The sequence below is a fragment of the Mobula hypostoma genome, chromosome 23 (genome assembly GCF_963921235.1).
Source record: "Mobula hypostoma chromosome 23, sMobHyp1.1, whole genome shotgun sequence".
In the NCBI taxonomy this organism is placed as follows: Eukaryota; Metazoa; Chordata; class Chondrichthyes; order Myliobatiformes; family Myliobatidae; genus Mobula; species Mobula hypostoma.
This window is the reverse complement of record NC_086119.1, coordinates 58,113,845-58,258,023: the sequence shown is the minus strand read 5'-3', so window position 1 is coordinate 58,258,023 and position 144,179 is coordinate 58,113,845. Positions and strand designations below refer to the sequence as shown.

Sequence of the window (144,179 nt, the reverse complement as noted above, 5' to 3'; positions counted from 1 at the left end):
GTACATAGCCTTGTGGCTTATTATTTTGGAACACTCTGCCATGGCGCGCTCTCTCACACGCGCTCGCTCTCTTACTCTCTTTGTCGTGGTGGCTCACTCGCTCTCTCTCGCTCTCACGCTCTCAAAACATCGATTTCCGGGATATTGTTTATAATTTGCAGGCATCAGGGAGCCACTGTCAATATGCTGGAGACTCCCGGAACTTCCAGGAGAGGTGGGATGTCTGTGTTCTACAAAGTTGCATCTTCTACGAGAGCTGTCGACCACTTCCATGCCAGAAAGTTTCTGTTCAAAGCTGATACATATTTAAGGTGTACGCTCCAGTGCTTATACATATCTCATATAGGCATTTAATCAAGCTGGATGATGTCCTCGTTGCCCACTATGTCCCCAGTCTTGGGTCATTTGCAGATTTGCTGATCTAGTTTATTATGTTACCTCCCATGAAGCCAATTTACTACCTCATCCTGTATACCAACCAACTGAACCTTATTGACCAACCTCTTATGCTGGACCTTGTATTCAATATCCATTGCCTTTCCTTCATCAATCTTCCTGTTAACCTCATCGTAAAACTCAATAATATTGTGTGACATGACCTACGAAGCCCAAAGCCCTGTCTATGCAAATACTTTTATATCCAGTCCCTTAGAATACCTTCCAGTAACCTACCTACTACTGACGTCAGGATCACTGCCTTATAATTTCATGGTTTATTCTTAGAACCTTTGTTAAAAAATGGAACATGATCTATATTCAATCCTCCGCGCCACATCCATGGCTAAGGACACTTTAAACACCCCTGTGAGGGTGCCTGCAATTTCTGCACAAGCCTCCCTAAATGTCCGAGGGAACACCTTGTCAAGCTCCAGCGACTTATCCACCTTAATTTGACTCAAGACATTATCACCCCCTTCTATGTAGTCCTTATATGTTCCATGACCTCACTACTGTTTTCCCTCAGTTCGATGGGCTCTGTGTCCATCTACCCCGGATTTTTCAGTGCAATGCATAGATGACCATCGTGACCATCTTTAAAATATATTTTTATTTAGAGATTCAGCGCAGAACAGGTTCTCTGGCCCCAACGAGCTGTGCCATCCAGCAACCCTAACCTAATCACAATGATGAATTAACCTACTAACCGGTACGTCTTTGAAATGGAGGAAACCAATGTGGTCATGACGGAGAACGTACAAACTCCTTTTAGACAGCGCTGGAATTGAGCTCTAAACTCTGGCAAACTGAGCTTAATTAGATTAGATTAGATTATGAGGACACTCAGTCCTCGTTTATTGTCATTTAGAAATGCATGCATTAAGAAATGATACAATGTTCCTCCAGTACTAGTATTGTGCTTACTGCTACACTACTGTGGCGCTCTTCAAGAGGCCCAATTTTGTCTCCCTGTGGATATCCTTGAGATTCTCCTTTACCTTGTATGCTAGAGCAACCTCAATTTCTTTAGCCCTCATGATTTCCTTAGAAAACAAAGAAAACCTGCAGCACAATACAGGCCCTTCAGCACACAGTGCTGTGCCAAACGTACTTATTTTAGAAATTACCTTGGGTTACCCATAGCCCACTATTTTTGTAAACTCCATGTGCCTATCCAGGAGTCTCTCAAAAAGACCCTATCCGCCACCACCACAGTCACCGGCAGCCCATTCCATGCAGTAACCACTCTCTGCGTAAAAAACTTACCCCTAACATCTCCTCTGTATCTACTTCGAAGCACCTTAAAACTGTGCCCTCTCATGTTAGCCATTTCAGCCATGGGAAAAAGCCTCTGACTATCCACACGATCAATCTCTGTCATCAACTTATACATCTCTATCAGGTCACCTCTCATCCTTTGTCGCTCCAAAGAGAAAAGGCCAAGTTCACTCAACCTATTCTCATAAAGCATGTTCCCCAGTCCAGGCAACATCCTTGTAAAAAGTGCACTCTTTTGATAGTTTCCACATCCTTTCTGTAGTGAGGCGACCAGAACTGAGCACAGTACTCCAAATGTGATCTGACCAGGGTCCTGTAGAGCTACAACATTACCTTTCGGCTCCTAAACTCAATCCCACGGTTGATGAAAGCAATGCACCGTATTCCTTCTTAACCACTGAGTCAAGTTGTGTAGCAGCTTTGAGTGTCCTTTGGACTCGGATCCCAAGATCCCTCTGATCCTCCACACTTCCAAGAGTCTCACCATTAATACTATATTCTGCCATGATATTTGACATATCAAAATGAACCACCTCACACTTATTTGGGTTGAACTCCATCTGCCACATCTCAGCCCAGTTTGGCATCCTATCAATGTCCCGCTGTAACCTCTGACAGCCCTCCACGCTATCCACAACACCTCCAAACTTTGTGTCATCAGCAAATTTACTAACCCTTCCCTCCACTTCCTCATCCAGGTCATTTGTAAAAATCACAAAGAGTAGGGGTCTCAGAACAGATCCCTGAGGTACACCACTTGCACCGACCTCCATGCAGAATATGACCCGTCTACAACCACTCTTTGCCTTCTGTGAGCAAGCCAATTCTGGATCCACAAAGCAATGTCCCCTTGGATCCCATGCCTCCTTACTTTCTCAATAAGCCTTGCATGGGGTACCTTATGCCTTGCTAAAATCAATATACACTACATCTATTCTCATATTTCAGAAAGCCTTTGATAAGGTTCTACATAGTAGATTAGTGGGCAAAATTAGAGCACATGGTATTGGGGGTAGGGTACTGACGGATAGAAAATTGGTTGGCAGATAGGAAACAAAGAGTGAAGGCTCAGTTCTAGGACCGCAGCTATTTACAATATACATTAATGATTTAGATGAGGGAATTAAAAGTAACATTAGCAAATTTGCAGATGACACAAAGCTGGGTGATAGTGTGAAATGTGAGGAGGATGTTATGAGAATGCAGGGTGACTTGGACAGGTTGGGTGAGTGAGCAGATGCAGTTTAATGTGGATAAATGTGAGGTTATCCACTTTGGTAGCAAGAACAGGAAGGCAGATTGCTATCTGAATGGTGTCAAGTTAGGAAAAGGGGAAGTACAACGAGATCTAGGTGTCCTTGTTCATCAGTCACTGAAAGTAAGCATGCAGGTACAGCAGGCAGTGAAGAAAGCTAATGGTATACTGGCCTTCATAACAAGGAGAGTTGAGTATAGGAGCGAAGAGGTCCTTCTGCAGTTGTACAGAGCCCTGGTGAGACCACACCTGGAGTATTGTGTGCAGTTTTGGTCTCCAAATTTGAGGAAGGACATTCTAGCTATTGAGGGAGTGCAGCGTAGGTCACGAGGGTAATTCCTGGGATGGCGGGACTGTCATATGTTGAAAGGTTGGAGCGACTGGGCTTGTATACACTGGAATTTAGAAGGATGAGAGGGGATCTGATTGAAAAATACAAGATTATTAAGGGATTGGACACGCTAGAGGCAGGAAACATGTTCCCGATGTTGGGGGAGTCCAGAACCATAGGCCACAGTTTAAGAATAAGGGGTAGGCCATTTAGAACGGAGTTGAGGAAAAACTTTTTCACACAGAGAGTCGTGGATATGTGGAATGCTCTGCCTCAGAGGGCAGTGGAGACCAATTCTCTGGATGCTTTCAAGAAAGAGTTAGAACTCTTAAAGATAGTGGAGTCAAGGGATATGGGGAGAAGGCAGGAACAGGGTACTGATTGTGAATAATCAGCCATGATCACATTGAATGGCAGTGCAGGCTCGAAGGGCTGAATGGCCTACTCCTGCACCTATTGTCTATTATCTACTGTTCTTACCTTCATCAGTGTGTTTAGTCACATCCTCAAAAAATTCAATCAGGCTTGTAAGACACGACCTGCCTTTGAGAAAGCCATGCTGACTATTCCTAATCACATTATGCCTCTCCAAATGTTCATAAATCCTGCTTCTCAGGATCTTTTCCATCAACTTACTAACCACTGAAGTAAGACTCAGTGGTCTATAATTTCCTGGGCTAACTCTACTCCCTTTCTAGAATAAGGGAACAACATCTGCAACCCTCCAATCCTCCGGAACCTCTCCTGTCCCCATTGATGATGCAAAGATCATCGCCAGAGGCTCAGCAATTTCCGGTGACTTATCCAACTTGATGCTTTCCAAGAGCCCCAGCGCATCCTCTTTCTTAATGTCTATATGCTCAAGCTTTTCAGTCCACTGTAAGTCATCCCTACAATTGCCAAGATCCTTTCCGTAGTGAATACTGAAGCAAAGTATTCATTAACTACCTCTGCTATCTCCTCATGTTCCACACACTTTTCCACTGACACACTTCATTGGTCCTATTCTTTCATGTCTTATCCTCTTGCTCTTTACATACTTGGGGTTTTCCTTAATCCTGCTCACCAAGGCCTTCTCATGGCCCCTTCTGGCTCTCCTAATTTCATTCTTAAACTCCTTCCTGCTAGCCTTATCATCTTCTAGATCTCTATCATTACCTAGTTTTTTGAACCTTTCATAAGTGTTTCTTTTCTTCTTGACTACATTTTCAACAGCTCTTGTACACTGTGGTTCCTGTACCTTATCGTCCTTTCTCCGTCTCATTGGAACGTACCTATACAGAATGTCACACAAATATCCTCTGAATATTTGCCACATTTCTGCTGTATATTTCCCCGAGAACATCTGTTCCCAATTTATGCTTCCAAGTTCCTGCCTGATAGCTTCATATTTCCCCTTACTGCAATTAAACACTTTCCTAACTACTCTGTTCCTGTCCCTCTCCAATGCTATGGTAAAGGAGACAGAATTGTGATCACTATCTCCAAAAAGCTCTCCTACTGAGAGATCTGACACCTGACCAGGTTCATTTCCCAATACCAGATCAAATACAGCCTCTCCTCTTGTAGGCTAATCTACATATTGTGTCAAGAAACCTTCCTGAACCCTCGCTCCAGGGAGATGCCAATCAATAGTTGGGAAATTAAAATCTCCCACCACAACAACCCTGTTATTATTACACCTTTCCAGAATCTGTCCCCCTATCTGCTCCTTGATGTCCCTATTACATTGGGTGGTCTATAAAAAAATACCCAGTAGAGTTATTGACCACTTCCTGTTCCTAGCCTCCACCTGCAGAGACTCAGTAGACAATTCCTCCATGACTTCCTCCTTTTCTGCAGCCATGACACTATGTCTGATCAGCAGTGCATACCCCACCTCTTTTGCCTCCCTCCCTATCCTTTCTGAAACATCTAAAGCCTGGAACTCTTAAGTAACCATTCCTGCCCCTGAGCCATCCAAATCTCTGTAATGGCCACAATATCATAGCTCCAAGTACTGATCCACGCTCCACTTCCCTTTGTTCATAATATTCCTTGCATTAAAATAGACATATCTCAAACCATTGGTCTGAGCGCATCTATCACCTGCCTATCCTCCCTCTCGCACTGTCTACAAGCTTTCTCTATTTGTGAGCCAACCGCCCCTTCTTCCGTCTCTTCAGTTTGGTTGCCACGCCCCAGCAGTTCTAGTTTAAACTCTCCCCAAAAGCCTTAGCAAAGCCTTAGCCTTAGCCTCATCGAGCTGCATTTCCAGTTCTGTAACGCCGTCCCAAGGAGCTGCAGCTGGACATACTTGGCGCAGATGTGACCGTCCAGGAGGCTGGGAGTCTCCCGGACCTCCCATATCTGACACCGCGCACAGAAAACCGGCCTCCCACATATACTTCCTGTCTCTATTCTATATAGGGAACTTACCTCACCTCGACCCGTTATCGCCAAAGCCCTGTTGAGCCAAAACCTTCCTACTCTTCTCCCTCTACTCTGTCAACCACTCTATAAAGCTGTCTTCTTTTTAAACATTTTTTGCTATTCTAACTGGCTGATGTCATGCCTCGATCAAACCACTGAAAGAATAAATGTCTTTTAAACTCTTTTCGCTGTTCAGACTGGCTGACGTCCTTCTTAAGTATTCACTTACATTTCTTATACTCCTCAAGAACTACCTATATCTGCTATGTACCAAGGCCTCAAAATCCCTTGAAATCCAAGGTTCCTTAAACCTATCAGCCTTGCCTTATATTCTGACAGGAATATGCTTCAGTATTCACTACAGAAAAGGATCTTGGCGATTGTAGGGATGACTTGCAGCAGACTAAAAAGCTTAAGCACATAGATATTAAGGAAGAGGATGTGCTGGAGCTTTTGGAAAGCATCAAGTTGGATAAGTCCTCTTCTCACCCTGTCTCTTGCAAAAACGCCATCCCCTTCTCGCAATTCCTCCGTCTCCGCCACATCTGCTCTCAGGATGAGGCTTTTCATTCTAGGACAAGGGAGATGTCCTCCTTTTTTAAGGAAAGGGGCTTCCCTTCCTTCACTATCAACTCTGCTCTCAAACGCACCTCCCCCATTTCACGTACATCTGCTCTCACTCCATCCTCCCGCCACCCCACTAGGAATAGGGTTCCCCTGGTCCTCACCTACCACCCCACCAACCTCCGGGTCCAACATATTATTCTCTGTAACTTCCGCCACCTCCAACGGGATCCTACCAGTAAGCACATCTTTCCCTCCCCCCCCCCCCGCTTTCCGCAGGGATCGCTCCCTACGCGACTCCCTTGTCCATTCGTCCCCCCTATCCCTCCCCACTGATCTCCCTCCTGGCACATATCCTTGTAAGCGGAACAAGTGCTACACATGCCCTTACACTTCCTCCCTCACCACCATTCAGGGCCCCAAACAGTCCTTCCAGGTGAGGCGACACTTCACCTGTGAGTTGGCTGGGGTGATATACTGCATCCGGTGCTCCCAATGTGGGCTTCTATATATTGGCGAGACCCGACGCAGACTGGGAGACCGCTTTGCTGAACACCTACGCTCTGTCCGCCAGAGAAAGCAGGATCTCCCGGTGGCCACACATTTTAATTACACATCCCATTCCCATTCTGACATGTCTGTCCACGGCCTCCTCTGCTGTAAAGATGAAGCCACACTCAGGTTGGAGGAACAACACCTTATATTCCGTCTGGGTAGCCTCCAACCTGATGGCATGAACATCGACTTCTCCAACTTCCGCTAATGCCCCACCTCCCCCTCATACCCCATCTGTTATTTATTTTTATACACACATTCTTTCTCTCACTCTCCTTTTTCTCCCTCTGTCCCTCTGACTATACCCCTTGCCCATCCTCTGGGTCCCCCCTCCTTGTCTTTCTTCCCGGACCTCCTGTCCCATGATCCTGTCGTATCCCCTTTGCCAATCACCTGTCCAGCTCTTGGCTCCGTCCCTCCCCCTCCTGTCTTCTCCTATCATTTTGGATCTCCCCCTCCCCCTCCAACTTTCTAATCTCTTACTAACTCTTCCTTCAGTTAGTCCTGACGAAGGGTCTCGGCCTGAAATGTCGACTGTACCTCTTCCTAGAGATGCGTTCACCAGCAACTTTGATGTGTGTTAGTTGGATAAGTCACTGGGAACGGACGGGATGTACCCCAGGCTACTGTGGGAAGGGAGGGAGGAGATTGCTGAGCCTCTGGCAGTGATCTTTGCATCATCAGTGGGGATGGGAGAGGTTCCGGAGGATTGGAGGGTTGCGGATATTCTTCCCTTATTCAAGAAAGGGAGTAGAGATAGCCCAGGAAATTATAGACCAGTGAGTCTTACTTCAGTGGTTGGTAAGTTGATGGAGAAGATCCTAAGAGGCAAGATTTATGAACATTTGGAGAGGCATAACTTGATTAGGAATAGTCAGCATGGTTTTGTCAAAGGCAGGTCGTGCCTTACAAGCCTGATTGAATTTTTGAGGATGTGATTAAACACATTGATGAGGGTAGAGCTGTAGATGTAGTGTATATGGAATTTAGCAAGGCATTTGATAAGGTACCCTATGCAAGGCTTATTGAGAAAGTAAGGAGGCATGGGATCTGTGGGGACATTGCTTTGTGGATCCAGAACTGGCTTGCCCACAGAAGGCAGAGTGGTTGTAGATGGGTCATATATTGCATGGAGGTCGGTAACCAGTAGTGTGTCTCAGGGATCTGTTCTCGGACCCTTACTCTTTGTGATTTTTATAAATGACCTGGATGAGGAAGTGGAAGGATGGGTTAGTAAGTTTGCTGATGACACAAATTATTATAGAGGGGTGTATTATAAACCACCTAATGGGGAGCGAGAAGTGGAGGAGCAAATTTTTAAGGAGCTAGCAGATATTTGTAGTAAGCACAAGGTTGTGATTGTGGGAGATTTTAATTTTCCATACGTAGACTGGGAAGCCCATACTGTAAAAGGGCTGGATGGTTTGGAGTTTGTCAAATGTGTGCAAGATAGTTTTTTGGAGCAATACATAGAGGTACCAACTAGAGAAGGGGCAGTGTTGGATCTCCTGTTAGGGAATGAGATAGGTCAGGTGACGGAGGTATGTGTTAGGGAGCACTTTGGGTCCAGTGATCACAATGTCATTAGTTTCAATATAATTAAGGAGAAGGATAGGTCTGGAACCAGGGTTGAGATTTTTGATTGGAGAAAGGCTAACTTTGAGGAGATGCGAAAGGATTTAGAAGGAGTGGATTGGGACAATTTGTTTTATGGGAAGGATGTAATAGAGAATGGAGGTCATTTAAAGGTGAAATTTTGAGGGTACACAATCTTTATGTTCCTGTTAGGTTGAAAGGAAAGGTTAAAAGTTTGAGAGAACCATGGTTTTCAAGGGATATTGGAAACTTGGTTCGGAAAAAGAGGGATATCTACAATAAATATAGGCAGCATGGAGTAAATGAGGTGCTCGAGGAATATAAAAAATGTAAAAAGAATCTTAAGAAAGAAATTAGAAAAGCTAAAAGAGGTTGCTTTGGCAAGTAAGGTGAAAATATATCCAAAGGGTTTCTACAGTTATATTAATAGCAAAAGGATAGTGAGGGATAAAATTGGTCCCTTAGAGAATCAGAGTGGACAGCTATGTGTGGAACCAAAAGTGATGGGGGAGATTTTGAACAATTTCTTTCCTTTGGTATTCACTAAGGAGAAGGATATTGATTTGTGTATGGTAAGGGAAACAGGTAGGGAAGTTACGTAAACTATGATGATTAAAGAAGAGGAAGTACTGGCACTTTTAAGGAATATAAAAGTGGATAAGTCTCTGGGTCCTGACAGGATATTCCCTAGGACCTTGAGGGAAATTAGTGTAGAAGTAGCAGGGACTGTGACAGAAATATTTCAAATGTCATTAGAAATGGGGGTGGTGCTGGAGGATTGGTGTATTGCTCATGTTTTTCCATTGTTTAAAAGGGTTCTAAATTATCGGCCTGTGAGTTTGACGTCAGTGGTGGGTAAATTGATGGAAAGTATTCTTAGAGGTGGTATATATAATTATTTGGATAGACAGGGTCTGATTAGGAACAGTCAACATGGATTTGTGCGTGGAAGGTCATGTTTGACAAATCTTATTGAATTTTTTGAAGAGGTTACCAGGAAAGTTGACAAGGGTAAAGCGGTGGATGTTGTCTATATGGACTTCAGTAAGGCCTTTGACAAGGTTCCACATGGAAGGTTAGTTAGGAAGATTCAGTCGTTAGGTATTAATATTGAAGTAGTAAAATGGATTCAGCAGTGGCTGGATGAGAGATGCTAGAGAGTAGTGGTGGATAACTGTTTGTCAGATTGGAGGCTGGTGACTAGTGGTGTGCCTCAGGGATCTGTACTGGGTCCAATGTTGTTTGTCATATATATTAATGATCTGGATGATGGGGTGGTAAATTGGATTAGTAAGTTTGCAGATGATACTAAGATAGGTGGCGTTGTGGATAATGAAGTAGGTTTTCAAAGCTTGCAGAGAGATTTAGGCTAGTTAGAGTGGCAGATGGAGTTTAATGCTGATAAATGTGAGATGCTACATTTTGGTAGGACTAATCAAAATAGGACATACATGGTAAATGGTAGGGCATTGAAGAATGCTGTAGAACAGAGGAATCTAGGAATAATGGTGCATAGTTCCCTGAAGGTGGAATCTCATGTGGATAGGGTGGTGAAGAAAGCTTTTGGTATGCTGGCCTTTATAAATCAGAGCATTGAGTATAGGAGTTGGGATGTAATGTTAAAATTGTACAAGGCATTGGTAAAGCCAAATTTGGAGTATTGTGTACAGTTCTGGTCACCGAATTATAGGAAATAGGTCAACAAAATAGAGAGAGTACAAAGAAGATTTGCTAGAATGTTACCTGGATTTCAGCATCTAAGCTACAGAGAAAGGTTGAACAAGTTGGGTCTTTATTCTTTGGAGCGTAGAAAGTTGAGAGGGGACTCGATAGAGGTATTTAAAATTATGAGGGGGATAGATAGAGTTGACGTGGATAGGCTTTTTCCATTGAGAGTAGGGGAGATTCAAACAAGAGGACATGAGTTGAGAGTTAAAGGGTAAAAGTTTAGGTGTAACATGAGGGGGAACTTCTTTACTCAGAGAGTGGTAGGGTGTGGAACGAGCTTCCAGTAGAAGTGGTAGAGGCAAGTTCGATATTGTTATTTAAAGTAAAATTGCATAGCTATATGGACAGGAAAGGAATGGAGGGTTATGGGCTGAGTGCAGGTCGGTGGGACTAGGTAAGAGTAAGCGTTCGGCATGGACTAGAGGGCCGAGATTGCCTGTTTCCGTGCTGTAATTGTTATATGGTTATACAGAGGTTGGGGGTGTTGTGGATAGTGTGGAGGGCTGCCAGGGGTTACGGCGGGACATTGATAGGATGCAAAACTAGGCTGAGAAGTGGCAGATGGAGTTCAACCCCGGTAAGTGTGAGGTGGTTCAGTTTGGAAGGTTAAGTATGATGTTAGAATATAGCATTAATAGCAAGATGCTTGGCAGTGTGGAGAACCAGAGGGATCTTGGTGTCTGAGTGCATAGGATACTCAAAGCTGCTGCGCAGGTTGACTCTGTGGTTAAGAAAACATATGGCACATTGGCCTTCATCAACCATGGGATTGAGTTTAAGAGCCGAGAGGTAATGTTGCAGCTATATAGGACCCTGGCAAGACCGCACTTGTATGGAAGGATGTGGAAACCATAGAAAGGGTGCAGAGGAGATTTACAAGGATGTTGCCTGGATTGGGGAGCATGACTTATGAGAATGGTTGAGTGAACTCGGCTTTTTTTCCTTGTAGCAATGGAGGATGAGAGGTGACCTGATAGAGGTGTACAAGATAATGAAAGGCATTGATCGTGTGGATAGTCAGAGGCTTTTTCCCTGGGCTGAAATGGCTAGCACAAGAGGGCATAGTTTTAAGGTACTTGGAAGTAGGTACAGAGGCGATGTCAGCGGCAAGTTTTTTTTTTACACAGAGAGCGGTGAGAGTGTGGAATGGTCTGTCGGCGAAGGTGGTAGAGGCGGAAACGATAGAGTCTTTTTAGAGACCCCTGGATGAATACATGGAGCTTAGAAAAATAGAGGGCTATGGTAACTCTAGGTAGTTCTAAGTAAGAACATGTTCATAACAGCTTTGTGGGCCGAAGGGCCTGTATTGTGCTGTAGGTTTTCTATGTTTATGTATAAACTCTGCATTCTCAAGTCATGAGTATTTTTGTGTACTGTACATGAGCTTGTTTTTGTGTGAATTCAACTACTGTAGTCCACAGCTGAATCCTCATAGATTGTGTAAACCTCATTCTCCTAAATCCAGCATCCAGCTGCTCTTTCGTCCTGCTTTGTTGCAGCCTGCTTGTGTCTGAGCATGTGCAGTGTCTCAGTGTCTGCAGTGTTGAGTGTGAGTGCCTGATACAGTGTCAATTTTCACTAATGCCTCATCAACAGGGCTTGAAAAGGGGCTGAATGAGGAAGATCTGAGGTTAGTGTTAAAGAGACGGATGTTTAAACTATGGGCTTGGCTGTGGTCTGGGAGGAGATGTTGATCTCCCTTAGGGTGGGTGGGAATGTTATGCTGTTACCTGGGTTAGCGACTAGTACATGTACTGTTAGTCTGTATCCTGTGAGATATGTGGTTGGGGCTGAAGAATCAGTGATCCAGATACAAGTGCAGCAAACAAAATTGTCTTGTTTGACTTGGTTCACATTCAGATAATCTGACATCTTTTTCTCTTCTGTTAGGTATATGCACACGCTGGAGCAGCACATGCGGGAAAGATATACGTAGCCTGTGGGAGAAGTGGTAGAAATTATTTGAAGGAGATGCACTGTTACCACCCAGAGTCAAACCAGTGGGAAGGAAGGGCTGATGCCCCAGTAGAACGAGCCTGGCATGGAATGGCTGCAGTCCACGGCCACCTTTACCTTCTGGGCGGCAGTAACAATGCCAATGGGTACAGGCAGGATGTGATGCAGGTGAGTTCTTGAGACAGCAGAGAAATTCCTTCCATCTTGGGATGACAATGGTAGGAATTTGATATTTGTCTCTTGCTCTGGGTGTAAATACAATTTAAATCCATGTACTAGTGGAAAGATGTTTCAGACCCCTCAAAACCCACTTTTATAGAAACATAGAAAACCTACAGCACAGTACAGGCCCTTCAAGAAACAATGCTGTGCCGAACATGTACTTACTTTAGAAATTACCATAGCCCTCTATTTTTCTAAGCTCCATGTACCTATCCAGGAGTCTCTTAAAATACCCTATCGTATCTATCTCCACCACCGTTGCTGGCAGCCCATTCCACGCACTCACCACTCTCTGCGTAAAAAAACTTAACCCTGACATCTCCTCTGTACCTACTTCCAAGCACCTTAAAACTGTGCCCTCTCGTGCTAGCCATTTCAGCCCTGGGGAAAAGCCTCTAACTATCCACATGATCAATGCCTCTCATCATCTTATACACATCTATCAGGTCACCTCTCATCCTGACACTCCAAGGAGAAAAGGCTGAGTTCACTCAACCTATTCTCATAAGGCATGCTCCCTAATCCAGGCAACATCTTTGTAAATCTCCTCTGCAACCTTGCTATATTTTCCACATCCTTCCTGTAGTGAGGTGACCAGAACTGAAAGTGCAGTTTCAAATTGCAGTCTGACCAAGGTCCTATATAGCTGTAACATTACCTCAGCTCTTAAACTCAATCTCACGGTTGATGGAGGCCAATGCACCGTATGCCTTCTTAACCACAGAGTCAACCTGTGTAGCAGCTTTGAGTGGCCTATGGACTCGGGCCCCAAGATCCCCCTGATCCTCCACATTGCCAAGAGTCTTACCATTAATACTATAATCTCCCATCATATTTGACCTACCAAAATGAACCACTTCACACTCATCTGCGACTTCTCAGCCCAGTTTTGCATCCTATCAATGTCCCGCTGTAACCTCTGACAGCCCTCCACACTATCCACAACACCCCCAACCTTTGTGTCATCAGCAAATTTACTAACCCATCCCTGCAGTTCCTCATCCAGGTCATTTGTAAAAATCACAGAAAGTAGGGGTCCCAGAACAGATACCTAAGGCACATCACTGGTCACTGACCTCCATGCAGAATATAACTGTCTACAACCACTCTTTGCCTTCTGTGGGCAAGCCAATTCTGGATCCACAAAGCAATGTCCCCTTGGATCCCATGCCTCCTTACTTTCTCAATAAGCCTTGCATGAGGTACCTTATCAAATGCCTTGTTGAAATCCATATACACTACATCTACTGCTCTACCTTCATCAATGTGTTTAATCACATCCTCAAAAATTCAGTCAGGCTCGACCTGCCTTTGACAAAGCCAAGCTGACTATTCCTTACCATATAATACCTCTCGAAATGTTCATAAATCCTGCCTCTCAGGATCTTCTACATCAATTTACCAACCACTGAAGTAAGACTCACTGGTCTATAATTACCTGGGCTGTCTCTATTCCCTTTCTTGAATAAGAGAACAATATCTGCAACCCTCCACCTTCCGTAACCTCTCCCGTCCCCTTTGATGATGCAAAGATCATTGCCAGAGGCTCAGCAATCTCCTCCCTCACCTCCCACAGTAGCCTGGGGTACTTCTCGTCCAGTCCCAGAGACTTATTCAACTTGATGCTATCCAAAACCTCCAGCACATCCTCTTTCTTAACGTCTATATGCTCAAGCTTTTCAGTCCTCTGCAAGTCATCCCTACAATTGCCAAGATCTTCCGTAGTGAATACTGAAGCAAAGTATTCATTAAGTATCTCTGCTATCTCCTCCGGTTCCATACACACCTTTCCACTGTTACACTTCATTGGTCCTATTCTCTCACGTCTTATCCTCTTGCTCTTCACATACTTCTAGAATGCCTTGGGGTTTTCCTTAATCCTGCCCGCCAAGGCCTTCTCATGGCCCCTTCTGGCTCTCCTAATTTCATTCTTAAGCTCCTTCCTCCTAGCCTTATAATCTTCTAGATCTCTATCATTGCCTAGTTTTTTGAACCTTTTCTTCTCGACTACATTTTCATCAGCCTTTACACACCACGGTTCCTATACCCTACCGACCTTTCCCTGTCTCACTGGAACGTACCTATGCAGAACACTACGCAAATATCCCCTAATCATTTGCCACATTTCTTCCGTTCATTTCCCTAAGAACATCTGTTCCTAGTTTATGCTTCCAAGTTCCTGCCTGATAGCTTCATATTTCCCTTTTCTCCAATTAAATGCTTTCCTAATTTGTCTGCTCCTGTTCCTCTCCAATGCTATGGTAAAGGAGATAGAATTGTGATCACTATCTCAAAAATGCTCTCCCACTGAGAGACCTGACACATGACCAGGTTCATTTCTGAATACCAGATCAAGTACAGTCTCTCCTCTTGTAGGCTTATCTACATATTGTGTCAAGAAACCTTCCTGAACACACCTAACAAACTCCACCCCATCTAAACCCCTTGCTCGAGGGAGATGCCAATCAATATTGGGAAAATTCAAATCTCCCACCACAACAACCCTCTTTGAGGATGGTTTTGCCTTCTGCTGCATAGAACAGTACAGGCTCTTCAGCCTATGATATTGTGTTGACCTTTAAACCTACTGTAAGAACATCTAATCCTTCCTTCTCACATAGCCCTCCAGTAATCTATCATCCATGTGCTTATCTAAATGTTCTAATGTATCTGCCTCACATACTTAACACTCTGAGTATAAAAACCTACCTCTGACTGTCCTCCAATCACCTAAAATTATGTCCTCTTGTATTAGTCATTGCCACCCTGAAGAGGCACTGGCTGGATACCCTATCTATGCTTCTTATCATCCTGTACACCTCCATTAAGAGACCTCTCATTCTTTGTTCCAAACAGAAATGCCCCAGCTCATTTAATCTATCCTCAAAAAAATTCTCTCTAATCCCAGAAGCATACTAGTAAACCTTCTCTGCACCCCCACTAAAAATGCCCCAACCGCCCTATAATGAGGCAACCAGAACTGAACACAATATTGTAAGTGCGGTCTAACCATAGTTTTTAGAACTGCAACATTATCTTGCGGCTCTTGAACTCAATCTCCCAACTATCGAAGGCAATACACCTTCTTAATCACCCTATCAAATTGCACAAGCAACACACATAAAAGTTGCTGGTGAACGCAGCAGGCCAGGCAGCATCTCCAGGAAGAGGTACAGTCGACGTTTCAGGCCGAGACCCTTCGTCAGGACTAACTGAAGGAAGATTGAGTAAGAGATTTGAAAGTTGGAGGGGGAGGGGGAGATCCAAAATGATAGGAGAAGACAGGAGGGGGAGTGATGGAGCCAAGAGCTGGACAGGTGATTGGCAAAAGGGATACGAGAGGATCATGGGACAGGAGGTCCGGGAAGAAAGACAAGGGGGGGGGGACCCAGAGGATGGGCAAGAGGTATATTCAGAGGGACAGAGGGAGAAAAAGGAGAGTGAGAGAAAGAATGTGTGCATAAAAATAAGTAACAGATGGGGTACGAGGGAGAGGTGGGGCCTCGCGGAAGTTAGAGAAGTCGATGTTCGTGTCATCAGGTTGGAGGCTACCCAGACGGAATATAAGGTGTTGTTCCTCCAACCTGAGTGTGGCTTCATCTTTACAGCAGAGGAGGCCGTGGATAGACATGTCAGAATGGGAATGGGATGTGGAATTAAAATGTGTGGCCACTGGGAGATCCTGCTTTCTCTGGCGGACAGACCGTAGATGTTCAGCAAAGCAGTCTCCCAGTCTGCGTCGGGTCTGGCCAATATATAGAAGGCTACATCGGGAGCACCGGACGCAGTATATCACTGCCATTGATCTCACCGGCTCCAACACCTCCAGGGCATATTCAAAACCCGGACTCCAGCAACGACCATGGAACACATTTTAATTCCACATCCCATTCCCATTCTGATGTCTCCACGGCCTCCTCTACTGTAAAGATGAAGCCACACTCAGGTTGGAGGAACAACACCTTATATTCCGTCTGGGTATCCTCCAACCTGATGGCATGAACATCGATTTCTCTAACTTCCGCTAAGGCCCCACCTCCCCCTCGTACCCCATCTGTTACTTATTTTTATACACACATTCTTTCTCTCACTCTCCTTTTTCTCCGTCTGTCCCTCTGAATATACCCTTTGCCCATCCTCTGGGTCCCCCCCCCCCTTGTCTTTCTTCCCGGACCTCCTGTCCCATGATCCTCTCGTATCCCTTTTGCCAATCACCTGTCCAGCTCTTGGCTCCATCCCTCCCCCTCCTGTCTTCTCCTATCATTTTGGATCTCCCCCTCCCCCTCTCAAATCCCTTACTAACTCTTCCTTCAGTTAGTCCTGACGAAGGGTCTCGGCCTGAAACGTCGACTGTACTTCTTCCTAGAGATGCCGCCTGGCCTGCTGCGTTCACCAGCAACTTTTATGTGTGTTGCTTGAATTTCCAGCAGCTGCAGAATTCCTGTTGTTTGCTATCAAATTGCACAGCAACTTTGAGGGATCTGTGGAACACAAAATCCCTGTTCCTCCACACTAAGAATCCTTACATTATCCTGTACTTTGCTTTCAAGGTTGACCTTCCAAAGTGTATAACTTTGCACTTCTCCAGATTGAACTCCATCTGCTACTTCTCAGCACAGCTCTGCATCCTATCAGTGTTCCATAACCTATAACCTTCTGCACTATCCGCAACACCAACATTTGTGTCTCTGCAAACTTACTAACGCACCCTTCCGCTTCCACATCCAAGTCATTTATAAAACTCCAGCTGGTTCACCATTGGCAGCTGTCCTTCAACTCTGGGGTCTTGTTGGTTGTGGTCTTTCATTGATTCTGTTGTGTTTATTGGTATGCTGGCAAGAAAAGGAATCTTGGGGTTGTATATGGTGACGTGTATGTACTTTGATAATGTATTTACTTAGAACTCTGCTATCCCTTCTCCAGCCAAACTCCCTTTTCTTTGTAATTAAAGCATGGTCCTTTGGCCAGACATTTGGACACCATCCATAACATCTGCTGACATGGTCCATTTTATTAAATACTGTTTCTGTGAGGTACCTTAGGGTACTTTCTAAATACGAATTGTAGGCGAATCACACATAGTTCATGGCATTGGCCCTTAAGTTGAGATCATGCATCCCTTTGCTCTGTGCTCATTGGTATCATCTTTTATTATGTTTCTCCTGGTTCTTATGATGCAGGTTTCCTGTTACAACATTGAGCGGGACCAGTGGTCAACAGTATCCGAAATGCCCTTTGGCCATGGGGAGCCAGGTATCGCCATCCTGGACAACAAAATATACGTCTTGGGTGGGAGGTCACATGACCGCTACACACGCACAGACTATGTGCACATATACAATGTGACAGATCACTGCTGGGAGGAAGCTCCTGACATTGAATGTGCCAATTCGGGCATGTCCTGCTGTGTCCTTACTCTCCCAAGGAGGCTGGTGGAGGACTGGGCAAATCCCACACCACAAAAGCCAGCCCAGCGAGTTTGCCGCCGCCGTGCCTACATGCTTCCTGAAGTGGTTGGGCTTTCTGACTTCGAGGAGCTCAGTTCCAGTGAAGACTGAAGTCAGGTTAAGGTGCCAGAACTGTCAACTACTCTGATTCTGTGGATATTCACCCGCTCCCTTTTCTCCTCCTCATGTTCTTAACTGCTCTTGAAGAATCTGGGTTGTCAACACACTGAGTAGACCTTGCCTGCTGAGGGAGGTTAGTCTGCAGGAATACATATGCTTCTCTCCCTGCCTCGCCTGCACTATTATCCTATTGAACTGATTATTGCTGAGAAACCAATTTTGACAGAATGCAGGTGTGCAGGAAGATTATTACATCAGAATCTGCTTCAGTCATCGTGCTGGTTAATAAATACTCCCTCAATCGGATCTTGTATCTTTCATCCCAGCAAAACTGTGGAGACTAATCATCAGTTTCAAAGCTCAATACATCACAAGGAATACTCCTGGGACTGTGTGCACACTGCCAGTTCATCATTGAGGAGACTTACATTTCCTCATTTCTCTCTGCATCTTAGTCTCTCCCTTGCACTTCCTTCCCACTCATCGGTTCACTCTGCTCTAGATGGTTCTTCTCTGAAGTATCTCCTTGCAGTTTCACTGTACGGGAGCTAGACTTCATTCCATGTTCTTTGTCTTCCCTCATATCCATATTGTGGAGTTCCTCTGCTCAGTTTTCCTTCTCCGCCCATTAGAAAATTCCAGGTGGGGCCTCTCCATGCTAATTGTGGCACAGCACTAGCGCTTTTGCTCCTGAGTGATAAACTAGTAGGTTGAAGACCCACTCCAAAGAATTGAACAGATATAAGTGATCTGTCTGTTGCAGCCAGAGAGGCCATTTGCCAGGTGGATTAAGGCTTGATTTGTCTCAGGAAAGAGAAAACCATTTACCTAACAGTTGGATGGGAATGATCTGTAGCTACTTCCAAGAGCAGGGGAGCTACTCCCAATACTGTGACCCACATTCTTGCTTGTACCTGAAGTTCACCTGGTTGTACTGGGTACGGCAGTAATATTCATTATGATATCAGCCACTTGACGCAAGTTTGTGTGTGGATGGGGAATTTATCATTATGTCAGAGTGTGAAAAAACATGCTTGACTCTAAGCTCTAGGCAGTGAGGGCAGCTGACAGGAGTTTGCTGCATTTCATCATCTCCCTGGCTATACAGTGGTTTGGAGGTTTTATTACACATGATAGAATTGCAGGTTGTTTTTATTTAATTCAGTTTATTTTTTATACTTCACTCCTCTGAGGAGGACTGCACTTTACACAATCGGCCATCATCTGGTTTTCCAGTGCAGTGGTGAGATTGGCTGTGTTTGACCCAGATACCCTGCCATTGCCCCTAAACATGAAAGAAGAATCAGTAACTAACCTTGATGCTCACTTTTAAAGTTTGAGGGTTGATGTAGAGTTAGTCTCTCAAGTCTCCTTGTGACTTGTCCTATGTGTTTGCCTTGCATCTGCGAAGTGCCTAGGAATGTGCTTCCAGTCAAGATGCATATGAATGCATGTTACCAAGGTGTGTTGTATTAACCAATTTATTGACAGTGAACTGCATCTAATCACAGAGTGCATCAATCACGCTTACTTCAAGATTCCTAGTGTCCAAGAGTGACCCTAAAGGAGATCCACTGCTAAAAATCTTCAGCATTTCCTTGATCCTCCATGGTTGGTATGAATTTAATGTTTACCTCACTTGTAACTTGTGTTGCAAACCTGTGAAGCAACCAAGAAATTGTTAGCCAAAGTCTGGGGCAATCATGACAAGAATATTGACTTTATGAACATCAGGACATTTTCCAAAATTTCTGCTGCAGGGTGACAGCCCAATATGCAGACTGTCAGACAGACACCCTGCTGTGTTCCAACAGCTGCAGTGCTGGCTGCGATGGTATAGTCCACCAATCTAGGGTTGTTTCCTTGGAAAGAGCTTGTTAAAGTTTATCAAGGATTAAACTGGCAATAAGGCACTGAAGATAACTGGAATAACATTTGATGGAAATCGTCAAATCATGGAACCTTTTCTGGAGTTTGAGTACACTTGTCCTCCAGAGCATTGAAGTTTTGTGACATTAAAACCTGCACTCATTAATTTTACAATGTCAATTCATTGCTGCATGAAATACAAATAACAAAACTTTGTACTTTGCATAGATTTTCAATCTGGCTCATTATTTGTGCTCTCTAAGCTGTTTGTTTCCCAGCTGCTAGAGAGGTGGGAATGGGAACCTGTACAGTGGTGGCAGGAACCCATCCAACAGCAGTGCTGGGGAATACCCTAGGAGCTCTGTAAGAGGGGAAGAGGGGACCCCTCCAACAGGCGAAGGAGAAATGTCCTGTTGCACTTTAAAGGATAGGAGCTTTTATGCAAGTGCTTATTCCTCCCCCATTTCGTCATTTTTCTTATTACAGTTTGAGAGATTTTGCCATGTTCTAATTTGCAGGTGCTTTTCTGAGTCATCGAGCACTACAGCACAGAAACAGGTCATTCAGCTCATCTGGTCCATTTGAACCTTAGCCATCCCCATCCATACCCCATCTATCCTTTAATGTTGAAATCAAACAAACATCCACCAGTTCTGTTGGCATCTTGTTCCACACTCACACCACCCTGAGTGAAGGAGTTAGCTAATGTTTGCTAATGCTACTCAGGAGGGTTTAAACTAGTTTTGCAGGGAGCTGGGAAACAGAGCTCCAGGTCAGTAAAGGAAGGATTGGACAGGAAGGTAGATGTCAGGGAAAGTATTGAAAGGCAAAACTGAAATAACAGGTATGATGGATTGGACAGTTTGAAGTGTGTTTTTTCCTTTGCTAGGAGTATTACGAGTAAAGATGATGAACTGAGAACGTGGATCAGTACATAGAACTACGATATTGTGGCCATTACAGAAACTTGGCTGAGAGAGGGGCAGGAATCTGTGATTAATGTACCAGGTTTTCAAAGTTTTCGAAAAGATCGGGGGGTCGGGGGCCACTACTAATCACAGTTGCAGGCAGTGAAGACATGGAGAGGTCAGGCACCGAGTCCATTTGGGTGGAACTCAGGAATAGTAAGGTTGCAATCACACTGATAGGATTGTACTACAGACACCCCCAATAGCCTCTGGGACATTGAACAGATTAGGGTGAGGCAGAATTTAACAGTATCCAGGAGGGTTTATTAAATCAAGATGTAGTTGGTCCAACAAGGAGGAGGTCTGTACTGGACCTGCTGATGGGTAATGAGCCTGGCCAGGTGACTGACCTTTCAGCGGGAGACTACAACTTCTGGTCTTTAGGATAGCTACAGAAAGGGATTGGTATGGTCCTTGCAGGAGAGTTTTAATTTGAAGTCAGGCAAATAAGGGCATTAGGCAGGAACCAAGGAATTACAGTAATTGGGAACACCTTTTTTCTGGCAAGTACAGATCAGACATGTGGAGGGTGTTTAAAGTTCATTGGATAGAGCACAGGAAAAGTGTGTAAAGAAGAAAGGACAGGGATGAAAAGATAAAGAGAACCTTGGATGTCCAGAGAGGTCAAGAAGAAAATTGAAAACTATGTAAAGCTTTGGCAGTTCGGATCAAATGGAGCACATGGGTATAAAGAAGCCAGAAAAGAACTAAAGGAGGGAATTAGGAAAGCCAGGAGGGGTCATGAAAAGTCCTTGGCAAGTAGGATTAGGGAGCAGGTAGGACCACACAAGGATAAAGGAGGAAAATTTTCTTGGATGCAGAGAGTGTGAGTGAGGTACTTAGTAAATACTGAAGCAAAGTACTTAAGGAAAGGGGTATGGAGGACTAGGAGATCAGTGCCGAGTATATAAATATGTATATAAATAGAGAAAAGATGGGCAGGAAGGCAAAGGAAATGGGGTGGTGCTCTTAATTAAGGATGAGATCAGGGCGATATAAGACCTACGGAGCAGAATGTTGAGTCCATCTGGGTAGAGATTAAGAATCGTAATGGGGGGGGGAAAATCACTGGTGGGAGTTGTCTATAGGCCACCTAATAAAAATATTGCAGTGGAAGAGGCGATTAACCAAGAAATAACTGAGGCTTGTAAGAACGGAACGGCAGTTATCATGGGGGATTTTAACTTCCACGTAGATTGGGTGAATCAGATTGGTCAAGGAAGTTTTGAGGAGGACTTCATAGAATGCATCCGTGATGGCTTTCTTGAGCAGCATGTTAGTGAACCTACAAAGGAAAATGCTATCCTAGATCTAGTCCTGTGCATTGAGACAGTTAAGATTAATAATCTTCTTGTCAGGGATCCTCTTGGAAAGTGATCATAGTATGATTGAATTTTGCATACAGATGGAGAATGAAATAGATCTAAAACTAGTGTATTATGCTTGAACAAGGGAGACAACAACAGGATGAGGGAGGAATTGGCTAATGTGGATTGGGAGCACAGGCTATTTGGTAGGACAGTTGAAGAACAGTGGAATACTTTCAAAGAGATTTTTCACAGTGCTCAACAGAAGTATATTCCAGTCAAAAGTAAGGACAGTAAGTGTGGGGAGAGCCAGCCTTGGATAACTAAGGACATAAAAGATAGTATCAAATTAAAAGCTCGTGTACAAAGTCTCAAAGAGTAGTGGGAGACTGGAGGATTGGGAAAACTTTAAAAAGCAACAAAGAACAACTAACCAAGAAATTAGAAAAGGGAAGATAAGTGTATCAAAGTAAATTAGCACAAAATATAAAAACAGCAAAAGTTTTTATAAATATATAAAGCAGAAGAGGGTGGCTAAAGTCAGTGTAGGTCCATTGGAAGACAAGGGGAAATTGATATTGGGTGATAAGGAAATGGCTGAGGCATTGAACGACTATTTTGTGTCGGTCTTCACTGTGGAGGACACGTCTAATATGCACAAGAATGATGTTATTGATGAAATGGGAGGCGAGGACCTTGATAAAATCACTGTCACTAAAGAATAGTGATGAGCAAACTAAAGGGCCTAAAGGTAGATAAGTCCCCTGGCCCTGATGGGATGCATCCTAGGGTGCTAAGGGAATTGGTAGAGATTAGACGTGTTGGTAATCATTTACCAAAATTTTCTAGGCTCTGGGCAGGTCCCAGCGGATTGGGAGACAGCAAGTATTATGCTACTTTTTAAAAAAGGATGTAGGCAAAAGACGGGCAACTATAAGCCAGTTAGCTTAATCTGTAGTCGGAAAATGCTTGAAGTTGTCATTAAGAAATAGCGAAACATTTAGAAAGGAGTAGTTCCATTAGACAGATGCAGCATGGATTCAGAAAGCACAGGTCCTGTTTGGCAAACTTACTGGAGTTCTTTGGGGACATAATGAGTGCAGTGGATGCCGTATACTTGGATTTCCAGAAGGCGTTTGATAAGGTGCTGCACAAGAGACTTACAAATAAGATACGGATGCATGGAGTTGGAGAAAGTGTATTGACATGGATAGTGGATTGGTTAACCAATAGAAGGCAGAGAGTTGGTATAAATGGGTGTTTCTCCGGTTGGCAGTCAGTGGTGAGTGGGGTGCCACAGGGGTCAGTGCTGGACCCACAGCTGTTTACCATTTACATTGATGATTTGGAAGAGGGGACTGAGTGTAGCGTAGCAAAATTTGCTGATGACACTAAACTGAGTGGAAAAGTAAATTATACAGATATTGTGGAGAGTCTGCAGAGGGATATAGATGGGTTACAGTGAGTGGGCCAAAGTCTGGCAGATGGAATACGACGTTGGTAAATGCGAGATCATCTGCTCTTCTATTATTCCTTCCAAAGTGGATGATCTCACATTTACCAACGTTGTATTTCATCTGCCAGACCTTGGCTGGTGAAAGATTGCAGCATGCTGTTGTGCAGAGGGACTTGGGAGTGCTTGTGCATGAATCGCAGAAGGGTGGCTTGCAGGTACAACAGGTTATTAAGGCAGCAAACGGAATGTTGGCATTCATTGCTAGACAGATTGAATTCAAGAGCAGGGAGGTCATGCTGCAACTATACAGGGACTGTACCTGGAGTACTGTGTGCAGTTCTGGTCTCCATACTCGAGGAAGGATATACTGGCTTTGGAGACAGTGCAGAGGAGGTTCACCAGGTTGATTCCAGGGATGAACGGGTTAACCTGTGAGGAGGCATTCAGTGGCCTGGGACTATACTCTCTGGAATTCAGAAGAATGAGAGGAGATCTTACAGAAACATACAAAATTCTGAAAGGTTTAGATAAGATACAAGTAGGAAAGTTGTTTCCATTGGTAGGTGAGACTGTAACTAGGGGACATTGCCTCGAGATTCAGGGGAGAAGGTTTAGAATGGAGATGAGAAACTTTTTTCCCAGGGAGTGGTGAATCTGTGGAATTCTATGCCCAGGGAAGCAGTTGAGGCTTCTTCACGAAATATATTTGAGATAGATAGGTTTTTACATAGTAGGGGAATTAAGAGCTATGGGGAAAAGGCAGGTAGGTGGAGCTGAGTTTACAGACAGATTAGCCATGATCTTACTGAATGGCGGGGCAGGCTCGATGGGCTGGATGGCCTACTCCTGCTCCTATTTCTTATGTTCTTATTTAGAGGTTGGGGAGGAGGAAGTGTTGGGTCTCCTATTACATATTAAGGTGGATAAGTACCCAGGGCCTGATGGGATTTACCACAGGTTATTAAAGGAGACGAGAGATTGCTGGGACCCTGACCAGTACCTTTGTGTCCTGGAGGACTGGTGAGTATCCAATGTACCTCTATTTAAAGAAGGGAAAATCCTGGGAACTAAAGATAGGCAAGTCTCACATCAGTTGTAGGGAAATTGCTGGAGAAAATATTTAGGGATAGGATACCTGAGCATTTGGAAACCCGTGTCGTGATTAGGGAGAGGCAGCATGGCTTTGTGCGGGGCAGGTCGTGTCTTACCAGCTTGATTTCTTGACAAGGTGACGAGAGGGATTGATGAGGGTAGGGCAGTGGATGTTGTCTGCATGGATTTTAAAAAGGCGTTTGACAAAGTCCCGCGTGAGAGTCTAATCGAGAAGATTAAGATGCATGGGGTTCCCCACGAATTGGCTGCTTGGATTCAAAACTGGCGCAAAGAAGACATTGGGTAGTGGTTGAAGGGACATACTTGAGCTGGAGGTCTGTAACTGGTGGTGTTTTGCACAAATCTGTGTTGGGATCTCTGCTGATTATGATGTATATAAATGACCCGGATGAAAATGTAGATGGGTGGGTAAGTTTGCGGATGATACCAAGATTGGATACCTTTATAAAATCTTCCCTCATTGTCCTACGCTCCAGGGAATAAAGTCCTGAACTATTCAACCTTGCCCTACAACTTAAGTCCCAGCAACATAACACACAAGAGAAAATTTAGATGCTGGAAATCCAGCAACACACACACAAACTACTGGAAGAACTCTTCATGCTGCCTGGCCTGCTGATTTCCTTCAGGATTTTGAAGGCATTTATATATTTTCTTTCACGAACAAGAGAAAATCTGCAGATGCTGGAAATCCAAGACACATGCAAAGGTCTTCGGGCCAAAACGTTGACTGTACACTTTCCATAGATGCTGCCTGGCCTGCTGAGTTCCTCCAGCATTTTGTGTGTGTTGCTATACATTTTCTTGGTATTTTTTCAATCTTATTGATATCTTTCCTGTCAGTAGTGACCAGAACTGCACACAATACTCCAAATTAGGCCTCAACAACATCTTACACAATTTCAACATTCATGTACTCAATACTTTGATTTGTGAAGGCCAATGTGCGAAAAGGTCTCAAATCCTATTTACTTGTGATGCCACTTCCAAGAAGTCATGGATCTGTGCTCCCAGATCGCTTTGTTGCATTGCACTCCTCAGTGCCCTAACCTTGGTTTGTCCTTCCAAAGTACAACACCTCACACTTGTATGTATTAAATTCCATCTGCCATTTTCCAGATCTCACTGCAAGCTTTTATAGCCTTCCTCATTGCCTATTACACCCTAATTTTAGTGTCGTCTGAAAATTTGATGATCCAGTTTATGACATTATTATCCAGGTTGTTGATAATGACAAACAACTACAGGCCCAGCTGCTATTCTTGCAGCACACCACCACAGTCGCAGGCCTGCAGTCAGAGAGGCAACCATCTACCACAACTCTGGCTTTTCCCGCAAAGCCAATATCAAATCCAACCTTGTCAAGGGCCTTCCACGTAGACATCATCCATTGGCTTCATTAAGTTTCCTGCTAACATCTTTGGAAAAACTCTTCAAGACTGGTTTGATATGACCCTTCAGCACAAAACCCCATTGACTATCCCTAATCAGACCCTGTCTATCCAAATATATCCAGCCCCTTAGAACATCTTTCAATAATTCGTATCACAAGTTTTCTCAGATCTTCCAAGGTTACTATGAATTTAACATCTACCTCACTTGATCCACAGCAAACCCAGGCTGTGAAGCAACCAAGAAATTAGCCAAAGGCTGGGACAATCATGCCAAGAAAGAATTGACTTTATGAACATCAGAGACATTTGGAAAATTTCTGATACAGGGTGTCAATCCAAAATGTTGACAATTCTACCCCACTGGATCCACTGTATTCCTGCAGAGGTTCCATTAGCTGTGAAGAAGTTTGGAATGTCCTGTATTCAGAAGAAGTGCGAGAGAAATGTATGTCTTTCTAAGCAGTGATGGTCTGCATACTTGCTTTTCTGAGGTTGGCATGTTCATAGATCAGTTTAAAAAGTTAAAGATGATCGAAGGAAGGGCTTCAACATATCTGTTCTCTGCCTTGATGCTGTGCATCTACTCAATGTGGTCAGCTATCATTGTTTTTATCTAAACTCTGCTAACATGAAACTAAACCTGATCTGCCTTCATGGTGGGTTAGCAGAGAAGGCAATCAGCTTTGTGTACAAGCTCACTGACCACTTCCTGATTCTGCAGTGAATGCTTTACATAGTGTGTTTCACACCTTGAAGGAAAAGGAAGACCAGCTTTCCCAGATGCAGTTCTCATCTAGTGAGTAGATTGACTCCCTGATCACTGCCACAGATAAACTCAAAACAGCTTGCAATTTGAAGACCATCTTGCTGGGTAGGTAATTGTCAGCCATGCTCTGCCAGGTTTTGGCCAGAGTACAGAAAACTTAGCAACATCAGCTGTTAATGATGAGAGATTTCTCGGTAGGCCAGGTGGGCCACTGCCTCATCCGTTGGCTTTGTGATGTGGAGTCATTTTGGCCAGTGTTCTTTATCTGGATTAGGTTAGTGTGGCACTGGGTAAAATCTGGTGTAGTCCAGCTAACATCCTTCTCCATCAATGAGAAATCCAGACTGCATTATCAGGTGGGGTTGGGTGATGGGACAGGAATATTGCTGTTCTATGTGCCAGTGTATGATGGGCTGTGGAAATAGCAGCATGGCCCAGGCCGAGAGCTTCTGTTTTCTACTGCTTGTTAAGGTTTAATCTTTTGGAATATCACTCCCTCTATGCTGATGACTGCATGGCTAGGCACACCTCAAAAACCACTTACAAATTTGCTAATAAAGCACTGTTGGTAGAAACTCTGATGGCAATGAGATGTTTAGGAATGAAATAGATCAGCTGGTTAAGTGGTGTCACAATAACAATCTTGCACTCAACATTGGCAAGACCAAAGAATTGATTGTAGACTTCATGAAGGGGAAGTCGGGAGAACACACCAATTTTCATTGAGGGGGTAACAGTGGAAAGGGTGAGCAGTTTCAAGTTTCTGGATGCCAGTGTCTCAAAGGATCTATTCTGGATCCAACATGTTGATGTAATTACACCAAAGGCACACTTGCAACTATACTTCATTGGGAGTTTGATCTGTCACCAAAGACTCCAGCAAATTTCATCAGATGTGGAGACATTCTGACTGGTCGCATCACCATCAGGTAAGGAGCGATCGATGCACAAGATCGGAAAAAGCTTCAGGGTTGTAAACTCTGCCAGCTCTGTTATGGATACAAGCTTCTCTACCATCAAGAACATCTTCTAAAGGCAGCATCACTATTTGGGACATACACTGTTGTCATTTCTACCATCAGGGAGGTAGTATTTGAGCCTGAAGACCCACATTCAACAGTTTCTTCCCCTCAGTCATCAGATTTCTGAATAGTTAATGAACGCCAACTACCTCACTGTTTCTCCTTTGCACTACTGATTTATTTTTATTGTAACACAGTATACAAAATTATGAGGGATATAGATAGGGTAAATGCAAACAGGCTTTCCCATTAGAAGCTGTAGTTTAAGGGTGAAAGCTGAAGTATTTAAAGAGAATCTGAAAGGGACTTCACTCAAGAGGGTTGTGCAAGTGTAGAGCAAATTACCAGCAGAAATAGATGCAAGTTCAACTGCAACATTTGAGAGAAATTTAGATAAATATATGAATGAGAGGGGTATGGAGGTGTGGGTAGATTACACTAGATGAATAACAGGTCAGCATGCACTGGATAGAATGATAGATCTGTTTTGTGCTGTAGTGTTCTATGACTAGTAATTTGCTATGCCTACACTGTCACAGGAAAGCTGCACCCAGCAAGGACCCCAACCATCCAGACCCTGCTCTCTTCTTGCTGCTGCCATCAGGAACAGTAATTCTCCCTTAACTATCGGTCTCTTACACCACTTACTCTTCCCACAACCGATGGACTCTTCATCTTAGTATTTGCTTATTTATTAATTTCTTCTGTATTTACACAGTTTGTCTTGCTGAGTGCAGTCTTCCATTGACTCAATTGCTTCTTAGATTTACGGTGTAAAATAAATCTCAGGGTTGTATATGGTGACATATATGTACTTTGGGTAATAAATTTACTTCGAACACAAATTTCAAGACTTGTCAGTGGCAATAAACCTGTTTCTGATGTTAAAGTCATAGGAGTAAGAGGTTAGAGGGAATGTTTCCCGTGAGAGGTGATGATGGAAGCAGAGAATGTATACAGTATACCACCTGAAATCCTCACTCTTTGGGTTTTTTCCTGTTTTCTGGATGCCTGCAAAGAATAAATGACAAAAACATTAGAACCTGAGCCCCCCCCTCCCCCTCCCATGCACAAGCAGCAGCAAAGCATTAACCTCCCCCATTTGCACAAGCCACCCCCACCATCCAATCAATTATCTTGATGTTGCGGTGTTTGCAAACTCAGCAATTAGCTTGCAGATGTTTCACCACCAGTCAAGGTGATAACTGAGCACTGAGGATGTCACCTCAATTGGTGATGAAACATCTGAAAGCTAATCGCCAACTACACAAAGAGGCAATTGTACCCAAGGTCACCAGAGAAGTAGCAGGCAGATTGATAAGGCAGGCGAGTGGTGGGATCAAACTCAAAGAACAAGCTGTAGGAAGACAAGACTCACATGCTCCTGTCTTTATCAACAGTGCCGAGGTTAAAAGCTTCAAGTTCTAGGAGCGAACACCACCCACATTGACACCACAACCAAGAATGCTCACCAATGCTTCTACTTCTTCAGGATGTTAAATAAATTTGGCATGTTGCCATTGACCCTTATTAATTTTTTTCAAATTGATCAACCACAGAAAAGCATCCTATCTGGATGCATCACGGCTTGGTATTGCAACTGCTGGGCTTGCAACCACAGGACATTGCAGAGTCGTGGAAACTGTTCCACAGGCATCATCAGCCCTGCTATAAAATGTGATCATGACAGATCAGAGAGTCTGTCACAATCACATGATCACCCTAACCCAGTCAATGAGCAAGTGAAAGTTGAAGACTCCATACAAACAGCATGCTGCTGGATTGATGTGCCACCATGCCAAAACCTAGCAAGTCGGTCAATGGACACAGGCAAAACCCAACAAGTGTTTCATACGCAGGAGGCAATGAAAGAACTGGGTCTAACCAGGCCCTTCAGTCCACCAAGTCTGAACCAACCATCAACTATCCTTTTATATTAATCCCACGTTGCTCTCATGCTACAATTCAAGATTCTACCACTCTCTTCCATACTAGGGGCAATCTCCCAATCAATTTATGAGACATGGGAATGGACCAGAGACAAAATTCACATGGGTCAAAGAAGGTGCAAACTCCACAGAGCACTGGAAGTTAGAACAAATCTACGTCACTGTATGTGTGGGGCAGTGGCTCTGCAATCCATGCAGCTGTAACTACTATAACAAGCTTAAAATGAAACATCTGTTAGCCACTCACTGGGACCTTGGTCAGCAGATGAATTTTTACCCAAAGATTACCTGGATCCAAGGTCAGGCTGACGACATTGATTATTCTCAGTGTAGCATTGATCCTACACACCCTGCTAGCTCTGCTGCTGCCCAGGCCACTGGGACTCTTGTTCCACCTCCCATCTCCATGGCTATATAGGCCCGTCTTTCCATGCAACTTTTCCCAGAGCTCCCCGACACCAGTTCCCCACCACTCAGTGGGGCAGTGCTCCCTGTGACCCACCCAATGACTCCTGTACTGCCGTCCTCAGCCCCAGTCCGCTTCAGGTTCATACCTGCATTCTCAGGTGCACCACCATGACCATCCTGCCTAATATAGGCAAAGAACCAACACAAACTGTCACTCCATTCCATTGAGCCTGCCTCATCCAGCCAGATGGTTGCATCCGTCCATCTGCTCCCCAGTTCGAGCTGATGATCCCCGACCTCCATGCTGGAAAATGAAGCAACAAACAGCCAAAAGAACTCTGTTAGGCAGCAACTGCAGAAGATGGTTGATCTATTGGCTCAGGAATCTGCATCAGGACTGAGTATACAGGGAAGATATCCAGTGCCTAGAGGCGAGAGGGGGAGACAGAGACTGGAAGGTGATGGGTGGAGATGGGGGAAGACAAGGGGTAGGAATAGTACAGGTGAACGGGGAACCTGGGTGGACTGGCGGGAGTGGATGAGGAACATAAGGTTACCTGAAGTTCATACCATGGGGCCATCTTTTCAAAACCTGCACAATGCTTATGGAGTTTGACAGAGGTTGCATCGAAACAAGTCTGGATCAGTCAGTAAAACAATTATACAGTTACAAGAGTTAATCATTTTATTGTGTTTTAAGGTAACAGCCCCAATATCATTTCAGACCATTTGTACTGTTTCCATTTCAGTGTTGAATACACACCCTAAAACTTAATATTTAAATATAACTAAAATGGTCAGTGACTAGGAGACCTGGGTACTTTGGGGTACTAGTGGTTGTGCTGAGATAGGAATTGCAAACCATGATTGAAACAAAAGATTGCAAGAGATTAAAATGGGAGATACAAGTAACCTCCTACTCAAGACCAGACAGCAGCCAGATATCAGATTAACTAGAGACAAGGGTAATGAACAGAAGTAGCTGCTTTCCAGTCAGGAATATATTAAGCATTTGAGGCCCATACTATTCTACTAGATCTTTTACTGCCCTTTACACTGTTCAGGGTCTCCCTTAATGCATACATAATGTAAAGCAGCCTTCCACACAGTAAATGTAACTAGACCTAAAGGATTACTTAATACTGCTGTTTGGGGAACTTGTGGGGCTTGCCCAAAGCTGGGCTGGAGAATGAGGCAAGTTAATCGGGACATGTCACTTCCAAAAACAAGCAACTGAACCCATAGCTTTGTAGCAAATATGCATCCACCACAGCTCTACAGATAAAAAACAAATAAGCTAAAATTAGCTGGCAACTGACTCGTTGCCAATCTGTCAGTGGCGGAAATGTTACACGTCAAAACTACAAGCTGCATCTGCCATGGTATGTTACTTGGAGAAACAGCAGCCTGCGGCTGCAAACAATATTCAAAGAGCAACTCCTGACAGCAAAGCCACAACATTGATCAAATGCTTCTGTCACACCAATAAACTTGAGGTAAGGTGGACTGTAGATCTATTTGAATTGGATTTCACCATTAAAATTTCTTAATAATTAACCAGGACTCCAATTCCCAAGACTGCAATGCTCTAGTGTGTGGAGTTTATACAATTCCCTTTATTGTTTTATATCTCTCCAGTCTGATATCAACAATAGCTGTATTAATAATGCAGGTACAGAATAGTAAAGGGAAATTGTAGATTAATGTAAAGTTTATTTGCTATATACAAACCAGCAACACACTGATCTGCTGGGATACTTCCACAATTGAATTCAGTGAAGAAAACTAAGACACTACATTGTGAACAAAAAGTAAAACATACTCTTAATGTCCCCTGAAAAAAAGGCCAATTTGTAATACTGTTAACTTCTGAAACAAATCAAAAGATTCAAAACTGCCCAGTTAAGGGTATTTTATGGATTTACTGGGGTTGCAAGCAAAGCTTAGTTCTTGGCACTTGCATTTAAAATACAAGATTTATTCAGTCAAAGGTTAGACATGACATGAACTGTTCCTCAGGCAAATGCTCTCCATTCCCAGAAGGTTAAATAAAAGGCATTCAATGGCGCTTCTGGAACACACATCAAAAGCTCTCTACAAAAATAAAAGTGTCACTAACATGCACATAGACCAGAGGTATTTTGTGATCATCTAAGCATTAAAAACTTCTGCAAGTTTGAAGTGTTGTAAACAAGTTTTATTGGCAACAGATGTAGTGGGAAGGCAAGCAAGTGAAGGTGGGTACATCTGCCCTGCACAGTTTGGTTCAGCTTCAGGCTGCACTCAGTGTTTGACACCTTCCAGAACCAAATACCAGCTTTATTTCCTTCCCATGGCACAAGCCTAATTAAAATATTGTGAACGGACATAAACTAAGCAGGAACAGAAGCGGGCCATGTGCTATCAACTTGTAAAGGGGAAACACTCAGAAACTGGAACCCATTCAGAGAGCTATAAGAACATCACCCATCCTCAATGTATTCCAGGCAACTAGACACAATTTCAGGAGTCCAGTGTAATAACTTGGCAGGCAAGCCAAGGGATCCATAGTGGTTTGATGAAGGAAAAAAAACAAACTAGGCCGAAAATATTACCATCAGCAGATGCATAGAGACATCAAAACATTGAATGATTGTGTTGAACAGTGCACTGGATGAACATTGCTGTTTCATTATGACCCAAGACCTGTTCACACAGCAAGTCCAGAATCACAGCTGGAGGAATATGAAACAGATATTCAAAACATCTTTTTACTGATTCTTGTATTTGCTCAAGTTCTAAAAACCCACTTCTAAGCAGACAGGACTGTGATACCTAATCTACTTCAACCTGGTTCCTTCCACAGCTCCAGATTTTTAGGCACTAGGTACATACTTTGGTTTGATGGTGACATTTCCCCCTCCCCTGCAGCAGAACTACCAAGGCATTTGTTTAATGCTCTGTGAAATATGAACCTGATCAACAATCATGCCCACTTGTCAAACACTATTCAAGGGGCCACAAAACAGATTAAAATAACCACCCTATCTGAAGAAAATCCAGTTAGCAACAATTTCTCACCTGCCCATGCGTGGCTGCCACCATTTATTCACCCACCACTGCTGAAATATTGGAAACCAATGATCAACTGACCTTCCCAGAGAAGAATCCTTCCCCTCTGAGTCCTGTGGTCGTGGTGGACAATTTCTGTATAATTACTCAACAGGTATTATCTGTGTTGGTATTACTGACCAAGCCCAAATGGGCAGCCATTAATAGGTGTGGCAGGGTGACAAGCCTCAGCTTTTAGTGTTGCACCGTAGTTAACAATATTCTCACACAGCTCATTAATTCAGTGCACATGTATTAATGTAGTCTTGAACTTCAAATAAAATCAACTAAAACTGAGGATAGAAGTCAAAGAAAGCTCAGTTTGAGATTGGATTGTTCTGTCAAAGGATAGCTTTTTTTTGAGAGGCTGTGCACTTGCACATTGTGTACGTGAGGAAGTGTGTCAGCCACGAAGCAAACTCAACTGCTGCCATCATCACCTGCACTAGATCAGCACTACTGATAGGGCAGTGGGACGCACGTGGTTAATAATGCACTTATTCTTGTCTGACACACAACATCAGCCATCAAGGTGGTAGATTAAGAAACTTTCACTTTGGAAATTATTTCCAAAACAAAAAGGCACATATTTCCATGGGAATAGTTTCTGCCTGCTTCGTAGGTTTCTAAATTTCCTGAACAACAGACAAGGATAATTGTTAAAAGTGGAACCCTGGCCTTCCTATTCCGAGATACGAACAGCTCCTCATTGAGTGAAACACGAGTCCCCAGGCAAGTCTGCAGAATACCCGCTTTCAAACCCAAAACGTCTTGGTTGATACTGCCCAACTCCACAAAATGTATGTTGACTCCTGCAGGCAACTTTTCTGGATGATTAATTCTGTTGCTGTCTATTCAGAGTGTTTCCCCTTTAAAAGCTTGTTTTACAGGTGTGACAGAATTGTATAACAGACATCCATGATTGTTATCTACAGCTATCTATCTGATTGCATCCAAAAACATTGGTGACTCCTCTACATGTTGTTTGCAGCACAACTGGCTAATATATATATATATATGTACGTTGTATTGAAAACGATTGAAAAACATTCTGGTGAGTTCAGATCCTCATTCATTCAGCTGTGACACTGTTCAGGATAATGCAGTATTGAGTCTCAGTCACATCCCTGCATGCCACTATTGATAAACATAGGAAGGAGGAATATCCATTTGAGTGTTCCAAGTTTTCGGGGCTTGGCCAACTACACACTTATCCCAGTTGACTACAAGTTCCAATCTGAGGCACCGGGACTGACGCTGTTCCTCTCCTCTATTTCCACTGGTTAGTAATGGTGTTGTTTTAATGGGAAATGGGAACAGCTCAGACAGAAACGTTAAATTCCAGCAGCTAAGCAGATACTCAAAAAACCAATCGCTTTTCCATTGCAAAATGATGTGTCCCCCTTTAATCTGGAAGCAATGCACCAAATGTTGATGCTGACTGTGTGATGAACAGGCAGATGGAGGTGACCAAATGTTCAGACCTTCAGGTCACTCATTCTCCTCAGGATTCTGGGGGTCGATGATCTGGACATGAGTGAAGGGGAAGAGTCCTTGCCGACCATTCACTTCACCCTCCCACTGGCCACTGATGTTCATTCTGGTCACTTTGACGATGTCGCCAATCTGTTGGAGAAGAAGACATCACATTTCAGTCTCTGTTAGTCTCATCCATTTCAACGCCAAGAATGGGCAATCGGTAAAAAAGAACAAAAGTTAACCAAGGAGATGGTCTGAATGGTATGAAGACTCCACCATGTATAGTCCACTCTGCCCCCAAACTGATGTACAAATTCCCAATGTCAACTGATTTACAATCAAACCATTGCTTAATGCTGGAGAAGTAGTACTTCCGTGAATAAAATGTTTAACTGAAAACAAAAACAATTGTTGCATCTCATTCCGAATTCTCCATCAATAGATTATTGCACTGCCCATATCAAGTGTTACCAGAGACCAAGCACCCAACAGGTTTACATTCTAGGCGCTGCTATACCACAATACAGCTTAAAGGGATAAAACAACAAAAACACATCCCCAATGCCCACCCCTCATCCCTTAAGCCCATACCAATTAAAAGCAGACAGAAGTTTTGGCAATGTGTGGTGGGCATCAGTGAACTACAGTGCTAATCTACCTCTATTGTCTCCTTTACCTGCACACCAAAACCAGTAACAAACTCCAAATTAGTCAAACAGGACCAGCTTCTGATTCGTCAAAATGCAGCAAGAAGCCAGGGAAACAAAACTAAATACATTTGCTATTTATGTTTGAAGTTTTAATAACACAGCAAGGTGCCCAGACTGAGACAAGGGGAAAATTCTTCAGTCAGGGGGTGGTGAATTTGTGAAATTCAATGTTATAGAGGGCTCTGGAGGACGTCACTGGCAATTTAAGGCAGTGTGTGACAAATTCTTGACTGGTAAGAGTGTTAAGGGTTACAGGGAGAAGGGAAAAGAATGGGGCTGAGATGGAACAATACATCAGGCGTGGTGTAGACTTGATGGGCTGAATGGCCTATTTCTGCTACATCTTATGTCTTTGAGGTCAATATCAAATACTTGGCACAGCGCAAGTTTATTGTACTCAGTGGTATGTGCCTGGAAAGGTCTGCTGGATGCAGATACGATAGTGGTGCTTAAAAGGCTTTTAGATAGTGTAAACCGCTGTCTGAGGATATAGATCACATAGAAGAGTATAGTTTAGTATCTTGTTAGGCACAAACTTGGTCAAGAGCTTGTTCTTATGTTGTACTGCTCCGTTCCCAGTCTATGATATTAATCCTTAGAGCAGCCAAGTCACAAAACCTGAGCGCAAATATATGTCAAGAGGCTAAACTGTATAAGATGAGAGGCATTGATTGTGTGGATAGCAGAGGTTTTTCCCAGGGCTAACATGAGGGGCCATAGTTTTAAGGTGCTTGGAAGTAGGTACAGAGAGGATGCACTGCCAGCAAAGGTGGTGGAGGTGGATACAATAGGGCCTTTTAAGAGATTCTTAGACAGGTACATGGATCTTAGGAAAATAGGGGGCTATGAGGTAGGGAAATTCTAGGCAGTTTCTAGAATAGGTTACATGGTCAGCACATCGTGGGCCAAACAGCCTGTAATGTGCTGTAGATTTCAATGACTCTATGAAATAAGTGACTCATCTTTTGATTTTTCTTCATGTCTGACCTTATTCTGAGGCAGTGACCTGATCTGAGAAATCCTAGTCATCATTCCGGCACACAGCTTGCGAGATTCCATTTGAATTTCAAGTCCTAATCAAATCGGACTTCAAACTGGATTTAAACATTACTAGTAGCCACAAGGATGAGAGAGATAACTACACTCTCCAACAGTAAATAAGTTCGTAAGGAGCATTGATGGAGATGGATGTTGGGGTGCAAGTACATAGCTCTCTGATGACAACACAAGTATACGGTGATGAACATCATTAGCCGGGGTGCTGATTACCTACAGTTGTAATGTCTCCTGGATTAGAATGTATTAGACAAGCGTGTCAGAGGATGAAGGGTGACCTAATAGTATAGAAAATCATGAGAAGCATAGCTACAAGGTGTGAGGGGAAAAGTTCAACATGGTAGGTACTCAGATTCAGTAATGCTGTCGAGGCATTTAGTAGGCACATGGACAGATAGAGAACTCTTTCTGACTAGCATCATGCATTGAAGGGCCTGTTTCTGCACTGTGCTCTTCAGTATTCAATACCAGAGCAAGCTGCTTTGACACAGTACACAGTATTAGCATAAGCAATGAATCACTTTTTCATGCTGTAAAGGTGTTCTTCGCCCAGCCACAACCTAGACATAGAAATGAAGCTGGTTCACAGTGTGTCCTTGGGACTTGATGCTTATTGCTGGTCACAGCACATACACGGCAGAGTTACAGATGGCATGCTGAGGGAACACCAGGGGGCAGTGCAAGCTGAAGAGCAGTGACTGAGAAACATTGAAAACCTACAGCACAATACAGGCCCTTCGGCCCACGATGCTGTGCTGAACATGTACTTCTTTAGAATTGCCTAGGGTTACCCACGGCCCTCTATTTTTCTGAGCTCCATGTACCTGTCCAGGATGCTCTTAAAAGAACCTATCGTATCCGCCTCCACCACCGTTGCCGGCCGCCCATTCCACACACTCACCACCCTCTACATGAAAAAAAAACTTATCCTGATATCTCCTGTCTCTACTTCCAGGCACTTTAAAACTGTGCCCCCTCGTGCTAGCCATTTCAGCCCTGGAAAAAGCCTCTGACTATCCACACAATCAATGTCTCTCATCATCTTGTACACCTCTATCAGGTCACCTCTCATCCTTTGTCGCTCCAAGGAGAAAAGGCCGAGTTCACTCAACCTGTTCTCATAAGGCATGATCCCCAATCCAGGGAATATCCTTGTAAATCTCCTCTGCACCCTTTCTATAGTTTCCACATCATTCCTATAGTGAAGTGATCAGAACTGAACACACTACTCCAAGTGGGGTCTGACCAGGGTTCTATACAGCTGTAACATTGCCTCTGGGCTCTTAAACTCAACCCCACAGTTGATGAAAGCCAATGCACCGTATGCTTTCTTAACCACAGAGTCAACCTGCGTAGCAGCTTTGAGTGTCCTATGGACTTGGACCCCAAGATCCCTCTGATCCTCCACATTTCCAAGAGCCTTACCATTAATACTATAATCTGCCATCATATTTGACCTACCAAAATGAACCACTTCACACTTATCTGGGTTGAACTCCATCTGCCACTTCTCAGCCCAGTTTTGCATCCTATCGATGTCCTGCTGTAACCACTGACAGCCCTCCACACTATCCACAACACCCCCAACCTTTGTGTCATCAGCAAATTTACTAACCCATCCCTCCATTTCCTCATCCAGGTCATTTATAAAAATCACAAAGAGTAGAGGTCCCAGAACAGGTCCCTGAGGCACACCACTGGTCACTGACCTCCATGCAGAATATGACCCGTCTACAACCACTCTTTGCCTTCTGTGGGCAAGCCAATTCTGGATCCACAAAGCAAGGTCTCCTTGGATCCCATGCCTCCTTACTTTCTCAATAAACCTTGCATAGGGTACCTTATCAAATGCCTTGCTGAAATCCATAGACACTACATCTACTGCTCTACCTTCATCAATGTGTTCAGTCACATCCTCAAAAAATTCCATCAGGCTCATCGGGCACGACCTGCATTTGACCAAGCCATGCTGACTATTCCTAATCATATTATGTCTCTCCAAATATTCATAAATCTCGCCTCTCAGGATCTTTTCCATCAACTTACCAACCACCGAAGTAAGACTCACTGGTCTATAATTTCCTGGGTTATGTCTACTCCCTTTCTTGAATAAAGGAACAACATCTGCAACTCTCCAATCCTACGTAACCTCTCCCATCCCCATTGATGATGCAAAGATCATTGCCAGAGGCTCAGCAATCTTCTCCCTTGCCTCCCACAGTAGCCTAAGTGCATCTCATACGATCCCGGAGACTTATTCAACTTAATGCTTTCCAAAAGCTCTAGCACATCCTCTTTCTTAATGTCTATATGCTGAAGTTTTTCAATCCACTGCAAGTCATCCCTACAATCACCAAGATCCTTTTCCATAGTGAATACTGAAGCAAAGTATTCATTTCTGCTATCTCCACTGGTTCTGTACATACCTTTCCAGTGTCACACTTGATTGGTCCTATTCTCTAACGTCTTATCCTCTTGCTCTTCACATACTTGTAGAAAAGCAAGAGTAAGACCTACATCTTCACCCAACCCTTGAATAACATACAAATTTAATATTTCAGTCTGACTGGTTCCACTTTGCTCACCAGAGAAACTCAAAGATGAGCCAGCTGCTCTGAAATGGCAGCCACTGATGGTTTGGGCTACAGCTGAGTACAGGGGGATCAGAATGTTCGACACGTGAAGACAAACCTGCACCCAGAACCAAATTCGGGTGAATTTCATCTTTACCAGAGCTTTGATACTAGACTGCTAATGCTGATTTCCAGAGTCACCCCCGATTTAACCTCTGAAAGTTAAATCATTTTGTAGAATTACTTGGCAAAATCCAAGCTGAACCCCAGTGGCAAAGCATAGAACTCCATGTATGGAACCAGATTGGTGATGCTGTTTCATCAGTCCTCTGCTTTATACTGATACTACTGGCTCGTTTCACCACTTCCCCTCTTTATACTGGCCAACACCCCTCTCAGCTCTCTAGCAGGGTTTCAACCCAAAATGGTCATTATTTCCACGTCCCTCTGCTCAACCAGATTTCCTCCAGCAGATTGTTTGCTGCCACAAGTTCCAGCAACTGCAGTCTTTTGGGCATCATAATAATAGCAATTAATAGCAATAATAGCAAAAAGGTAACAAGCCCCCTTAACAAACAAAAAGAAAATATCTATGCCCCTTGAGCATACAAAAGATGAGCAAGGACATAAATGGTCCGCTCCTCCCCTTCTTACCCCATCCCCAATTTATTTACTCTCTTTCCCTCTCACAATAACTCCTTGCCAGTTCTCCATCTTCCTCTGGTGCTCCTCTCCCCCTTTCTTTCTTCCAAGGCCTTCTGTCCTGATACTCCCCCTTCTCCAGCCTTGCATCCCTTTTGCCAATCAACGTTCCAGCTCTCGGCTTCATCCCTCCCCCTCCTGTCTTCTCCTATCATTTTGGATCTCCCCCTCTCAAATCTCTTACTCTCTCTTTTTCCGCTAGTCCTAACGAAGGGTCTCGACCTGAAATGTTGACTGTACTTCCTATAGATGCTGCCTGGCCTGCTGCGTTCACCAGCATTTTGTGTGCGTAACCCATTTGCCTGTAACACTGCGGTGTTTAGAACAGCAATAAACACAAGATAGCTTATACACACCATACATAGACTGTATGCCCATGAAGTGACGCAAGGCACAGGACTGCCTGGAGACACTGATCAGCCTTACTGCTTGGGGAAAGTAGCTGCTTTGAGTCTGGTGGTTCTGCTGTGGATGCTATGCAACCTCCACCCTGATGGGAGTTCAACAAACAGTCCATAGGCAGTGTGGGTGGGATCTTTCATGATGGCATTGCCCTTTTCTGTAGACATGTTCAAATACATAGTTGCCTGAAAGAGGAAGTGCAGTGGTTGAGGTGCATGGTATACTCGCTCTGATTATCAGAGTTGGGATACATCTGGCATCACCACACTAGGGGAATGGAACAGTTATGCTACAGGGTGTACAAATGATTCACAGGGATACTGCCTGGACTGGAGTGAGGAGGACAGACTGGATAGGCTGTGGAGCAAAGCAGGCCGAGGAGCTACCTTAGAGAGGTCTATAAAATCATAAAGGGCATAGATATGACAAAAAGTCAGTCTTTTCCCAAGGGTAGAGGGCATACGCTTAAGGTAAGGGGGAAAATATTTCAAAAGGGTCTCTGAGAGGCAAATGTATGGAATGAGCTGCACGTACAATAATGGCATTGAGGGAAACGTGGATGGAAAAGTCCAGAGGGATGTAGGCCAAACATGTTCAAAGCAGAATTACTGTTGATAACATCTTCAGCCCAGCATGAAAGAGCTGGACCAAAGAACCGATTTAATCGATGAAAACCTTGGCTGTTAGAGCGCATATCCACCAGCAATGTGAATGGTTGAGTTCAGAGATACAATATTAACTGAAAAGGTGGGATTCAAGCTGAGGATAATTCTTGCTGCTACCGCTGCCCATTAATCTACGTGTGGCTAGGCTTGGATAGTCACAAGAACCATGAGCTACTGTTTCTTGATAACAGGGCAAACACAGCTGATGTCAGGTCCACCTGAACAGTGGGTTTTAGTTTCCATTGCTTCCAAAGCCATTTTTATCCCTTGCAAAAGCAAAAGGTTCTTTGCCATATGACTCACCTGATAAACCATTTACATCAGAAAACTGTATTTAAAACAATCGAATGAACACTGAATAAGTGCCACACATTCTACATTACAAAGACAGCAGTGATGCAAAAGACAACATAAATATTTTCTGTAACCCTGAAGTTTCCAAAGATTTGTGCTCTTTAGGAACTGCAGCAATTGGAAGGAGCAGAGTGGTAGTTTTGCAGTGATGAAACAGCCCATTTAGCTTGTTGAGCTGCCTGCACTGTATCATGGCTGATATAACCAGGTGCAAAGCAGGTATGTTTCATTCCTTTGCACACTTCCTTTGAAAGACAAAAGGATCTCTCAATAGAAATCTCTTCCTCAAACCCTAGGATTCGCAGGAACATAATAATGATCCAATTTCCTTTGGCTTTTCCGGGAACGAAAAGCTGCATTTGCTTTCACATGTGAAACACTTCCTGGGTACCCTGTCGAGCACAGTCTGCATCATTCCCTTTATAACCAATGTCAATGCTCTTGGTCATGGTCACAATATACTGAAAAAGAACTTTGAACTTGTGGTTCAAACAAACCTCCAGTAAATGAATGTGGCCCAGACTCTCACACATAGATCACACAGCAGTAATACAAATCCCATCAACTCCAGGCGGACATTCTCCTGTGAGAAAACTCAGATTTATGAGAATTGCACTTTGATAGGAATATCATATCATGCACACGACATGAAAATTGGTGGTGTGATAGCAACTTGGGCAGCCTTCAGCTGCAAAATTATGTTAATTTGGGTACAATTAAATTGGTAATTTAGGTAAAAGTAATAGGCAAATGGTAGATAGAATTTAATCCTGAAAGCCAAGAGGAGATATATTCTGGTAGGATAAACAAGATTTGAATACTAACAATGAATAATAAGGCCCTGGGGAACCTAAGGAACAGAGGAATTTGCTGTGCAAATGGAAGATACCTGAAAGCAGCAAAATTAATGAAACATACAGGATTCCAGTAGCAGGGGTGTTGAACACAAGAACAGGCAGGCTATGGTACAATTTCATAAATAATTAGACCAGAGCTGGAATCTTATGTGCAGTTCTACCTGCCACACAAGAAGATCAGGAATACATTGGTAAGGGTGCATGGAACAACCAGAAAACTGCCTAGAGTTACAAGGTATCAACAGCCAGGTTTATTTTCCTTGGAGCAGTGCAGGAAACAAAAGGTTTTTCAAAAAAATTAGAGGCATAGACACAGATGGAATAGGGAACTTTCTCCTATAAGCAGAAGTCATAGGATATTAAGATAGAGGAAGAAATGTTATGCCCAGAGTGTAGAAATCTGGAATTCACAGCACAAGGTAGAGGAGCCAGCTTCTACACGCGGAAACAGTTAGTTGAGCACGTGAAAAGCCCTGGGGACCGAGTGCAGGGATTCGCTGACTACTCCAAGCGGTAGAACCTGTCTGTGCTATATGACAAGGATAGTACTGGAAGAAAATTATGAAAAGGCCAAAACAAACTTGCTGGTGGATAAAACTGAAGCCTTTAAGAAGCATGAACTAATATTAATGAAGATACAGACACCCATTGAAACAATAGCACAGTGAACAGTTTGAAATCACATCTGTTACATACCTTTATCTCATGCTATCTTCACCTTTGGAAGTTATCAATCAAATTGACAACTTTTCTAATTGCCCTCCAGGAACACCTGGGATTCTCAATTAGGAAAAGCTTTATTACTTAATAGACATTAAACAAACAGAAACATAGAAAACCCACAGCACAATACAGGCCCTCAGCCCTCAAAGCTGTGCTGAACATGTACTTACTTTAGAAATTACTTAGGGTTACCCATAGCCCTCTATTTTTCTAAGCTCCAAGTACCTATTCAGGAGTCTCTTAAAAGACCCTATTGTATCTGCCTCCACCATTACTGACAGCAACCCATTCCACACACTCACGACTCTCTGTGTAAAAAACCTACCCCTGACATCTCCTCTGTACCTATTTCCAAGCAGCTTAAAACTGTGCCCTCTTGTGCTAGCCATTTCAGCCCTGGGGAAAAGCCTCTGACTATCCACACGATCAATGCCTCTCATCATCTTGTACACCTCTATCAGGTCACCTCTCATCCTCCGTCACTCCCAAGGAGAAAAGGCTGAGTTCACTCAACCTATTTTCACAAGGCATGCTCCCCAATCCAGGCAACATCGTTGTAAATCTCCTCTGCATCCTTTCTATGGTTTCCACATCCTTCCTGTAGTGAGGCGACCAGAACTGAGCACAGTACTCCAAGTGGGGTCTGACCAGGGTCCCATATAGCTGCAACATTACCTCTAGGCTCGTAAACTCAATTCCACGGTTGATGAAGGCCAATGTACCGTATGCCTTCTTAACCACAGAGTCAACCTGTGCAGCAGCTTTGAGTGTCCTATGGACTCGGATCCCAAGATCCCTCTGATCCTCCACACTACCAAGAGTCTTACCATTAATACTATATTCTGCCATTATATTTGACCTACCAAAATGAACCACCTCATTTATCTGGGTTGAACTCCATCTGCCACTTCTCTGCCAAGTTTTGCATCGATATCCCACTGTAACCTTTGATAGCCCTCCACATTTATCCACAACACCCACGACCTTTGTGTCATCATCAAATTTAATAACCCATCCCTCCATTTCCTCATCCAGGTCATTTATAAAAATCACAAGGCGAAAGGGTCCCAGAACAGGTCCCTGAGGCACACCACTGGTCACTGACCTCCAGGGAGAATATGACACGTCTGCAGCCACTCTTTGCCTTCTGTGGCAAGCCAGTTCTAGATCCACAAAGCAATGTCCCCTTGGATCCCATGCCTCCTTACTTTCTCAATAAGCCTTGCATAGGGTACCTTATCAAATGCCTTGCTGAAATCCATAGACACTACATCTACTGCTCTACCTTCAATGTGTTAAGTCCTGATGAAGGGTTCCGGCCCAAAACATCAACCGATCTTTTCCACGGATGCTGCCCGACCTGCTGAGTTCCTCCAGCATGTTGTGACGTGTTTAGTCACATCCTCAAAAAATCCAATCAGGCTTGTAAGGCACGACCTGCCTTTGACAAGGCCATGCTAACTATTCCTAATCATATTATGCCTCTCCAAATGTTCATAAATCCTGCCTCTCAGGATCTTTTCCATCAACTTACCTACCACTGAAATAAGACTCACTGGTCTATAATTTCCTGGACTATCTCTACTCCCTTTCTTGAATAAGGGAACAACATCTGCAACCCTCCAATCCTCTGGAACCTCTCCTGTCCCCATTGATGATGCAAAGGTCATCGCCAGAGGCTCAGCAATCTCTTCCTTCGCCTCCCACAGCAGCCTGGGGTACATCCCTTCCGGTCCCGACAACTTATCCAACTTGATACTTTCCGAAAGCTCCAGCACATCCTCTTTCTTGATATCTATATGCTATAGTATTTCAGTCCACTACAAGTCATCCCTACAATCACCAAGATCGTTTTCCGTAGTGAATACTGAAGCAAAGTATTCATTAAGTACCTCAGCTACCTCCTCCAGTTCCACGCACACTTTCCCACTGTCACAGTTGATAGGTCCTATTCTCTCATGTCTTATCCTCTTGCCCTTCACATACTTGTAGAATGCTCTGGGGTTCTCCTTAATCCTGTTCGCCAAGGCCTTCTCATGGCCCCTTCTGGCTTTCCTAATTTCATTCATAAGCTCCTTCCTGCTAGCCATATAATTTTCTAGATCTCCATCGTTACCTAGTTTTTTGAACCTTTCATAAGCTTTTCTTCTTGACTAGATTTTCAACAGCTTTTGTACACTGTGGTTCTTGTATTCTACCATCCTTTCCGTCTCATTGGAACAGACCTATGCAGAACTCCTGCAAACATCCCCTGAACATTTGCCACATTTCTGCTGTATATTTCTGAGAACATCTGCTCCCAATTTATACTTCCAAGTTCCTGCCTGATAGCTTCATATTTCCCCTTACTCCAATTAAACCCTTTCTAACTTGTCTGCTCCGATCTATCCCTCTCCAATGCTATGTTAAAGGAGCTAGAATTGTGATCAAAATGTTCTCCCACTGAGAGACCTGAACAGGTTCATTTCCCAATACCAGATCAAGTACAGCCTCTCCTCTTGTAGGCTGATCTACAAATGTTTGCATATATTGTGTCAGGAAACCTTTCTGAACACACCTAACAAACTCCACCCCATCTAAACCCCTCACTCGAGGGAGATGCCAGTCAATATTATATGGTTATAATATTTGGGAAATTAAAATCTCCCACGACAACCCTGTTATTATTACAGCTTTCCAGAATCTGTCTCCTTATCTGCTCCTCGATGTCCCTATTACTATTGGGTGGTCTATAAAAAACAACCAGTAGAGTTATTGACCACTTCCTGTTCCTAACCTCCACCCAGAGACTCAGTAGACAATTCCTCCATAACTTCCTCCTTTTCTGCAGCCATGACAAGCCCCCACCTCTTTTGCCCCCTTCCCTGTCCTTTCTGAAACTTCTAAACCTCCAAGTAGCCATTCCTGCCCTTGAGTCATCTAAGTCTCTGCGATGGCCACTACATCACAGCTCCAAGAACTGATCCACGGACAAAGCTTATCCGCTTTGCTCATAATTCTCCTTGCATTAAAATAGACAGATCTCAAACCACCAGCCTGCACACATCCTTTATCACCTGTCTATCCTCCCTCTCACACTGCCTACAAGCTCTCTCTATTTGTGAGCCAGCTGCCTTTTCCTCCGTCTCTTCAGTTTGGTTCCCACCCCCCAGCAATTCTAGTTTAAACTCTCCCCAGTAGCCTTAGCAAACCTCCCCGCCAGGATATTGGCCCTCCTCGGATTCAAGTGCAACCTGCCCTTTTTGTACAGGTCTCACCTGCCCCAAAAGAGGTCCCAATGATCCAGAAATCTGAATCCCTGCCCCCTGCTCCAATCCCATGGCCAGGCATTTATCTTCCACCTCACTCTATTCCTATTCTCACTGTCGCGTGGCACAGGCAGTAATCTCGAGATTACTACCCTTGTGGTCCTGGTTCTCAACTTCCTTCCCAGCTCCCTCTAGTCTGCTTTCAGGACCTCCTCCCTTTTCCTGCCCATGTCATTGGTACCAATATGTACCACGACCTCTGGCTGTTCACCTTTCCACTTCAGGATATCACAGATGCGATCAGGAACATCCTAGACCCTGGCACCTGGGAGGCAAACTACCATCCGTGCTTCTTTCCTGCATCCACAGAATCGCCTGTCTGACCCGCTAACTATGGAGTCCCCTATCACTGCTGCCATCCTCTTCCTTTCCCTACCCTTCTGAGCTACAGGGCCAGACTCTGTGCCAGAGGCACGGTTGCCTCCCTCAGGTAGGCCATTCCCCCCCACCCCAACAGTACTCAAACAGGAGTACTTATTGTACTTATTAAGGGGGGCAGCCACTGGGGGCACTCTCTAGTATCTGCCTCTTGCCCTTCCCTCTCCTGACTGTTACCCACTATCTCTGTTACGAGGCCCGGTGTGACTACTCTATCACCTCCTCACTTACCCTGACCAGATAAAGGTCATCAGGCTGCAGTTCCAGTTCCCTAATGCAATCGACGCATTTCGTGCGGATGTGGCCATCCATGAGGGTATGAGTCTCCCGGACCTCCCATATCTGACACCCAGTACAGAACACCAGCCTCACAGACATACCTTCTGTTTCTTTTCTTCAAATGTAGCTAACCTCGCTTAGACCCATTATCAGCAAAGCCCCATTGAGCCAAAGCCCTCCTACTCTGACGCCTGCTCTATACAGCTCTCTTATTTATTAATTCTTCCTGCTGGTCTAACTTGCTGACATCCATGTGCCTGCTCAATTGTGCTTCGATCAAATCGCTGAAGAAAAAATATTTCTCCTTTTAAATGCTTCTTGCTAGTGTAACTTGTTGACGTCCACGTGCCTGTGCAGTCATGCCTTGAAAGAGGATGTGCTAGAGCTTTTGAAAAGTATTAAATTGTCAGGTCCGGACAACATATACCCAAGTCTACAGAGATTGCTAAGCCTCTAGCGGTGATCTTTGCAGCATCAATAGGGATGGGAGAAGTACCAGAGGATTAGAAGGTTGCAAACGTTGTTCCCTTCTTCAAGAAAGGGAGTAGAGATAACCCAGTAAATTATAGACCAGCGAGTCTTACTTCAGTGGTGGACAAGTTGTTGAAGATCCTGAGATTTATGAGCATTTGGAGAGACAATCTGATTAGGGATAATCAACATGGCTTTGTCAAGGGCAGGTCATGCCTTACGAGCCTGACTGAATTCTTTGGGGCTGTAACAACACATTGATGAAGGTAGAGAAGTGGATGTAGTGCATATGGATTTCAGTAAGGCATTTGATAAGGTTCCCCATACAAGGCTCCTTCAGGAAATAATGAGGCATGGGATCCAAAGGACTTTGCTTTATGAATCCAGAATTGGCTTGTCCACAGAAGGCCAAGTGGTTGTAGATGGCTTGTTTTCTGCATGGTGGTCAGAGACCAGTGGTGTTCCACAGGGAACAGGAATTCTGCAGATGCTGGAAATTCAAGCAACACACATCAAAGTTGCTGGTGAACGCAGCGGGCCAGGCAGCATCTCTAGGAAGAGGTACATTGACGTTTCAGGCCGAGATCTGCTCTGGAACCCCTCCTCTTTGCGATTTCTATAAATGACCTGGACGAGGAAGTAGAATGGTGAGTTAGCAAGTTTGCTGATGACCCAAAAGTTGGGGGTGGTGTGGGTAGCCTGGAGGGTTGTCAGAGGTTACAGCGCGACATCAGTAGGATGCAAAACTGGGCTGATAAGTGGCAGACGGACTTCAACCCGGGTAAGTGTGAAGTGGTTCATTTTGGTAGGTAAAATTTGAAGATAGAGTATATTAATGGCAAGACTCTTGGCAGTGTGAAGATCAGACACACCTTGGGGTCCGTGTCCACAGAACACTCTAAGCTGCTGCGCAGTTGACAGTGTTGTTAAAAAGGCACATGGTGTGTTGGCCTTCATCAACCACGGGATTGAGTTCACAGCCGTGGGATTAACTAACACAATGGGGCATAGTTTTAAGGTGCTTGGAAGTAGGTACAGGGAGGAGAGTGGTGGGTGTGTGGAATACACTGCCAGCGATAGTGGTGGAGGCGGATACAATAGGGTCTGATAGGTACATGGGGCTTAGAAAAATAGAGGGCTATGTGCTAGGGAAATTCTTGGCTGTTTCTAGAGTAGGTGACATGGTCAGCACAACATTGTGGATCAGAGGGCCTGTAATATGCTGTAGATTTCTATGGTCTAGGTTCTTCTTTTGCTTCCTCCTTCCAGTAGGCAGGTTGCTAAAATACTAAAATAGTTTTGAAAATCTATAGCTAAAATTCCAGCTTCCAGGAAAGGGTGGTAAATAAACCAGTTTCTACAGCTCAGCTCCCTTGCCTCACTCAGCCCTTGTTCACTGAGATCCATAGATTCCAATCCTGGCTCAGTCTGTCCAATTTCCTTTTTTTTTGCAGCTTTTTCACAATCTTGTATTTATTCAGCTGACTTTGACCTCTAGCTCTTTAAAATCTACTCCTTGTACTGAGTTATCTATAGTGGCTCAATGTCCAATTTAGTTTGATGACATTTCAGTAAAGTACATTTGGACCACAGATGCGAAGTAAACAAGGCTGGTGATAACCCAGCAATTTGGATACACATTGTTCCTCTTTGTTAGCCAGGTGGCCTGAAGCCAATTGTGGCTTCAGGTTGCTTTGATGCCTACCGAGGTGAGCTGATCAGCTGAAAGGTTCGTCAATGTCTCCTGTATAAAGACAGACTTCCTTAAGTCAGTCTGAATTTATGGTCTTCAGGTAACCATGCTTGAAAGATTGGGTCTGCAGAACAAAATTCTCTGCACTGACAAAAACACAAAAGAGCTTTAGTTGCTCTACAAATCTCAAAATTGCATTCAGGATTTTTTACTCAAGTGAACGACAAAATCCAGTTGCTGGAAAATTGAAATACAATTCTGGTAAGGCAACATCTGTCAGAGGGGTACAATATTTCAGGTCAAAAAACTTCCATCCACGTCAGTGGGAACACTAACATCAACGTCAGCACCAAAGCAATTCCTTCTGCTTTAAAATCAGGAAATGTATATTGCACACAGATGAGTGGTAAAAGGAAACAAGTACACCTCGAGCACCTTTCCAAAACCTCAGGGCATATCAAACTTCCCCAGCCAGCTTGGCTGTAAAGGTTGACTGAGAAAGTATCGCAGCTTTTTAAAAAAAAACTATAAAAACAGCAAGCAACCTTCCCAAACTGAAATATAAATCAGGCCAAGGTAGGTCAGTGGATGCTGTCTACATGGACTTCAGTAAAGCATTGGGGAAGGTTCATGCTAGGCTGATGCAAAAGATCAAGGCACATGAAGACTTGGTAGATTAGTACAAAATTAGCTTGACTGAAGAGAACAGTGATGTTCCAAAGATCAGTGCTGGGACCATGTCACTCTGTGGCCAGAGGTCTGCTGCTGCAGCAGCCCACCCACTTCAAGGTCAAGTATGCTGGCGTTCAGAGATACACTTCTGCATATCACTGTTGTAACATGTGGTTATTGTTGCCTTTCCGTCAGCATGAACCAGACTGGCCATTTTCCACAGCACTGCCACTCACTTTTTTCCCCACACCATTCTCTGTAAACCCCAGAGACTGTTGTGTGTGTGAAAATCCCAGAAGATCAGTAGTTTCTGAGATACTCAAACCACCCTGTCTGGCACCAACAATCACTCCACAGTAAAGTCACTCAGTTCGTATCTCTTTCCCTATTCTGATGTTTAGTCTGAACCTCCTGACCGTGGCTGGATGCTTTTATCCTTTGAGTTGCTGCCACATGATTGGCTGCCTAGATATTTGCATTAACAAAGTACACAAGCATACCTAATAAAGTAGTCACTGAGTATCTAAATCAGGGGTTCCCAAACCTTTTTATGCCATGGACCAATGCCATGTCTGTGAACCCGAGGTTGGGAACCCCTGATGCTAATGACAAAAAAAAGTACACTGATTAGCAAGTTTAGAGGTGACAGAAACTGGAGCTGTGGATCATGAGGTGGCTGCCAAAGGATTCAGATTAGAGTTTGATCAAGGCCGAGATGTGTACCTTGAAGGTCAAATGCAAGGGGAAAGGACACAGTAAATGGCAGGGCCTTATGAGGTACAGAGGGATTTTGGGGCACAAGTTTACAGCTCCCTGTAAGTGGTAACACAATGAGTTAAGATGCTAAACAATGTGTAGAGCACATTTGCCTTCACCGATTGGGGTGCCAAGTCAGGGAGTCATGTTGTAGCAGTATAAAACCTGGGTTAGGTTTAGTACTGCATACAGTTCTGACTGCTACGCTTTAGGAAGGATGTGGTGGCTTAAGGCAGGGGTCCCCAACCTTCCTCGCACTGCGGACCAGTTTAATATTGACAATATTCTTGCGGACCGGCTGACAATATTCTTGTATGTGGGGGGGGGGGGGTGAGGTTGCCAACGAACAAGAGCAGCCGTCAAATATGTGGTGTTTACTCCGAGAAAGACTCCCATGACCATGAAGCCTTGCGCGGGCACCTGTGTGCACATGTGTTTATGTGCCAATTTTTTCCTACAAATCATTTTTGGTGATTCTGTTCGGGGGGGAGGCGTTAATCACAACCGGAATATAGGTGATAAGTGGCTAATACACTTAATTTCCTTTCTAAAAGGGTTTATCTACCGAATCTAATATTAAACACACAGCGCATATTTTCCGCACATGAAAATAGTGATAAGTCAATTATCAGGGGAAGACAGGGGAGCTTGAAGTAAGTATTGAATGAACTTCCAGTAGAAGTGGTAGAGGCAGGTTCGATATTATCATTTAAAGAAAAATTGGATAGGTATATGGACAGGAAAGGAATGCAGGGTTATGGGCTGAGTGCAGGTCGGTGGGACGATGTGAGAGTAGCGTTCGGCACGGACTAGAAGGGCAGAGATGGCCTGTTTCCGTGCTGTAATTGTTATACGGTTATATAAGTCACTTATAAGTCAACAGCATCATAACATTCTAAGTAACATTTGGATATTAAACACACAGCACATATTTTCCCTGTATGAACATATAAAATCATTGCAACACACCAAGATCGCTGAATCAGTGGGAGCCCTGGGCTTGTTTTCCGAGCAACAACACGGTCCTATCAAGGGGTGATGGGAGACAGCGATACTTGAAACATCATAGAAAAACATAGAAAATAGGTGCAGGAGTAGGCCATTTGGCCCTTCGAGCCTGCACCGCCATTTATTATGATCATGTCTGATCATCCAACTCAGAACCCTGCACCAGCCTTCCCTCCATACCCTCTGATCCCCCGAGCCACAAGGGCCATATCTAACTCCCTCCTAAATATAGCCAATGAACTGGCCTTAACTGTTTCCTGTGGCAGAGAGTTCCACAGATTCACCACTCTCTGTGTGAAGAAGTTTTTCCTAATCTCAGTCCTAAAAGGCTTCGCCTTTATCCTCAAACTGTGACCCCTCATTCTGGAGTTCCCCAACATCGGGAACAATCTTCCTGCATCTAGCCTGTCCAATCCCTTTAGGATTTTATACGTTTCAATCAGATCCCCCCTCAATCTTCTAAATTCCAACGAGTATAAGCCTAGTCAATCCAGTCTTTCTTCATATGAAAGTCCTGCCATCCCAGGAATCAATCTGGTGAACCTTCTTTGTACTTCCTCAGATTAGGGGGCCAAAACTGCACACAATACTCCAGGTGTGGTCTCACCAAGGCCTTGTACAACTGCAGTAGTACCTCCCTGCTCCTGTACTCGAATCCTCTTGCTATAAATGCCAGCATACCATTCGCCTTTTTCACTGCCTGCTGTACCTGCATGCCCACTTTCAATGACTGGTGTATAATGACACCCAGGTCTCCTTGCACCTCCCCTTTTCCTAATTGGCCACCATTCAGATAATAATCTGTTTTCCTATTTTTGCCACCAAAGTGGATAACTTCACATTTATCCACATTAAATTGCATCTGCCATGAATTTGCCCACTCACCCAACCTATCCAAGTCACCCTGCATCCTCTTAGCATCCTCCTCACAGCTAACACTGCCGCCCAGCTTCGTGTCATCCGCAAACTTGGAGATGCTGCATTTAATTCCCTCATCCAAGTCATTAATATATATTGTAAACAACTGGGGTCCCAGCACTGAGCCTTGCGGTACCCCACGAGTCACTGCCTGCCATTCTGAAAAGGTCCCGTTTATTCCCACTCTTTGCTTCCTGTCTGCTAACCAATTCTCTATCCACATCAATACCTTACCCCCAGTACCGTGTGCTTTAAGTTTGCACACTAATCTCCTGTGTGGGACCTTGTCAAAAGCCTTTTGAAAATCCAAATATACCACATCCACTGGTTCTCCCCTATCCACTCTACTAGTTACATCCTCAAAAAATTCTATAAGATTCTATAAGGGAATTCCTTATGTCCAGTCTATTCCGCAATTTAGTTTTCGTTGCATTCATTGCAGAGATACGTTGAAAATGGGAGCAACGTTTTCAGTGCACTCATGGCTCTCTCAGGATATTTAGCCTCGACTTTGATCCAGAATGCCAGCAGAGATGTTATGTCAAACATACTTTTCAGCCCACTGTCATTTGCAAGCTCGAGGAGTTGATCTCCTTCTCGCGCTGACATGGATGACGTGTGCGTGATGACCTCGCGTGCGTTCAAGCTCAACAGTGGCTGTGACAGGGAATGAGGAAAGGTGCAGCTGACTCATATCGCCAAATCATATCGTTTCCCTGCGGCCCGGTACCGGTGGCTGGGGACCACTGGCTTTAGGTTAACCAGGATACTGGACTGGAAAAGTTGGACAAACTTGGATTGATTTTGGCTGGAGTGTTGAAGGCTAAGGGGTGACCAGATAGAAGTATATAAAATTATGACAGGCATGAATACAGCCTTTTCCCCCCAGGGAGGAAACACGAGAGGGCATAGGTTTAAGTAAAGTGAGGCAACATTTGAAGATTTGAGAGACAGGATGGCACAATAACGCTGTGCTTAGCACAACGTTATATAGTACAGTGATCTGGGTTCATTTCCTGGCACAGCCTGTAAGGACCATGTGGGTTTCCTCTCACAGTCCAAAGATGTACTGGTTGGATTGTTCAATTAGCCGAGGATCAAATTTGTGGATTGCTGGGTCAGCTCTTGTGGAAGCAGATAAAACAGCAATATAGAGAGATATTCAGAGGGCACACAAGTAGGCAGGCAGAGGGATAATGACCCAGTGCATGTAGATGAGATTTGTTTAAATTGGCATCACAGTCAGCACAGACATGGTGGGCCAAGTTTCCATACAAAGACCAAAAGCACCCAGGGGTTTTGCATTTTTACCTTGAATCTGCTACTTTCTTTTCACCTGACTCCTAAAATTTTGCTGAGTTCTACTTCGGCACAAGGAGTGGTTAAGCCAAAATTATTGCAACTTTAGAGAAAACAATTTGTAAAAACATTTAGAACCAAGTGTCAACTGTTTCTTGCTAAGTTTGCGGTAACTGGCGCACGTTAGTTCTTGTGGTGGGAGCTGGGGGTTGTTCTGTTGTACCTCATGTACCACATCCAAAAACAGATGTTGAGGTAGGTTTAAAGGAATGTCTTAAGAAAAAAAGGTGAAGAGGCAAAGATTTAGGGAGAGAACAAAATGATTACTCAATGATAACAGAGGCCAGAATTAGAGAAAGCTGCATATTTTACATAAATATTATACAGGGATGAGGAGATGGAGACAAGAGGCCACAAAATAATCTGAAGGAACACAAGAGAACAAATGCAGTATGATGCAAAACCCTGAGCTATGAAAGTAGCCATGACAAAGTTGGCCACTGGCTTAGGAACCACACTACGTAGTACTAAAAAAATCACAGCACACTGGTCTGCTGCTTCTGTGCCTTGGGTTTGACCACTTCCTGTGCAATCTGTGGATTTTACTCATTTTCTCTGTTTCCCATAGGTGCCCTAGTTTCCTCACCCCACATCCCAAAGTTTTTGTTAACTGAAGGGAATGTTGTTAATGTGGAAATGAGGAGGAATTCTGAGAGTCTGCAATGATGCGATGGGTTGAATGGCTTCACAACGAAACACCAGAATTCACATCCCATTACCAATACTAAAATCGAGTTTGAACACAAGCTGGCAGAATCAAAGATTTTAAAAGCAACCAATAAATTCCAGAGGGCATGGGTTAATTCCTTTCTTTAGCCCACTCCTGCTCTGGCTATGTTTAGACAACATGCCTGACTGCTTAGAGGCCTAATGAAAAATGACGGCAATCAAAAACCCCGTAAGTGATTTATATTAACACAAAAACTGGAATATTGGTGAACAAAGCTCAGCCCGTCAGCACCTATGGAAAAAGAACCACTTAATGTATCAAGATTACGGAGAAAGAGGATCTTGCACAGCTTGAGTAAGAGCTTTTTGCCCCACCGCTCAGACCAGAATGTACCTTTTCTGGGACGACCAAAGGAGCAATGACAGTCTAAGAACATTGTTGCCATGTCAACAGGAGCAAAGCCAAAATCACCCATGAAACTAGCACCATTGTTTCTCCTCACTAAAAGCAGTACAACAGAATCTCTTCTGTCCACCCCAACATCTTACAAGGATGTCTTTAAAGCTGTTTTTAATGCTATTAATGCAAATGTCATTTCACTGTATGTTTCAATATACACATGATACATAAACTTGAATCCTGAGAAAACTGAGCAACTAATTCATTAACATAATAGTAATGCTTAACAATCTCTAGTTGTGTTGATTAGCCAACAATTCTTACAGAATTACAGACGTTAGGACTGATGTGGCCGACAATGAGATCAAGCACTGTGACTTAAATATTTAGTGTTTTACGCTGGCAATGCACCAGCATCCCTACTATTCATAAAATAATGCAGAACAGCAAAGAACTGAGGAAGTAGGCCCATTGAATACAGCTTGTTTCAAGGTTGCCTGCAAGTATGAGTTCACAGAAAGAATCCCAGGGTATGGAGAATAACAATAAGAAATCAGATCAACTTACATTGAGGTTCTTCACTATGAATCATAGGATGAGTGTTTATAAATCCTGATATCCTCAGATATGCCAACTGGTGGAATGGTACCACAGCAACAACCTGGCACTCTACATCAGTAAGACAGAAGAACTGATTGTGGACTTCAGGAAGGGTGAGACGGATGAACACATACCAATCCTCATAGAGGGATCAGAAATGGAGAGAGTGAGCAGCTTCAAGTTCTTGGGTATCAAGATATCTGAGGATCTAACCTGGTCCCAACATATCGATGTAGTTATAAAGAAGGTAAAGCAGAAGCTATACTTTATGAGGAGTTTGAAGAGGTTTGGCATGTCAACAAATACACTCAAAAACTTCTACAGTTGTACCATGGAGAGCATTCTGACAGGCTGTATCACTGTCTGGTACGGAGGGACAACTGCACAGGACCGAAAGAAGCTGCAGAAGGTTGTAAATCCAGTCAGCTCCATCTTGGGCACTAGCCTACAAAGCATCCAGGACATCTTTAGGGAGCGGTGTCTCAGAAAGGCAGCATCCATTATTAAGGACCTCCAACACCCAGGACCCTTTTTCTCACTGTTACCATCAGGTAGGAGGTACAGAAGCCTGAAGGCACACACTCAACGATTCAGGAACAGCTTCTTCCCCTCTGTCATCTGATTCCTGAATGGACAATGAAGCTTTGGACATTAGCTCACATTTTTTTTTAATATTCAGTATTTCTGTTTCTGCACATTTGTAAAAATCTATTCAATATACATAATCGATTTACTTGTTTATTTATTTTTTATTTATTTATTATGGCCTCCAATTATGAACCCTTTGATGTCTTTGAAAATACCTTAAGTATCAGACAAAGGATTCACAATTGGAGGCCATAATATAAATAACATCAGATATGCTGATGACATTGTACTAATAGCTGAATCAGAAACAAAACTTCAAGAACTGCTTCACACATATACAAGTTGCTGGTGAACGCAGCAGGTCTTGCAGCATCTCTAGGAAGAGGTACAGTCCAAGGGTCTCAGCCCAAAACGTCGACTGTACCTCTTCCTAGAGATGCTGCCTGGCCTGCTGCGTTCACCAGCAACTTTTATGTGTGTTGCTTGAAATTCCAGCATCTGCAGATTTCCTTGTGTTTGCATTCAAGAACTGCTTAGTGGTTGCAGAAAGCAATCACAGAGGCCTCTCAATCAACACCAAGATCATCTCCAGAAAGACAAACATCACACAATGTGTGATCAAGATCGGAAATACAATCATCAAACAAGTCAACAAATTCAGATATCTTGACAGCTTAATAACAAGTGACGACAGGTGCGACACATATCAAATACAGAATAGCAATGGCAAAAGAAGCTTTCCAGAAAACGGAGACCATATTACCAGACAAAGATGAGCATGTACACTAAAAACAGAATACTGCAGTGCTATGTTTATTCTATCCTGACTTATGGAAGTGAATGCTGGACCATTTCCCCAGCAATGGAAAAGACTAGAAGCAGCTGAATTATGGTTCTACAGGAGAATGTTAAAAATATCATGGACCACTCACACATCAAATGAAGAAGTTCTCAGAAGAGCCCAAGCAGTTCGATCACTCATACCAACAATGAGAGAATGGCAACTCAGATTCCTAGGACACATCATGCGGAAAGATGAACTAGAAAAACTTATACTCTCTGGAAAGATCGATGGGAGCAAACCTAGAGGAAGACATCGGCTATGTACATCAAAAGCCTAGCCAGGTGGCTACACATCGAGGAAATGGAAGTCATCCAAAGAACGAGGGGTAATTCTATATGGAAAACCATGGTCACCAACGTCCGCATTGGATATGGTACCTAGACAGACAGATTATTATTTTTTTTCCTCTCTGCTAGATTATGTATTGCATTGAACTGCTGCTGCTAGGTTAACAAATTTCATGCCACATGCCGGTGATAATAAACCTGATTCTGATTATGAGCTCCACACTTAAAAGTAATAGGGGGAAAAGCAAGCATCTCTTTCGGAACACTCCACTCAATCATCCCGTAGCTTACAACTTTGCCACTGCAGTGAAGGAAATACAAAGCTCCCACAAACAGGTCGGGAGAAATTCTAAATGAGAGATAAATGAACTGGGTCTCAGGGTACCTCTTCAAAACTGTAGACTTAATTTGAAATCTCAGAAACGACACACAAATAACACTCTAATTTAGCACCAATAGGTTGCCAGTTAATTTTTGTACTAAAAGCCTCAAAAAGGAATCCCAGTGCGAGGTAAGATACACTGCTTGGACAATTTAAGCAGTATACTGGAAAGACAGGGTGCCGGGATCGATATCACTCACTCTCCATCCATGACAGAGGCTATGAAGACCGCCAACATCTCCCCCCCGGGCTGCTGTGCTCTGTGCCTGCTAATATGATGGTCTGATAGAGGCTTAGGCCTACTCCAGGGTTCAGATCTAAGGGCTCATTTTGGTTCAGAATGGTACTACTCACTGGGCCGTTCACTGTACATCAGATGCTGCTCTTTTACTTTTTTAAAATGGGTCCTTTCAGGTTTCTTGCTTTGTAGCTGCCTGTAAGCAACAGATCAAGGCCGTATAATTTATATTCTTTGACAATAAATGTAATTTGAAATGAGGCTATTGCAAGCGAAGCCACTGTTTCGGGGACGCCACATACAAGTTGCACTCAGTTTGGAGCAAACAGATTATTACATTGCATGGGTTAATGTCTAAAACAACATAGCAAGCATTATCCTCCCTTCGCAATGAAGCAGCACAATTAATCTTAAACACACTTCCTCCTAAAGACACGCTGCCTTACTACAGAAATAATGGACTAGCAATTCTGAGAATGGCACCACAGTTCAGTGCTTCCTTTGGAAAAGCTTCCTCTGAAACGTTAAATACTTAATACAAATAACCAGAATATAGTGTTGATCAAGCACAACCAAAGACAGAGGATAGGCATCATTTTGCACAGCTATGCAATATCAGCTGCTCCATCTGTTTATTGTTAAGTGCCAATTTTGTCCAGTCACTAACAATTCCAAAACCTTTCCCATCACATTATTCCAGCACAGAGTAATAGTACCTCCAAGAGAAATCAAACATGAACTATAACTAGTTTAAAACTTTCTCATCCTAAGCTCTGCCACCCTCATCCTAACCTGTCACACAATTTCAAACAAGGCTGGAGGCGACATCACTCTGGCAGGGTCTGCAAGACATTACTTCCTACACAGCGAAACCCAATAGCATGAATGGCAGCGATGCTTCACTACCAGATGAACTCAACACCTTTTATGCACGCTTTGAAAGGGAGAACTCAACTACAGCTGTGAAGATCTCTGTCTCAGAGGCTGATGTTCGGCTGTCTTTAAAGAGAGTGAACCCTCACAAGGTGGAAGGTCCTGATGGAGTACCTGGTAAGGCTCTGAAAACCTGTGCCAACCAACTAGCAGGAGTACTCAAGGACATTTTCAACCTCTCACTGCTACAGGCAGAAGTTTCCTCTTGCTTCAAAAAGGCAACAATTATACCAGTGCCTAAGAAGAAGAATCTGAGCTGCCTTTATGACTATCGCCCGGTAGCAGTCACATCAACAGTGGTGAACTGCTTTGAGAGGTTGGTCATGACTAGACTGAATTCCTGCCTCAGAAATGACCTAGACTCACTGCAATTTGCCTATCACCACAATAGGTCAACGGCAGACGCAATCTCAATGGCTCTCCACACAGCTTTAGACCACCTGGACAACATAAACACCTACGTCAGGATGTTGTTCATTGACTATAACTCAGCCTTTAATACCATCATTCCCACAATCCTGATGGAGAAGTTGCAGAACCTGGGCCTCTGTACCACCCTCTGTCTTCCAGTTAGGAATTGAGGATCCAATTGCAGTCTGTACAAATTGGTGATAACATCTCCTCCTCACTGACGATCAACACTGGTGCATCTCAGTGGTGTGTGCTTAGCTCAGTGCTCTACTCTCTGTATACACATGACTGTGTGGCTAAGCATAGATGAAATACCATCTGTAATTTGCTGACGTAGCTAAGCATAGCTGAAATACCATCTGTAATTTACAACCATAGTTGGTAGAATCTCAGGTGATGACAAGAGGGCGTACAGGAGTGAGATAGACCATCTTGTGGAGTGGTTCCATAGCAACAACCTGGCACTCAATGTCAGTAAGACAAAAGAGCTGATTGTGGACTTCAGGAAGGGTAAGACGAAGGAACACATACCAATTCTCAGAGGGATCAGAAGTGGAGAGAGTGAGCAGCTTCAAGTTCTTGGGTGTCAAGATCTCTGAGGATCTAACCTGGTCCCAACATATCAATGCAGTTATAAAGAAAGCAAGACAGCGGCTATACTTCATTGGAGTTTGAAGAGATTTGGTATGTCAACAAAAACACTCAAAAAGGTCTATAGTTGTACTGTGGAGAGCATTCTGACGGGTTGCATCACTGTCTGGTATGGTGGGTCTACAACACAGGACTGAAAGCTGCAGAGGGTTGTAAATCTAGTCAGCTCCATCTTGGGTACTAGCCTACAAAGTATCCAGGACATCTTCAGGGAGCCGTGTCTCAGAAAGGCAGCGTCCATTATTAAGGCCCTCCAGCACCCAGGGCATGCCCTTTTCTCACTGTTACCATCAGGTAGGAGGTACAGAAGCCTGAAGGCACACACTTAGCAATTCAGGAACAGCTTCTTCCCCTCTGCCATCTGATTCCTAAAGAGGCATTAAATCCTTGGACACTACCTCACTTTTTAAATATAGAGTATTTCTGTTTTTGCATGTTTTTTAAAATCTATTCAATATATGTATACTCTAATTGACTTTATTTCTCATTAGTATTACTACTTTTATTTTATTTATTATTATTTTTTCCTCTTCTGGGTTCTGTATTGCATTGAACTGCTGCTGCTAGGTCAACAAATTTCATGTCACATGCCAGTGATAATAAACCTGATTCTGAAGCCTTTCATCATTATTCCAGTGATATGCTGTCACCCCCAGCCCTACAATGTCAGTTTACAATTTTAATCCTTACTGTCTATGATCCCTATAGGCAATGTGCAACACATTACCTTTCACTTCCTCCCTTCTCACCACCCAAAGTGATCTTCTCAGCAGTGAACCTATTTTATTCTCTCCACACATTAAACTAGATTTTACCACACACTAGAGCCAATTAACCTACAAACCCACATGATTTTGGAACGTGGGGGAAAAGCAGAGCACCCACAAGAAACCAACGTGATTACAAGAACTTAAAGGATAGCACTGTTAGCTGCCCTAGGCTGGGAGTGCAGTGAAGTAGCTAACCTTCAGCTTTAAGGCGGGGGTTCCCAACCATGGAGTCTTACCATTAACCGAGGGATCCTGTGTTTAGGGTATTATGCTTCAGTTGCACAGGAATCTGTGAAAACCATATCCATTAACCGAGGGATCCTGTGTTTAGGGTATTATGCTTCAGTTACACAGGAATCTGTGAAAACAATACCCATTAACCGAGGGATCCTGTGTTTAGGGTATTATGCTTCAGTTACACAGGAATCTGTGAAAACAATATCCATTAACCGAGGGATCCTGTGTTTAGGGTATTATGCTTCAGTTACACAGGAATCTGTGAAAACCATATCCATTAACTGAGGGATCCTGTGTTTAGGGTATTATGCTTCAGTTACACAGGAATCTGTGAAAACAATATCCATTAACCGAGGGATCCTGTGTTTAGGGTATTATGCTTCAGTTACACAGGAATCTGTGAAAACAATATCCATTAACCGAGGGATCCTGTGTTTAGGGTATTATGCTTCAGTTACACAGGAATCTGTGAAAACAATATCCATTAACCGAGGGATCCTGTGTTTAGGGTATTATGCTTCAGTTACACAGGAATCTGTGAAAACAATATCCTTCGCGCTATAATGTTCTATTTTCTAATAGGCATCTGTTAGTCTAGTCAGACCATGGATTTGCACCTTGGAAGGTTTCCAGGGCGTAGGCCTGGGCAAGGTTGTACGGAAGACCAGCAGCTGCCCATGCTGCAAGTCTCCCCTCTCCGTGCCACCGATGTTGTCCAAGGGAAGGGCATTAGCTTGGCACCGGTGTCGTCACAGAGCAGTGTGTGGTTAAGTGCTTTGCTCAAGGACACACACGCTGCATCAGCCAAGGCTTGAACTAGCGACCTTCAAATCACTAGACGAACGCCTTAACCACTTGGCCATATCAACGCAAATGTGTTAGCAGTTCAGAGAATCATTGCGTGATGAATACCCGATTGAAACATGCAAGATTCTGAGGGGTTTCACAATATGGATATTCGGAAGACATTTCCTTAGCAGAATCTTAATCCATGGTACCATAACTTTAAAACAAGATCAAAATATTTAAGACTTAGCCACCCAAGACAGATGAGGCAATGTTTCCACTGCAACATGAGGTCTTTCAATCTCTCATCCTCAAAAAAGCATGGAAGCATAGACTTTTTCATCAAATGTTAAAGATACTTCATGTGTTGAAGGCAGCTGCAGATTGAGGGTGTGGCCGGGGGGTGGGGGGGGAGAGAGAAGAAACACAGCAAAAGTTATCTTAAGTTAAAATTACAATCAAAAGAGCCATGATCTTATTAAACAGTGAAGTAAACTTAAGCTAAATGGCCAACTCCTAATTCATACACCTGTAAACAGAAAGGCTTATGTACACTGCTAACTGATCTGTGTGGAAATTGCCAGGTTTCAAGTCACTTTAGAATAGCTCTCAAGGTGTCCACAGGTATAAGAGAGTTACTTTTCCTGTTTTGCCACAGCAACTGGCACTGGGTTTGATGCTGTGGCTCAGAAGGGAAGGGGGTAGAAGAGGACTGCAGTTATGATGGGGGATTTCATAGACACGAGATTCTGTGGATGTGATAAGACACCCGGATGATATGTTGCCTCCCAGTGGCAAGATCAGGGACATCTCGGATTGGGTCCATGACAGTCTAAGGGAGAGGGGGATGAGTAGCCAGACAGGGCACATATCGCCATCAATGACATAGGTAGGAAAAGTGAGGTCATCCTGAAGAGAGAATTTAGGGAGCGAGAGAGAAAGTGGAAAAGCTTTCCAGGGTAGCAATCTCTGGATTTCTGCCTGTGCCATGTGCCAGTGAGGGCAAGAACAGGATAATTTGGCCGATGAATGCATGGCTGAGAAGCTGCTGGGGGCAAGGTTAAAGATTTCTGGATAACTGAAGATGCATGCAGTACATGGAATAAGGTAGATCTTGTAGTTCAGAGATTCACAGATTATGACATGGACATCACTGAGTCATGGCTGAAAGGAGGATACACATTGTATCGAAAGGACAGGAAGATAGGCTGAGAGTTGAATGAATTGGGTATTATGAAATGAACTGCATTTGATTAGGGAGTACAGGTTTCCCCCGCCATCCGAAGGTAGAGCATTCCTATGAAACGGTTCGTAAGCCGGAATGTCGTAAAGCAAAGAAGCAATTACCATTCATTTATATGGGAAAATTTTCTGAGCGTTCCCAGACCCAAAAATAACCTACCAAATCATGCCAAATAACACAAAACCTAAAATAACAGTAACATATAGTAAAAGCTGGAATGATATGATAAATACACAGCTTATATAAAGTACAAATACTTATCCACAATCATTGCCTGAACTGTTCTCCGTAGCGAAGATCTCACGCAAGCGCTGTTGGCAAAAACACGGCGCAAGCGCTCTCCGGTAACCTTTAGGCTATGAAGCTGCCACATCATACCAAATAACACGTAAAAATACACAGCCGATATAAAGTAGAAATAATGTATGTACGGTGTAGTATCACTTAGCGGAATTGGGACAGCGCAGAGCACACTGATGGTGTGTTAGGCTGAGTCATCAGAGTTTGGGTGGTGCAGTGGCCCTCACCCTCCAGGCCGCCGACTGTCCGCCCAGATCAGTGCTGATTGCATCGCCTCTGATCTGGGCCGACAATTACGTGTCGGGCGGCACCTAATTAATTAGCATGTTTATTTCGGCTTTTTTCTTAAAGATGTGCTGAGTGCCTCCCGGCTACCGCTGCATTCTCCGTGAATCGGTATCTGTCCGCGGCCTGGGTGTTGGGCTGGTGGACACTGGGGTGCCATCTCGTCATCTGTTTCCATTAGGGCAGGCAGCTCATCTTCTCCTATATCAGCCTGCCTCGATGTTGAAGGTTGAGGTTTGTCATCTGCCGTGGCTGATGTGGAAAGCTTGCTTGACTGCTGAGCCTCGCGCATTTTTCTGTCATACAGTTCTTTGTAAGGACTCAAACCATCCTGCAAATATCCCCTAAACCGACGCACCCTTTCAAAATTAAAGTCGCATTTTATCATTACTCATTTGGTTTCGTTTGCTATCCTTGTGTTAGTAAACTGATTCCTAGCAACCACCCACTGTAGATTTTTGAAGCACATAGAAGGTTAAATTTCCCCCATTTATATCACCCTAATAACCTGCAGAAAGTTTGTGGACAAGAGTCTCCTAGAACTTAGCTCAGTCACTTGAGGGAATCAGTGAAGAACCTCCTGCAATATTTTACTGATCCATCAACCAGGTTACAACACCTTAGCACTAGCAATAAAGCAACAGGAACTTCACATAAGCCCAAGGCCTGTAGTGTGTCCATTTAATGTCTTATTGGAAATATGCATCTCTGAATGCAGAACCTCCCATTACTGCAATTATATGAGTTTAACAATGATCCTAGACTAGGATTAGATTTTTAATCTTTGACATAGCAGCTACATTACTGAGTGAAGTTTATACATCAAGAAACTGATTGATAACCACTAGAACTTCTCTCCATTGGCTGAGCCAGGGAAATTGTATCCATTCATTTTATCCCCCAAAATGGCCAATAAGTCTGCAATATCCACGCAAGACATATTTTTGCTTAAAGCAGATGTGCTAATTGTATTAACGTCCTCAAGGATTACCAACAGAGGCCAGATATAAAATGTATCAAGTTCTCTGCTTTGTGCAGCTCCAAATAATATTCCAAACTATTTACACTGATCAGAACCTTAACAACTCTCAAGGAGCTGGTTATGGACTACAGGAGGATTGGAGACAGGCTAACCCCTATTGACATCAATGGATCTGGGGTTGAGAGGGTGAACAGCTTTAAGTTCCTCGGCATACACATCACTGAGGATCTCGCATGGTCTGTACATACTGGCTGTGTGGTGAGAAAAGCACAACAGCATCTCTTTCACCTCAGACGGTTCAGGAAGTTTGGTATGGGCTCCCAAATCCTAAAGACTTTCTACAAGGGCACAATTGAGAGCATCCTGACTGGTTGTATCACTGCCTGGTATGAGAACTGTATTTTCCTTATTCACAGGACTCTGCAAAAAGTGATGCGGACAGCCCAGCGCATCTGTGGATGTGAACTCCCCACTATTCAGGACATTTACAGAGGCAGGTGTGTAAAAAGAGCCCGAAGGACCATTGGGGACTCAAGTCACCCCAACCACAAACTGTTCCAGCTACTAGCATCTGGGAACGGTACCACAGCATTAAAGTCAGGACCAACGGCTCCGGGACAGCTTTTACCACCAGGACTTCAGACTGATTAACTCACGCTGATACAATTATATTTCTACACTATATTGATTGTCCTGTTGTACATATTATTTATGAGATATTACTATAAATTGCGCATTTAGATGGAGACATAACACAAAGATTTTGAGTCCTCATGTATGTGAAGGATGTAAAAAATAAAGTCAATTCAATTGCATATCTTTGATAAGATAGGCCAAAGGCACTTTCACACACACAAAATGTTGGAGGAACTCAGCAGGCTGTGGGGGGCGGGGGGGGGGAGAGTGGGGGGCTTTTGAGAAATTGATGTTCATGTCATCAGGTTGGAGGCTACCCAAATAGAATACAAGGTGTTCCTCCAACCCAAGTGTGGTCTTATCTTAACAGTGGAGGAAGCGATGGATGGACACATGGGAATGGGAGTGGGAAGTGGAATTAAAATGGATGGCCACTGGGAGATACTGCTTGTTCTGGCGGATGAAGCGTAGATGCTCGGCGAAGCAATCTCCCAACCTACGTCACCACACACAGATTCCCCTACAAGTTGTATTTCATCCCATTATTGCTCTTTGATTGCCCTGGTTCAATGCCCTGCAATTCCCGAAACAGTACAGTAGCAGCACATCTTGCATATTGTAATAGTTCTTCCAAAGGGCAATTAAAGAGCAAAGAAATTGGTGCACTAAACTGTGATACACACTCAGTAAACGGATGTTACAGCAAAGGAAGCATAGGAAAGGGAGAATTACACTGGGGGAAGAAATTTTGGAAATACTGAGTTTTTGTGTTAGTAAACTGATTCCTAGCAACCACCCACTGTAGATTTTTGAAGCACATAGAAGGTTAAATTTCCCCCATTTATATCACCCTAATAACCTGCAGAAAGTTTGTGGACAAGAGTCTCCTAGAACTTAGCTCAGTCACTTGAGGGAATCAGTGAAGAACCTCCTGCAATATTTTACTGATTTTTTTGAAATCTCTTGTATGGTTTGTGTCCAGATGTACTGGATGGGCATGCTGGCCTTTCACTCTGTTCATGCTCAGACAGCCAAGATATTTTACCATAATGACACCTATCCAGATTGATTCAGTACAAATGACTGAAACTTACCACTGACTGGACTGTTAATTTACAAAGCAGAGGATTCTACAGCAGAGACTGCCCTCTCCATTTTCATTGAATTGGACTCAGAACCTAGGATATTTGGAAGGGAAGAGAAAATGGAAAACAAGAAATATGGTGTAACCACTCTTCTTCAACTTCATGTCAAATTAAGATAGCAATGGGACTAGCCAAAGTCTACTATCTTAACCAATAATATCGACTTGCTCATGGACACAGGAACTGTGCCAATAGGGTTCAAGGGGAATGCAAAAGTGGAAAACTTAGACACTGATCAAGGAAATTTTACAAAAACACTTAAATGAACCCCATCTTTATTCAAAGGGCAAAATAGCATGCAAATTGTGCCCAGCCCACAATGACCACTGCATAACTGATGATTCCAAAGAACGGAAAGAAAAATTTGCTTACCTGACACAAAATAGTACAATTTGGTTTAATCCTGTATCTTCCAATAACAAGGTCTTAAAGGCAATCAGCTCAAAAGATTCAATTCCCCAAGCAATCAAGAATGAATACTGATATCCTATTTCCCAAAGTCAGAATACCATAAAATTATGGCTTTTTAAAAACAATTATAAAAGTGTATAGGGATTTGAACTACCACATGGACTAAAAATGTTCATGTGGGAAGACAGGTCAGTTCAGTATTTTATATGGAGATTAGATTAATAGCTTAGCTCTAATTGTTAAAATTATTGTAATTTCTTTCCAAAATTAGTTGAATCTATTTAATATAAATTGGATGCTAATACTTTGAATTAGAGTAGGTGGACTGGGGTTACTTAAAATATCTACTCTACAATTTGTTAAATTGATATAAGTCAATACCTTTTAATTACCTTACACCATAATGACCAGATTCAGTTTCCTTGCTGATGATCTCTTTGTAGCAATATGATTCTGAGGTTTGAAAGTTTCAAAGTATTTATAAACATGCTTTATACTCTCAGAGCCTTGCTAATGTCTTTTTGCTAATTGGTGAGCATTGGACAGGCTGCCCATGAATTATGAAGGCCTGACTTTTGGACACCCTTACACATGAACGAGTTCCCATGATATTAAATTCAAATGGTTGAACTCCCCCCCCCAAAAAAAGATTGTTCCTCTCTTTAAGCAATTTTCTTCCAAATAAATTTGTGCCATTCATTATAATACAGGCACCATTTCATAATTTTAATGTATTTTCTGACTTGGCGACAAAGATGGCTCTTGGATGTCTGAAAAAAATAAAAACTTTTCGTTATCAAGGAAGGCCTGTATAGGGTATGTGCGAAACTAACTCCCCTACAAATGTTCCTTTGTCAGTCATCTCACACCTCTACTTGGCACTTCCACATGACAAAAGAAGAAATGAGAAAATCAATCTTAAAACTGAACCATAATATTGGCATCATGGCCAATATCAATGAACTATGCTTCAGCCTAAAATACTAGGTGCGAAGGAATGAACCAGGCTCATTCAATGTAATTATGACATGTTTCCTTTACAAAACTGCCCTACAAATAACCAACTTCACCCAGAAGGGAAATGTATTAATTTGTGATAGTGATTTTAACACTAACTTACATATTTGCATTGTATCCGCCCTGTTATTTGAGTGCTGCTTAGAAGACAAACTTCCATCTATGTTGACTTTTGATTATCTCAGGAACTTTAAAATTCTGAAATTCAACCGTGTCTAATGTAGAAAATGTGCTTATATCTAAGCTTAAAATATCAACGAGATCATTTTGTGGTGTTTCAGAGATAAGTATTAGCCAGAAGATTAAAACCGTTCTCAACATTGAAGCAGCAAAACACAATTGGGTGACCACTCTATGAAGCACCTGTGCTCATTACAGGTGACCCAGAGCTACTGGGTGCCTGTCACAATTTTATTCCCCTCTAATCAAGCTCAGCTTAGGCTTCATTATAACATACATGCCTCCTGAATGTTATAATAAAGTCCAATGGCACATTCTGTAACTGGCTAGTTCTGCTGCAAGTCATGTATCAACCATCTTGACTTATCTTTCATAACTGAATTGGCCTAACCTGTTGGATACTTTCTTACAGCCCTTATTTTCCTTTATTGGTGTTTTGTCTAACTACTCTTTGAACTCCAACAACCAAATTACTTGAACAGCCAAACGCCATAGCAAATTTGGCCACATCTCATCAGGTATTTCCGTTATCTGATCCATCCCTCCCCAACCTTCTTTGTAAGTTAGTTAACTCATTTTCTCATTCCCAGTTCCGATACAAGGGTTTGACCTGAGATTTTAAGCTCCACTGCCCCTTCTCCACTCCCCAATGATGCTGCCTCACCTGACCATTTCCAGCATCTACAGTTACGATTTTCACTTTGGAATGACACCCTTATTCTTGTACAAATAGTATCCTGATATGTCCGAGATCCGATTAGCAACTTGTGCAGAGAAAGTCATCTTGGTAAAACACAGTGCAGCATAAAAATGTAAGACAGAATTCTGACAGTTTCCAGAATGGCCGATCAATATCAAATTAGCCATAACAAAAGGAGCTTGAGGAACTGACTCCCTTTCACCAAAATGAACACATAGAACTATGGAAAATTCATATGTTGAGAAAAAAAAGTACTTTATTCTTAAACTGCAGTACCAGCTCCAACATAAAATTGTTTACTTGTCAGATTATATTTCTCATCGTCAGGCACAAATTATAATCCATGCCTTGGCAAAATTGGCTATTCAATCATTAGTTTTAATTATTTTTCAGGATGGGAACATCACTCCTAAAGCGAGCATTTTTGGCCATTCTGAAATATTTGTGAATTGAATGCCTTTCAAGATCAGAGACAAGATTAAAAATATTCATCATCCAAGAGTAAACAAACTTCGCTGGTTCCAGCCTAGGCTGATTTCTAGCACATCTTGTCATACACTTTCTAAACCAAATGACACTCAGTGAAGGTAAAAGTAAAAGCAATGAATAAAATAACACCACCAGCTGCACAAACAGGCAGGAACAAGGTAGCTAAACCAAGAACATGCAAGTCTGGTTGTAATGACAAATCATGTTCCACCCTAGAACCCCGAGCAACCAAGTACCACCGGGTTATTGCATGACTGACAGAACTGAAAGATATGGCCAACAGGATAGAAGGCGGAACCATCTGTCGCTCAAGGAAAGAGCAACACACTTACTGAAATGAAGCTGCTTCAAAGTTTCAATCCTACTTGGAGTGGGGGTGGGGGGGATAGAATGGAGGTATTAAAGACATATTTATAAAGGATTACAAATGCAAAATAATTTATATTGTAATTCATAATAGTATGCAGATTTAAAATTCACTATATTAATATACAATGAAAAACACAGTAAAAAGGCCTACAATCTAACTGAATGAGTAACACATTCGAATTAAATAGGGCAGGCGCCCAAGGATATGGCTCAGGAGAACACTAAAATAATCAGAAATTAACAAAACAGTCTGCAATAAATCAGAACCATCAGAACCAGCTTGATAGATTCTGGCAAAGATTATGAAGCAATACAAGTTTAAGTGTACTGGGGGTGGTGGGGAGACAGAAACAGACAAGAGGGATCAAGGTGAAGATCCAGAATGGCAAGGAGCATCTGGATAATTAAACGCCAATAAAGAAATATGGAATAAGCATCCACAGGTGATTAAAAGGATTAAAGACATCACTGCAATGTTAGAGGCAATTCAGTTAGTGAGTCAAATAGTGCTCATTTGCCCTGGCATATTTTTGAGCAGTTATCAAAAATAAAAATAAAAGTTTTGAGTATTTACTGAGCAACTTTGTCATTCTTTGCTGCCATTTTACTTTACACACAGTACTGTGCAAAGGTCAGGCACAAAATAATTCTGTAAAATCAAGATGATTTAAATGTAATAATAAGTCTGAATGAAGTTGGGACCGATCAGACTCCTTCCTGATGGTATTGCATGATAGATGAGAATCTGCTTGTATTTAACAGCATCGAACACTTCAGGAATTCTGACCAGATCACCAAATCTATTTGTAGAAGTGCAGCCCCAAACCTGCAGGGAACCTCCACCATGCATCACTGTTGGCTGCAGACATATCCACGTAGCACTCTCCAGTTCACCTGCAGACAAACTGCCTCCTGTTTGAGTCAACTTTTTGACTCATCAGTCCAGTGCTCCTACTGCCTTTGTTCAGCAGCCTGGCCTTGCGTTCTTATGCAGGAGTGCATCTCTTGGCTTTGTTTCCACCTCACTGGTTCAGACAGCAACCCTTCCATGAAACCACTGCTGGCAAGACTTCTCCGGACTGTAGAGGGGCGTACTTGGGTTCCAGTAATTTCTGAGGGTTCAGAGCCTAGAGCAGTGCTGGACTTCTCAGTGAGAAGGGACAGCAGTTTAATGTATCTTTCGTCTGCTCCATGGCCGACCACTGCTTTTCTGGACCTCAGTCTTGCCAGTTTTCTTGTACTTCTTCAGTAGAGCTGGAACAGCACATCTTGAAATTCCAGTCTGCCACAAAATTGCTGCTTGGGAGAGACCCTGCTGATACAGGATGACCACTTTATGTCTTGCTATGGCGACTCGTCATCCAGTTTGATTCCTTCTACATCCATTTGTTTCAGTTGGTTTAGCACATTCAACTCATTACATCACTGATCAATAGCACCTGTTTATCTTTCTTCAATCATGCAGCTACAAAGTAATCAACTTTTTATTTGAAAAGTGGTCTATTACTTAATTTTACTTAAAGAAAATATTTAAAAATTCTATGTAATATTTAACTTTAGCAAACTTTCTTTTCTACTGACATACTAATTCAAAACATAAAAAACCTAAAATAAAATTTATATAAAAATATAGAGTGCCTAAGACTTTGATTTAGTACAGCAGGTGTCCCGTAAAAGATTGTCCTTCGGACTCCACTTCCTCACCCGTGTCACCCATACATCATTGTATGACTAAAATCTAGCAGTGAGAGATGCCCCCATTGAGAAGTCTGCACTGAGGCCCTTGGGTACAAAAGCCTTTGCCCTTTCACTACCAGCTGGGGTGCAGTGTTGAAGGAACAAGATAGTGCCAGTGACCAAATGGCAATTTACATTTGGAGTTTTGGGCTGATTTTCGCTTCTGCTAACTCCTGGGGAACCCGGCAAGATTGAGAGTGGAGGGCCCAACCATCATTTCCTAATGGCGGCACGTAAACCCATTACTCCTCGCTGACTGAAATCGATGAGGACGAGAGCACAAGACGAGTGGGTGCTCAGTACCATCCAACTGCATTTGACCGGTTTCCCTCTTGCTGCTCTCAAAAGTTGTTGCAGGTTTGATTGTCTCAACACAGCAGGTGGCTGTGGAACTCTCTAGTTTATGTTCCATGTGTTCTGGTTACTTTTTTTTTGCTGTGTGCGCAATTTGATCAAGGCGCCTCAGCGCAGTAGAGGCTCTGCAGCTGAAGCCTGATGTCACCAACACAGTGGTAGTAAACTGAACTAACTCTGTGGATGTGGCTCTTGAAAAGTTTCAGGGATGGAAGGACTTCTGGGTCACCAAGAGAATGGCAGCGTAGGAAAAGGTCTCTTGACAAAAAAGAACGTAAACAGCCTCAAAGTCGAAATTAGACAAATATTTAGTATTGTATAACTATATCAATAAAGGGGGCAAAGATGGAGTCTAAGTACAATAAAAAGTCCGCTCAGAAGGCTGATTAGTATAAAAAGACGCAGCAAGACGAGGGGCCGAGCTCCTCAACGGGATGGAGATAATGCAGAAGAATCTGTGAATCTCACTTTGATTCTTGGAGAGATTCGTGATTTCCGACAAGATATCAACAAACAGCGGGAAGATATTAAAGGAGAAATAGGAAAAACTAATCTGAGGTTAGATGAAGCTGAAGTGAGGATTGTAGGGACTGATGAGAGGCTGCAAAACGCACAGGAAGTGATAGGACAAATGCTGAAGCTGCAAGAGCAGCTCCAGTGAAAGCTAATAGACCAAGAAGGGAAAATGTGAGGATCCGCGGAATTCCCGAAGGAGCTGAAGGTAAACTTGGATTGGTGATTCCCTTTGTGGAGAAGCTGCTTAGAGAGAACCTTGAAATACCAAAGGCAAAAGACCTACAGATGGAAAGGGCCCACCGCGCGTTGGCACCACAATGCCCGGCAGATGCCCAGCCCAGATGGATTCTAGTCAGATTTCTCAGTTACAGAATGAAGGAAGAAGTGCTTAAACTGGCATGGCAAAAGAAAGGCTTTATGTGGAACAACTGTAAAATCAGTTTAGACCATGATTACATATGGGGGATCCTTGCCAGACGGAAGGAATACGCGGAAACGCGGAGGGTCCTGAAGGAAAACATCAGATTTCAGACCCTATATCCAGCTTGGCTAAGGGTCTTTTACGACAAAGGGACAAGGAACCAAAGCTACAGTGGAAGAGGCAACGTTGGATCTGGCGGTTCGGGGACTACCCATAAAAGTTATCACCCAATCCGAGTCACTACTGGAGAAGATTCGACAGTGGTCATGGCAGCCAGTGCGGCGAGGATGCTCCACTCGAACCAGAGTGTCAGAGTTCAGACGTGAACGCACAGAGAGTACAGATTAATTAAGAGAAATGTCTGAAAAGAATAAATCAGACTTAAAGGTAAAATGAAATCTGATAATCGAAAATAATCTAGATGGAATAACTTGAATGATAGCAATATGGTCGAGACATGAAAAGAAGAGAATTCTCTATGACTGTTCACACTGCAGAGGGTCCTCTAACACAGACTGGAGATGGGGGTTATCCCTCTGAACTGAGGCGGGTCGGTGCTCAGCCCTCACTATTGGAAGACGGGGGAAATTTTCAAATGTTCTATGTTCAAAAATGCCTAGGATTTGGTTTTAAGTTCTGGTTTACTGTTGAGAAAGGATTGCTTACTGTTGGTTTAGAAAAGGAGAGTGTTTTTCTATTAGAGGTAAATGCAAATTGAACTGGTAAAAATAATTTCCTATAATGTAAATGGGGTTTTGAATCCAATTAAGAGAAATAAGATTAAGTCATAGTCATACTTTATTGATCCCGGGGGAAACTGGTTTTCGTTACAGTTGCACCATGAGTAATAAATAGTAATAAAGCCATAAATAGTTAAATAGTAATATGTAAATTATGCCAGGAAATAAGTCCAGGACCAGCCTATTGGCTCAGGGTGTCTGACCCTCCAAGGGAGGAGTTGTAAAGTTTGATGGCCACAGGCAGGAATGACTTCCTATGACTCTCTGTGTTGCATCTCGGTGGAATGAGTCTCTGGCTGAATGTACTCCTGTGCCCACCCAGTACATTATGTAGTGGATGGGAGACATTGTCCAAGATGGCATGCAACTTAGACAGCATCCTCTTTTCACCACCGTCAGAGAGTCCAGTTCCATCCCCACAACATCACTGGCCTTATGAATGAGTTTGTTGATTCTGTTGGTGTCTGCTACGCTCAGCCTGCTGCCCCAGCACACAACAGCAAACACGATAGCATTGGCCACCACAGACTTGTAGAACATCCTCAGCATCGTCCGGCAGATGTTAAAGGACCTCAGTCTCCTCAGGAAATAGAGACGGCTCTGACCCTTCTTGTAGACAGCCTCAGTGTTCTTTGACCAGTCCAGTTTATTGTCAATTCATATCCCCAGGTATTTGTAATCCTCCACCATGTCCACACTGACCCCCGGATGGAAACAGGGGTCACCGGTACCTTAGCTCTCCTCAGGTCTACCACCAGCTCCTTAGCCTTTTTCACATTAAGCTGCAGATAATTCTGCTCACACCATGTGACAAAGTTTCCTACCGCAGCCCTGTACTCAGCCGCATCTCCCTTGCTGATGCATCCAACTATGGCAGAGTCATCCGAAAACTTCTGAAGATGACAAGACAAGAAGAGTCTAAATTGGGAAAAAAAAGAGGGCACAAATAGCTTTCCTTCAGGAAAGGCACACGAGCCAAACCGAACATGGAAAATTAAAAAGAATGGGCTTTATGTATTTTATACATCATATAAATTGGGCCACAAAAGAGGAGTAGCTACTTTAATATCAACTTCTCATAATTATGAACATATTTCAGAGACTAAAGACAAGGATGGACAATTTGTAAAAATTACAGGAAGAATAGAAGGTACTGAAATAACATTGTTGAATGTTTATGCTCCACCAGGTTGTGAATGGTCAGTCTATAGACACATTTTTGACCTAATGGTCAGCTCTCAAGGGGTAGTAATCTGCAGAGGGGATTTTAATATTAGGTTAAGCCCTGCATTAGATTCTTCAAGAACAGTTATTCAGAATAAACCTCTGACTAGGAAGGTGAATTCATTGATGGAGGAGCTGGGAATTAGAGATGTGTGGAGGGAATTACACCCCACTAGTAAAGATTATATGCATTATTCTTTCCTCATTCAGCTTATTCGAGGATAGACAATTATTTAAAATATTTAACACAGATAGATTCAGGATAAAAGAGTGTAATATTGCAACAATTGATCTGTCGGACCACAGTTCAGACTCTATGTCTCTAATTCTGGAAACGAAAATGAGGAAAACACCATGGAGGTTAAATTCACATATACTCAATAACCCAAAAGTAATGGAGAAATTAAGGGGAGAAATCAAAGAATACTTGGACCATAATGACACGGGAGAAACATCACTAGTGATCTTATGGGATACATCGAAAGCTGTACTGAGAGGGAAAATTATTTCCATTACTACTTACAGGAAAAAAATTCAATGCACAAAAATTAGCAGACCTTCAAGGAAAATTAAAACAACTTCAAGTTGTAGATAGCAACAAAATTAGTTCTAATTTAAAACAGGAAATTAAGAAAGTGCAAAGTGAAATTGATGATATATACACATTGGAAACTCAAGGAAACTTTCTTTACCTGAGACAAAAGAATTATGAAGTCGGAGGAAAATCAGCTAGATTATTAGCATATAAATTACGTAAACAACAAGCAGACAATACAATTCATAAAATAAAGAATCCAAAAACAAAGCTTGTGCAGAATACAATAAGGGAAATTCAAGAGTTTTGAAACATATTATGGAGAGCTGTACTCCCAACCCCGGGCCTCCAATGAGCCCTGTATAGACACTTTCCTGAATTCTTTAGATCTACCCAAGCTCACAGATTTACAAAATGAATGCCTATTAGAACCAGTAACTGCCAAAGAACTGGACACGGCCATCTCGAGATTAAAGGCCGGAAAGTCTCCAGGCTCTGATAGGTTTACCTCAGAGTGGAATAAATCACTGAAGTCACAGTTAGTTCCATTATTACTTAACACCTGTAATTGGATCTTAGAGAGAGGAGGAATTCCACCTTCCTGGAGAAAGGCGATTATCTCAGTTATTCTTAAAGAGGGTAAAGATAAACTAGAATGTGGGAATTACGTGGCTGACCTCTTTGCACACTGTGGGTTCGCCAAGAAGGTGTGGAGGAGAATGGAAGGGACAGTGCGAAGATTCATGCCCAGCAGCTGCGTTACCGAGGACTCCGTGATCTATGGGCTGTTCCCAGGGACGCACATGGAGACAAACATCCGCTGCTGCTGGCAGATCATCAATTCGGTGAAAGACCCGCTTTGGTCTGCCAGCACATGGAGATGTCCGTGACTGAATGACGCCGACTGGCTCACTCTCACCTGCAGGAGTACGTGCTGAGGGATGCACTCAAGCTTGGTGCGGCCACCGCCAAGGCCCGGTGGGAAAGGACCACAGTTTAAGGTTTATCACCCGTGTGAGGAGTCGGGTGGGGAGCAGAATAACCCCCATCAGCGGTGTGGACAGATGAATCAACATGGTGCCCCAGGAGTGGGTGGAATTGTTAATTTGGAAAATGAGTTAGAGCCAACGGCTGCCTTTATTGTTGATAATTTTGTTGTAAATAAGTCTTAACTCTTGACCAAGGGTTGAGAATAAATGAACGATTTATTGTAACCGTCTTTCATTTGTATATGAAGAGAGTCAACGCATAATTTTATTGTAAATAACTTTATTGAATAAGGACTCAGGGTCAACGAATTTTTTTTTTATATATGCATACAACTTTATATTGTAATACTTCCGAATAAAATATTTTTGGAGAAAAAAACTACCGGCCAATCAGTGTTCTTAATTTGGACAAATTATTTACATCTATATTAGCTTATAGACTGGAAAAGCTTCTACCTGGCTTCATCCACTTAGACTAGACTGGATTCATTCAGGAAAGAGAAACTCAGGACAACATAAGGAGAACTTAACACATACTAGAACAGGTTATTAAGAACGGGACAGAGACAATGGTAGTGGGATTAGACGCTGAGAAAGCTTTTTATTCAGTTAGCTGGGTACTCCTATACAGAGTGTTGGGAAGATATGGCTTTCAAGAAAAGTTTAAAGTAATCCATACTTTATATGACAGCCCTACAGCTCCAATTAAGATAAATGGGGACCTCTCTGACTTATTTTGGAGAGAGGAACTAGACAGGGATGCCCAATTTCTCCTCTCCTTTTTGCACTATACATTAAACCTCTTGCCCAACTAATCAGACAGAGCGAAATTGTAAACTGTATCAAGGTGGCAGGGATTGAACAGAAGGTGGTGCTATTCGCAGATGACGTTTTAGTCTATTTGAGTGAACCAGAAAAAACCACGAAGAAATCTGCAAACGCTGGAATTTCAAGCAACACACATAAAAGTTGCTGGTGAACGCAGCAGGCCAGGCAGCATCTCTAGGAAGACGTACAGTCGACGTTTCAGGCCGAGGCCCGTCGTCAGGACTAACTGAAAGAGCTAGTAAGAGATTTGAAAGTGGAAGGGGGAGATCCAAAATGATAGGAGAAGACAGGAGGGGGAGGGATGGAGCCAAGCACTGGACAGTTGATTGGCAAAAGGGATATAAGAGGATCATGGGACAAGAGGCCCGGGGAGAAAGGGGGAGGGGGGGAACCCAGAGGATGGGCAAGGGGTATAGTGAGGGGGGAGGGAGAGGGAGAGGGGGGAGGGAGAGGGGGGAGGGAGAGGGGGGAGGGAGAGGGGGGAGGGAGAGGGGGGAGGGAGAGGGGGGAGGGAGAGGGGGGAGGGAGAGGGGGGAGGGAGAGGGGGGAGGGAGAGGGGGGAGGGAGAGGGGGGGAGGGGAGGGGGAGGGAGGGGGGGGGGAGGGGAGGAGGGGGGAGGGAGAGGGGGGAGGGAGAGGGGGGAGGGAGAGGGGGGAGGGAGAGGGGGGAGGGAGAGGGGGAGGGAGAGGGGGGAGGGAGAGGGGGGAGGGAGAGGGGGGAGGGAGAGGGGGGGAGGGAGAGGGGGGGAGGGAGAGGGGGGAGGGAGAGGGGGGAGGGAGAGGGGGGAGGGAGAGGGGGGAGGGAGAGGGGGGAGGGAGAGGGGGGAGGGAGAGAAAAAGAATGTGTGTATAAATAAATAACAGATGGGGTACGAGGGGGAGGTGGGGCATTAGCGGAAGTTTGAGAAGGCAATGTTCATGCCATCAGGTTGGAGGCTACCCAGACAGAATATAAGGTGTTGTTCCTCCAACCTGAGTGTGACTTCATCATTACAATAGAGGAGGCCGTGGATAGACATATCAGAATAGGAATGGGATATGGAATTAAAATGTGTGGCCACTGGAAGATCCTGCTTTCTCTGGCGGACAGAGCGTAGGTGTTCAGCGAAACGATCTCCCAGTCTGTGTCAGGTCTCGCCAATATATAGAAGGCCACATCGGGAACACCGGACGCAGTATATCACCCCAGCCGACTCACAGGCTGGGGTGATACACTGGGGTGAAAACAATCATTTATAGGATTGTTTATACTGTTGGATGAGTTTGGGAAAATATCAGGATATAAAATTAATGTAAAGAAAACGCAGGTTTTGTCCTTAAATTATATAGCATCCAAAAAACTGCAGGATACATATGATCTTAAGTGGGAAGCTAAATCATTAAAATATTTAGGAATAACCCTGCCAAAAGATCTTTCAACATCGTCACAGGTAAATTATGGGCCATTAATTTCAGAGAAAAAAGCAGATATACACAGGTGGAATCTTATCCCCTTTTTAAATTCAAGGATAAATACCATAAAAATGAATATTCTCCCTCGGTTACTTTACCTTTTCCGGACTTTACCTGTGGAGGTGGACGATAATCAATTCAGGGAATGGGACAAATGGATTTCCCACTTTATCTGGCAAGGAAAGAAACCTAGAATCCGATTTAACACCTTATAGTTAGGAAAGGAAGGAGGAGGTATGGCACTTCCTTGTTTGAGAAATTGTTTTTATGCTTCACAGATAACCCCTTTGTTATATTGGTGCAATAGGAAATATAAGGCTAGATGGAAAGAAATAGAATTTGGATTGATTGACAGATTCCCACTACAGGCCTCAATTGCGCACAAAGGATTGATGGCCCAATTGTTAAAGATTAAAAACAGCTGGATAAATCTCACATAAAAGTATGGCAGAAGGTGGCTAATTCATGTGGAATCAATAACATGTTAAAACTTTTCAGGTGGTGTGCTTTTGATACCGAATTTCTTCCCAGCAGAGGAGATAAAAGATTTGAACTGTGGATAAAGAAAGGTCTTACAACCTACCTCTCATTCACACATAAAAGTGGCTTACAAAGTTTCAATCCCTGCAGGACAAACATGGCCTAGAACACAATGACTTTTTCTTAAAGGTACTATCAAGTATGACATCATGTTAACCAGCGTTGTAGATATACAGACTTATCAACAGTAGAATTACAAACCCCATTTCCAGAAAAGTTGGGATATTTTCCAAAATGCAATAAAAACAAAAATCTGTGATATTTTTGTTTTTATTGCATTTTGGAAAATATTTAACAGACAAAAGTACAAAGAAAACATTTTCAATAGTTTTACTGACCAACTTAATTGTATTTTGTAAACATACACAAATTTAGAATTTGATGGCTGCAACACACTCAACAAAAGTTGGGACAGAGGCACGTTTACCATTGTGTTACATCACCTTTCCTTTTAATAACATTTTTTAATCGTTTTGGAACTGAGGATACTAATTGTAGTAGATTTACAATTCGAAATGTTGTCCATTCTTGCTTGATATAAGACTTGAGCTGCTCAACAGTCCGTTGTCTCCATTGTCTGATTCTCGTCTTCATGATGTGCCATACATTTTCAATAGGAGATAGATCTGGTCTGGCAGCAGGCCAGTCAAGCACACACACTCTGTGTCTACAAAGCCACGCTGTTGTAGCCCGTGCAGAATGTGGTCTGGCATTGTCCTGCTGAAATAAGCATGGACGTCCCAGGAAGAGGTGTCGCCTTGACGGCAACATATGTCTCTCTAAAATCCTAATATACGCCTCAGAGTCAATGGTACCTTCACATACATGCAACTCACCCATGCCGTGGGCACTGATGCACCCCCATACCATCACAGGTGCTGGCTTTTGCACCTTTCACTGATAACAATCAGGATGGTCGTTTTCATCTTTGGCACGGAGAACTCGACGCCCATTTTTTCCGAAAACTAGCTGAAATGTGGACTCATCTGACCATAGCACACGGTTCCACAGTCTTTCGGTCCATCTGAGATAAGCTTGGGCCCAGAGAACTCACCGGCGTTTCTGCATTGAGTTGATGTATGGATTCCTCTTTGCGTAATACAGATTCAAGTTGCATTTCTGGATGCAGCGACGGACTGTGTTGAGTGACAATGGTTTTCCCAAGTACTCCCGAGCCCAGGTGGCAATAATTGTCACAGTAGCATGACTTTTCTGTGCACTTTTCCATCTTATTTTAACTCTGTCCCAACTTTTGTTGAGGGTATTGCAGGCATCAAATTCTAAATTTGTGTACATTTACAAAATACAATTAAGTTGGTCAGTAAAACTATTGAAAATCTTTTCTTTGTACTTTCGTCAGTTAAATAAAGGTTCACATGAATTAACATATCACAGATTTTTGTTTTTATTGCATTTTGGAAAATATCCCAACTTTTCTGGAAATGGGGTTTGTAGAATTTTTTCAAGATTCTGAATTCAGCTTACAGTTCAATACCAAGTAAATCAACTTCTCGATTATATAATGCCACCTCTCATGACAAAAATGAAAAAACATTGTATATTAAAGAGAAGTGAGAGAAAGAAGCCGGGTTAGTAGGTTAGTACTTTCAGAGGAGGCTCGGGGGAAAATATGCAGCTTCCAGTGGTTTTTGATTTGTAAAGAACATTGTTGGAAAAATATAAGATACTTCAAGACCCCATACCAGGAAAAATATAAAGACACAAACGTGGTGTGTTGGAGAAGGTGTGGCTCCAAGGAGGTAAATCATTTCCATATTTTTAGGGATTGCCCTAAATTAAGTTTATATTGGGAAGGTATTCACAGAACATTAGTTAAGGTATTTAAGACTTAACTTAAACTCTGAACTGAGACTCTCTACTTGGAGCATATATTGTTTTTGGAACAGAAGAAAGATATAAAGCTGCTGTAGGCCCTTTTAGCGGCAAGTAAGAAATCAATCACCAAAAAGTGGTTAAATCCAACATCACCTACGTTAGAAGACTGGCATGAAATCATTTTGGAAATATTCAAAATGGAAAAGATGATCTCCTCTCAGAATTCAAAAGGACAAATTTTTATCAAATTTCGAATAAATGGATTGAATTTATATCCCCACAGCGAACAGACTTTAGATGACTCTCCTAATGGTTTATACTGTTTGTCTCATCAACATAATAATAGTGTTAACGTAAGCTCAAATATTTACTGTTCTTTCTTTTGGAAAATGTGGAATTAACACAAGTAAAGATCTGGGGAAATTTTGGACCAGAAAGAAATGGACAAGAGATATATGGAAATTAGTATTCAATCACTATTATTAAGATAGATTTACTCACTAAAAAAATGGAAAAGATTATACATATATAAAAAAAAGAAAAGTTTCAGGGACACTGTGGTTTGATGCTTGGTGTTATTTGCTCACTTTTGCTGTTTGTGCGATTTGTTCTTTTATTCACATGGTTGTTTTATGTTTTCTTTAAATATGTTCCACGGTGTTTCTCTGTTTCATGGCTGCCTGATGGAGGACAAATCTGAGGATTTATACTATATACACACTTGGAAACTTCGTACTTAGAAACCTTGTGAAAGTGTGCACTTTATAAAGACAGGTTCAATGACCAGACCTGGCCTGTAATATGTGTGGCTTGGATGAGCAGCTGCAGAACCCTGCATTCTAGTCCACCATGTTTCAATCCTACAAAATCTGGTATGGGATAGAAGTGGCCAACTATGACATTTTTTAGGGTGCTCTGTCTTCAGGCAAAAATAGCCATTTACAGGTCCAGGGAGTGGAATGCTCAGTCCGGTTCTTCTGATTTATTTGTTGCTGTTAAGTTTCCTTTTAAGGGGGAGAACAGATTCCAGGTCTGTTCAGAAGTAATATCCTGCATGAAAACATGGAGGAACTACTTTTGATTGAAGATAAATAATCTGGGTTCACTTAAGGTACAGAGGGGGGCGAGATTTAACTAGAGGTAAAAGAGCAGTCAAAAACAATCATTAGCTCACATCAGGACCAGTACATTTGGCCCAGTGTGCCAATTAGCTGAAGTTCAAAGTAAATGTATCAAAGTACACAGATGGCACCACATACAACCCTGAGATTCATTCTCTTGCAGACGGACAAATCCAATAACCATAAGAATCAATGAAAGACCATATCAACAGTGTGCAAAAGAAACTGTAAATGGAAAGAAAAATGAAATAATAATTAAGACACTACACAACAGCATTAAACAATTAGGCCTTCACAGCAATATCTATGAAAACCACAAACTAAACACCACTAGAGTCACCCAAATGGTTCAGGCAATTGAGGAATGCAAGTCCTTGACAATGCCTGTACCCCAGGTTTTACTAGCTGGAGTTAAGAAAAAAAACTAAAGTCATAATAACAACAACAACAAATAAAAAATGAAGAATGAGATGAAGAGTTCTTGAAAGTGAGTGCGTAGATTGTGGGAACATTTCAGTGATGGGTGAGTAAAGTTGAATGAAGTTATCCCCTCTGGTTCAACAGCCTAATGGTTCAGAAGTAATAACTGTTCCTGAACCTGCTGGTGAGTCCTGAGGCTCTTGTACCTTCTTCCTAATGGCAACAGCAAGTGATCATGACCTGGATGGTGGGGTACCCTGATGATGGATGCAACAATGCTTTGTCTAGATGTGCTCAACGGCGGGGAAGGCTTTACCAGTGATGGACTGGGCCATAATCACTACTTTTATAAGCTTTTCTGTTCAAGAGAATATGAATAGTAGAAATAGGAGCAGGAGTAGGTCATCTGGTCGATCCCTGCTCCACCATTCAATAAGATCAAGGTTTTCCCCATAACCCTCAATTCCCCTATGCAAAAATCTATCCAACCTTGTCTTAAATACATTTACTGAGGTAGCCTCCACTGCATTGCTGTTTCCATACCAAGCCTTGATGCAGCTAGTCAATACACTCTCCACCATACATCTACAAAAGTTTGTAAAATCTTTAGTTAGCAAGTCGTCTTTACCTGAGGAAGTAGAGAAGCTGATGTGATTTCTTTGTAATTGTACTTACATGCTGGGCCCAGGACAGGTCTTCTGAAATAACATTGAGGAAGACTACGTGTCTTCATAATTATAAATTTAAAGTTGCAAAGCCCCCCGCCCCATTAACTTTCATGAAAATAGTTCAAAGGTATAAAAAAAGAGTACTACAGTATTACAAAACCGTTTCAGCTCCTAACAGTTATCGACAGACGAATTCATCCAGGATACACGCAGAACAAAATTATTAGACACCTAGTGCACAAAATGGACTAACTTTGAAAGCTATCAACAATCGCATTCTCTGACTCATTTGTATGTTACCATCAAATTCTATGTAGTTCCTAGCTTGTTGACTCCCAACCTTTTCTGGCATCTCCAAGTCTGAACGCTTGAAACCGCAGTAAACAAAACAGTTCGGAATTGTGTTACTGCTTATTTCTTGCTAATGATCAGCGACAAAAATCACTGCTTTTTGAAAACGAACATGCAACTGATGCTATTTAAAAAACGTTCCAAGCACAATAGTGTATAACTATGTTTGGCTGACACTAGAACCTACTCAGTTAAAAGTTTCCTGTCCCAATTAAGTGGCATAGTCGTGTCCCAAATAAACTAAGGGAATTCTGGCAATTTTCTCGATCAACCCCAGAATCCGCTGTACATACAGCACAAGTCATGCCAATAGCAATATTCTTCAAAGGACAAAGCTGCCTATGCATGGAGCTGCAGGAGATGGCTGAGATTTTGAAAGGTCTATTTCTCCTTGGAGAATAAAAATGAGGGTAGTAAGTAGTGAAGACAGGAAGGAGGTACTAGCAACTTTAAGGTGGGCAAATCCCCAGGCATGACCAAGTTCAGCCCTGGACTTCATGGAAGGCCAGGGAAGAAATCGCAGAGATTTTTGGCAGTAAAGTAAGACAGTGCCTGATGTTCAAAAGGGTTACAAGGATAGGCCAAGCTGGAGAATTACAGGCTGCTCAGCCTGACTCCAGTTACCGCAGGGAATTCTGAGTAACATCTACCACCACTTGGATAGCGAAGGCCTGATCAAGAATAGGCAGCATGGTTTTGAGTCCTACAAATCTTTTCCAAAGAGGAAACTAAAGGGATAGTTGATGCTAGCCAGTGAAAGCTATCTACACAAAGTTCAGAAAGGCCTGAACAGCAGGCTGTTCTGGAATGTTTGGCCAAATCAGATTCAGGGGGAGTTAGCAGGTGGAGTCAGAACGTGATAGGAAGCAGAGTATGATGGTTGAAGGTCTACTCTCTGACTGCAGGCCTGTAACTAGTGAGGCACCCCACTGTCACACCTGTTATGATTTGGTCATGAATATAAATGACACAATAGAAAGCTTGGTGACAATATTAAACTAGAGGGTCTTGTTGATGGTGAAGCAAATTACAATGAATTACCAGTCTTGACCAGTTACAGAGGTGGGCTGAGGAATGGCAAATTGATTTGAACTTGGATAAGCAAGAGAAGATGCATTTTGGACTTCCGGTGTAAGAGCTATACAGTGAATGGCAGGGCATGGATAAGTGTTTGGGAAGAGGTATGGGATTTAACTGAAAGCAGCCACACAAATACACAAGTTGGTGAAGGCATTTGGCACATAGGAACAAAACGTTACAAGTCACTGAAGCAACAACATTTGGAGTATTTTGTGTAGTTTTGGACATCCTGTCATAGGAAAGACAGTCAAGCTGAAGGTACAGCCTGCTCTAAAGGGTATGAGATATAGGGAATCACTGACCTTGTTGGACCTTTATTCCTTTGAATGCAGAAGAATGAGTAGCAGCCTCAAAATCAAGAGCAGTATGGAAAAAGTGGATGGTCACTGTCTACTCCAGGGTTGGGGAGCCCAAAACTAGAAGCACCAATGCAAGGAGAGGGGAGAGACTCAAGAAACTTGATAGCCAACTTCTTTAGAGAGGGCAGTGAATACCTGGATTAAGAGGACAGAGGAAGTAGTGAGGCAGGCATGTGCAACTGGGACTGGCAAGGAGGACACTGTGTTGACAGAGCAATTGGGCTGAAGGCCCCAGTTCCATGCTCTATTACTCTAGGACGATTAAAAAGCTATTTTAATGGTACAAATCTGTAGAATGCTTTCCTTTCTATCATGATTTATCTTTCCCAGTATCTTTATGGAGAGCTCCAGGACTTGTTCTCACACTCTAGAAGTGCATTAAGCAGCTTGGACACAGCTCTCCTTTTAACAGAAATAACCTAAGGTTCAGGAAGCCAGTGGAATTGCACTTACCAAAATGTAAGCAATTTCTGGATTTTTTTTTCCTGCTGTTTCTGTACCACTACCAACTCTTGTAGTTTATAGTTTCGTTTTATGCACTGCACCACTCCGCTGCTGGAAAACAACTAATTTCACAACATATACTAGTGATATTAAACCTGATTCTATTGCGGTAACAGTGTCTCCTTTGCTTGTGAATACTGCCCATTGCTGAGTCAAGAACGAACAAGGAATAGATTTTTAAAAATTTTTGCTACACCCTCAAAGCTAGCAAATATTTGGTGGACCAAAATGATTAGCACGTTAAGCAGCAGTCCCCAACCACCGGGCCACAGAGCATACACTACCGGGCTATGAGGAACGATACGATTTGGCGATAGGAGTCAGCTGCACCTTTCCTCATTCCCTGTCACGGCCACTGTTGAGCTTGAACGCGCGCGAGGTCATCACGCACACGTCATCCACGTCAGTGCGGGAAGATCAACTCTGAGCTTGTAAATGACAGCGAGCTGAAAAGTATGTTTGACATAACATCTCTGCCGGCATTCTGGATCAAACTCAAGGCTAAATATCCTGAGATAGCCACGAAAGCACTGAAAACGTTGCTTCCATTTCCAACATACCTCTGCAATGAAAACTAAATTGTGGAATAGACTGGACATAAGGAACCCCCTTAGAGTATCGCTGTCTCCCATCACCCCTCGATAGGACCGTCTCGTTGCAGGAAAACAAGCCCAGAGCTCCCACTGATTCAGCGATATTGGTGTGTTGCAATGATCTTATATGTTCATACGGGGAAAAAATGCGCTGTGTGTTTAATATCCAAATGTTACTTAAAATGTTATGATGCTATTGACTGATAAGTGACTTACCTAACTATATAACAATTACAGCATGGAAACAGGCGATCTCTGCCCTTCTAGTCCGTGCCGAACGCTACTCTCACCTAGTCCCACCGACCTGCACTCAGCCCATAACCCTCCATTCCTTTCCTATCCATATACCTATCCAATTTTTCTTTAAATGATAATATCGAACCTGCCTCTACCACTCCTAATGGAAGTTCGTTCAACACTTACTTCAAGCTCCCCTGTCCTCCCCTGATAATGGACTTATCACTGTATTCATGCGAGGAAACTATGCACTGCTTGTTTAATATTAAATTCGTTAGATAAACCCTTTTAGAAATGAAACTGAGTGTATTAGCCACTTATCACCTATATTCTGGTCGTGATTAACACCCCCCACCCCGCCGAACAGAATCGCCAAAAAACGATTTGTTTGGGGGGGGGGGAAATCGGCAGGTACACACATGCGCAAGTCACGCATGAGCACTGGTGCCCACAGAAGGCTTCACGGTCATGGTAGTCTTTCTCGGGGTAAACACAAAGTATCTGCTACTCTTGTCCGTTGGCACCCCCCCCCAACCCCCGGGTCGACCAGTCTGCAAGAATATTGCCAATATTAAACCGGTTCGCAGCGCAAAAAGGTTGGGGACCCCTGGTGTTAAGGATATCCAACAACTGTAGATCTGTCTCAAAATACTTGGTGACAAACCTCTCCTAATGTCTTACTGCCTACTGCGAAAAGAAATCCCTTTTTAGTTATCTTGAATAGCTAATCCCTTGATCCAAATATTTCCAGAGGAAACATCAGCCCGAAACCTACTGTGTCAAACTCCAGAAGAAAATTGTATATGCTTCAACCAGCTCATCTCTCATTCCAAGTTCTAGAGCAGATGCAGTCTGCATAATCCACCCATTCCAGAATCAACCATTAAATAGGGTTTGTATTGCATTTACACTTTGCTGGTTCAAGCTGTAGCCTTATATCATTTACGTGCAAAAAACAAACTTGGGAACTCCCAATATGCATAATAGAGATGATTCACCATGGCAAAACTAAATGAATGAATTCAAATAACCAATAGGTTATCAGAGGATAATCAGTCCACACCAATGTCACGTATCTGTGCTCTGCTCATATTTAAGAGTTGGCTAAATCTGGGACAAAGCATCCAGACTAACTTGGAATAGGACTCAGAGGCAGTGAAAATGGTGGGTTAACTTTACACCTCAAGAAAATTTTCCAAATTCATTCATCCACACAAGTTGAGAGATTTCTCAATCAGCACTCTAACCAAAGAGGAACTAGCAACAAAAGGGAGGTCTGCTTGGCTGAATTTTGAACAAGTTTGCTAACCAGCTGTACATGCACCCTAAATAAGAAACATATTAAGCATGGTGCTTGGTTGTGCAGTGCAACCTCCTGGAAATATAAGAAAGGATGCTACAAAACAAGCAGATGAAGGCTCAGCTGCCAATGATCAGTCTTCATATATTTGCAGTTCAAGGCAAGTCTGGATGCCAAGCACAAAATATTTACATTTATTTTGTTATACACCATGAATTGAAAATTGACCAGTTTAAGAACTAATTTGTTAGTTCTCCTGCTCATTTAGTTTAAAAAAAGGAAAAATATAGCAAAAAACTGGCTATTTGGCCCATCTAGTACATGCTGAAACATTTAAACTAGAATAAGAGTTCAAATAGGTCTTGATTACAGCCCACGTATCAATTAAAGAATGATCCTTTTCCAGCTCTGGGGGCTCCTGATTCATTACTGAATACTACTTATTTGCTACCTTGACAGAAGTAATCAATAATAGATCTTTCACTTAAAAATAGACAAAACCAAAGTAGACACAGGGAAAAGGATACCTTTAAAACACATTGAATTTTTCTCATTACTCAAAAGGTATTAAATTGTGACCATCATCACCATCATCAGGTGCCATGCCCAGTTTGAGCTTTGACTGCCATGGCCACCACACTCCTGTTTCAGGTCAAGTGGATCAATTCATTCGTATTCATTTCCAATTCTCTGGCTGCTGTCTCCATCATCATTTGTCTTTGTCTTCCTCTTGCTTTCTTCCCTTCAATCTTTCCCATAATTACCGTGCATTTTAACTCCTCTTTTCTAATCACGTCCAATGAAGTTACATTGCCTTTTCATCTCACACATTATTTCTCTTTTTGTGTTTGCTCTGTTCATAAATCCTTGGAAGATATTCGTTTCGTCCATGATATTCTTTGCATCCTCCTCAAAAACTTCATTTCTGCTGCTACAATTTGTTTCGTCATGTTACTAGATATTGTCCAATATTCTGAGCCATATAACATAACTGGATAAATATGACATTTCAGTACTCTGAGGCAGGTTGTCATGCCTAGTTTAGTATACTCTTCATTCTCGTAAAGGTGTCTTTTGCCATCCCCATTCTTCTTTTGATGGCCAAGTCGCACCTGCCATCTGATGTCACCCAGCTTCCTAAGTAGCAAAAGTTCTGTACTTGTTTTACATCTTCCCTAGTCATTCTCAGCCTGTAGATAGGATTCTCCTTTCTGGATATCACCATATATTCTGTCTTTTTGCAACTGATAGACAGACCCATTTTTGCAATCTCTTTAACAATTATATCAACTAAGTTTTGTAGTTCTTCCTCCGTACTTGCAATTAACACTGTGTCATCTGCATATCTGAAATTATTGATGTTTCCACCAACTTTGATTCCCAAAATGTCTCTTATTTTTTGTAATATTGTTTCACTGTACACATCAGTGGTGCCCAAGTGGAACAGGTCAAAACCTTTAAGTTCCTCGGGGTCAATATCACAAATGACCTGACTTGGTCCAACCAAGCAGAGTTCACTGCCAAGTAGGCCCACCTGAGGAAACTAAAGAAATTTGGCCTGTCCCCTAAAACCCTCACTAATTTTTAGAGATGCACCGTAGAAAGCATTCTTCTAGGGTGCATCACAACCTGGTATGGAAGTTGTCCTGTCCAAGACCAAAAGAACCTGCAGAAGATCGTGAACAGGGCGCAGCACATCACACAAACCAATCTTCCGTCCTTGGACTCACTTTACACCGCACACTGTCAGGGAAGTGCTGCCAGGATAATTAAGGACACAACCCACCCAGCCAACAGACTTTTTGTCCCTCTTCCCTCCGGGAGAAGGTTCAGGAGCTTGAAGACTCATACAGCCAGATTTGGGAACAGCTTCTTTCCAACTGTGATAAGACTGCTGAACGGATCCTGACCCAGATCTGGGTCGTACCCTCCAATTATCCGGACCTGCCTCTCATTTCTTTTTGCACCACCTTACTTCCCATTTTTCTATTTATTTATGATTTATAATTTAAATTTTTAATATTTACTAATTTTTAATATTTAATATTCATAATCTAAGGAGTGTGAAGCACAGATTCAAATATCACTGTGATGATTGTACGTTCTAGTACTAATTGTTTGGCGACAATAAAGTATAAAGTATTAAATAAATCAAGGGAGAAAACACACCCTTGTCTAATGCCTCTCTTGATTTTCGTAAACTAACTCACTTCTCCATCTATTCTTACAGCAGCAGTTTGTTCCCAGTACAGATTTCTGATCAGGCGGAGGTCTTTCAAATCTAGATCCAGAGTTTTCTGTAATATTTCAAATAACTTATTGTGCTTCAAAAGCTTTTGTGTAGTCGATAAAACAAACAAATCTTTTTGCACTTGAATAGCTCGTTCTGATAGTATCCTTAACATCAATATTGTGTTTCTGGTACGTTTGTCTTTCACAAAACCACATTGTTCTTTGCCTATGTCAGCTTGCATCTTACTTTTTGCTCGTCATCAAAATTCTTATAAGTATCTTGGTGATATGGATCATTAAACTTATGGTCCTATGTAATTCACATTTTATTGCTCCAGCTTTCTTAGGAAGTAATAAATACTTATTTTTTCATCTCTTCTGGTATTATTCCAGTCTCATAAATGTCATTGATTAAATCAGTAAGTTTTTCAATTCCATAATCTTCAAGGGCAATAATTTGTTCTATTACTAATTCATCAGGACCTGCTGCCTTTTCTTTCATTTTATTTATTGCATTATGAACTTCAGATTTTAAAATACTTGAACCTTCAATGTTTTTCTTAATTTCTGGTTTTTCACCTCGATCATCTTCAATTCCTGAATATACTCAGTCCATCTGTTCATAATCTCATCTCTATTCATGATAATGATACTGTCCTTTGCTTTCAAACATTCACCCGAAGAAAAGAGGAGCTTTTTACCAGTGATATTCTTGATTTGTTGATGTAACCTTTTTGGATCAGTAATAGGGATTCTTTCTATATGCTCACATTTCTGGTTTAACCATTCTTCTTTGGCTTTTTGACATAAGCTTCTAACTTTTTTTTAATCTAAAGACTTATATTCTATTGGATTTGCTTTCGTCCGTCTCCGTTCTTCCATTAGATTTTTGATTTCATCTGTCATCCATTTATTCTTTGTGCTTTTTTTCTTTTTTTTTAGGAATTGTGACCAGAGACAGCATTAGCCCAATGGGCCTTATTCTTCACAAATTAAGGAAGCACCACAGCCAAAACCAACCTTGTCCTTGCTCAACATTCATATTCATATTTTTTGAATAAAAGTTAGACACCAATAAGGAACAGCTTAATGTCCATCTACTCCACACACACACACACACACACACACACACACACACACACACACACACACACCTTTCCAATGACTCTCACCTACTTTTGCAGATGCACCACAAAAAGCATCTTATCTAGATGAATTATGACTGCTCTGCACAAGACCACAATGAATAGCAAACAGCTCGGTCCACCATGAAAGCAACTTCTCTCCCACCTGGACATTCTCCTCCTGTTGAGATCCTCTCTACCCTGCTGTTGAACATCCTGTTCTCTAGAGCACCTTGATTTTTCTATTCACTTGCACTGCACTTTCTCTGTAACTGCAATATTCTCCTTTGTACTATCTCAATGTACTTGTATATGGAAAAATCTCTCTGTACATGTTAATAATAAACCCATGACCAAAATCCACAGCCCACAATCAAGTCTGTTTCCATACTTTCAGATTACTAGATCATGCACCCATATTTTCACTAGTCCTAGCCTCACCCATTTTGTTCTTCCCACATTCATCAATTCCTCCTACTTTCAGTGACCTATATACGAAGAGCAATTTTCAGCATAGAGTTAACCCGGGAGATAATCTGGAAAACTTGGGGAATTCCAGTTGGTCCCAGGAAGAATATACAAACATGACAACCAATTACTTTTTAAGTGTGTATTGGTCCAAAGAGAAAGAAACCCTAGGGCAGCCAGCAGATAAAAATATGCTGTTATAAAATGATATTGACCATGAAGGCTGAAGTAATAATTCTATAGATTTTTTAAAAATTGGGATAGGGTTAAATACTGACTTTAACACTTCTGGGCCAGCAATGTATACGTATAGACCTACAGCCCAAAACCTTTTCAGGATAGAAAGGATCAGCAGGGTCATGAAGCTGTCCATAAACAAATCAATATCAGCAAACAAAATAAATGAAAAAGACCAGAGATGACCAGGGTTTTCAATAGGGCATTAAGGCTCGTATAGAAATTTAATAAATACAATGCAAATCTATACTTATGATCGTCAAACATCAGAATGTATTTTAGGAGCATCAAGGTTGCATTGACAGTCAATGTGAAAAGGACAATACTTTATACCACATTCCCACAACTCTTTCTAATTGTGCCTGAAAGTCTCTGCCTATAAACATTCACTCCCCATAGTTAGCAAAAAGAGCCTCACTCCCCAGCCCCACCAGCACTTTGAACAGAGGAATTCCTCTCAGTCCCAAATGTCTTATCCCATATTGTTTCTAATTAGCATCAGTCACATGCACTTGTGTGGACATTAGACACTACATTGTGCTAAGTCCAGCTTTAAATTGCATCAGTCACGTGTGGTTGTGATGAAAAAGTAGTGATTTTTGTCAGTGACAATTCAGAGGTGTTTTGCTCACTGCGGTTTCAAGCATTCAAGGCTTGGAAATACCAGATACGGCCAGGAGTGACTACTTCATCAAGTAGAAAGAATCTGAAGCATCTTGAATGTTACCCCGACCCCCACACTCACTTCGCAACTGTTGCTCCAAGTACCCGTTTGCTTGCAACAGGAGCTAAACCCCAGTACACCGCTTCGACAAGCAGACTAAACCAGGTGAGGGCAGCCAGCAGGTCTCAATCCCTGGTGAGATAGGGACATGCCTCCTGTAGCACGCAAAGTCAGTTCTGCCAGATTAAATTTATAGTGAGATCCAAAGGCCAGGAAGGTGGTTCTGAAACTCTCCTTGGAGAGCAAAGGGCACAATGAGGCACAAAAGTCACGATCATCCACTGCAACCAAGGAAGACCCCAGTTGTGACAACTACTCACACCACTGAACCCAGACAACCACCGGTAGTAATGTCATTTATTTCATTTCAATACATAACTTGCTACTCAGTTAAGCAGTAATCTGTCTTAAATGTTTTCATGAAACTTCAGCTAATTAGGACAGCCATTTGATTGAGCCAAATATACTGGCCCTGATGACCAAAATTAATTGGAATCTACACAAAACGCTGGAGGAAATCAGAAGGCCAGGCCAAAAGTTCGAGATGAACCCCAACAGACTCACAGGTGAAGTAGCACCTCACCTAGAAGGGATGTAGGGGCAGATGTAGCACTTGTTCCACTTGCAAGGGTAAGTGTCAGGAGGGAGATCTCGGGGATGGACAAATGGAGAAGGGAGTCATGAGGGACCAACCCCTGCAGGAAGTGGTGGGGGTGGGGGTGGGATCCCGCTGGGGATGGTGGAAGTTACAGAGAATTACGTGCTGGACGTGGAGACTGGTGGGGTGGCATGAGGATAGGGTGAGGGCAGACGTGTGCAAAATGGAAGAAATACAGTTGATAGCAATGCTGATGGCGAAGGAAGAGAAGCCCTTTCTTTGAAGAGAACATTTCCTTAGATCTTGAATGAAACACCTCACCCTAAGAGCAGATGCCGGCAGAGACGGAGGAATTGAAAGAAGGGGATGGCATATTTACAAGTAATAGGGTGGGATGAGGTATAGTCCAGTAACCGTGAGAATCAGTGAGTTTATAATAGACATCAGTGAATAAGCTGTCTCTGGAGATAGACAGAGAGAGAGAGAGAGAAAGGGGAGGGAGATGTCAGAAATGGACCACGTAAATTTGAGGGCAGGGTGGAAGTTGGAGGCGAAGTTGATGAGCTCTGCATGAGTGCAGGAAGCAGCTCCAATGCAGTTGTCAATGTAGTGTAGGAAAAGTTGGGAGTGATACATCTACTCTCAGGTGACACTTCACATGCAAGTCTGTTGGAGTCATCTACTGTATCCGATGCTCGCAGTGTGGCCCGACATAAATCGGGAGACCAATTCACCAAGCACCTACACTCCATCCACAATAAGCAGGAGCTCCCAGTAACTACCTATGTTAATTCCACTTCCCATTCCATTCCAGCATGTCAGTCAATGGCCTCCTCTACTGTCGCGATAAGGCCACAAGGACATATGCCGTCTGGGTAGCCTCCAACCTGATGGCATGAACATTTGATTTCTCAAACTTACGATAATGCCCCCACCCTCTTCACCATTCCCCTCTCTCAAATTATCAACTCCCTCTATTGCTCCTCCCTCTTTTCTTTCTCCCATAGCCTTGTCCTCTATCAGATTTCCCCCTTCTCCAGCCCTGTATCTCTTTAACCAATCAACTTCCCAGCTCTTTCCCTTCCCCTTTTCACACACCACCTTGTGTTTCTTCCTCCCCACCCCCACTTTTACTCCATTTTTTTCTCCAGTTCCAATGATCAACATTTAAAATGCCCTTTCTTTCATACTAAAGAGGATTCCATGAGCCATGTATATACTCATACAGCTGTCTGATTGCACTGTTAGCCTCCACATTCTAACAACACTATCTCAATCTTAATTTTATACCATTTCCTCACCCAAAACCATTGATTATTTCCTGTGAATAGTTAGGGCCCCAATCGCTGATTGCTGTAGTACCACCCCATGATCTGGTGCACTTAGGGATTCCCTTTTATTCCTATTCTGCCTCCTACAATGCCAAGCTTTCAATCTATAATTGATGACCCAAATTTTCGGGGCAGGAGTGGGGTACTGCATTCTGGGGGAAGGGGGGTGGGCTGAGGATATAAAAGATAATCCTTTTGAACCTATGTAACCTCTGGCTAAAAGAATAATTGGGACTGAACAGGAATCTTTGAACTGAAGTAAACTCTGTCTTCAGCAATTAGCAAAAAAAAAAAAAACGGGCTTATACTAGTTCTCTCTTAATTTGCAGACAGACATTGAGAATTTGATAAATTGTACATTGTACCCTCCTTTGAGTAGGGAGAGGAGGACTCACTGATAAGGACAGGAATGAATATCCAGCTGTAATTAAGTCAGGGCCTAGCAAAGGGAATAACTGAAAGGACTGGACAGCACATCCATCTGTAATTAAACCTTGATTTAGCAGACTCTCTTATCTGTAACTAAATTTTACACCAACAGACTTGGTGGGCGTACCAGTTCTAATGACATCTTGCAACAGTAATGTATGTATAAATATACGGCTATAATCAAAGAGAAGTAGTCTACTTGTCGGATGGCAGCAGTACTTACCTACCTTCCCTCTGACAACTGGGTCTCAAACCTCAAACTCCTGCAGGAGGGTGCGCAATAAACTGCAGTGATGATAAGAAGCCGGTCTCCCGAGTTTTATTCAGATTTGACTTTAATGGGGGGGGGGGCGGAGGGAGGAGATTCACTTTTCAACAATCTGAAGTTGAGCCCTCTGCATGTTACACAAATTTGGAGTGAATATTTATTCTATTAACACAGAATTTTATGCAGCAAGTTGTATTTTCGGGAAGGGTGATTTTTCATTACCTAACCCGTCTTAAAGCAGGGTCACCTGTATTTTATGCACCAAGCTGTGTAACTTTAGAAACTAATCCCTTGTGTGGGACTTAAACACCTGCCGGACACTGATGCAGTGTGATATTGCCCTTTCGAGCCACGACGCCCAGATAAAACACAGGATAACTGTGATCAAACAACGACCAACCTACCAACTGGTACAGCAGGGGACTCTATATGCATTCTTTCAATCCTGTCACTGTCTGACTCAACAGGCAATGCTTGCTGTGCTCCATTTTTTAAGCCCAACTCAATACTTACTTGGTCACATTGTATTATAGTTTTGCTGTATTTCCAAGAACTTTCATATTTCTACCTTAGCTTCTTTTGAAAGCCACTGTTGGGTTACTTTTCCTTTTGTGCTTCTGCTCAAGGCTGGGGTAACTACTGCATTTCTGAATTTGTTTCTTTAACAACATCTGTTCATTGTCATGGCTCTACAGGAAGCTCTCATTGGCAGACAAACTTTAACCTCATGTCTCTGTAGTTTTGCTTGGATTGACTCACTTCACTTTCCATCTTAATGGAGACTTCCATCACAATGGTAATCATGTTGCAGTTCCCAACCTAGAGAAGCTGTTGACCAGTTGGCTCGTGTCTCCGGTCTAAAACACATCACAGTTCAGGAATTCATCCTCCAAACCAGCTCAGGACAATTTTCAGGTAAATTATTGTAACAGTACACTTCCCTACATCTTTGTGTGTGTTTTTTAATATAAGTTTTGTTTTAGATGTTTATTTTTTGCTTTTTGCATTAGTGTGTCAGTAGAAAAGAGCAAATTTTTGATTTCCAAGCATTCATTCTCCAAAAAAATTAAATGTTAGAGAAAAATTAGTATTTTGTTAAAAAAGTACAAGTAATAGACCACTTTTCAAATAATTATTTTGTATGAATATAACCCAGTGCATGATTAACAAAGGTAACTAGATTTTAATGATCAATGATATAATTAGTTGAATGAACTAAACTGACTGAAACAGAAATGGATGTAGAAGGAATCAAACTGGATGAAGGATCACCAAACTAAAAGGTGAGTATGTGGCAGATGTGACAGTTTAACTTCCATTAATTCTTACAAGAGTGAGCACAGTAACAAGACACAAGGTGGTCATACTGCATAGGCAAGATCTCTCCGAAACAAAAAAAAGGCAGCAGACCATTTTCAGGATGTACCGCCCAAGCTCTTCCGTAGAAAGAAGGCTGAGGTCCAGTAATGCAGTGGTCAGCCACAGAAATAGTGCAGCAGATGAGAAATACATTAAACTGAGATCCTTTCTACCGCGGAAGAAATCCAGCACTGTTCTAGGCTCTGAACTCTCAGAAACCACTGGAACCCAAGTACATCCCTCTACAGTCCACAGAAGGGGTTGGGGTGACCAATGGCAGCAAGAGCTCTGGACTGATGAGTCAAAACTTGACATTTTCATCTCAAACAGGAGGCAGTTTGTCCATAGAAGAGCTGGAGAGTACTACAAGGATGAGAATCAACAACCAACAGTGAAGATGGTTTGGGTCTGCTCTTCTGCAAATGGAGCTGGTGATTTGGTCAGAATTCATGGAATACTCAGTGCTAAGTAGATTCTCATCCATCATGCAATACCATTCTGCTCCATCCAAATTCATTCTCAGCAGGACAAAGGTTCAAACAAATGGCCAAGATCATAAACTGTCTTCAGGAAAAGGGGCAAGGAGTTCTGCAACAGATGGTATGACCTCCACAGAGACCTGATCTCAACATCGAGGCTGACAAGGATTACATGAAGAGGCAGAAGCAAGCTAGACAGCCAAAGTTTGGGAAACAACTGCAGCAAGTTCCCCAAGTTGCTTAGAATAACCTACCAACTGATTTTCTCAAAACTGCGTGACAGTGGACCTAAGAGTACAGCTTTAAAGGCAAAGGGTGGTCACAACACATTGGGATATGATTTTGTCGCTGTTTACAGTTCTTTATAGAATCTCTTCATTTCATTACTTTGAAAGCATCTACACTTTGCTCATGTATTTGTGTTTGTAAGCGTCCTTTCCTTAACTAGATAGAAACACGGAATCCACCTTTCTCTCGGCAGCTCTTACATCCACTTTTTATAACTGTTATTCCCTCCCAATATCTTTCAGTCCACATGAAGTGCCTCAACTTAAGGCATTGACTATCATTTCTCTCCTGAGTCAATGCCTGACCTGCTAAGTTTCTCCAGCATTTTGTATTTGCTCCTTCCATGAGCAAACGGGGCAAACTGACCAAATTATCTTCCCTGATCTGCTTCCAAGTTTCTTTTTAAGTATTGTAGATTTTGCTCCAACAGTCTCCTCCACCAAGACCATCAGCCTGCCTCTTTTTAAAGAGGTATCTTTTTAAAAAGCTTGTTGATTTGGTAGAACTCTAGCTGAAAATAATAGTTCCGATGTATTTAATCCATCCTAATGCACCTACCCTGTACTCTGCAACTTTCCAATATTCCTACTTCTCACACACCATCCTGGGGGGGGGGGGGGCGGGGGAGAGAGAGAAAGAATGAGGAGGTTTGGTGGGTGGATCAATATCCCATGTGGTATCTTTAGTAAAAGGTACATCCCTGGCTACTAGCCTTATACCGATTTGCTTTCAGTACAAGAAGATATCCAGGATCAGGTCTCTGCTCCCATAATTTCAAGCATCAAAGGCTGAGCATGATTCTGCTGTTAGATCCTTTTTGTTGCAAATTGTTGTCCAACTTATCTACTGTGTCTGAACCAGGATCCTTTCTATCATTCACTCCGATCTTCATGCTCTACACTCACTGTGCTTATCTCCCATCTGCCCATTTGCTTCAAAGTCACCTTATTGGTATAGGTCCATGTACACACCGACTCCAACCTTAGTTTCAAATACAATACCACCCATTAAATTAAATACCAAAATTCACGTAAGCCAAGTAATGAGTTGGAATTGCTCCACTACCTACTTCAAACAGTTAAAGATGCATTTCCAATGACAGATCCTTCATTTGGAGTGATGTAATTTAAACTGATCCCTAAGCTCCGGAACCTGGGCCTTAGCACTCAGATCTGCAGCTGGATCTTCAACTTCCTCACAGACAGGACCCAGGTTGTAAAAATAGGGGACAAGCTCTCCTCTACAATCACTCTGAGCACCGGTGCCCCACAAGGCTGTGTACTCAGCCCCCTGCTGTACTCACTGTACACCCATGATTGTGTAGCCAAGTTTCCATCGAACTCAATATATAAGTTTGCTGATGACACAACAATTGCAGGCTGTATCTCGGGTAATGATGAGTTTGAGTACAGAGAGGAAATTAAGAACCTGGGGGAATGGTGAGAAGACAATAACGTATCCCTCAACTTCAGCAAGATGAAGGAATTGGTTGTTGACTTCAGGAGTAGCGGACTGCACGACCCAATTTACATCAGTGGTGTGCAAGTGGAACAGGTCAAAAGCTTTAAGTTCCTTGGGGTCAATATCACAAATGACCTGACTTGGTCCAACCAAGCAGAGTTCACTGCCAAGAAGGCCCCACCAGTGTCTTTACTGCCTGAGAAAGCTATAGAAATTTGGCCTGTCCCCTAAAACCCTCACTAATTTTTAGAGATGCACCGTAGAAAGCATTCTTCTAGGGTACATCACAACCTGGTATGGAAGTTGTCCTGCTCAAGACCAAAAGAAGCTGCAGAAGATCGTGAACACAGCGCAGCACATCACACAAACCAATCTTCCGTCCGTGGACTCACTTTACACCGCACACTGTCGGAGCAGTGCTGCCAGGATAATCAAGGACACGACCCACTCAGCCAACACACTTTTCCTCCCTCTTCCCTCCGGGAGAAGGCTCAGGAGCTTGAAGACTCGTACAGCCAGATTTGGGAACAGCTTCTTTCCAACTGTGACAAGACTGCTGAACAGATCCTGACCTGGATCTGGGCCGTACCCTCCAAATATCCGGACCTGCCTCTCGGTTTTTTTGCACTACCTTACTTTCCATTTTTCTATTTTCTATTTATGATTTAGCATTTAAATTTTAATATTCACTAATTTTTAATATTTAATATTTGTAATCCAGGGAGTGGGAAGCACAGAATCAAATATCGCTGTGATGATTGTACGTTCTAGTATCAATTGTTTGGCGACAATAAAGTATAATTTTCATGGAAAGTATGACGGCTGTGTTCAGTGTGCAAGAACATATTTTTGCCACATCGATTCACTTCCAACATGTTACTTAGAGCTCTGGTGCATGCTATCCTAATTGTCCACAGGACATTATTTATCATTTTGCCACAGCTGCTAGGCCAAGCAGTTGTACATTTTGTGTAGCCATACTGAAATGGTGAAAGGAGCTGATTCAACAGCACACTAAGTCTAGGCTTTGTTCTTCAGCAAAACCATGAATTTCCTGCTACTGGATGAGATGGTGCTCATGCTGCCCTTCAAAATAAGTACACGTGCAAGGAGCTCCATCTTTGGTACTGTCGGTGTGGACTCTGCATGTTGTCCCATTGATCATATGGGTTTCCGCCAGCTTCTTCAAAGATGTTTGGGGCATTAGTTGACCACTATCATTGTCACTAGTGTGTAGGGGAGAACGACTATCAATGCAAGAATAAAGTGGGATGGTGTCGGAGTGTAAAATAGATTCCCAATGATTGTACCGGGTCAAGGGCCAAAGAGCCCACTTCTGCGTTGAACTATGACCAACAAATCTCCAAGTCGACAAGGAAACAAGGCTACTGTTCCACCAATGCACAATGCACTAAAAACATGGCAGATAATATTGTCTGTTTCAATGCCACAACCAACAGCCTGATACCAACCCTTTCAACCATAATTTCATGGACCTGTTTGCCTAGCCCCCAAATTGCAATCACACTCTCTCCGCCAGTAGCACAGAATTATCACTTCATAGCAACTTTTCTTATTTGTCCCATAGGGGCCTCAAATGACCTAGAGTTGGTGTGGTGACACTTGCAGCTGCCCAGCACAATCCTCACTGATTTGATGCAAATGGTATTTTGGTATAGATGTGATAAATCTTATCAGAAAAAAACTACAAAAAGCAGTAGGTATGGCCCAGTCATCTACATGGAGCATTGTCACAGGAAAGCAGCATCCATCATCAGGGACCCCCACCATCCTGACCACGCTTTCTTCTCATTGCTGCCATCTGGAAGGAGGAAAAAGCCAGCCACAAAAAGTAGTCAGAGTCACACTGTACAGAGAAAAGAGACCCTATAGACCACCAGGTACATGCCACACCACCAATTCAGGAACAGTTATTATGCTTCAGCCATTAGGTTCATGGACCAGAGAGGATAACTTCACTCATCACTGAACTGTTCCCATAACCCAAGGACTCTTCAACTCATGTTTTCAATATTTATTGATTATTCTTTCTCATTTTAGCAGTTTGTCTTCTGCACATTGATTGCCTGTCCTGTTGAGGGTTAGTGTATTATTTGTATTTACGGTATGCCCACATGAAAATAAATCTGAGTGATACATATGGTGACTAAGTACTTTGATAAGTAAACTTTGAAAACATTAAATTGAACTGTCCAAACACTGAACACACAGATGGGAGATGCACAGAAACTGGCAACAACCAAATTGATAGCTTGCATCAATGGAACAAAACCAATTCAAATGATTTCATGACAACTAAACTCAACTTCCCATGGCTTTGAAGAACTCAATCTCAATACAACTTAAGAAAGCAAGCTAATTAACAAATCAGATTAGCCTTAATTTATTTCTACCTTTGGGTTGAGTAAGGGGCTGAAAGCTGATCTGAGCACATAGGAATCAATACAAGAAATTCCTGTTAATGATTCAGCTCCTAAGCAAAAGTCACCAACCTGTATCAATAATTGCCAAAAATAGCAAGTTAGAAGAGCATTTTCCAATTCTACAACAATTTATTTCCTAATAAAAATTGAGCATGCAAGCCAGGATGTTTAGTTCAATTTTAATCCATTACTTTGCCTTCCAATCAATCAATGCACACAAAATCAGAATTTGCTAATAATCATTGGCTCAATTCTAGGTCCTCTCCCTTTCACACATCAGATCCATAGTTCAACAATGACTGAATCAGCAGTGAAGAATCATAGAAAGCTGTGAGATTTCTTGATAATTATCAGGCAAAGAACAATGCAAATGAAACTTATCTGGCAATGATACAGCATGGAAAGTATTGTGGGTATAAAAATTATAGCTTTACATTTCATTATGTACTATTAATTACATTCAGGGTAACTCCTGCTCCTCCTGCAAGGTAAACACACGTGACAATTTATGTCAATGCAATTTCTAGTGGAAAGTCTTCATTATCAAGTTAAAGTCTGCCAATAGCTCGGTAGCCAGCTCCTTGTTCATGAAACCTTCAAATCAGATTCTACACTGCCCTCGTAATTCTAATAACCACTTCACATGTTTAGCTTGGAACACATTTTTACTTCTATCAGAGGCCAGAGGATGATTCGTAAGAGCTGTCACATCACTGATTCTGTAAGTGGAACAAAAACTTTGCTCCCACATTTGGTCCATCAAAACATTACAAAATCTGAAGAGAGTTCCTCTGACTCCAAATAAATTTGACTGAAAGAGCCACCCACAAAAAGTAGTCAGAGTCACATGGTACCGAGGACACAGGTCCTATGCCAACTATCAAGGACACAGATCCATGCCAACTATCAAGCACTCATACCCATCAATTCCTGCCAGATTATACCACTCACCTCAACACAAAGGGCTATTTACAGTGCCCAAATGACCTACCAACCCATCTGTGTTTGGGATGAGAGAGGAAAATGCAACACCTGACCATGGCCAGTATGTACTTAGTACAGGACTCCAGCTGTGTGGTTGTAGAATAATACTCTAATATTCTTTAGACACTTGCATCAGAAAAATGTTGATACTACAATGAACCCCCCAACCACTGAACTGTAATAAACACCATGAGTTAACTAAACAACTGAATTCTAAGACACAGGAGCAGAATTATGCCAATCTCTAGAGGATTATCCTCTGCAAACCTTGTATTTGATTTTTTGGATTTATTTGTCAACCGAATAATTTCTAAAAGTGCTTCACAATACTTTATGAAATTAATAGAATTAAGATCAAAATAAACCCAAACAGAACCATAAGTAACAAAAAAATCACAACTTGGTTCAATGATTCTTACAACGCCCCTCACCAAGTTCATGCCAGATTTTCTCATCTTTATTGATCCTTTTCTACTAACATGAAGATAGTTCTCAAGTCCCTTATGCAATGCCTTAAATAATTTGATAGGATTCAACACAAACACAAATCGTATGCTTTGCCCGTCAAAAGCCAAGTGTATATCACTTTCCTTCATCAAAGTAGTATTGCTTAATTCCTCATTTAGATATCTACCTTCAAACATTTTTCATAAAATCAAAGCAATACTCCCAATCTCAAACTGTCCCAGAATAGAAATGAAATTCTAAATGACTAACCATACCTCACTCCACTGAAAAGGCATCTTGAAAATGAGTTCTAGGCTTGCCCTTTGCTTCCCTGGCTGATTAATAATTGGGGTCTGCTCTCCATCTCTTTCTGTACCTTTTGAATTTGAAGAGATCCCCTTAATTACCAGCACTTCTACAAGTTTCATATTTGGAACTGAAACACGATTTTATTGACCACAAGCCAGGTTTTTCAAAGGTTATCCTTTGAAAAACCTGGCTCTACAGTAGACAACAATCCACCATCCTAAATTGCTTTTCAGAATTTCTTATTTAAAGAGGTTTTCAAAACTCCTCACTATAGAGAAAAACAACACCGACCACAGCCTGTTTTAGAATACAGATTATCAACTAGCCGCACAATGGAAATGAATTCCGCCCCATCTACAAGAGCCCTTCATTACTTCCCATTCAGGCTAAGTGAGCAGTCGCATTTCCTCTTCCCGGGTTCAGTAGAAATGCAACCAAAGTGAAAGAAGAGCGCCTGACACCGCACCTACCTCCAACGCCAAGGCAGTTTTGTCGTAGGCGCAGGGTACTCTCTTCTGGATGGCCCTGGCGTAGACCGGCCCGTTCTGCGTGGTGGGCAGCGGGTTGGCGCCGGTGGGCAGGGGGCTGCTGGTCTGGGGCTGGGCGTAGGCGTGTGCGGGCTCTGGGATGCCGTAGCTGCTAGAGTTGCGGTAGCCCGGCGCCTGCTGCTGCTGCGGCGCGGACTTGACCACCACCTCGACGTACGGCACGGGGATCATGCCGAGGCGGCCGTCCTTGTTGCGGGCGCTCCACCATTGCTCCTCGGGCTTTTCCACGATCACCAGCAACTCGCCCTTCTTGAAGGGCAGGTCCTCCACATCGTTGCCAGGGAAGTCGTACAGCGTCCGCACGTACTCGGCGCTATCCTCGCCGCTTGAGTTCGGGCCGGGCCCAACCAGGACGTGGCTCTGAACCGGGCCTGGGCCCACTGCCTTGCCCAATGAGGCGGGCGGGCCCGCCACCCTTGCGGCCGGTTCGATGAGGGTGGTGGTGTCCAGGTAGTGGATCTTGTAGAACTCGAGCAGCCCGGGCAGGTGCTCGAACTCCTGGTCGCCGATCTTGAACTTGCCGGGCAGGCTGTTGATGATGTAGTGCGACACCTTGGAGTTCTCCGACACCGACAGCACGTAGTCGCCCGGACAGGTGGTGCTATCCCGCACCAGAAAGGTCCCGTGCCTCTGGCCCTGCAGCTTGGCCTGCGCTTCCTGCCGGCTCAGCGGCCCGAAGTACCAGCTCGCCCGGTCGTGCGATTCGAACTTGGCGGCCGCCATGGCGACCAGGCTCCCCTCCCCTCCCCCCGACTCCTCGCTTCACAAGCACACGGCGGCGAGGGAGGGCCGCACTTGGCTCTGCTCGCACACACCACCTCCTGCTGCTGCTGCTGCTGCTGCTGGTCCCAGCTCGCTGCCTCGTTCCTCACACGCCCCTCGACAGGCCGGCATCCGCGGCTCTCCGTCCGGCGCGGCCTCCCGGCTCCCGCTTACTCCCCGCCCGCTGCCTAAAATGGCGGCTGCGCGGCGCTTCGTCCGGGGGGGGGAGGGGGTAGCGACCGACGCCGTGACGTCAATGGCACGTCACTGCGCCCGGCTTTCGGCGGGAAGATCGGAGAGCGGCAGCGAGAGGTATGGCGATGGAGGGGTTTGATCGCCGAGGCAAATAAATGGTATTCCGGTTTTGAGAATGGTCACGATTGACCACCTATCATCCATCTTCGTTCTTCATTAGTAAATGTTTTAGTGGAAATTGTTGTGGTGTTGAAATGAGCAAAGAACTGGATGGTTTTGGTTCACCCATTGGTCGATATAATGGAGCCTTTCTTTGGACTAAGGTTTTCAGAACAGGGGAGTTGTTTATACCGCAGCAAAAGGATATTTTGGAGACACAAGAGACTGCAGGTGCTGGAATCTGGAGCAACAACTTGTTGGAGGAGCTCAGCCTTTCAAGCAACATCCGTTGGGGAAGATTAATGGTGTTGACATTCTGCATCATTATGGGTGGTGGTGTGTGTATATATTATACATTAATTAGCGAGACAGCGCACCCAGTAACCCACCTCTGTAATCCGAGCCTCACCACTGGTCAACTTACAATGACCAATCAATATCCCCATATTGCCATTGGTGGACAAAAAGTCCTTTTACTGAAAATCCCTTTTTCTCTCTGACTTGTTAATCATCAAGTCAGGGCTAAGCCTTTCGGGATATATTACAGGGGAGCATCTTCACACATGTCAGTTCAGTCATAAAGCTGTTGTTAAAGTTGATGCACCATACATAGTATAAACACATTATGTAGTCTGGCCTTTTGACCCTGTCTGACTTTTACCCATCTGTAGTGTATGGGTCTATTTCTTTTAAAGGAATGACCCCCACCTCCCGGTACCGATCTGTTGTCTGCGCATGCGCATTGTTCTCATTCGCAGCAATGTGAATAAAGCCATTTCCCACGTGCGTGGTTTTATTTAATTGATATGTATTTGTGGATAGATACAACAAACTGGCAATGAGTATAAACCTGAATGTCAGAGAATGTCACCAACTACACCGACAATTATGGGACGAAACAGCGAGAGTTAAACAACATGAGAAAGCAGTCACAGACACCAATAAAGGCATGAGGACAGCATAGTACAGTGAAATTAAAGTAAAAATAACATGGCGATGGCTTCAGTGGAGAAAGTTGATGAATTCGAATGCGCTAATGAAGGCTGGGAGTGGTATGTCAAGAGGGTGGAACTGTATTTTAAGGTGAACAACGTGGCGGAGCAAAAGAAAGCCCCACGCTTTGGTTAATGGGCCCAAGAATATACAGCCTTGCACAAAGCCAGCAAGCAAGACATTCAATGAAAGTGTTACAATTTTACAAAATCACCTGAGCCCTACGTTGGCAAAAGCTGAGAGATTTAGATTTTTACAAAAGGAAGCAGTTAAAGGATGGAAGCACTTCTGAATACATTGCAGAACTGCACAAACTTTCCCAGTACTGTGACTTTAAAGATGGACTTTCTGATGCATTAAGGGGTTGTATGTGGCATGCATAGTCAAAGCACACAAAAGATGCTACTGTCCAAAAGGGACCTAACATTAGAATGGGCATTGACCAGAAACTGCAGCAAAGGATGCAGTAGAACTACAGAGAAACACTTTAAAATGTGAAATGCACCAAATGTTCCTGAATGGTGCAAAAAGCCAAAGATGTTATCAATGTGTCAAATCCTCCCATGATTCAAAGAAAATGTTTCCAGAAAGTGTCACAGACAAGGTTACATACAGAGAATGTGCAAAGGCACAACTGAGTGAAAAGTTTCAAACAAATGCATAAAGTGACCAAATGTGAAACAGACAAAAGAGTCTGACAAAGGTGAGCTGTCATGCCTAGAATTACTCAATATTACTGAAGCAGATCACAAAATCATCTGGATCACAATTGATGTGTCTGGTGTAAAACTGAAAATGCAGCTGGAGACAAGGTCGGTTTTGTCCATAGTTCCAGAGGCTGACTACAACAGACTGTTTTCTAAGATACCATTAGAGAAGACCTCAGTGATGCTAAAGACTTACACAGGCTAAGAATTGTCTCCCAAAGGCAAACTGAGGGTGAATGTGATGTATGGAGGACAAACATAACAGTTAGAGCTTTATATATTGAAAAGTGGAGGACCAGCACTTTTTGGATGTAAATAGTTGCGAAAAATCCAACCATACTGGTACTCAATTAGAGCTCTCAGTGTGACATCAACAGGCAACAGCATCTCAGTGGCAGCATTAACCAGAGACTGTCACGGCTGCTTAATGCTAATGAAACAGTATTTGAGAAAGGTATTGGTAAACTGACACTGAAACGATCTCCCAGTCTGCGCCGGGTCTCGTCGATATTTAGAAGGCCACATCGGGAGCACCGGACGCAGTATATCACCCCAGCCGCCTCACAGGTGAAGTGTCGCTTCACCTGGAAGGACTGTCTGGGACCCTGAATGGTGGTAAGGGAGGAAGTGTGTAGCACTTGTTCTGCTTACAAGGATACATGCCGGGAGGGAGATAGGTGGGAAGGGATGGGGGGGACGAATGGACAAGGGAGTTGCATAGGGAGCGATCCCTGCAGAATGCAGAGAGACGCGGGGAGGGAAAGATGTGCTCAGTGGTGGGATCCTGTTGGAGGTGGCGGAAGTTACGGAGAATGATATGTTGGACCTGGAGGCTGGTGGGGTGGTAGGTAAGGACAAGGGGAACCCTATTCCTAGTGGGGTGGTGAGAGGATGGAGTGAGAGCAGATGTGAATGAAATGGGGGAGATGCATTTGAGAGCAGATGGTGGAGGAAGGGAAGCCCCTTTCTTTAAAAAAGGAGGACATCTCCCTCGTCCTGGAATGAAAAGCCTCATCCTGAGAGCAGATGCGGCGGAGACGGAGGAATTGCGAGAAAGGGATGGCAATTTTGCAAGAGACAGGGTAGAAGAGGAATAGTCCAGATAGCTGTGAGAGTCAGTAGGCTTATAGTAGACATCAGTAGATAAGCTGTCTCCAGAGATAGAGATGGGAAGATCTAGAAAGGGGAGGGAGGTGTTGGAAATGGACCAGGTAAACTCGAGGGCAGGGTGAAAGTTGAAGGCAAAGTTAATGAAGTCAACGAGCTCAGCATGCATGCAGGAAGTAGCACCAATGCAGTCGTTTTTGTAGCGAAGGAAAAGTGGGGGACAGATACCAGAATAGGTTTGGAACATAGATTGCTCCACAAAGCCAACAAAAAGGCAGGCATAGCTAGGACCCATACGGGTGCTCATAGCTACACCTCTAGTTTGGAGGCAGTGGAAGGAGCCAAAGGAGAAATTATTAAGAGTAAGGACTAATTCTGCTAGACGGAGCAGAGTGGTAGTAGAGGGGAACTGGTTGGGTCTGGAATCCAAAAAGAAGCAGAGAGCTTTGATATCTTCCTGATGGGGGATGAAAGTATATAGGGACTGGACATCCATGGTGAAAATAAAGCAGTTGGGGCCAGGGAACTTAAAATCATCAAAAAGTTTCAGAGCGTGAGAAGTGTCACCAACATAGGTGGGAAGGGATTGAACAAAGGGGGATAAAACAATGTTGAGGTATGCAGAACTGAGTTCAGTGGGGCAGGAGCAAGCTGAGACAATAGGACTACCAGGACAAGCAGGTTTGTGGATCTTGGGTAGGAGGTAGAAACGGGAAGTGCGGGGTGTGGGAACTATAAGGTTGGTAGCAGTGGATGGGAGATCCCCTGAGCAGATAAAGTTGGTGATGGTGTGGGAGACAATGGCCTGGTGCTCCTTAGTGGGGTCACGATCGAGGGGTAAATAAGAGGAGGTATCCGCGAGTTGTCACTGTGCCTCGGGCAAGGTAGAGGTCAGTACGTCAGACTACAACAGCACCCCCCTTATCGGCGGGTTTTATAGTAAGGTTAGGATTAGTGCGGAGGGAGTGGAGAGCAGAGCGTTCGGAAGGAGTGAGGTTGGAATGGGAACAAGGTGCGGTGAAGTCGAGACGGTTGATGTCCCGTCGGCAGTTAGCAATGAAGAGATCCAGAGCAGGCAGAAGACCAGAGCAGGGTGTCCATGAAGAGGAGGAGGGTTGAAGATGGGAGAAGGGGTCATCGGTGGGGGTGGGAGAGTCCCTGCCGAAGTAGGCTCGGAGACGGAGCTGGCGGAAGAAGAGTTCAGCGTCATGGCGAACGCGGAACTCGCTGAGCTGCGGGTGAAGAGGGACAAAGGTGAGGCCCTTACTGAGGACAGAGGGGACGGTAAAGACCCGGCACGGATGAGAGCTGGGATCAGAGGGGGGAGGGGGGAGGCTGGTGGTGTCAGTGGAGAGGGGAAAGTTGGGGTGAGAGGAAGATGGAGCCTCTGAGGGCCCAGGAGCTGACAGTGGGATCTGAGGGAGACGGGGTTGCAGAGTGGTGATGGGGGAAGGGGAGACGGGAGTCACTGAACTGGATGAAGAAGCAACACCAAGATTCCATAAAGCACGTCCAGTGCCTTATGCACTATGTCCTAAGGTCGATGCTGAACTGCAGAGCTTGGAGGCATCTGGAATTCTCTCCAAGGTTGAGTGGAGCGGTTGGGCCACGGTCATTGTCCTGGTGATCAAGAAAAGGAAGGCCAGAGCTGTTCACATACGTGGGGATTTCAAGGTGAGCATCAACCCAATGCTGTGTACTGTGCAGTATCCCCTGCCGTGAATAGAAGACATTTTTGCATCTTTGGCAGGTGAGGAGAAGTTTTCGAAGATTGACTTATCACAAGCCTATCTGTAAATGCAGACTGAGTAGTCAAGCAGGAAGTTCCTCACAATCTACACTCACAAGGGACTGTTCCAGTACAATCATCTGGTCTTTGGTGTCCTATCAGCTACAGCAATTTGCAAAGAGCTCCAAGGTATCTCAGGAGTACAATGTTACCTTGATGACATCAGCATGACTGGCAAGAATGATGAAGAGCACCTCCAGAACCTTGGTAAAATGCTTACCAGGCTGGGTGAGTATGGTATGTGCACAAAGAGAGACAGATGTGAGTTTCCAAGAATTAAATCTCATATTGTGGACATGTCATTGACAAGCATGGCTTACGTAAGTCACAAGAGAAGATTGAAGCAGAGCTACAGGCACCCAAACTGGAAAATGTATCACAAATCAGGTCACACTTAGGCATTGTAATGATAACATCCGATGAACTGCTCACCCATTATGACCCATAACTGTCCATCAGACTTGGAACATCAGAGCCTGGACTTGGAACTCGGAACATCAGAAACCTGGACTTGGAACTTGGAGCATCGAAGCCTGGACATTTCTTAGACACAGGACACAAAACACTGATCCGGGACTCCTCCTTGGGCACAGGACTTAGAGCCAGGATTCTTCTTTTAGACACAGGACGCAGAACACTGAGAGACAGGATTCCCCAACTCAGAGTAGCGGCAAACGGCCGGACCTACTCAGTGGAGACGCGAACACAAAGAGACAGTACCACACAACGATAGACAGTTCATACCTTGACACGAAATGGCTCCAAGTAGTGGCAAGCCCTTGACGCGGCCCAGGAACTACAGACAGTGGCTCTAGTCTCACTCCAGCAGGTTAACCTGACGGACCCGCTCCACTGAGGTAACTTAGTGGCTTGATCAGGCAAGGCAACTTAACAGGCTGGCTGCGGTGATGAGAGGCGACTTACTGGCACTCGCTTCAGGGAGAAGACTTGAGTAGCTCTGGCGATGTAACTTGGCTCATTTCGGCAGGGTGACTTGCTCGTACTTGCTTCAGTGACGTCTGATGCCTCGTCCTTGCAAAAGAATGAACTGGCCCAGACCTACGGCCCACAAACAACTTCAGTGGTTTTTGGGGTTTGCAAACTTTTATCGCCGATTTATCAGGGATTACAGACGGGTGGTGGTGCCCCTTACCCGACTTACCTCGCCTACCACATCTTTTTGTTGGGACTCCGAGGCTGATTCGGCATTCACTGACCTGAAGAGGTGTCTCACAACCGCTCCCATCCTGGTCCAACCGGACCTCTCCCATCAATTCATTGTTGAGGTTGACGCCTCCGACTCCAGGGTAGGAGCGGTCCTAAACCAACGATCAAGTCCGGATGAAAAGCTTCATCCCTGTGCCTTCTTTTCTTGCTGACTGTCCCTCGCCGAGCGGAATTACGACGTGGGGAATCGGAAACTACTGGCGGTCGAGCTGGCATTGGAGGAGTGGAGGCACTAGCTGGCGGGGGCAGAACACCCGTTTATTGTTTTGACTAATCATGAGAACCTGGGACATATTCAGACCACCAAACGTTTGAACTCTCACCAGACCCATTGGGTATTACTTTTTGGACAGTTCAAGTTTTCCCTCACATACTGTCCAGGGTCCAAGAATGGGAAGCCGGACGCGCTCTCCTGCCAATACGACTCCAAGGAGGACACCTCCAGTCCAGAGACTATCCTCCCACCATCCCGTGTGGTGGCAACCCTCACTTGGGAGATTAAGTCCATAGTAAAGGAAGCCCAACGGGATTATCCTGACCCCGGCAAAGGACCCGCCAATCGCCTTTTTTGTGCCTGACTCCATCAGATCTCAGTTTCTCCTGTGGGGGCACACATCTCGGTTCGCCTGCCACCCCGGGAGTGATCGGACCCTGACTCTCCTGAAAAGACACTTTTGGTGGCTTTCCATGGAGGCGGATACCCATTCCTATGTCTCTGCATGTTCTGTCTGTGCCCATGGGAAAGCCTCCCATCGGCCCCTATCTGTCCTAGTCACCCTTGGTCAACTCCAGTGTGAGTATACCTCGTTTTCTGATTCCTTGGGACTGTCAGTTCTAAGCTTCGCATCATTTCCTGGATACTCTACGTAAACCTTGTCTCCGTGTAAAGACTCTCCTGGATACCAGTTCCCTGTTCGTGGCGGTGCTAATGCGTCACGACTCTGCCTCTGTGCCTGTGTCCTGCACTTGGGTTCGTCCTCAGCCTCGTCCTTGCAACACACAGGCACTGTTACACTCATGGGAGTGGCTGTCATCACCGTGGCAAAAATTGCATATTGACTTTGCTGGGCCATTCATGGAATCCATGTTCCTGATTACTGTGGATGTTCATTCGAAGTGGCCAGAGGTTACACCAATGAAACCAACCACCTCAGCAAAGACTGTCTCCATTCTGGGGACTTTCTTCGCTTGAAATGGCTTATCAGAACAAATACTGAGTGATAACAGACCACAATACACATGAGATAAATTCTGACTGTTCATGAAAAAACATGGCATCAGACATTTCAAGTCAGCTCAATGTTCTTCATGAGCAGGAATCTGGGATCTCGTATAGACGCTCTGAAACCAGATCTACAGAGGTAAGTGCAGAATAAACAGTTCAGCCAGTTGCTAAATGAGGCGACAAGGAGCATCGAGGTTGGACAGGAAATCTTTGTGCATGATTACTGAGAAGAGAAGTGGACAGAGTGACCTGTGACCTGTGACCTGTTCCTATGGACAGAGTGACCTCTGACCTGTTCCTGTGGACAGGATGACCTGTTCCTGTGGACATAGTGATCTCTGACCGGTTCCTGTGGACATAGTGACCTGTTCCTGTGGACATAGTGACCTCTGACCTGTTCCTGTGGACAGAGTGACCTCTGACCTGTTCCTGTGGACAGGATGACCTGTGACCTGCTCCCGAGATCGAAGTTGAGGGAGAAGCTATTCGATGTATGATCATGTTCCCATCGAATAGCTTTCTCAAATTCACTCGCTTTCTCCAGACTGAAGGGTCAAAGGAACTTGAATGAGTGCAGGGTATGACTTTTTTCTGGGATTTGCTTTTGTTTCAGTCTTTCTCAGGCTGATACCCTCAACTTTTCCTGGTGCATTGACAATTGTTGCTAGTTTCTGTATTTATGTAGAACTTGAAAATGTTAATACTTTTGTGGTCAAATTTCACCATGCTCCCACTCTAACATGGCCATTTCTGACTCTTTCCTTGCCATTCTAGATCTCCCTGTCTCCTTTTAAAGGATTAAGTTTGTGACAAATATGATATTATTGAATGGTCCCCTTGTGTCATAATTTGGTCTTCACCTCAATCTACGTTGTATGGCTTTGCATCTCTTTGCTACACTGCACTTTCTATAATGGCACAACTTGATTCTGCGTTCTGTTGTTGTTTTCCATTGAACTACCTCAATGCACTGATGCAATGAAATGATCTGAGTGGATGACATGCAAAACAAAGGTGTTTATTTTACATTGGCACATGCAACAATAATGAACTAATTTACCAAGTCCACAGATTAAAAGATGTATCTTAGCTATTCTTCCTCACACCCTGCCTCTTTCCATTCTTAATTATATATATGATCTAATGATGACACTTCCTTCATAAGAACCACTGAGATTCCTTTTACTACATCCAATGTCACCTTTGATACTTGAGGATTCAGTTCTCAGGGATTAATGTCGAATACTGCTTTAATTTGTTTCACAAATGCTGCTTCCTTTCCTCTCACTACTGTAGTTCTCCAAATTTTCTCTGTCCTCTGTGGGATAGACAAGATACTTACTTAATTTTTCTGCCAGTATTTTATTAAATGCAACATTTCCTGCTGCTTTAGTCTGAAAAGGAAACTATTAACTTTTGCTTTTAATCTTTTCCATTTTACGTACCAGCAGGACATTTTAGTCTGCTTATCTCTTGAATACCCTTGTTTTTTTTCCCTTATCAATTAATTGGTGCTCTGATAAATTCACAATCTTGGGGTTTGCTGCTTTCTGGCATTTATAGCAAGACGCACCATTTCTTTTAATTTAATATTTTTCGCACCTATTCCTCCTTTTTATGAGATTTAACGTTGATGCAATATTTATTTTCAGTAAACAATGTATTACATATTTAAGAGTTAACTATTTCTTGGAGCTATGCGTTGTGAAAGATGTATCACCCAGCTTGCACTTCGTCTGCCCTGCCTTTGTAATGTCCCCACTAATGAGAGAAATGAAACACAGATTGAATGATGTTTGTGAAATATCTCTGACCCTCAGCTTGCCTTTACCACATTCTTTAATTCTCCATTTCATGCATGCATGCTGAGCTCGTTGACTTTATTAACTTTGCCTCCAACTTTCACCCTGTCCTCAAGTTTACCTGGTCCATTTCCGACACCTCCCTCCCCTTTCTAGATCTTTCTGTCTCTGTCTCTGGAGATAGCTTATCTACTGATGTCTACTCTAAGCCTACTGACTCTCACAGCTATCTGGACTATTCCTCTTCTCACTCCATCTCTTGCAAAAACGCCATCCCCTTCTCGCAATTCCTCCGTCTTCGCCGCATCGGCTCTCAGGATGAGGCTTTTCATTCCAGGACGAGGGAGATGTCTTCCTTTTTTAAAGAAAGGGGCTTCCCTTCCTCCACCATCAACTCTGCTCTCAAACACAGCTCCCCCATTTCACACACATCTGCTCTCACCCCATCCTCCTGCCACCCCACTAGGAATAGGGTTCCCCTTGTCTTCACCTACCACCCCACCAGCCTCCGGGTTCAACATATTATTCTCCGTAACTTCCGCCACCTCCAACGGGATCCCACCACTAAGCACATCTTTCCCTCCCTCCTCTCTCTGCTTTCCACAGGGATCACTCCCTACGCGACTCCTTTGTCCATCCCTCCCCACTGATCTCCCTCCTGGCACTTATCCTTGTAAGCGGAACAAGTGCTACACATGCCCTTACACTTCCTCCCTCACCACCATTCAGGGCCCCAGACAGTCCTTCCAAGTGAGGCGATACTTCACCTGTGAGTCGGCTGGGGTGATATACTGTGTCCGGTGCTCCCGATGTGGTCTTCTATATATTGGCGAGACCCGACGCAGACTGGGAGGCCGCTTTGCTGAACACCTACGCTCTGTCCGCCAGAGAAATCAGGATCTCCCAGTGGCCACACATTTTAATTCCACATCCCTTTCCCATTCTGACATGTCTATCCACGGCCTCCTCTACTGTAAAGATGAAGCCACACTCAGGTTGGAGGAACAACACCAACCTGATGGCATGAACATTGACTTCTCTAACTTCCGCTAATGCCCCACCTCCCACTCGTACCCCATCTGTTATTTTTTTATATACACACAGCCTTTCTCTCTCTCTCTCTCCTTTTTCTCCCTCTGTCCCTCTGACTATACCCTTTGCCCATCCTCTGGGTTCCGCCTGCCCCGTCTTTCTCCCCAGACCTCCTGTCCCATGATCCTCTCATATCCCCTTTGCCAATCACCTGTCCAGCTCTTGGCTCCGTCCCTACCCCTCCTGTCTTCTCCTATCATTTTGGATCTCCCCCTCCCCCTCCCACTTTCAAATCTCTTACTAACTCTTCCTTCAGTAGTCCTGACAAAGGGTCTCGGCCTGAAACGTCGACTGTACCTCTTCCTAGAGATGCTGCCTGGCCTGCTGCGTTCACCAGCAACTTTGATGTGTGTCCCATGACTATCGTAACATTGCCCTTTTGGCATGACTTTCCTATTGTAATTTGTATCCCACATCCTGGCTACTCCAGTGGGATCTTATTACCCTTGCAGTTCTTAATGCTACCCACAAGGATTCTACATCTTCTGATCTTATGTCACTTCTTTCTATGGATTTGATTTAGGTTTTCACTAACAGAGCTACTCCATCCCCCTTTCCCAACCTGACTTGTCTTCGTCGTCTAATTTCGGCCTCAACATCTCTCCTCCATGTGTTTTTTGGATGTCCTCTTTTCCTCTTTGCTTGGGGATTCTATTTTAATGCCTGCCTGGTGGTGGTGTTGGTTGGCTTTCTCAAGGTGTGGCCATTCCACCTCCATTTCCAATTGCTCATTTGTACCTCTATCGATTCCTGGCTGGTGGTTTTCCCACAGTGTCTGGTTGTTTACTTTGTCAGTTCATCTGACGTTTAGAATCCTTCTCAGGCACTGATTTTTGCGGTGTCTTCATTGTTGTGCTCCAGGTTTCAGAGCCATATAGCAGCACTGTTTAACATACAAGTTGAAGATTCTGATTTTGGTTTTCCTTGCTATGCCTGTGGATGACCGAACTGTGTTCAAGACATTGAAAACCACTCTGGCCTTGTGATCCTGGCTTTGACATCCTCATCCACTCCACCATTTAAACTCACAGTACTTCCAAGACAGACAAAGGAAGTCACTTCTTCCAGGGTTGTATCTCTCATCACTATGGGTCTTTTGTTGGCGCTATTTATCTTCATCACTTTCCTGTATCCATCACCTTTTTAAATTTTGTCCCCATGCTACTGGAAGATAAACTTCTTTATGAACTTTTTGTCTTTTTATTTATTCTGAAGACTTTCATAACCTCTTTGCACTCTCCTTCCCTTTTACTTTATCCTCACTTTTCCAAACTGTTGAATTTACTACTTAGTTTAAAGATACACTTCAAGCAGGCTTTTTCCATTGAGATTGGGTGAGACTAAACTTGAGGTCATAGGTTATGTGTGAAAGGTGAAATTTTTGAAGTGTATCTTTTTACTCTATCTCTACCCTTCATAAGTTTGTATGAGTCTTAAATCTCCCCTCATTCTCCTAAGCTCCAGTGAATTAAGTCTTAACCTATTCAACCTTTCTCTATTACTCAGGTCCTCAAGTCCTGCAACATCCTTGTAAATTGTCTCCGTACTATTTCAATTGTATTGATATCTTTCCTGTCAGTAAGTGACCAGAGCTGCCACAATACTCCAAATTAGGCTTCACCAACATCTTATACATCTTTAGCAGAACATCCTCACTCCTGTACTCAGTGCTCTGATTTATAGAGAAGGCAGGTATAGGGTTCTGATTTGGATGATCAGCCATTATCGTACTGAATGGCGGTGCAGGCTCGAAGGGCCGAATGGCCTACTCCTGCACCTATTTTCCATGTTTCTATGAGGGCACATTCTATAGCAGGTGTAGGCCACCTTAAGCACAAATGATTTTCTAGCATGCGTTATTCTTTAATTTGAGGCAAAACATAAGTAAATGTATTTAAATGGATAATTCCCATATTTCAAGTTTTTTATGGCATTTATCTGGCCCACCGTCCGCTCATTAATACGCAGAGGCAAAAAGGTTGCCGGCCCCTGTTCTGTAACTTCATACACGCTGCTTTCTCCGTATTAGAATGGCCTTGGTCATGTATTTGTGATGTTGGCTCAGAGTTTTTGCCTCTTTTACAGCATGCTCACTTGGCAGGTTTTTGGATTGTTACCCCAGGACCTGATCTTGTTCTGGATCCGTGTTTTTTTGTTTTGTGGGATGACTGGCCTAATTCTGCTCCCACGTCTTATGCTTTTGTACAACTGTGTGCATTTTTGAATGCTACAAACTATTAAGTTCAGGTCTCCTTACGTGAATCAGGTGGACTTTCAATAATCTGGCACCTTTCACAGGCTTTTTGATAGTATAGTTCATACTGATTGGTATAATTCATCCTCCATTCCTTTCAACTTCTCAACCTGGAACACTGAGGTTGCTTCATATGATAGATGGAACCCAGTTACAATGAAAATAATGATTAGACTGCTTTGGCTACAACCCTCAGCTTTCTCGCATGAGCTTCTATTGATGCTACATCAAACTACTTCTTTTTCTCCCCTATTCACACTTCATTTGGTTTCTTCCTCTAAGATAACGTCTCAATAACGACCCCTCCCTCCAGTTCTTTATTTATTTAGCACTTACTTTTTCAGATGAATTTTTTGAAGAAAATATTTCTTCAATCATCAAATATTTTCTCAAGTAATTTATTTCAACTGAGAAATGGTACAATATAATATGACAACATACCATTGTTCTTCTTGTGATCAGTAAGTCTGGGAGTTCCTGGCGAGAAATAGGAACTACAGCACTAATGTTTGTTAAAGATTAAAATTACAGGCTCCCCAATAAGATTAGTTTATTCTCACTCAAGAAATAAATACAAATTGTACATTATCTCATTGTCACCTTTGTTTGTTCTGCACTTTGAAAATTCAACAACTGAAACCCTGTGGTATTTTAAAATGGAGGGAGTTCCTTCCTTATTCAGCCTAGATGGTATGAATTATACTTAGGAACGGGAAAGGTTTTTAGCTCCAATTAATGGCTAAGGAGGGAAAGCCCTATGAGCAGCGCTCATAGTTTTGGAGTTTTGGTTGAATTGGAAGATCTAGAGTCCCCAGATGTCACAAAGCACACTTCTTCTGAACAAAAAGTACTGGAAATACTCAGCAGGTCAGCATTGGTAGAAAGTAAAATGGTTAATGTTCTAGGCCTGCAAACCTTCATTAGAACTGGGGCACCTTATTGAAGATGAGAAAGAAAGAACACCAGTGAGAATGAACTGGGCAAAAAGACAGATGGAAGAACCACTAGAGAGCAGAGGAGAACTTCTTCAAGGTTAGCATCTCTAGAAGAGCAGTGCAATGAATTTAAGGGTCTATGAAAACTTGATGCTGGTATTCTGAGACAAAAATGAAATACTGGAAATAGCAGTTTAGTCAACAACTATGGAACAGTTAATATTTTGGGTTTGGGGTTCTTCATGAGAACTTCTTTTTGAGTCCTGATACATAAATTGTACTTTAATTTCCAGCCCCAGCAGTTACAGAACATATATATCACCACATATCATAAAGGGTAGCAGACACCAACAGAATCAACAAACTCATTCGTAAGGCCAGTGATGTTGTGGGGATGGAACTGGACTCTCTGATGGTGGCGTCTGAAAAGAGGATGCTGTCCAAGTTGCATGCCATCTTGGTCAATGTCTCCCATCCACTACATAATGTATTGGGTGGGCACAGGAGTACATTCAGCCAGAGACTCATTCCACCGAGATGCAACACAGAGCGTCATAGGAAGTCATTCCTGCCTGTGGCCATCAAACTTTACAACTCCTCCCTTGGAGGGTCAGATACCCTGAGCCAATAGGCTGGTCCTGGACTTATTTCCTGGCATAATTTACATATTACTATTTAACTATTTATGGTTTTATTACTATTTATTATTTATGGTGCAACTGTAACGAAAAACCAATTTCCCCCAGGATCAATAAAGTATGACTATGACTAAAGATAGAAATTTAATTCCTGGTTAATAATGCATTAGTCATAGAGCCATACAGCATGGAAAGAAGCCGATGGCCCACTCGTCCATATAAGCTTGTCCCATATAAGTTTGTCAACATACCTTTCTAAACCTTTCCTATCCATAGATCTGTCCAAATGTCTTCTCAGTGTTGTTGCTATGAATGCTCAATTGCTTCCTGTGGCAGCTGCTTCCATATACATTCAGTTCCATATATCTCGTGTATCTAATAAAGTGGCCTCTGTAGGTTCGTGGTCTTCTGCTGCTGTAGCCCATCCACTTCAAAGTTGTGTTTTCAGAGATGCTATTCTGCACACTACACTTATGATGTATGGTTATTTGAATTACTATTGCCTTCCTGTCAGCTTGTTATTTTCCTCTGACCTCTCTCAGTAACAAGGCATTGTCACCCACTGAACTGCTGCTCATTGGATGTCGTTTGTTTCTTGCACCATTTTCTGTGTGGTCTGGAGACCGGTGTTCATGGAGATCAGCAGTTTCTGAGGTAATCAAACCACCCCACCGGGCACAAACAATGATTCCATGGTCAAAGTCACTTCGATCAAATTCCCCATTCTGATGTTTGCTCTGAACAGCAACGGAACCACTTGACCATCTCTGCATACGTTTATGTGTTGAGTTACTGCCACATGATTGGTTGATTAAAGACTTGCATTAAAGAGCAGATGTACAGGTATACCTAATAAAGTGGCCAGTAAGTGTACATACTATCATCTGGGTGAAAAAGTTGTCTTTTAAGTTCCTGTTTAAATCTTCACCCTCTCACTTTGTGCCTTGATTCCCTAACGTGGGGAAAAAGTCCATTTCTGACAGAACACACACAAAATGTTGGAAGAATTTAGCAGGCCAGGCAACATCCTTGGAAAAAAAAGTTGTTTTGGCCCAATTCCAATTTATAACCAAAATTATTTCTTGCTTTCTGGCCTGCTGAGCTCCTCCAGCATTTTGTGTGTGTTGTTTGAATTTCCAGCATCTGCAGATTTTCTCTTGTTTGCCATTTCTGACACAGTTGTATTGGAATCATGCTAAAATTGGGTTCAATTTTTCTGGCCAGCTACCATTATGTCTCAATGGATGTCATGTGGAGACAGAAACTGGATGTATTTAATATCCCTGAAGTCAGTTAGCTTGCTGAAATTCATTACTAAGTTTAAATAACATAGCTATTTGGACAATTTGAAGGGTTGGTTATAATCATAATGTCACTTTGACCCCATGATACAGCAGATGTGAAGAAAGCAGGCCAGGCAACATCCTTGGAAAAAAAAGTCTGTTTTGGCCCAATTCCAATTTATAAACCAGCTCAAATTAGTTTCTTGCTTTCTGGAATCCTGCTCAGAGTAAAGTGCTAATATCCGGGCATTCTAGTTAAGTAGGGTAGGAAGGGTGGTATATATTCTATGTTTCTATGTTTCTATAAATGCCATAAAAAACTTGAAATATGGGAATTATCCATTTAAATACATTTACTTATGTTTTGCCTCAAATTAAAGAATAACGCATGCTAGAGGCAGGTCTTTCATATGAAGAAAGACTGGATGAACTGGGCTTGTACTCGTTGGAATTTAGAAGATTGAGGGGGGATCTGATTGAAACGTATAAGATCCTAAAGGGATTGGACAGGCTAGATGCAGGAAGATTGTTCCCGATGTTGGGGAGGTCTAGAACGAGGGGTCACAGTTTGAGGATAGAGGGGAAGCCTTTTAGGACCGAGGTTAGGAAAAACTTAACTTCCAGATACAAATCTGTGTTGTTACCAAATCCAAACCATAAACCAGCTCATTAGCTATGTTTAAAAGGAAGTTAGATATGGCCCTTGTGGCTACAGGGGTCAGGGGGTATGGAGGGAAGGCTGGGTTCTGAGTTGGATGATCAGCCATGATCATAATAAATGGCGGTGCAGGCTCGAAGGGCCGAATGGCCTACTCCTGCACCTATTTTCTATGTTTCTATGTTTCTATATTCATGCAATGTTGTTGGGTTCCGAAAGAATTAAATTAGTCATGGCTTATGTATAGGAAATTGAGGGTGTAATTGCGATGATGAAGTGATTTATTAGGTAGACAAAGGTAGTCCTCGTGTGGTGCAACCCTGAATAAGTAGGAATGACATAGTTGGACTTGAGTCATTGTTGATAAGTTCATGAAGAACAAAGATGTTGAAAACCTTAATCTCAGTAGCAAAGACAAAGATCATGAGAATAAAGGCCAATGGAAAAGGCTTCGGTGCTATATAATGAGGGTGAGCAAGGTGGACATCTCATGCTGAACTGGGCGGTAGTAGAGACTCTAGAGGTGTCAATATATTATTTTCTTTTAATGACTTAGAATTGGCTTCAGGAATTAGTGACAGCAATGTGGGAGCACATAACCATATGGACAGCTGGAAGAGCAATAAATAGATCATTAATAAAGGTCAAGGGTTAGGGGGATCAGAGAGGGAACTTCTTCACACAGAATTCTGAGAGACTGTAGAACAAGCTACCAGTGGAAGTGGATTCGATTGCAATATTTAAGAGAGATTTGGATAAGTACATGGATGGGAGGGGGTATGGAGAGCTCTGGTTGAGGGGCAGGTTGATGGAACCAGGCATAGACGAGATGGGCCAAAGGGCCTACTTCCACACTGTAGTACTCTGACTCTATAAATTATATGATGGATTCTGAAGCTGCAAAGGACCATGAACAGGTAGGCCTAAGCCTACCTATTTCCAACATGATTCAGTATTGTCTTTCAGCAGACAAGGCTTAAGTTTGCTTCCTTAGTTGCACGTGGGGCCAGTCTTGTATTAGATGACTGCTGGTTGCTGGGATAGAAAGGCTACATCCCATTGATTGAGTGACAGTTTCCGTTAGGAACTTGGGCAAAGTTCTAATTTCATGAAGATCATAAAGTAACACAAGTTTGGATGAAACATTTTAGCGGTGTTCTGAAATAGCAAGTCACTCTTTTAGACAACCCTAGTATTTGATGCTTTTCTTTTGTTATTGAGATACTCTAACCCCACAAAAACAACTTACGAAGTGGAAGGCTACTGAGAGTAGCTGAAATATTCATGTTAGTGAGCTGCTGGCTGTATGTGGAAGGAAATGGCTGCAGACCATTGGGGTTACTATCTCTCTCATGTCACTTCCCCCCACCCAAAACTCCATCCTCCATTCTGCTTCAGCTTCCTTACAAATTAGATCATTACAGCCCAGTACAGCCCCTTTGGCTGTGACGATCTCTTAACCTGCTCTTAGATAAACTAACCCTTCCATCCTACACAGTCCTCCATTTTACTATCATCCTTGTGCCCCAAAGGTATCTGCCTCTACCACCACCCCTGGCAGGGCGTTTCACACACTCACCACTCTCTGTGTCAAACACTTACCTCTGACAATCCCCTCTACTTTCCTCCAACCTTAAAATTATGCCCTGTTGCATTAGCCAGTTCCACCCTGGGAAAACTTTCTGGCTGTCTACTCTATTTATGCCTCTTATCATCTTGTACACCTCTATTAAGTTACCCCCTCATCCTTCTCACTCCGAAGAGAAAAGCCTAGCTCACTCAGCCTATCTATATAAGACGTGCTGTCTAATCCATGCAACATCCTTGTAAATCTCCTCTGCACTGTCTCTAAAGCTTCCACATCCTCCTATAATGTGGCAACCAGAATTGAACACAATAATCCAAATATGGTCTAATCAGGGTTTTATAGAGCTGCAACATTACTTCACAGCTCAATCTCCTGACCAATAAAGGCCAACTCACCATACACCTTCCTAACAATCCTATCAACTTGCAATGTAACTCTTTTGTTCCACTTTCTCCTTCTTCCTTGCTGACTTCCTCCTCACTACTCAATACCTTTCTCTTCCTCCTGCCCTCCATTTCATGTAACTACTCTCCTACTTCCACTCTTTCCAAACCTCTCCTACTTTCATTACTTTTATCTTCTTCATCCCCTACTTAACTTCTTTCCTTTCTCTGTCATCTTTTCCACTTCTCTTCCATCATTCGTTCCTCCTCTCTACCTACCCCTCAATTACAAACCCAGCTCTACTCAGATGCCGTTATCATTTCACAATGGGTCTGGTTGCTTCACCTCCTTTATACTTCCACATTTAATTGCATAAAGAATGATTGCTCCCTTGTTAAACGTAGAGCTACATATTTCCTTATTCAATACTTACTGTAGGCACTCATCACTAAACCACAGAACAATATTTGTTGTCCGTTTCCTCCCTCCTGCACCTGCTTCCTCACACCAACAACCCCACCAATCCCACCAATCCTCTCTTAATTCTGATCAGTTTGGGGAAACTGCCAAAATTATCTGGTTTAGCCACTGTTAAAGTAAGGAAGATCAGGTTGAATTACCATTGCAGTTATTTTGTGATAACCCATGAACCTCCTCCACCACCCTGCCCCGTGATCTTACCGTGAGGTAACAACAAATGCCTGGTAAGTTTTTTGAGTACTTTGTAAAAGTGGAATATCAGTCCACTGAGCTGAAGCTGCAAATGACAACTTACAGGAAAAGCAACCAGCTAATTCGATAGATAATTTTTACAACAATTGTATGGAATTCTATCTTTTTGTAATGTCAGAAGAGAAATATAGAATCAATTTAATTTTCCCTGCACATACTCCAAAAATGAAATTGACCAATGATTTAATTGAACTTTTCACATTCTCTTGCTTGTTCTGTCCGTAAATAAATGTTTGGAAATTCTTAATGCACAAAGGGAAGGTTTGACTGAGGAATTATGAAATCCAACCCAGAATGCAAGGTGTTTGATTAACGCATTGCACTCTGTCTATTGTAGATATCTGGAATTGAACAGAATTTATGTAAGGAGCATGGTTTGGAGTTTATCATCTGAAGTTTTTGACCAGTTGGTGATTTTGGCAATGTTCCCACCTTCAGTTCCAATTACAGGAAGATGCCTTACTGCAAAAATTACATTCTTAGTGGACCTTTTAGCAGCCCGACTGAAACGTGGCTTCAGAAACTATTCTTGCAGTGGAGACTGACTTAACCAACAGTTTGCTACAACAGAAGCTGCAGATATACGGTTCAATGGTGCATGGATTTGAATTGAAATGCTGTGTAATGTTGTTATTTAACTTCTATAGTGTAACTGAATGTTTATGGTTCGATATGTATTATGTGTAAGTGTGTAACATGCTTCCATGAAATTGGTCAAATGTAATTTCTGGTGTATACTCCAATGCTTTTTGTTCAAAGAGATCTTGCCTACATTTAAGTTTTTTCTTCCCAGAGTGCAGCAGAAAAAGTGAACATGTAACTCTGAAAGGATTGCACCTCATTTGCCTTCCTTCCTGCCAACCCAACAACCTCCACTCCAGAGCTCACTCAATCCTTCCTCAAAAGACAAGCTCTCTAATCCTGGCACTTCCCTGGTAAATCTCCTCTACACCCTCTTTAAAGCTTTCACATTCTTCCTATAATAAGGTGCAGGGTCGGCGATGTTTCTGAACGCGTCCACGATATCCTGAAAAGGGAGGGTGAGCAGCTGGAAATTTTGGTACATCATGGTACCAACGACATAAGTAGAAAAAGGGAGGAAGTCTTGAAAACAATACAGGGAGTTAGGAAGGCATCTGAGAAGCAGGACCTCAAGGGTAGTGAACTCGGGATTGTTGCCTGTGCCACGCGACAATGAGGATAGGAATAGAATAGGCATGGGTGAGGAATTGGAGCGGGGGCAGGGATTCAGATTTCTGGATCATTGGGAACTCTTCTTGGGCAGGTGTGACCTGTACAAAAGGAACAGGTTGCACTTGAATCTGAGGAGAGCCAATATTCTTGCAGGCAGGTTTACTAGAGTGGTGTAAACTAACATGGCAGTGGGATGGCAACCTGTATGATAGAGCTGAGGATGAGCCAGCAGGTTTACAAGTAGATGATGGGCGAAGAATGCAAGACTGAAGGTGCTGTATTTAAATGTGTGTTGTGTTTAGAATAAGGTGAACGAACTCATGGTACAATTAGAGATTGATTGTTATGAAGTTGTGGGCATCACTGAGTTGTGGCTGAAAGAAGGTCATAGTTGGGAGCTTAACATCAAAGGACATATTTTGAATTGAAAGGACAGGCAGGAAGACATAGGTGGAGGTGTGGCTCTGTTGGTAAGAGATGGAATTACATCTTTAGAAAGAGGTGACATAGGGTCAGAGAATATCGAGTCTTTGTGGGTGGAGTTAAGAAACTACAAGGGTTAAAAAAAAACATTATCGGAATCATATATGGCCTCCAAATAGTAGCCAAGATGTGCGGTTGAGATTGCAAAGGGAGCTGGGAAAGGCATGAATTAGGGTAATGACACAATTATGATGGGGGACTCAATAAGCAAGGGGATTGGGAAAATCAGGTTGGTGTGGGATCGCAAGAGAGGGAATTTGTTGAATGAATACGAGATGGCTTTTTAGAGCAGCTTGTGCTTGAGCCTACTCAGGGAAAGGCTATCTTAGACTGGGTGTTGTGTAATAATCCAGATCTTATTAGGGAGCTTAATGGAAAGGAACCCTTAGGAGGCAGTGATCATAATATGATTGAATTCATACTGCAATTTCAGAGGGAGAAGCATAACTCACAGATATCAGTATTGCAATGGAATTACAGAGGCATGAGAGAGGAGCTTGCCCAGGTGGATTAGAGGAGGATACAGGCAGGGATGATGCCAGAGCAGAGGTGGCTGAAGTTTCTGGGAATAGTTCACAAGCTACATGATAGACAAGTCCAACAGAAGAAGTTGTTCTCAAATGGCAGGGGTAGACAATCATGGCTGACAAGGTAAATAATGATTGCATAAAAGCCAAGGAAAGGGTATGTAAGGTAGCAAAAGTGAGTGGGAAGTTGGAAGATTGAGAAGCTTTTAAAATCCAACAAAAGGCTATTAAATAAGCTATAAGAAGGGAAAAGATGAAATATGAGGGTATACTAGCCAATGATATAAAGCAGGCTGCTATAAGTTTTTTTTTCAGTGATATAAACAGTATAAGGGAGTTGAGAGTTGATATTGGATCACTGGAAAATGATGCTGGTGAGGTAGTAATGGGGGACAAAGAAATGGCAGATGAACCTAATGGGTACACAGCCTTCACTGTGGAAGACACTAGCTGCGTACCAGAGGTCCATGAGTGTCAGGGAGCAGGAGTGAGCCCATTGCTGTTACAAAGTAAAAAGTGGTAGGTTACAGGTCTGGAGGTGGATAAGTCACTTGGGTCAGATGGACTACGTCCCAGATCCTGAGAGAGGTTGCTGAAGAGATAACGGATGCATTGGTCATGATCTTCAAAGAATCACTTGATTCTGGCATGGTACCAGAGGACTGGAAGATTGCAAATGTCACTCCACTCTCCAAGAAGGGAGGAAGACAAAAGAGAGGAAATTATAGGCCAGTTAGCTTAACCTCAGTGGTTGAGTAAGTGTTAGAGTCAATTATTAAGGATGAGGTATCGGGGGTACTTGGAGACTAATGATGAAATAAGTCAAAGTTAGCATGGTTTCTGTAAAGGAAAATCTTGCCTGACAAATCTGTTAGAATTCTTCGAGGAAGTAACAAGCAGGGTGGAGAGGAGAGGCAGTGGATGTCAATTACTTGGACTATAAGAAGTCATTTGATAAGGTGCCACACCTGAGGCTACTAATCAAGGTAAAATCTGATGGCGTTACAGGAAAGATACTGGCATGGATAGAGGAATGGCTGACAGGCAGGAGGCAGCGAGTGGGAATAAAAGGGCTCTCTTCTGGTTGGCTGCCAGTGTCTAGTGATATTCCTCAGGGGGTCAGTATTGGGACTGCAGCTTTTCACATTGTTTGTTAATGATTTAGGTAACGGAATTGATGGCTTTGTGGCAAAGTCTGCGGATAATACGAAGATATGTGGAAGAATTGGTAGTGCTGAGGAAGCAATGTGATTACAACAGGACTCAGACAAATTGGAAGAATGGACAAAAAAGTGGCAGATGGAATACAGTGCTGGGAAATGTATGACAATGCAATTTGGTATAAGGAACTATAGTGTGGACTATTATCTAAATGGGGAGAAGGATCGAGACTTTAAGCCTACACTGCCACCTAGCTTTGTATAATTCTAGTTCGGTAACAAACAATTGTATTACATGGGGTTCCCTCATCCAAAGGACTCTCCGTCCTGGGATTTTGCATTAATACAAGATCCTGTGACAGTCACGTTCGAGAATGGTTCTCTGCAGTCCCTTTTAATTGATAAAAGCAAAGGTTCTAATGAGAGCAGAAAATATCATACAGTTGGTGCCACTCCATACATTTATCCTGCTACGAAGATCATGTCTACTGTACTTCTAGCGGAAAGGAATTTATGGAGTCATCCAATCGGCAGATGAGGATAACCTTGACCGGACTTTACCTGTTTTAGACAACACAAAGACTACTCCAGTTACTGCCTTTCAATTTTTGTCCTTTCTTTAAGAAAGGTAAATTTATGACCTCTCTCAGATCTCCTGGCAAAACTTCTTCATTCCAGGCAAGGGAGGTAGTTGTAAATTCAAGACTGAAGTAGTTGCCAAATGAGTTTTAGAACTTCAGCAAGAGATGGGAATTGTGTATTTTTTGTTTGTTATCTAGCCTTGTTGATTTGTTAGGACGGTAGTGAGCCCAGGCCAGAAGGCTTGTTGTGGAATGGGGTCAAGGATATGCACATCAAAGACAGTCATTACTTTGTCTAAGGATTGGGACTTTCCTGTCCCCGAAAATGCCTAGGACAACAACATTCTCTGTCTATGGGGCATGGATCGAGATTCTTCAAAGTTAGACCATAAGATATATGAGCAGAAGTAGGCCATTCAGCCCATCAAGACTGCTCCACCATTCATTCATGACTGATCCAATTCTTACAGTCACCCCAACTCTCCATTTCTTTTGATGCCCTGGTTGTCTGAGTTTGGAATGTCTATCCTGGTTCTATTTCTGAGTAAGCTGGAGAAATATCTCAGGGATATTAGTTAAGGCTCATTCTGAGTAGAGCTCCTGCAGTTTGCATCTTCAGTCTTGTCCTTTAAGCCAGCCATCTCCATTCTTATATGCCTCATTTTGATGTTCATGGCAGAAATACCCCAGAATATTAGTGGAGTGGGGTTAACGGCAGAAATACCCCAGAATATGAGTGGAGTGGGGTTAACGGCAGAAATACCCCAGAATATGAGTGGAGTGGGGTTTTGCTCTGTCCATGGGGCTCCTGAGCTTCACATTGAGGAATGGAAGATTCCTCGCTGAGGGCTGTTATTCAGCTTTGCATGCCAGCTGTCAGCTGAGTTTGACTGAGGGAGGCTTTGCCTGGCTCCAAAGTTAATATTCAATGAGGGGCCAAAGCTGTACACAGTACAGGTGATCCCCTTTCATGAAGTTTGCCCTCATAGAATTCACCAATCACATCTTTCATAGAATTTATAAAAGAAAAAGTAAAAAACATAAAATTTAATTTTTCCAGCTTGTTTATTGATGCATATGCAGATGATGTAGTATAGCATTACAGAAAATTGAAATACTAATTGTTGGCTAGGAATGTATCCTCCCACCCATCCATGATGCGGGGTCACCTGTACTCTCCAGTCAGCCTCACCAACACCCTTCAACAATACTTCTCTATTCCTACCCACGGTGCCATACAAGGTTTCCTAATCCCGACATCGTGGTTTTCAGCTTTACTGCAATGTACCAACTGTAAAATACTTCCAATTGTCAATTTTTTAAAAAAAACTGCGAGCATTTGTTCCCAATCTACTTTCATCATATTCTCTTATCCCCACATTCTAGGTTCTGAATTTGAGGAATAGCCTTATCCCTTTCTTTAACTATCTTGACTCTTATTCTGTCATTGTCTCCCTGTTCTTCGCCCTCTATTCGTCTTGAAACCCTTGAACCAAACCGCTGCGGAAGGGCGTTGAACTGAAACATGGACCGTGGATGGTTCCTCCGGCTTTTGTGGGCTATTTCCGGTCCTGCCCAGCTGAAGAAACGGATTTAGTCCTGCCCGAAATGTCAATTGTTTACTCTTTTACACAGAGGCTGCCTGCCCTGCCGAGTTCCTCCAGTATTTCGTGCGTGTGGCTCGCATTCACTCTCGCTTGTGACGCGACACACATTACTTTGGCCGTTGGACACTCCACCTTCATTGTAATCCAGTGAGACCCGGTCATCGCAGCGAGCAAGCGGCTACTCAGTGTGGGAACCGTATCTGCAGCTGCCGGGGGAGAGGTGGGGAATGGCTCAGCTTTCAGCCCCGTACCCCTCAGCCGCCATTGAGACTAACCTGGAAGCAAAGGCGCCCTTCCGGGAGCGCTTTATTTCCGGCTCCAAGTTTCAGGAGCAGGGGGAGGGGCGGGGCGACGGTGAGTTTTAACCCGGAAGTTCTAGCGGAACTACATTTCCCAAGCTGCTTCACTCAGGGCGGTGAGCAGGCGCCGTCCGCTTTGCAGGCCGGTGTCGGGGCTGCGAGCTTGCAGTCCGAGCCATCTCAGGTAAAGACGCCGTTCCTGGGCTTTGACAGGAGCCCGTGCCCGCGACCTGCCGTATTCACTCGGACCTTTGAGATCTCCCTTTCCGGAGATGGCTAAATGCTGAGGCGGAAAGAAGAGACTTTCACTCAGACATACGGTGAGTTGCGGTTAATGTATCTGGAGAATGCCGGTGAGGGAGGATAGGGATGAGTGACGGGGTTTTGGAGGGTGAGGGGTGAGTGACGGGTGTATTTGGAGAGTGAGGGATGAGTGACGGAGGTTTTGGAGGGCGAGGGGCAAGTGGGGATGTTTTGGAGTTGGAGGGGCGAGTGACGGGTGTGTTTGGAGGGTGAGGGGCGAGTGACGGGGGCTTTTGGAGGTGGAGGGGTGAGTGACGGGTTTTGGAGGTGGAGGGGCAAGTGACGGGTGTATTTGGAGAGTGAGGGATGAGTGACGGAGGTTTTGGAGGGCGAGGGGCAAGTGGGGATGTTTTGGAGTTGGAGGGGCGAGTGACGGGTGTGTTTGGAGGGTGAGGGGCGAGTGACGGGGGCTTTTGGAGGTGGAGGGGTGAGTGACGGGTTTTGGAGGTGGAGGGGCAAGTGACGGGTGTATTTGGAGGGTGAGGGATGAGTGACGGAGGTTTTGGAGGGTGAGGGGCAAGTGGGGATGTTTTGGAGTTGGAGGGGCGAGTGACGGGTGTGTTTGGAGGGTGAGGGGTGAGTGATGGGTGTGTTTTGAGGGGGAGGGGTGAGTGACGGGAATTTTTGAGGGGGAGGGATGTGTGACGGGTGTGTTTTGAGGGGGAGGGGTGAGTGACGGGGGTGTGGAGGGGGAGTGGCGAGTGACGGGGATTTTGGAGGGGGAAGGGCGAGTGAAGTGGGTTTTGGAGGGGGAGGGGCGAGTGACGGGGGTTTTGGAGGGTGAGGGGTGAGTGACGGGGGTTTGGAGGGTGAGAGGTGAGTGACAGCGGGATTTGGAGGGTGGGGGTGAGTGACGGGGGGTCTGGAGGGTGAGGGGTGAGTGACGGGGGTTTTCGAGGGTGAGGGGTGAGTGACGGAGTTTTGGTGGGGGGGTGAGTAACAGGTTTTGGAGGGTGAGGGGCGAGTGACGGGGGCTTTTGGAGGTGGAGGGGTGAGTGACGGGTTTTGGAGGTGGAGGGGCAAGTGACGGGTGTATTTGGAGGGTGAGGGATGAGTGACGGAGGTTTTGGAGGGTGAGGGGCAAGTGGGGATGTTTTGGAGTTGGAGGGGCGAGTGACGGGTGTGTTTGGAGGGTGAGGGGTGAGTGATGGGTGTGTTTTGAGGGGGAGGGGTGAGTGACGGGAATTTTTGAGGGTGAGGGGTGAGTGACGGTGTGGTTTGGAGGGTGAGGGGTGAGTGACGGGTGGTTTGGAGGGTGAGGGGTGAGTGACGGTGGGGTTTGGAGGGGGAGGGGTGAGTGATGGTGGGGTTTGGAGGGTGAGGGGTGAGTGACGGTGGGGTTTGGAGGGGGAGGGGTGAGTGACGGGGTTTGGAGGGGGAGGGGTGAGTGACGGGTGGTTTGGAGGGGGAGGGGTGAGTGACGGTGGGGTTTGGAGGGTGAGGGGTGAGTGACGGTGGGGTTTGGAGGGGGAGGGGTGAGTGACGGGTGGTTTGGAGGGTGAGGGGTGAGTGACGGGGTTTGGAGGGGGAGGGGTGAGTGACGGGGGGTTTGGAGGGTGAGGGGTGAGTGACGGTGGGGTTTGGAGGGGGAGGGGTGAGTGTCGGGGTTTTGGAGGTGGAGGGGCGAGTGACGGGTGTATTTGGAGGGTGAGGGGCGAGTGACGGGTGTGTTTGGAGGGGGAGGGGTGAGTGACGGGGTTTGGAGGGGTGAGTGAAGGGGTTTTGGAGGGGGAGGGACGAGTGACGGGGGTTTTGGAGGGTGAGGGGCGAGTGACGGTTTTACAGGGTGAGGGGCGAGTGACGGTTTTAGAGGGTGAGGGGCGAGTGACAGGGGATTTGGAGGTGGAGGGGTGAGTGACGGGGAGTTTGGAGGTGGAGGGGTGAGTGACGGGTGTTTTGGAATGGGATGGGCATGTGATGGGTGTGGAGGGGAGGGGCGAGTGACGGGGATTTTGGAGGGGGAGGGGCGAGTGACGGGGTATTTTGGAGGGTGAGGGGTGAGTGACGGGGCGTTTGGAGGGTGAGGGGTGAGTGACGGGGGTTTTGGACGGGGAGGGGTGAGTGGCGGGGTTTTGGAGGGGGAGAGGAGAGTGATGGGTTTTGGAGAGGGAGGGGTCAGTGATAGGGATTTATGGAGGGTGATTTATGAATGACGGGGGTTTTAGAGGGGGAGGGATGAGTGATGGGGTGTTGGAGGTGGAGGGCTGAGTAATGCGGTTTGGAGGGGAGGGGTGAGTGACGGGGTTTGGAGGGGGAGGTGCGAATGATGAGGGTTTGGAGGGTGATTTATGAGTGATGGGGGTTTTGAGGGGAAGGGATGAGTGATGGGGGTTTTGAGGGTGAGGGGTGAGTGACAAGTGACGGGGGTTTGGAGGGTGAGGGGTGAGTGACGGGGGGCTTGGAGAGGTGGTGGTGAGTGACAGGGGTTTTGGAGGTGGAGGGGTGAGTGACAGGTGTGTTTGGAGGGGGAGGGGTGAGTGACAGGTGTTTGGACGGTGAGGGGCGAGTGACGTGGGGTTTTGGATGGTGAGGGGCGAGTGATGGGGGTTTGGAGGGTGATTTATGAGTGACGGGGGTTTTGAGGGTGAGGGGTGAGTGACAAGTGACGGGGGTTTGGAGGGGAGGGGCGAGTGACGGGGATTTTGGACGGTGAGGGGTGAGTGACGGGGGTTTTGGATGGTGAGGGGCGAGTGATGGGGGTTTGTAGGGTGATTTATGAGTGACGGGGTTTTGAGAGGAAGGGATGAGTGATGGGGGTTTTGAGGGTGAGGGGTGAGTGACAAGTGACGGGGGTTTGGAGGCTGAGGGGTGAGTGACGGTGGGCTTGGAGAGGTAGTGGTGAGTGACGGGGGGCTTGGAGAGGTAGTGGTGTGTGACGGGGGTTTTGGAGGTGGAGGGGTGAGTGACAGGTGTGTTTGGAGGGTGGGGGTGAGTGACGGGTGTGTTTGGAGGGGGAGTGGCGAGTGACGGGGGTTGTGGAGGGGTGAGTGACGGGGGTTTGGAGGGTGAGGGGTGAGTGATGGGGTTTTGGAGGGGTGAGTGATGGGGGTTTGGAGGGTGAGGGGTGAGTGACGGGGTTTTGGAGGGGTGAGTGATGGGGTTTGGAGAGGGAGGGGTGAGTGATGGGGGTTTGGAGGGTGAGGGGTGAGTGACGGGGTTTTGGAGGGGTGAGTGACGGTGGGGTTTGGAGGGTGAGGGGTGAGTGACGGGGTTTTGGAGGGGTGAGTGATGGGGTTTGGAGAGGGAGGGGTGAGTGATGGGGGTTTGGAGGGTGAGGGGTGAGTGACGGGGTTTTGAGAGGAAGGGATGAGTGATGGGGGTTTTGAGGGTGAGGGGTGAGTGACAAGTGACGGGGGTTTGGAGGCTGAGGGGTGAGTGACGGGGGGCTTGGAGAGGTAGTGGTGTGTGACGGGGGTTTTGGAGGTGGAGGGGTGAGTGACAGGTGTGTTTGGAGGGTGGGGGTGAGTGACGGGTGTGTTTGGAGGGGGAGCGGCGAGTGACGGGGTTGTGGAGGGGTGAGTGACGGGGGTTTGGAGGGTGAGGGGTGAGTGATGGGGTTTTGGAGGGGTGAGTGACGGGGGTTTGGAGGGTGAGGGGTGAGTGACGGAGTTTTGGAGGGGTGAGTGATGGGGGTTTGGAGGGTGAGGGGTGAGTGACGGGGTTTGGAGGGTGAGGGGTGAGTGACGGGGTTTGGAGGGTGAGGGGTGAGTGACAGGGTTTGGAGGGTGCGGGGTGAGGACGGGGGGTTTTGGTGGGTGAGGGGGGTGGGGAGGGGTGAGTGACAGGGGTAGGAGGGGGAGGGGTGAGTGACGGGGGTTTGGAGGGGGAGGGGTGAGTGACGGGTGGTTTGGAGGGGGAGGGGTGAGTGACAGGGTTTTGGAGGGGGAGGGGTGAGTGACGGGGTTTTGGAGGGGTGAGTGACGGGGTTTGGAGGGGGAGGGGTGAGTGACTGGTGGTTTGGAGGGAGAGGGGTGAGTGACGGGTGGTTTGGAGAGGGAGGGGTGAGTGACGGGTGGTTTGGAGGGTGAGGGGTGAGTGATGGGGTTTGGAGGGTGAGGGGTGAGTGACGGGGTTTTGGAGGGTGAGGGGTGAGTGATGGGGTTTAGGGAGGGAAGGGTGAGTGAGGGGGGTTTGGAGGGGCAGGGGTGAGTGATGGTGGGTTTGGAGGGTGAGGGGTGAGTGACGGTGGGTTTGGAGGGTGAGGGGTGAGTGACAGGGGCTTTTGGGGGTGGAGTGGTGAGTGACGGGGGTTTGGTGGGGGAGGGATAAGTGACGGGGGGGTTTTTGGAGGGCGATTTATGAGTGACGAGGGTTTTGGAGGGGGAGGGGTGAGTGACAGGGTTTTGGAGGGGGAGGGGTGAGTGACGGGGGTTTGGAGGGGGAGGGGTGAGTGATGGGGTTTTGGAGGGGTGAGTGACGGTGGGGTTTGGAGGGGGAGGGGTGAGTGACGGGGGTTTGGAGGGTGTGGGGTGAGTGACAGGTGGTTTGGAGGGGGAGGGGTGAGTGACGGGTGGTTGGAGAGGGAGGGGTGAGTGACGGTGGGTTTGGAGGGTGAGGGGTGAGTGACAGGGGCTTTTGGGGGTGGAGTGGTGAGTGATGGGGGTTTGGTGGGGGAGGGATAAGTGACGGGGGGTTTTTGGAGGGCGATTTATGAGTGACGAGGGTTTTGGAGGGGGAGGGGTGAGTGACAGGGTTTTGGAGGGGGAGGGGTGAGTGACAGGGTTTTGGAGGGGGAGGGGTGAGTGACGGGGGTTTGGAGGGGGAGGGGTGAGTGACGGGGTTTTGGAGGGGTGAGTGACGGTGGGGTTTGGAGGGTGAGGGGTGAGTGACGGGGGTTTGGAGGGTGAGGGGTGAGTGACGGGTGGTTTGGAGGGTGAGGGGTGAGTGATGGGGTTTGGAGGGTGAGGGGTGAGTGACGGGGTTTTGGAGGGTGAGGGGTGAGTGATGGGGTTTAGGGAGGGAAGGGTGAGTGAGGGGGGTTTGGAGAGGGAGGGGTGAGTGACGGTGGGTTTAGGGAGGGAAGGGTGAGTGAGGGGGGTTTGGAGGGGAGGGGTGAGTGACGGGGTTTGGAGGGGGAGGGGTGAGTGACGGTGGGGTTTGGAGGGGGAGGGGTGAGTGACGGGGGTTTGGAGGGTGAGGGGTGAGTGACGGGTGGTTTGGAGGGGGATGGGTGAGTGACGGGGTTTGGAGGGGGAGGGGTGAGTGACGGTGTGGTTTGGAGGGTGAGGGGTGAGTGATGGGGTTTGGAGGGAGAGGGGTGAGTGACGGTGTGGTTTGGAGGGTGAGGGGTGAGTGACGGGTGGTTTGGAGGGGGAGGGGTGAGTGACGGTGGGGTTTGGAGGGTGAGGGGTGAGTGACGGTGGGGTTTGGAGGGGGAGGGGTGAGTGACGGGTGGTTTGGAGGGGGAGGGGTGAGTGACGGGTGCTTTGGAGGGGGAGGGGTGAGTGACGGTGGGGTTTGGAGGGTGAGGGGTGAGTGACGGTGGGGTTTGGAGGGGGAGGGGTGAGTGACGGGTGGTTTGGAGGGTGAGGGGTGAGTGACGGGGTTTGGAGGGGGAGGGGTGAGTGACGGGGGTTTGGAGGGTGAGGGGTGAGTGACGGTGGGGTTTGGAGGGGGAGGGGTGAGTGACGGGGTTTGGAGGGGGAGGGGTGAGTGACGGTGGGGTTTGGAGGGGGAGGGGTGAATGACGGGGGTTTGGAGGGTGAGGGGTGAGTGACGGGTGGTTTGGAGGGGGAGGGGTGAGTGACGGGGTTTGGAGGGGGAGGGGTGAGTGACGTTGGGGTTTGGAGGGGGAGGGGTGAGTGACGGTGGGGTTTGGAGGGGGAGGGGTGAGTGACGGGGTTTGGAGGGGGAGGGGTGAGTGACGGTGGGGTTTGGAGGGTGAGGGGTGAGTGACGGGTGGTTTGGAGGGTGAGGGGTGAGTGACGGTGGGGTTTGGAGGGGGAGGGGTGAGTGACGGTGGGGTTTGGAGGGTGAGGGGTGAGTGACGGTGGGGTTTGGAGGGGGAGGTGTGAGTGACGGGGTTTGGAGGGGGAGGGGTGAGTGACGGGTGGTTTGGAGGGTGAGGGGTGAGTGACGGTGGGGTTTGGAGGGTGAGGGGTGAGTGACGGTGGGGTTTGGAGGGTGAGGGGTGAGTGACGGGTGGTTTGGAGGGTGAGGGGTGAGTGACGGTGGGGTTTGGAGGGTGAGGGGTGAGTGACGGTGGGGTTTGGAGGGTGAGGGGTGAGTGACGGTGGGGTTTGGAGGGGGAGGGGTGAGTGATGGGGTTTGGAGGAGGAGGGGTGAGTGATGGGGTTTGGAGGGGGAGGGGTGAGTGACGGGGGTTTGGAGGGGGAGGGGTGAGTGACGGTGGGGTTTGGAGGGGGAGGGGTGAGTGATGGGGTTTGGAGAGGGAGGGGTGAGTGACGGGGTTTGGAGGGGGAGGGGTGAGTGACGGGGTTTGGAGGGGGAGGGGTGAGTGACAGGGTTTGGAGGGGGAGGGGTGAGTGACGGGGTTTGGAGGGGGAGGGGTGAGTGACGGGGTTTGGAGGGGGAGGGGTGAGTGACGGGGGTTTGGAGGGGGAGGGGTGAGTGACGGGGGTTTGGAGAGTGACGGGGGGTTTGGAGGGGGAGGGGTGAGTGACGGTGGGGTTTGGAGAGGGAGGGGTGAGTGACGGGGTTTGGAGAGGGAGGGGTGAGTGACGGGGTTTGGAGGGGGAGGGGTGAGTGACGGGTGGTTTGGAGGGGGAGGGGTGAGTGACGGGGTTTGGAGAGGGAGGGGTGAGTGACGGGGTTTGGAGGGGGAGGGGTGAGTGACGGGGTTTGGAGGGGGAGGGGTGAGTGACGGTGGGGTTTGGAGGGTGAGGGGTGAGTGACGGGGGGGTTTGGAGGGGTGAGTGACGGGGGTTTGGAGGGAGGGGTGAGTGACAGGGGTTTTGAGGGAGGGGTGAGTGACGGGGTTTGGAGGGGGAGGGGTGAGTGACGGGGGTTTGGAGGGTGAGGGGTGAGTGACGGGGCGGGTTTTGAGGGAGGGGTAGGGGGAGGGGTTAGTGACGGGTGGTTTGGAGGGGGAGGGGTGAGTGACGGGGTTTTGAGGGAGGGGTGAGTGACGGTGGGGTTTGGAGGGGGAGGGGTGAGTGACGGGGTTTGGAGGGGGAGGGGTGAGTGATGGGGTTGTGGAGGGGGAGGGGTGTGTGAGGGGGTTTGGAGGGGGGGGGGTGAGTGACGGGGGTTTGGAGGGGGAGGGGTGAGTGACGGGGGTTTGGAGAGGGAGGGGTGAGTGACGGGGGGGTTTGGAGGGGGAGGGGTGAGTGACGGTGGGGTTTGGAGAGGGAGGGGTGAGTGACGGGGTTTGGAGAGGGAGGGGTGAGTGACGGGGTTTGGAGAGGGAGGGGTGAGTGACGGGGTTTGGAGGGGGAGGGGTGAGTGACGGGTGGTTTGGAGGGGGAGGGGTGAGTGACGGGGTTTGGAGAGGGAGGGGTGAGTGACGGGGTTTGGAGGGGGAGGGGTGAGTGACGGGGGTTTGGAGAGGGAGGGGTGAGTGACGGGGGGGGTTTGGAGGGGGAGGGGTGAGTGACGGTGGGGTTTGGAGAGGGAGGGGTGAGTGACGGGGTTTGGAGAGGGAGGGGTGAGTGACGGGGTTTGGAGAGGGAGGGGTGAGTGACGGGGTTTGGAGGGGGAGGGGTGAGTGACGGGTGGTTTGGAGGGGGAGGGGTGAGTGACGGGGTTTGGAGAGGGAGGGGTGAGTGACGGGGTTTGGAGAGGGAGGGGTGAGTGACGGGGTTTGGAGGGGGAGGGGTGAGTGACGGGTGGTTTGGAGGGGGAGGGGTGAGTGACGGGGTTTGGAGAGGGAGGGGTGAGTGACGGGGTTTGGAGGGGGAGGAGTGAGTGACGGGGGTTTGGAGGGGGAGGGGTGAGTGACGGTGGGGTTTGGAGGGGGAGGGGTGAGTGACGGTGGGGTTTGGAGGGTGAGGGGTGAGTGACGGGGGTTTGGAGGGGTGAGTGACGGGGGTTTGGAGGGAGGGGTGAGGGACAGGGGTTTTGAGGGGGGGTGAGTGACGGGGTTTGGAGGGGGAGGGGTGAGTGACGGGGGGTTTTGAGGGAGGGGTGAGTGACGGGGTTTGGAGGGGGAGGGGTGAGTGACGGGGGTTTGGAGGGTGAGGGGTGAGTGACGGGGCGGGTTTTGAGGGAGGGGTGAGTGACGGGGTTTGGAGGGGGAGGGGTGAGTGACGGGTGGTTTGGAGGGGGAGGGGTGAGTGACGGGGTTTTGAGGGAGGGGTGAGTGACGGTGGGGTTTGGAGGGTGAGGGGTGAGTGACGGGGTTTGGAGGGGGAGGGGTGAGTGATGGGGTTTGGAGGGGGAGGGGTGAGTGATGGGGTTTGGAGGGGGAGGGGTGAGTGACGGGGGTTTGGAGGGGGAGGGGTGAGTGACGGGGGTTTGGAGAGGGAGGGGTGAGTGACGGGGGGGTTTGGAGGGGGAGGGGTGAGTGACGGTGGGGTTTGGAGAGGGAGGGGTGAGTGACGGGGTTTGGAGAGGGAGGGGTGAGTGACGGGGTTTGGAGAGGGAGGGGTGAGTGACGGGGTTTGGAGGGGGAGGGGTGAGTGACGGGTGGTTTGGAGGGGGAGGGGTGAGTGACGGGGTTTGGAGAGGGAGGGGTGAGTGACGGGGTTTGGAGGGGGAGGGGTGAGTGACGGGGGTTTGGAGAGGGAGGGGTGAGTGACGGGGGGGTTTGGAGGGGGAGGGGTGAGTGACGGTGGGGTTTGGAGAGGGAGGGGTGAGTGACGGGGTTTGGAGAGGGAGGGGTGAGTGACGGGGTTTGGAGAGGGAGGGGTGAGTGACGGGGTTTGGAGGGGGAGGGGTGAGTGACGGGTGGTTTGGAGGGGGAGGGGTGAGTGACGGGGTTTGGAGAGGGAGGGGTGAGTGACGGGGTTTGGAGAGGGAGGGGTGAGTGACGGGGTTTGGAGAGGGAGGGGTGAGTGACGGGGTTTGGAGGGGGAGGGGTGAGTGACGGGTGGTTTGGAGGGGGAGGGGTGAGTGACGGGGTTTGGAGAGGGAGGGGTGAGTGACGGGGTTTGGAGGGGGAGGGGTGAGTGACGGGGGTTTGGAGGGGGAGGGGTGAGTGACGGTGGGGTTTGGAGGGGGAGGGGTGAGTGACGGTGGGGTTTGGAGGGTGAGGGGTGAGTGACGGGGGTTTGGAGGGGTGAGTGACGGGGGTTTGGAGGGAGGGGTGAGGGACAGGGGTTTTGAGGGGGGGTGAGTGACGGGGTTTGGAGGGGGAGGGGTGAGTGACGGGGGGTTTTGAGGGAAGGGTGAGTGACGGGGTTTGGAGGGGGAGGGGTGAGTGACGGGTGGTTTGGAGGGGGAGGGGTGAGTGACGGGGTTTTGAGGGAGGGGTGAGTGACGGGTGGTTTGGAGGGGGAGGGGTGAGTGATGGGGTTTTGGAGGGGGAGGGGTGAGTGACGGGGTTTGGAGGGGGAGGGGTGAGTGACGGGGTTTGGAGGGGGAGGGGTGAGTGACGGGGGTTTGGAGGGGGAGGGGTGAGTGACGGGGTTTGGAGGGGGAGGGGTGAGTGACGGGGTTTGGAGGGGGAGGGGTGAGTGACGGGGGTTTGGAGGGGGAGTGGTGAGTGACGGGGGTTTTGAGGGAGGGGTGAGTGACGGTGGGGTTTGGAGGGGGAGGGGTGAGTGACGGGGGTTTGGAGGGGGAGGGGTGAGTGACGGGGGTTTGGAGGGGGAGGGGTGAGTGACGGGGTTTGGAGGGGGAGGGGTGAGTGACGGGGTTTGGAGGGGGAGGGGTGAGTGACGGGGGTTTGGAGGGGGAGTGGTGAGTGACGGGGGGGTTTTGAGGGAGGGGTGAGTGACGGGGGTTTTGAGGGAGGGGTGAGTGACGGGGTTTGGAGGGGGAGGGGTGAGTGACGGGTGGTTTGGAGGGGGAGGGGTGAGTGACGGGGTTTTGAGGGAGGGGTGAGTGACGGGTGGTTTGGAGAGGGAGGGGTGAGTGACGGGTGGTTTGGAGGGGGAGGGGTGAGTGATGGGGTTTTGAGGGAGGGGTGAGTGACGGTGGGGTTTGGAGGGGGAGGGGTGAGTGACGGGGTTTTGAGGGAGGGGTGAGTGACGGTGGGGTTTGGAGGGGGAGGGGTGAGTGACGGGGTTTGGAGGGGGAGGGGTGAGTGACGGGGGTTTGGAGGGGGAGGGGTGAGTGACGGGGTTTGGAGGGGGAGGGGTGAGTGACGGGGTTTGGAGGGGGAGGGGTGAGTGACGGGGGTTTGGAGGGGGAGGGGTGAGTGACGGGGGGGTTTTGAGGGAGGGGTGAGTGACGGGGGTTTTGAGGGAGGGGTGAGTGACGGGGGGGCGGGAAGGTGGGGAGTGTTGACTGAGGGATGGATGGCTGTGGAAGTCATGAATGGTGAAGAATTTCTTAACGGGGAGTTATGGGTGGGGGGCAATGATGTATGACAGTGTTGGAAAGAAGGAGCTATTGATTGGGTGTCAGTACTTGCTCAGGGGTTAATGATATGCTGTGCGAGGAAGGGGTTCATGGTGTAGTTGCGTTGTTGGGAGTTCAGTGATGGGGTCTCATGGTGGATTGGGGCACAATTGTGGAGGGAGCTGTTAATGGATGTGGGACTCAGTGGCAGAAGGGAGGATTCGATGGTGGGTAATTGGTGGGCAGTGGTTCATGATTGGGGAAGGGGGCAGTGGGTGGTGCTGGAGAGGTGTCAGTGTCAGGGAGGAGGGGTTGGTGGCACAATGGATGAGGAAATCTGCAGATGCTGGAAATCCAAAGCAACATAAACATAATGCTGGAGGAACTCATCAGGCCGGACAGCATCTTTCAAAAAGAATAAATAGTTGACATTTTGGGCCAAGACTGAAAAGTACGGGGGGAGTTTGTGTTATTTTGGATGAAGTCTGTGATGGTTTCATATCTGGACCAAGTCTGATTTGGGGACAAAGGGTTGGTGTATTTCCGTTATTTTTTAGTTTCTTGTCACATACACAATTTGCAGTAAAGTTTAAAGTAAACGGTGCACATGGTAATGGCCAAATGTGTGGTATTTAATGCCTAATTGTTCTTCGAAAGGTGAGGTTGATCCTGCCCCAGCCCCATGAACTGGCGCAGTCCTGTTGAGTGTGCTTCCATTGTGCAAGTGAGGATTCACAATGATGAAGGGGAACTGCAGATGGCAGTGTTGCTCTGCCCAGTCTGTGCTGTGAAGTTGCAGGTGATGCAGACTGCACTGACTTCATTGCTGTGTCCTGAGGAGAGCTCAGGTTTTCAGTTGCTGCTATTGGAATGGCCTTGTGCTAGGAGATGAGTCGTTCACAGCAGTTGTTTGGCCTCCAACATGCTCTTGTCGGCGTAGTTCAGTTGTGTTTTCAATCAACCATACATGAGCAAGTAGAGGGAAGAAATACTCACCCTTTGTTTTCAGCAGAAACTAACATTACTGTCCACTAGACGATACTGTTTGCTTCACTTCTCTGTGTTGCTGATATTTAAACTGTAGTTGGTCATGGAGTTGGAGCAGGGCTGGAAGGTGGGATTATGCTGGGTAGTACAGTACTCTTACTGTCTTGGCTGAATGCCTCTTGCACCATAGTGTTTCTGATCCATTGCAATCAGGACTTGTGGCAATTTGTTTTGTCATGGTGAACTTTGAGACTTAAGCAGGTTGAGGATTGGTTTGTGAAGTTGGGCTTTGAGAGAAAACAAAAGTGAATGATTCACTCTGTATCTGAAGCTGGCTGCAAGTACTTCAGCCTTGTCCCCAATGCAGTGGTCTTATCACTCGAGACGTTTCTAGAGCTGCCTTTTACTTCAATATCCACGAGCTTTGAGGAGAGGACACCTACCTCTGTCACTTCTACCACTGTGCACTTTGTAGCTGTACCAGCTTTGCTCTTCATTTTAAAAACCATAGGGGCAGAATTGGACCATTTGGCCTATTGAGTCTGCTCTGCCATTTGATCATGGCTGATTTATTATCTCTCTCAACCCCATTCTCCTGCCTTCTCCCTCTAACCTTTAACAGCCTTGCTAATCAAAAGCTTGTCAGCTGCCATTTTAAGTATACGCAATGACGTAGCTGCCACAGTTGTCTCTGGCGGTTCACCACAGATTCGTAACCCTTTAGCTAAAGAAATTCCTCCTCATTTGTTCCAAAGGAACGTCCTTCTAATCTGAGGCTGTGTTCTCTGGTTTTAGATTCCCCCACTACAGGAAATATCCTTTTCATATGTACTCTATCTAGACCTTTCAATATTCAATACGTTTCAATGAGATCCCTCCTCATTCTTCTAAACTCCAGAGTGAGTCCAGGCTCAGAGCCATTAAATACTCCTCATGGGGTACTAAAGATGCTGCCTCTGGCATTCCCTTCTCTATTGTACCAGACAGAGTACGTCTCCTGACTTGATAGCAAGAGTAGAGTGGGCAATGAGTATGGCTGTGGGTGGCAGATTATGATGCAAATCTGGTTTGGTGTTTTGTGGCTGCCCAGTTTTGAACTTGTCTCTGTTTAACATGACAGTAGCTGGCCAGTGATGTAGTAGCATCAGCACCAGACTTCAAGGCCAGTGGTCCCGGGTTCGAATCTGGCTGGCTACCTTTCATTAGGGTTAGGGTTCCATCCATGCTGGGTTGAGCATCGAGCTAGCAGTGGCTTTGTAAAAGAAAAACAGACAAATGCTAAGGAAAGTGTTGTTAAGAAGGTGTATGGTGTGTTAGAATTCATCAACTGTGGGATTGAGTTCAAGAGCCATGAGGTAATGTTACAGCTATCTAAGACCTTGGTCAGACTCCGCTTGGAGTACTGTGTTCAGTTCTGGTTACCTCACTACAAGAAGGATGTAGAAACTGTAGAAAGAGTGCTGGGGAGATTTACAAGGATGTTGCCTGAATTGGAGAGCGTGCCTTATGAGAATAGGTTGAGTGAACTTGGCCTTTTCTCCTTGGAGTGACAGAGGATGAGAGGTGACCTGACAGAGGTATACAAGATGATGAGAGGCATTGATTGTGTGGATAGCCAGTGGTTCAAGGTAAAGGGGGAATGATTATAGGAGATTTGTGAGGATTTTTTTTGACATGAGGTAGGTGCCTGGAATATGCTGCCTGGAATAGCTGCTATTGAGATGGACAAGACCTGGAAGGAAGTCTGGGTGTCCACACTGTCATGTAGTCAAACAGCAGAGGTTCAAAGTAAATTTATCATCAAAATGCATATGTCACCATGTACAGCCTTAAGATTCATTTTCTTGTGGGCATACTCAATAAATCCATAATAGAATCAATGAAAGACTGCCCCAAAGAAGCTGATGTTGGCTGAGCATGTTTTCATCCCATGACAGAGAAGAGAAACATTTTCTTATTAGTGGAAAGAACCAAGTGGCTTATAAGCTTAAAATCATTTAAGGTCATTAACAATCAGAAGTTAGTGATTCCATGAACAGGAGATGTAGAATACTCTTCCTCAAAGTCTTCAGTACCCAGTTAGTATCTTGGAGCCCAACATTGATCGGCTACACTTAGCTGAAGTGTAGAAAGTGAGAGCAGGGATTAAGCATTCACTGATTAAACATGATACTGAGTGCTAAATTGGTAGAAGAGTTGGTGAGTGACTCATTTCCATTTGAGAGGTAGCCTTCACTCAGCGATCAATATTATTTGTTCATGTGTTTGTTTAGCGATCCTTTGATCTCAAAATGACTTGCATTGTCTATTTTTCTGGGTCCTGAGTTGACTGATGCCATTATAGGACCAGAAGATGCCCCACAGTTAGGGCACGAGGGGCTTTTGCGATAGCAGCTGGTAGGTAGTTTGTGAGGTGGTGTCCTCCTTCAACCAGGTGCAGGCCTGCTTGACGCACAATTACTCCTCTTGTGGGCTAGAGATTGGTAGGTATTTCAGCCAGTGGTTCTCTCTCCCTCCCTATACAAAAGAGGCTTTTCCTTGTATTTCTTTCTCTCTGTCAGTTGATCTGTTCCCCTCAGAACCGAGCATCTGTTCCCAGAGTCCGGGGTTGAGCAGGTGAATGTTGGTCTGGGATAAGACAGTGACATTATACTTACTGATTTGTTGGTCACTCTCCAAGGTGTTGCTGTGGGCAATCTAGGTCTCAGGAGCACACAGGAGGGCAGAGATCACTGTAGTTTTGACATTCAAATATCTTTTTCTTTAGATTATACTGATCCATTATTGAGATGTGGCTCCCATTGAAGGCACATTGAGTCAAAGGAAATGGTTCAGGATCTCACTGTGAACCTTTATTTAGAGGGCAGTGTTGTACGGTAGGGATGGGTTGATAGAAAAACTTGGATGTGCACATGTTGAGCATGAAGCCCATGCTTTTGTATACTTCAGTAAGGGAGTAGCCATTGGCAAGGAGCTTTGTCTCTGAGATCATAAAACTTGGTGTCACTTGCACACTACAGCTCAGCTACTGAGGTTGGAGTTTCCGAAATTCTGGAATGTAGTTGTCGAAGGTTGAACAGTTTCTGTTAGCTTCTAAAGAAACCGGATGGTATTGAGGTCTCATCCGTCCCAAACAATTACAAGAAGAACTCACAAAGCAGAATCCATTCAGCCTTCGGAGGTTATTCTTGCAAAAGCAGGAATGTGGACTGGAGCTGTGGGCCATCTGGTTAGAAAGATGCCGGCTGTTCATGCGCATAAGAATCCATTGGCCAAAGAGTAAGATCAAATCTTACGGGATCCCACCACTAAGCACATCTTTCCCTCCCCCCCCCCCTGCATTCCGCAGGGATCGCTCCCTACACAACTCCCTTGTCCATTCGTCCCCCCCATCCCTCCCCACTGATCTCCCTCCTGGCACTTATCCGTGTAAGCGGAACAAGTGCTACACATGCCCTTACACTTCCTCCCTTACCACCATTCAGGGCCCCAAACAGTCCTTCCAGGTGAGGCATCACTTCACCTGTGAGTCGACTGGGGTGATATACTGCGTCCGGTGCTCCCGATGTGGCCTTTTATATATCGGCGAGACCCGACGCAGACTGGGAGACCGCTTTGCTGAACATCTACGCTCTGTCTGCCAGAGAAAGCAGGATCTCCCAGTGGCCACACATTTATTTTAATTCCACATCCCATTCCCATTCTGACATGTCTATCCACGGCCTCCTCTACTGTAAAGATGAAGCCACACTCAGGTTGGAGGAACAACACCTTATATTCCGTCTGGGTAGCCTCCAACCTGATGGCATGAACATCGACTTCTCTAACTTCCGCTAAGGCCCCACCTCCCCCTCGTACCCCATCTGTTACTCATTTTTATGCACACATTCTTTTTCTCACTCTCCTTTTTCTCCCTCTGTCCCTCTGAATATACCTCTTGCCCATCCTCTGGGTCACCCCCCCCTTGTCTTTCTTCCAGGACCTCCTGTCCCATGATCCTCTCATATCCCCTTTTGCCTATCACCTGTAAAGCTCTCGGCTCCATCCCTCCCCCTCCTGTCTTCTCCTATCATTTTGGATCTCCCCCTCCCCCTCCAGCTTTCAAATCTCTTACTCACTCTTCCTTCAGTTAGTCCTGACGAAGGGTCTCGGCCTGAAACGTCGACTGCGCCTCTTCCTAGAGATGCTGCTTGGCCTGCTGCGTTCACCAGCAACTTTGATGTATGTTGCTTGAATTTCCAGCATCTGCAGAATTCCTGTTGTTTGCGTTCAAATCTTTGTTTGCCACTTTCATGATGAGCTTGTTTATCTGATGATCGTTTGTTGGTGGACAATGAGGAGGATTAAAAGGGAGTACTTGGCTTCAATTGCCTGTAACATAATTGGCTTGAAATTGGGATTCAGTGACAG

The 144,179-nt window shown here is 44.8% G+C and overlaps 3 protein-coding genes across 6 annotated transcripts in view; 2 read left to right on the top strand and 1 right to left on the bottom strand.

Annotated features, from left to right (window-relative positions):
- klhl22 (kelch-like family member 22) overlaps window positions 1–27,144 on the top strand; it is a 106,274-nt gene extending 79,130 nt beyond the window's left edge. For 3 of the 4 annotated variants that reach the window (XM_063031719.1, XM_063031720.1, XM_063031721.1), the window contains 2 exons: window positions 12,048–12,281; window positions 17,516–27,144. In XM_063031719.1, the coding sequence (XP_062887789.1) occupies window positions 12,048–12,281; window positions 17,516–17,893 (612 nt within the window). In that variant the 3' untranslated portion in view covers window positions 17,894–27,144. The remainder of the gene's footprint in view (window positions 1–12,047; window positions 12,282–17,515) is intronic. The other variant, XM_063031722.1, reaches the window with a different exon arrangement.
- A 4,703-nt stretch (window positions 27,145–31,847) lies between these two features.
- Window positions 31,848–103,668, bottom strand: crkl (v-crk avian sarcoma virus CT10 oncogene homolog-like). The gene is made up of 2 exons (XM_063031716.1): window positions 102,617–103,668; window positions 31,848–34,870 (listed from the first exon to the last, which is right to left on the bottom strand). Exons 1-2 carry the CDS (start codon window positions 103,415–103,417, stop codon window positions 34,736–34,738), a joined length of 936 nt encoding a protein of 311 aa, XP_062887786.1. The 5' UTR covers window positions 103,418–103,668; the 3' UTR covers window positions 31,848–34,735.
- Window positions 103,669–128,178: 24,510 nt separating this feature from the next.
- The window catches only part of LOC134336979 (serine/threonine-protein phosphatase 4 catalytic subunit-like), a 98,897-nt gene continuing 82,896 nt past the window's right edge, over window positions 128,179–144,179 (top strand). The window contains exon 1 of the mRNA XM_063031724.1: window positions 128,179–128,395. The gene's annotated coding sequence lies outside the window, so the exon portion shown is untranslated. The remainder of the gene's footprint in view (window positions 128,396–144,179) is intronic.

Coding starts and splice junctions, on each gene's coding strand:
- crkl (XM_063031716.1), bottom strand. CDS start 103,417: ATGGCGGCCGCCAAGTTCGAATCGCACGACCGGGCGAGCTGGTACTTC. Junction 34,871..102,616: donor AAACTGCCTTGGCGTTGGAG/GTAGGTGCGGTG, acceptor CTTCTCCAACAG/ATTGGCGACATCGTCAAAGT.